General features: G+C 35.9%; 1 protein-coding gene across 1 annotated transcript; it reads left to right on the top strand.

The window, feature by feature from the left end:
• Nucleotides 1-58,501: 58,501 nt before the first annotated feature.
• On the top strand, nt 58,502-129,596 carry FUT8 (fucosyltransferase 8). The gene is made up of 9 exons (XM_082485701.1): nt 58,502-58,806; nt 71,454-71,569; nt 71,699-71,864; nt 80,428-80,542; nt 92,838-93,075; nt 115,300-115,546; nt 116,776-116,952; nt 124,040-124,190; nt 128,603-129,596. Exons 1-9 carry the CDS (start codon nt 58,604-58,606, stop codon nt 128,918-128,920), a joined length of 1,731 nt encoding a protein of 576 aa, XP_082341827.1. The 5' UTR covers nt 58,502-58,603; the 3' UTR covers nt 128,921-129,596.
• Nucleotides 129,597-144,179: the final 14,583 nt, after the last annotated feature.

Here is a 144,179-nt window from a genome sequence, read left to right as displayed (position 1 = left end):
AGTTTTGGGACCCTCAGTACAGGAAAGATGTTGATAAACAGAAGTGAATTTGGTGGAGGGCTACCAAGATGGTAAGGGAGCTGGAGCACTTGCCCTGTGAAGAGAGGCTGAGGGAGCTGGTTTTGTTCAGCTGGAGAAGAGGTGGCTTCAGGGGGATCTAACAACAAGCAGCTGGTGTCTTTGGGAAGATCACTGAGAAGATGATCAGGAAGATGAAGAGTCAGGCTCTTTACTGAGGTGCATAGTGGGAGGACACAACGTAGTGGTCATAAATAGATACAAATAAGGTTCAGAGTGGATATAAGGAAAAACTTCTTCTCTGTGAGTATAGTCAAGCTTTGGAAGAGGTTGTCCAGAGAAGCTGTGCAGCCAGCACAGCTAAAACAGAGGTCTTAGAGGTTTTCAAGACCCAACTGGATAAAGCTGCGTAACCTGTTCTGATCTCCTAGTTGACTTTGAGAAGGAGGTTGAACTGGGCATATCTGGAGGCCCCTTCCAACCTGTATTATCCTGTGAGTCTACAAATGCTTAGCTCTCAGAAGTCTTATACTGGAATGCAGTCAGTACAGACAGAATGTTTAGGTGACTCAGCTATAACATATCAAAACAAAATCAATAGCAGTAACATTTCAGTGAGCTTGACAAAAACATCATTTGTTTGTCAGGATATGCATTTTGCTGTCTCTTAGGAAGATACATGTGGATCATAAAGCGCTCAAGTGATTAAATTTTTTAAAGAAAAAATAGCCTTTTGCAATGGGGCAAAAGTGTATTTTTCTGTAGCTGTACTTGAAAAGGGGAAAAAATGCTTGTGTACAACGAAAACACTGAAGTAGCTCAGCTTTGAGATGGACACCTGGCACAGAATGGGTCATCTTGGAAAACCGTTGGCAACTTAAACTGAAAAATGAAGTATCTGGCAGCCTTAAAAACAGGTGATCTTTCTGGGTCATTTGTCATTTGATATGTATATAAATTCATATTATGTAGCTCATAATGCATCATTTCAAGGTGGTGATTTTCTGACTGTGTGTTAAATCAGTTGCAATAAATTTTGAGGTTCTCCCCCTCCCAAATACATGATATACTAGTCCCCTCATGTGATTATTGTTTCTCTGTGTTCTTTTTTCCCCTTCCTCACTCCTCCATGTTTTTAAAGTGGGGATGGGGAACAAATAAAAGGAGAGAAGCGGTCCTAAGATACAAGTAACCAAGTAACTGTTTTGGAAGACTTCTGGTTACAAGTCTTCAAATCAGAGGAGTTGCCTGTAGCAAAGAGCTACTGTTAAATGATAGGCTGGGGATCTTTTTTTTTTTTATTTATATATTATTTATATATTATTTATTTATATATAATTCAAGTATGAGATGCTACATGAAGAAGTTTTTGAATGACCCTTTTCTGAGTTTTTTGCCCCTTTATGTGTATTTTCTTGTAGTCTTTAGGAATCCTCCCTAAGATAGTTGGTGATTTCTGTAGTAAAGCATAGTTTCCAGTGAATAAACCGTTTCGCTTGCCTTCATCGAATATTAGATATTAATAAAGCATAATTTACATCTTTTATTTTCAGGTGTAATAGAATCAAAATAAAATGAAACACTGCAGGTATTGGTCATTCTAGAATTTGGTGAAGTTTGTGCTGCTACAATTGCTTTATATTAATTCTGAACGTAAATGCATTTTAGGAATCTGCTTTCATTATATGTTTGCTTCATAGCCTTATAGTTGTAAGGTGAATAATTTTCTGTAGTATTAGAGAGTTTCTTTTTTGAGACAGTTAATAGCAATGAATATCACCATGACATTATTAATTCTGCAAGGTAAAGACTGCTTTTAGAAGCTTGTGGAACATTGCTGTGAATATCTTATGGAAGTTGATTCTGACTTGCTGTGTGTTAGGATCTTTCTTCAAAGCATCGTTCTTCCAAAAGGTTTTGTAAAAGAACAGTAAGATTTTTGTTCAATAACCTCCCAATGTTCATCTTTAGTTTATTACATTACTTATGTTGAACTCCACCATAATTTGGTTAGAACTTGCACAGTGTCATAGTAACTTTTTATAGTAACTCTGATTTGTATGGATACAAATAAATTTGTCAGGTTTTTGCTGTTTAAACTTCTTTAAAGTCTTTGCCTATAGGGAGATTTCTGTTGACCAAGTAAACTGTTTCAAAAATGTGAGCTTTTGAATTGCCTACAGGCTTTGTCTTTAGTTCATGCCTCTATTTATGATGATAAAATAAGTAATACACCTGAAACATGTATACAGGTTTCTGATATGCTGTATTTAGCTGATATCTTGTCTCTTTCTGGGTGTTGGCAAGGCAACTCCCTTTGTTTGACAGTCAGTACAGATATTCACTAGTTAGATGATTGTATACTTGAGACTGAACAGTTTTTGCTGTTGTATATGTAGTGTGTTGATGGTCTTTTTTCTCTCTCTCCTGTTTTTCTCCCATCCCAAGTTGTATAAGACTGGGCACATCATGTCTTTAGTTTTTCTCAGCTGCAAGCATTTGTTCCTTATTTAGGGTAAGGGTTGAATTCACAGAAGAAAAATGTTCCTGTTTTTTTAAAAAAATTCATAATTTTGTCTCCCCTATTTATGGTTTTGTTTCACTGAGACACGTTTGTGGTGTTGTGTCATGCCTTGGTATGCTTAGATAGTCTCTGCACTTCCTTTTTATGTGGTCTGGGTTTTTTAGCTTTGGAAAGACTTGCTCACAGTTCACAATATTCTGCATGCATGTCTTCACATTTATATTTATTAAGTCTGTTTCATAGTTCTGTTGGGATGTTTTTTTAACAGTACAATATCTTACCTTTTGATCTGTCCATTTCTTGGGGTGTTTTCAAGTTATAGCAGTTAGGATGGTATGAATTACACCTTTCCCTTGATGTGGCCCATTGTTTAGGACACAGTAGCATTGGAAGATGTTTTCCTTGAGTTGTTTTTCTTTGCAGATACCTAGTCGGTGCTCTGGATTTTGGGATGAACTGCTAGACCTTCTCTCTGCAACTTTTGCTGTCTTTTAACTTCAGTTAGGTGGTGCAGGACTAAGTATCAATACTGTTAAGCTTCCCCTACCAGGCTGTAGAGGTGGATGGCAATTTGGGTAATATGACAGCTTACATTACAACCTATGACAACATCTTCAAACTCCGCAGATGTTAATAGACTTTGTGTACTTCCTAGGGAGCAGTGGATATTGTCCCTTAGCAGGCTGTTGATAGTTTCTTCTGATGTAATTTTTTTCCTTCAGTGGCAGCAGGACCCTCGGCACGCAAGTTAGAAAGCCCTTTATCCTTCTTCTCCGCTTGATTAGAATGGATAGCGCTCTTACAGGATGAGGGATTCAGTACAACCTAGAGCAAAGAAACGTTGGTCTCTTGAGGAGCTAGATATACATATAAGCTGCAGCGAGTTCAACATAATTTAAAATGCTTCTTTGATTTTCCTGTACAACATATTGCAGTGTCATGCATAGGTAATGATAGATAATAGTTCTGCAGATTCTGTGTCTACAGAAGTGCTGAGAGAACATTGTCTCTGTTCAACTGATTGCTCTTCAGATCTCTCTATGTGTGTGCACAAAATCACTTGCTTGCAGTTTATTCTCAGGCATGCTGAACACACGCTTCTGATACAGCCCTAGTTGCTTCAAGATACTGGGCCAAGAATAGGAAGTATCCTGACTGCTGAAATCTGGCAGTAAGGTCATAAAACCATGTCTTGAGAATGTAACAGGATATGCTGGTATCTGTCAGCCAGAGATGTTTTCATCCTAGACTCTCCACAGAATGAGTTTGAGATACCATTTTACAGAATGTTGATTTTTGCTTATTTCCATGCCCACTGCTTTCTGAAGTCCTACAGGAGATAAAATCATGATCTCCCTCCTTACAGAGATGTTTACAATTTTGTGACCAACTATATTTTCATTTAGGACTTCCAGGACTCTGCCTTTCATGGCACATTTTCTTACGTAGATTGTGAGTACATCTACTATTCCAACTGCATCAAACTCAGCTTTACTGTTTGAATGCTGTGGCTGTTTAGGGTGGGTTTGCTCATTCGTCGTGCATATAGAAGGGGAACCGTCAGATTTGTATGCCTACCTAAGTGGATTAGTTAGCTGGATGCATATCTCCAGTGTTGATCTGTTTACCGTTACAATTGATTCCCTGCAGAAACAAACTCAAAATATTTTTGTTTTTTCTGTGTGGCATTTTTTTTCTTACTGGTCTCACTTTGAGGGTTTATCTGTGCTCTCTCTACAGTTATGATATTTAAGCAGGGAACACTCATGCCATTTTTCCCAGAAAACGCTCCATATTATGGGGATACCTGAGTCCACTGACCTTTTATAAAGGCATTTTTTTTGTTTTGGCAACCTGCTCTCTTTCCTTACATAAGTTATCTTCTTGGCTGTATCTAGACAGTATATGGAGGGTCAACCATGGCAAGGCCGCTCTCAATAATCTTTGAATGCTCATGGCAATTGGTAGAAGTGCCAAAGACTGGAGGAAAGCAAATGTCACTCCTATCTTCAAGAAGGGCAAGGAGGACACAGGGAACTACAGGCTAGTCAACCTCACCTTTATCCCAGGGAAGGTGATAGAACACCTAATCCTGGAAACCATTTCCAGGCATGTGGAGGACAATCAGGAGTAGTCAGCATGGGTACACCAAGGGGAAGTTATGCTTGACCAACTTGGATGACCTTCTGTGATGAAATGACTGGCTTGGTAGATAAGGGGAGAGCAGTGGGTATTGTCTGCCTAGACTTCAGTGAGGCTTTTGACACTATCTCCTGTAAGATTGTCATAGAGAAACTGATAAAGTATGGGCTGGATGAGCAGAGAGTGAGGTGAATTGAAAACTGGCTTTATGGCTGGGTCCAGAGGGTGGTGATCAGTGGCATGAAGTCTAGGTGGAGGCGAGTAACTAGCGGTATACCCCAGGGGTCAATACTGGGTCCATGCTAATGTCTTGGATGATGGGGATGGAGTGCACCCTCAGCAAGTTTGCTGTTGATGCAAAACTGGGAGGAGTGGCTAATATGCTAGAGGGTTGTGCTGCTATTCAGTGGGACCTCAACATGCTGGAGAAATGAGCTGACAGGAACCTCATGGAGTTCAACAGAGGGAAATGTAGAGTCCTGAACCTAGGGAGGATCAACCCCATTTGCTGGGAGCTGACTGGCTGGAAAGCAGCTTTGCAGAAAAGGACCTGGGGTTCTGGGTGGACACTAAGTTGAACATGAGCCATCAATGTGTCCTAGTGGCAAAAAAGGCTAATGATATCCTGGGCTGCATTGGAAGGAGTGTTGCCAGCAGTTCGAGGTAGATGATCCTTCCTGTCTACTCAGCACTGGTGCAGCCACACCTGGAGTACTGGGTCCACTTCTGGGCTCCTCAGTACAGGAGGGACGTGGACACGCTGGAGAAAGTCCAGCAAAGAGCCATGAAGATGATGAAGGAACTGGAGCATCTGTCCTTTGAGGAAAGACTGAGAGAGTTGGGGACTGTTTAGTCTAGAGAAGAGAAGGCTTAGGGGAATCTTACCAATGTATATAAATACCTGAAGGGAGGTACTGGAGTCAAGGTGAGCTGAGCAACTGTGCCGTGTACTTTCTGGATCTCAGTAAGAAAGGCCCAACAACAAATGTTTTAATAAGACAGACTAAGAAGAGGCATATCGACAACAAGTAAATTTTACGTTCCTTCAGATGCTGGGCACCGTGTGTTTGTGCAGCATCTGTTGAAGGGGCCTGGATTGATTTTTTTTCCCCTGGCACACTGTGCAGAGCAGATACTGTCTGTAGAGAAGCTCTCCTTTCTGGTCATTTGCGCTATTATTTAGTTCCCTCACAAAAACCCAACTCTTCCTAAAGGATGTTCTCTTGAGAAGTTCTTGTTGCACTTGTAGATAAAGGCAAGACTGTGCAGGTGGTGTAATCACTGGTACCAAGTGGGAGCTGCTTGCAGGCTCCTCTGTTACAATCAGCTGGCTGAGTATGTCCTGCAGCCAAGGAATTTGTGCAACACAGCACAGGCTGTACCTACTCAAGTTAACTGTTACGTGGATCACTAACTCCTAGATGTGCAACTGTCTCTCGGTCAGGATCAATACAGGAAGGTACGAAGAGGATGGACCCATGCTCTTTTCAGTGGTGCCCAGAGACAGGGCAAGAGGTGATGGGCACAAATTGAAACACAGGTAGGTGTTCAGGTATGTCTGAACATAAGGAAAAACTGTTTTTTACTGTGAGGGTGTCTAGGCTTTGGTACAGGTTGTCCAGGCAGGTTGTGGCGTCATCATCTTTGGAGATACTCAAAAGGCATATGGACATGTTCCCGATTAACTGGCTCTAGGTGGCGCCACTGGAAGACATGGTTGGACAAGATGACTTCCAGAGGTCCCTTCCAGTCTCTACCATTCTGTGATTCAATGCAGTGTTGTGGTTTTATGTTTGTTTTCTCAAGGGAGGATGCTCTTCGGTTCACACTGAACAATTTTCCCTGTAGTTGAGACTGTATTCCAAAAAGATAGAGTTGTGCCGAAACAAATAGAGAGACTAGTCATCCCACAAGCGTGCAGGTCACTAGTTTAAACTGTGTTTGGGTCTTAATTGCAAAATGACTTCCTGGGTCTCAGTTATGCTTTGTACAAGCATTTTTTTATTTATTGCATAGGCATCTAGGAATGATTCTGTATTTGATTGAACAGTCTTTGATACCTATCAACTTCTTTCCATTGTCATGCATCTGTCATAGCCTCTTTTTTTAAATTTAATTTACGGAAAGAATCTGAGGACATATAATGTGCTTCTCCCTTATGTCAGATGCAGGATGGAAAGCAGTAGACCTGAGAAAGGGTTAAACGAGTTGTGAAGACAGAGGGAGCACAAAACTATTAGTCCAAATGCCTGAGGCATGTAATTTGCTGAAAATCTAAATGTGTAACAGAATTCTGATTATTGGTTGACAATTTTTGCAATTATGGTTAGCTCTTGTTGAGATAATATTTGATAAATACATTAACATGTAATATGACTTGATTTTTCCTATGCTTTTGTCATCAGTTGTAGTAACTGTAAAGGAATTTTTATGCTAGCTTAGACCTATTGGTGGTAGTCAAATGAATTATTCAAGAGCTAGTGACAGCTTTGTAAAAAGTAGGGAACTGGTAGGTAGCAGTACAGCATTTCTACGGGAATGATGTCATGTTGTTTAGGTAAGTAGAATGATTGAAATTAATTTTTGAAATGAAGGAGTCTCCTTAGTTTATCTGAAGACATAATTGCAGTATTTTCTGTATTTTGACTTGAGAAAGTAGTTTTATTTTTGTGGGAGTTTTAACTGAATTCTGAGGTTAAGTGCCTGTGGATTTATGTTGAATTGTTAAAATTAAATTGCACTCAGTACTTAAGGATATTATTGCTCTGGACAGTAATTTAAGCAACTCAATATTTTGAGTTTCACCTGTCATTAAGATACCCTTTTATCTAACTTTTTATGTCAGGTTGACATAAGTTAGCATTTGGAAAAGGTTAAATATAAATCCTTTTTATCTGCAGATTTCTTAATGAGATGTGTATTTCTTTTTCCCCCAAACTGATCCTTGATCTGTACTTTTACATAATGTAAATTTTACTAGTTTGTTAACTTTGGGGATCCCTTCTGTAGTACTTTGACCTGGCAGGTTTGCTCTTGGTTAAATAACATCCTGCTTTCTCAGCAGAGTCCTCTCCTTAAAGTAGAGTAGATTTGTGAAAGGATTATGTATTTCAGAAGACAAGAATAACATTGGCTATGATACAATGTAGTACAGATTTTCAGGTATTGTGAAGTCATGCCATGTTGGTTAAGGCATCTGTATGATATTTTTGACTGTATTTTGCTACAGATTGTTTAGGAAAATAAATGATTAATCTTGATGGCTTTTTGTTTTTATAGATTTATATGACTATTTTTTTATGTTTCTAAAAATCTGAGCTAGTAGATGGAGATATGGTTTAGTGTCCTATCAGAAATGTCAACCAAAATATCAATTACATGGTTATTTTTGAAAATAAATGTGAAAAATAGGAAGCAGAATTGTATCTTGTTAATTTCAGACTGCTGTCTCAAAAGTGCATATAGATTCTAAACAACCTTTCTCTGACTTTATTAATGTTTATGTAGCTAATGTAAACACAGTAACAGTTTTTCACAGTCTTTAAGTGTTTATTTAAATACCTTTTCTCATGACACTGATGTGAAATGTTGCAATATGCTCACACTGTGTTAGACAGCAAAGGTGCATCCTGGGAGTTCATGAAGATTATTGTTTCCTGCTGAGAAGTTTGTAAATAGTGGGTGTAATTCAGTGGCACCTACAAGTCAAACATATTTAGCCAGTACAGTTTTTCGTTTATTGAGGGGGTTTCTATTGATCTGACTTGTAGGGCAGTAAAGAACAGTTTGCGTGCCTAATGTTACTGTGTGCCATTTCTGTTATTTAAGTGCTTCTCAAAGCCCTAAACAAACAGGGAATCCATAGATTGATAACCTTTGTTAGTGGCTTTTCTCCTGAAGTTTCTTACAAATGTGTAGTATTGTTGTTGCTTAAGCTTCTTACCTTCCCTGGCAGAAGCAACCACAAGGAGATTGATTATTTCTTTATATGTCTTAGACATATCTTATCAGAAGAGGTGAAAGCTTTAACTATGTTTTTTGAAATCATAAGTGCTTTGGAATGGAAGCATATGGAATGCCCTTTGGACAGTTCTTTTCTTGGAAAATGCTGCATCAATGTGGTGTTTATTAATTGCTGTCACCTGGTGTTGAAGGATGTCTAGAGCTCAGAGCCCTTAGATTGTGGCATTTTTTTTTTTATTTGTATGTTGGGTCAAATGTGATTATAGAGAAAAAAGTGTTGTGAATGGTGAATTCCCATCTAAGAATTCTTCAGCTGCTTTTGGATGTGCTGTGTGAAGACTGACTGTTATTTTGAAGGTGGATAATTCCACGTGCACACAGTTAGTATGAACTAACATTAAAAAAACCCAGAAACACACTGTGACAGTATTTGAGAATAATCAGTGTAAATACTTTTTATGATGTATTAATAGCACATTATGTCAGTGTGAAAAGTTTCTGCTGGAATGTGGTAAACCAAAATGGAATATTGTCTTTCAAACTGTGATTTCTAATGGCATCTAATTGCAGTGGCCTGTCTTCCCTAAAGTGCATTTATTACACATATGTAAATTGGTGACAGTTACTCGATCAGCATGTGAAGTGTGTGGAGTAAAGATACTTGGAAGGAAGTTGTCAGTTCTTGAGGATGCAGTTTGAGCCTCAACAAGATATTTTGTCTCTCAGCTATCTTTTATGTTGCTCTCTTTCAGTTTCAGACTTTCTGCTCCTGATGGAGATGTATGAAGTGTAGTGACAAGTTTCTCCTTCTTTATCCAGTAGGCTCTCTAATGAGTTCAATGATGTACAGTACTGATGTCAAACTGTATCTCTGTAAAACTATGTGTACAGTGAAAGCTATGACAAAATCTGCTTTTACATCAGGCTTAAGATTACATCTTGATGTTTTTCAACATTGTCTCAATGTTTTTTCTTTCATGCTTCCCCGAGTTCTCCCATATACTCCCTTTTCCTTTCATACTGTCCTCTTACTGGAGCAGGATTTAGCAGAAAACCGAATTTTATGATTCTGTATCCCTTGGTATTTGAGTACCGCCTTGTCTTCTTTGCATGGTGTCTGTTAGCACCTCTTGACTGCCGTGGGAAAGGGTGATCTATGGCTAAGTGAAGCAGATGTTATGAAGGAAAACAGAAGTGATGCTTGATATAATGTATGAAGCCCTTTGCTGTATGAAAACTAGCTTACACATGTAGTATATATTATACATATCCATATTATACATATATACAAAACTCTATAATTATAGTAGATTCTATGTAATACTGGTCACATAGAGTAGCTTGTATTACAGTCATTGGATAGTGTAGGGAAATGTGAGTTACTAACCAATATATACTTGTTTTGGGAAAGAATGAAGGACTCTCAGTTGTGGAGCCTTTAACCCCCTGTAATTTCATTACAGTGAGTCTGTTTGCTTTCTTTCATATGTTATAGACTGAAAGAAATAAAAAGATGAAATTCAGCTTGATTAAATTCAACACATAACTTTAAAATGGTATTTGCTTTTTATCACCAAGTAGCAAAGACACATGTATAATTTCCTAAAGATTTCCTTCATAAATTAAACATCAGAGGAATAAGAGGAATGCAAGATTGTGTAATGGATAGTAAAAGTGGGAGACAGGAAAATAACAGAACCACTTCAGGAAGAACCTTCATGCATGCATTTAGCAATAGCCTTTCCTTGATATCACACTGGTTTAGTCTGTGGTGAAGCACGCTCAAGGAAAAGGTGTGTCAAAGATTATTTAAATGTGAGCAACTTAAAAGACCTGAAACCTCTCTGAAATGAAATGTGCCATAGTATTAGTACATGTTTTTTCCCTAACATTTAGGCTCTATAAAGCTTGGTGTGTAGTATCAAGGAATAGTTTCAAAGGCATTTTCTGGTGTACTGAAATATATGAATTGCTTATTTTTTGTGCAGTATTCATGCTAATAGAATTATATTCAATACAAATTTTCAACTTCTTTCATTATCAGGCAACATCAGCCACCTAACAGACAAATTTCAAAAAGGTCTTTCAGATTTTTTCTTACTGAAAATCCCTGACCACTTCTTTGATCTTAATTGCTAGAATCTCAGCTCTGATAGATCTTCAAACAAAGGTCAAGAAGACTACCTTTTATTAGCCTGTGTCTGATAAACGTGAAGCTGCAGTGCTGTCTTGCCTCCAGGGAAGCAGTGTTGTATCCTTTTTCTCAGCTTCTTGGATGCTGAACACTGCTTGCATCTGTTCTTAGCCTTCCCATGGAGCAGCAACGGCAGCAGTATGAAATTGATACCATCTTTGAAATCTGCCCAGCTGCTGGTGTGGTTCAGAATCACAGCAGTGAAGTTGACCACAGTCTTGTTAATGTCATTTTAGTGCTATTTGACCTATCAGTCCATAAAACCAGAGTCACTCAAGCTGTTTAATAATAACTTGGGATAAAATGCTCTGATTTTTATTTGGTTCTTGTTTGAAAAACTTAAAATGAAAGAAGAAATTATGTGTGAATTCCTAGTATATGTTCCATAGCAATATCAAACTGCGTGCTTACTGTGGGCAAGTTTGAAGAACTTACCTTTTTAAGGAGGAAGAAAAAAAGAAAGAGGAAGGAACAGGATAGGCATCTAAGGTGCAATTGAAGATGCTGTTTTTTTCTTTTAATCTGCTACTACATGAATTGTTTCCATGCATGCATAAAGGATTCTTGGCAATTCTCTTGGTGTTGGTATTTGTATTGTGTGCTCACTTCTTTTTCAATATAAATTTCTCTGACTAGTAAGACTGAGTAATGGTATTTGTAGGGGTAACTGGTATTTGTAATGGGTAGTAAGGTGTATATTTTTTTTTATTTTTTTTAAAAATTATGTCCTTTATGTGTGAAGTTTGATAGGCTGAATTAAATCTCACAGTTTAAAATAATCCCGCATAATTAATAGCAATAATATAAATATGAAATAGAAACAAAATAGATTTTCTTTGGCTTACAGCCATGTTCCTTTTTGTTGTGTTTTCAACATCACAATTGTTTTTCAGTGACATGTATGGTACTGGCTTTCTTCTGTGAAGCTTGCTGATTTAGATTTTACTTTTTTTTTTTTCTGAGACTGTCAAACATTGTATTTGTAGCCTTGTCTTTTGATAGGATAGGCTTTCTCTTTTGAACTAATTACTGTAACCCATAACAAATAATCATGAGGCTGTAGCGCACAAACAATTTCCTTCCTCAAATTCAAACACAGGTTTGTTTCTTACTGAGTTTCTTGACCTTATTTCAAGAGAACAGGTTTTGCCAGCATTTCCGCATTTATTTCTTCTTCATGTTGACTGTATTCTCACTTAACAACATTCTTTATTTGGCTTTCTTGACACATTTTTTTAGTTTTCTCTTTCAGTAGCCTGTGTTTAGAGTGAGTGTTCTCTCTGTGTGATTTCTTGTCTCTAAATTTCCTCATTCTTTTGGTTAAATTTCTGAAGATAGTTAATACTTTTCCTTTTTCTTAGTTTTGTGTACTGTTCGAGATTTTATTTGCACTTAGTTTTTGTGTCCTTAAGCTAGTTTGATTTCAAATCTCTTTTGGCTGCATCAACACTAATAAAGTGGACCATTGTCTGGTATTGAGGACAGCTGGCATGGATTGAGATTTGTCTTTTCTGTTAATCTCTCAGCCTTCAAAACAGGTAGCTGCATGCGCAATACCATTTGGAAGTTTTCCCAGCCATGTGATAACCCTCAGACTGTTCCCAGAAGTTGGAAGACTGCAGTTGGCCTTTATCAGAAGTATTTCAGGGCTTCTTCTAGCATGATGATTTGCATTTCAGGGTCTGGGAAAGTTTCAGGCATTAGTATATTGATGTAACCTTTCAGGTTAACTTTTGTAAAGCCAATAGTCAAGCCAGTCACCAGCTAGAGGTTAACTCAGTTGTATCTATGATCTGCTGTCTGAAAGGCCTATCCTGTGAATCATTAATATTAAATCTTGTGCTTTGAATGATTCTGATAGCTGTCTAGAGGAAAAAAAAAAAAAACAACCAACCAAAACGAACCAAAAAGAAACAAGCAACCTCTCTCAACGGTCCCTCCAAACCCTCATCCACAATTTTCTTGTTTGGTAATTTATAGGACATCTACACTTTCCTCTCACTGTAACTTTCTCATTTTAATGTGACATGAAGCGTTTGGCTTCTGTTGCATTCAGGATCTCAGAACAAGTGTAAAAACCTTGGATATTCAAGACAAGATTTCCTGCTGCACCATCTGTATCTGTCCTTCCTGAGCCAAATATGCCCTCTAACTTTATGTAGTATCCCACTAAATACGTTGCGTCAGTTGAGTCATACTTTTGTTTACTTTCTGAGATTTCCAGCTTCTTCTGTTTTATTCCCCATAGTTTTTGTGTTAGTTTACAGAGATCAAGGAAGTGCTGAAGATAGTCTACTGTTTGCCACCTTTTCCTCCCTATAACCCTTTAACTAACAATGCTGGCCCCTCATCACTTTGGAGTTGTGATCTAGATTGCCATTTGTGACTTGTTATTTTATTAAAGAGGACAGTCTTTGCCTTTAATTTGCTCACTGGTGATATGAATGACAGCAGATTTTTAGCTTGCCAGGCTGGGAAGCACAGATGGCACTTCACATGGCTGAGACAAAGTGGGACTCTGGGGAAAAGAAATGTAACATATGTCTTCCTGGATTTGAGAGAGCTAAGAGAGGTCCAGTGCTTGCTGTGTTTTCCCAAATTTTCTCCAAATTTGCACTATGCATGCAAGTGTGTAATGTATTAGCAATGTTACTGTAGCGTACATGAAACTTTGTACAGTGAAAAATGTAGGGCTGGGGGCACTGAACAACAGTGAACTGTCTTCTGGGGATATTGGGATTTGCCAGCTAGGGTCATGTATTTTTTAAATAAAAGGGAAAATGAGTCAAGTGGTTGAGCCAATGGGTCTTGGGGGGAGCAGGAAATAACTTGAGAACTGCAGTGTCATATTGGTTTATTACATTCGGGGTGACCTACCTCCTAGCACGTGAATAGGTTAAAAATATGTTTATATTTGGGATGTTATTTAATAACATAATTCTTAGTTTGGCCCTTTAATATGTCCATGAAAGAAATTACCGGATTATGTACTGTTCTGTGTACTGTATCAGTTTTGTAGACTGTTCTTGATTTATGTCTTGAGAAGCCATTATGTGTGAAAATTTCAATATAATGAAGGGGCTTTATACCTTATAGCAACTGTTTTATATTTTCTTCTGTTAAGGATAAGCGTTTAATCATACTGAATTTTGCTCCTAATTATTATTTGTGCCATTAAAAATGGTGTAATCTTAGAACAAGGTCAAAGTGGTGAAGTCATATTTGATAAGGAAAAACAAGTGTGAGGAAATCTCTGTCTCTTAGGCTGGCTTTGAGGAATAATGCTCCCAAATCTGTGTCTTGTTTGAGTAAAGTGGAATTTCATTGAACAATTGTATGTCCTTCTCAAACCTGTGGTAGTCAAAGCTTGTTTGAAGAGGAGCTTTCTCTAAAAAATTCAACTGCGGAAAGAATCCTGTGCACTTCACTGCAAAATAGCTAATTCTGAGAGCCTTTCTCCTGTATGCAGTAGAAGGTAGATGATTTGGCTTTGATCCTTGCATATTATGGATTGAGTATATTCCAGCTTTTCTTTAGCTCTTAGCAATAAGGAATCTTAAACTGAAAAAAAAATGTTTTAAAATATGTAATATAGATAATCTTATATATCTCTCTTTTTAAAACATATGTATTAAAAAGATTGTATTTCCTTGTGTTCCCCTGAGATGTATTTTCTTTCCATGTTTATTTAAGGAAACTTGCTTAGTATCAGCAAATAAATGATACCAGACAGATATATTGATGGGTATAAGAGAAGTAAAGTTCAGTTTTTCAGCTAAGTAACTGTTTCTCCATTAGAAAACCACCTTCTCTCTTGTCTGAAAACTGGAAAACACATATTCTGAGCCTCACTTGGTTTGCAAAAGGGATAATTTTTCATTTGTTTTTCTTTACCAAACATGAAAAAACATTCAGTGTAACATTTTAGCTGTTTTTCTTGTTTGTTTGTTTTAAGCACATTTTGTTGTTTAAATTGATTCTTTTCTTGTAATATTTTCCCTAACATAGGTTTAGTCACTTCTCTGCCAGCTACTTGAAACTGTAGAGCCAGCACTGAAATAAGCAAGTGACTTCGCTAAAAAGCTGGTCTGTGTGCTTCTGAAATTGCTAATAGTAGAGATGGCAGGATAATTATACTTAGTAGTAGAGGATGATTTATGTGTTTGAAGTGATAGAAAATGATTTAAGTTTAATTAAAAAAAAATAATTGCAAATTCACATACTCGAGTGCTGACAAGAACTCCTGGTATAACTAGGCTGGTAATCAGAGGTAGTTTGTTGTTGTATGACCCAGATACTGGTCTGTCTCCTTTGCAGATAATGTGGCTTTGCAAGAGTAACGTGATTCTAAGACACACCAGCTGGTTTCTAGCTTTTCAAAAAGATCGTTAGACCAGCCAATAAAGCAATGGTTGATTTGCATTTAGGACGGTATATAGCTTTGATCACAGTCACACTCAGAAAAGTTCGAGTCATTTGGAAAAGTAAGAAGTTAGTCTGGTTAGGCTGAAGTTGAACTTCCCTTCTTAAAGGTGAATGAAAGAATTTGGCAAGTAAAGCCTGGGAAGAAATAAGAATAGTCTTTATTGGGTGTGAGGTCATATACGGGAGTGAAACAAATGAAAATAAATACATCTGAGGGATAAACTTAATAACAAATCTTGTTTGAGAATTGGAGAGTGAGGCCTAGTCTTACAAAATCAGTAACAGGGAGAAGGAAACTCAGTGGTTCAAGATGCTGTTTTATATTATATTTATATTATATTTATGTAAAAAGACTGTGTAAGGTGATGAGGTTGATCCTGGAGTCAGATTTAAAATGAGCATACGACATTTCTCAGTACTAGAATAACAGAAATCTCTGAGAAAGAGGATAAAGCAGCCAAGAAAATATTTGATTGTTATTTGTCATAAAGTTTCCAATTTTACAACTTCTGTTCTTCAGGGCTACCACTGGTATCCTGTAGTGATCAGAAGGGAATATTTTTTTTTTTTTTTTTTTTCTCTTGGTGCATAATTTATCTTCTTCTGAAGCAGAGGCAATTTGCCATTGACTAAAGCTGGGATTTTGAGCGAGCTGTCTGATTCTTCCTATGGTATTGGGAAAATAATGCTGGCCTGGCATATGGGTCTAGTGTCTGTGCTCAAAGTTAAATCAGTTTGCCCTGTTGCATTGGGGAAGGAAAGACTGAAGTGTTTCCTTTTTTCGTCCCTCCACTCCACCCCTCTGTATTCCTAAGGTGATGTAGGTATTCTCATCTTTACAGTTCTGTAGTTGGAGGCACTTACAGTGTGGCTGGCATCCTTGAATTTTATTCTCTTCCTGTTCTGCATTCAAGTTTTGTGTCCTTTTAAAATTCAACTTAGATTACATGAAAAGTGTTGATGTAATGTTTTGGGCATTGTTTTGAATTGTTTCTTGTAATGCAGGAGACTAGATTAAACATCCCAGGTGCTATTGAGGCCTTTATAAGGATATATTTTTTTCTATAAATATATTAATTTTTCTAAAAATAAAAGGTAGTGACTAGTCCATATTCACCTAGCCATTCAAAGTCAGAACTGAGCATATAACTAAAATTTCTTATCTGCAAGGTTACTTCATGACCTTTATCTCCAAAAAGATCTCTGCAAGAGGGGCAGACTTGTCTGGAAGGCATCACTGTCTGATTAACCTAGTGACATTTGTAAATACTGTTCAGGTGATTGAACAACAAATGCAAATATTTTTTTAAATAGTTGTGGTTTTTACATTATAAATAGAATTCTGTTTTCATGGTTGTATTAGCAATATTAAGCTGGAAAATTCTAAGCTTTTTGGTAGTTTTAAAGTTTTGAATGACTCAGAATAGGTTGACTACTCTTTTCCAGGATCATTTTATGGAACTGTGGAATAGACAGTCACTTTACATTAGTTGTGATGATCTTAAAACAAAGGGCTTTATTTCTTTCCTCTTAGTAATAGATTTATGGATGGAAAAAAACTTAATAATTGCTGCTCTCTTGCATCTTGATTTCAGTATAGCATTTGTTACTTCTTTGTGAGTTACTCTGAGTGGACTATGGACTACAAGAAGATACTATAAAACCAGCGCATAGTTGGTTTCAAAACAATACTTGGGACTCATTAAAATTTCATTGTCATACAGGTAGAATCTGTTAAGTGGAGCTACAAATGACTTGATCACGCTAGGCTGGACTGTTTTATGTTAAATCAGCTCAACATATTTCACTGTTTTGTAATATTATTTTTTTTCTTAATTCATGTTGTGGACAAGTTTTCCTGGAGCAGAGGTGTAAACTACATTAAAACTTCATTTTTTTCCCCTTCTACTTTGTCAATAACTGTTAAGTAGCTACCTTACTCTGACGGTATGTTAGTGTAGAAAAAGACCCAAATATTCATGCTTTCTTTTTACTGTTCTGTGTGCTTTATATATTTTAGGATACCACAGTTTAAAATTTTGGGGGCCTTTTTGTAGGGCATGGTGAATTGCCTGGTCTGGTAGGACTCTGGCCTTTTGGTACTCCCTGTAATTCTGTTTCTTACAGATAAATGAATGTGTAAATTCAGTAATAGTTCTTTTCATTACATGAAATGTAAACATTTCCACTTCATGTTTACTATGAGCCAATCTGTCTAAATCAGTTTTTCCATACATACGGCTCACATAATATGCTACCTTCTACCTGTTATTGGGGGTTGCAAATATGGACTTGTAAGAACATAGATACAGCATAAAGCTTCATATAAAATTAAAAGTAACCATCATTCTAGGCTGTGCTCTAATAGATTCACTGTAGGGCTAGCTACAGGTGGGGCAGTTGGGCTCCATACTCAGTTTTGCTTGGCTTCCCAACTCTCCTTCAAGCTGATAGATTCACCTCTCCATTTTTGTGAAATGGGTAGTGTAACTGATTTGATGAGAAGTACAATAAAAGAACTAGTTTAGTTTTTCTGGAAAGCTAAAACCGTGATGTTATTTTTTTACACATGGGGTAGCAGTGTTTTATTTTTTTTGTTTGGATGCGGTATACTTTTCATTGAGTGCTGCTTTAGATGAAGTATACCCAAACTATCAATCTCAAATGAAAATGAAAATAGCCTGTCTCACTCTTTCTGCCAGGCAATCCATTTTTGGAAGTTCACGGACTCTGACCTTGTAGGTGCTGATTATTTTAAATAATTTATTACATGAAAAAGAAAGTACAGAATTCAGTTTTTTTCTTTTATTTTTATCACTGTTGCTGCTCTTGAGATTTTTAGAGTTGCTGGTTTGCCTTGTTCATTTAACAGTACAGCTGCTGAAGATTCTCCTTGAAATATGAAATCACTTAATTTTAATTCAAAAATAAGACTAATTTGGCAGAATTCTCATTGCAGTAAAAGACAATTATCTGAAGCATTTATCATTTTCTCTTCACTCCTATTCCTGGTACTATTGTTGATTTAATTGGTTTCCTATTTATTTTTCTTCCCCGGTTTTATCCCTTTCCTTGAAGTCAAGTTCACAAATTACCTTTTTCAACATCCAATTTCAGAGTCTGATTTGTGCAGCTTTTGATTGCTTTTCTGTTAGATTGCCAAGAATCAACACTTAGTTCAGTAGTATACAGCCATTCTGAATTAGTGAGACCACTGTTATAAAATTATATGGTAACTCCATGCCTTGATAACCCAAAAGTAAGATTTAGTTTAAAACAATCTGCTATGTTATGTATGGTCTACTATATATGTTATGTAAAAACAGAAAAACAAGTGGTACAAACCAGCTTAATTTGCTTATGTCTGTTTTAAAGGTAGAGCCTATTTTCATGTGGCAACTATTTCAATTTGAGGAGTTTACTACTTTAATTTTTGGCATCTGGTTTTAAAATCTTGATCCTGTAATTTTTCTCAGTGTTTTTTTTCCTAAAGGCTGGCTATATATATCCCAAGAATGAATCCACTGCTTTTTTTTCCCCTCGCTTTCTTAATTTGTTTTCACAGATGCCTTGAGAGTCTATACTTAACCTTTGTTGGTTTTTTTGGCATTTAAGCAGTTTCTGGTTTTTTTTTTTTTTTGGGACCTCAGTATAAATAGAGATTATTCATACATACAATTTTTTTTTTCATAAGAGTTTTGATACAGGTCATCTAATCACAAAGCGTATAAAATTCTGAGCAATATTTTTAGTAAGAGTGTTTGCACTCATCTCTTGAATGTTTCATATAGTAATCAAATTATGAAAACATGGATAAAGATAAAAAAAGATAAAAACTAATGATCTTTTCCTCTTCTACTTTCAGATAATTTCCTAGGCTTCAAAATGAAAATGAGGAAGAAGAGTCTCCAGAAGTATTAATTTGTACAATAATTATTGCTGATAAGTAAGTACTTCTCTCTCTCTCTTTCTTTGTGATGTTGCCTCCACTGGGACAAAACTGGGTATAAAGAAGCTAGATGAAGATCTGTGCTACTTAAACAGCAGCTGAAAACTGCCCTTCTTAAGAATTTCTTAAATCCTTGTCATTTGGAATAAGCAAACTTTGCAAAAGAGAGGTCAGGTCCTTTGCTTTTATGTCACATCACTGACAAGATTGGGTCAATCAGACACTCGTCTCACCTCTCTTTTCTCCTTACACCCAATTCTCTCCCTTCTCCTCTTTACCTCTGTCCTGGTTTGAGGATTCATTATGTATCCTCTGTCTTATGTACAAAGCCCTTATTCTTTGGCAGTATTTTTGGTCCTTTTCATCTATATTATAGATATTACATGTATTTCTCAGACATAAGATCTCTTTCTGGATATTTCAATAAGGTTTTGGTTGTTTGTTTTCTTTTTTAGCTTAAATATTTTCTTCCAATGAACCAAGCAACTTTTAATCTTGAATGCATCTAATTTTAAACTTAAGTATTCAAAATCTAAAACATTGACTGTAAATTTGGCAGAATTACAGTTGGTAACCTGGTGGATATTATTTGGCTATAAATTAGTAATATCTTTATAGTGCCTGAAAAATCAAATTTCAAATATCATTGATAATCTATACCTTTTTAAAATGTCTGAGATTAGACTGTTAAACTAAACTAAAACTAAGTGTTGACAAATTGGTTAAGGAGACAAGATCAGAGGAAATAGCCAGACAAGAAGTCTCTTTTGTCTGGAATATGTTTCCTGCTTCACAAGTTCCTGCAGTTAAATAGGTGAGGAACTATGTAACAGGGTTTTTTTTTAATTATTTTTTTAATATGAAATACAGAGATTTGTTATAGCCAATTTTGATGAAAGTATCTGTGAGTTATGAATTTTATCCAAAATGATAATATTAGATAGAAATGATAGACTGGGGGTGTTCATCTTGCCCACTTTCTGTTATTTATTAGAAGAAATTGTAGTTGTTATGGAGAGAAGAACAGTACGTGGATAAATGACAAGGATGCGTCTACAATATTGAAATATTTTGCAGTTGTTTTGGCTTTGCTTTTCTTTTAAAAAATGAAGTAATCATACTACACTGATAATTCAATACTTTATTGTGTCTATCTTTGCATTATGTTAAATGATGGCTAATAAATACTTCAGAAATTGGCAGAACCTGTTATCATAGGAAAACCTTCATTCAATTGTTTTTGCACTTGCAACTTGGGATTTTTTTTGGTGACCTCTTTTGTTTTTAAACAAATGTTGAAATACCCCAGGTCTAAAGGGAATGAGAAAAATTGGATGCCTTGCCCATATGTTGGAAAAAACCCCAGTCAGGACATAGGTTAATTATATGGTGATTCACTTGAACTTGATCCTAATGATACTGTCTCTTAATCAGATTGATTTTTCCTGAAGATATTTGTTGTAACTCATGTTAACTGTATTAAAATTGATTAATAAATCAAAAAAACTGTTGGTAAATAGGGAACTTTCAAACCCTAAGGAAGGTTCCCTTAAGGCTGCATAGCAGGGGGTTCTTGGTGATTGTCTTTGCTGGCTCTTGGCAAGAATATATTGCTCCTAATAAATATCTGAAAGTTGTAGTTTTGAAGATATAGCAATTTCAATGATAGAAAGAGATCACTAACTTAAATTGCTTGGCAAGTTGAACTTACTTGAAGAGCTTGTATTTAGATTGAGCCAACTGCGTGATCCCAGGTCTAGAGACTAATATTGTAGACTGCGCTTACAGGTTAGAGACAGTATTTTTGGATAAAACAACCATCAGGAGGGACGTAGGAGAGGTGATATTACTGCTGTATACAATACTAATGGACTATGGTGTGTATATTATGGCTAGGTTGGAGGTCTAGTCTTCAGAAATAATCTTAGGAAGTAGGAAGTATATCTCATTTTAGAGATTCAAGAAACCTATTCTGTTGAGGTGTTACTTGAGAAGTTTTGAAGATTTGTAGTTTAATCCTATTTGAAGGGGCACTGGTAAAAGCTAAAACCAGACGTTTGGTAAGGAACTAGTTGAGCAATATATCTGGGAATCATTCTCTTATTTAATGTGTTTGAGCCCCATGGATGGCTTTAGTAAAAGATATGCATTGCCTTGGACAAAATGTGTGATTCTGATGAAAAAAATAGGAAAAAGGTTCAGTGATCATTGGATTTCAGTAATCAATTTGTGGGATGTCAGATTATTTTGGAGACAGTATTAATACAGTCTGTAAAAACAAATTCCACCCCCAGAAGGCTTCTTGAATTAAGCCTAGCAATACTTAGTTCAACAAAAATTTCAGAAAGCATTGTGACTACTTCAATTAGCTTTCATACATAGTATATAGAAATAGGCTTGTAAGTGGCTGACCTTAAGTAGGTGTTTTATTAAAAACCTCCTTGTGATATGGCCATGATTTTTAAACCAATTTATTGAAATAGAAAGTGTGTAGATTTGTAGGAAAGCCCACAATTCAACATTTTGCTTGTTGTAGTAACACTTACTTATGGTAGTTTTGCATGTCTTAATTTCAAAATTCGGCTTTTACTGATAAGGCCAAACCTAGTATTTAAACAAAATTATTTTGTAAATGGAAAAAAGTCTCCTTTTAACATTGTTTCACTCTGTAGATGCCCCATTCCCTGTCTTGTGACCTAATCTTTCATTGGTATACATCACAGTGTGGTTTGTCATCAATTGGCTGAAATTTCAATTGCCTAATGGTTACTGTGATTGGAATCAAGCTGTTGTCTTTAACCAATGTATTTTGGGTAACTTTTTTCTTGCTCCAGTCTGTGTAATGTAAACTGCATGGACCTTTTCAGCACATGTGAATTGTAGAATCATGCTCATTGGAAGAAATTTTGATTTAGTCCAGCCTCTCAATAGTAGCTCCAGTTAAAGCAGCTTGCTCAAGTCTGGTTTTATATATCTTCAAGAATGGAGATTCCCCATCATCTGAGACCTACTCCAGTGTTTGATAAGCCTCATAGGTTTGTTTTTGTTTTTGTTTTCTTTTTTTTTATTGAGCTGGAATTTACTGTGTTCCACCTTGTGTCTGTGGCCTCTAGTCCTTCCACTGGGCAGAAAAAAGTGCAACCCCATCTGCTCGTTACTTGCAGAAATACCTCTGCATATATTATAGTTATACAAGAAGAGAACCAAGAAAAGGTTGAAAAGTTGGGTGATAAGGTGGCTTCTACCAGAAGAGGAAAGGAGAATAACTAAAATGCTGGTGCTGCTGTCCACGCCTTTGACTTTCTGATGCAGTTTCGTGCTATTCCTGTTTGGAATACATTAGGAACATTATTACCGGAAAGTGGATTTCTTTCAAGACTCAGAAGAGGGTACCATAGTAACATCTGTGAAAATTATTTCCCTGAAAGTGGATGTACCAGAGGATACAGACCCTTAGAGAAAGCAAGGAGACTTTGGATACCTACATGAGGCTTGACAAATGGGTGAAGTGACTTCAGGGAGGTAGCTTGTATTTATTGTTTTTATGTTCTTGGGGAAGCTCGGCATTCTCCCTGCCATCTCTGGCAACATCTTCTGGTTGTAGCTCTGAGGACGTGATTAGAAAAAGAAACAAAAGAACTAGCTGTCAAAGCATCTTAAAAACCTAGTTGGCCATAAAAAAATCGGTGAAGTTAAGTAAGCTATTGTGTTCAGGCAACCAGGTAGAATCTATGGTTATGTATTACCAAATCAATTAATTCAAACAAAAATATGTCACAACCAAGGCTGTAAAAATAAAATACATTGGAGATGTGAAATGCTCTTTGAAAGCAAGATAGTAATTAGTTGGCCAAAGTAATTGATTTTTAAGCCTGATTTGGGAGGTAAATGGGAAATATGAATGGTACAATAGCCTTTTTATTTTCCTCCTCCTTCCTGTGGTGTTTCAGAAAAGTTTTGATCAGATGCCTTTCCCATGCCATAGAATCATTTAGGTTGGAAAGGACCCCTAAGATCAAGTCCAACAGTTAACCTAACACTGCCAAATCCACCACTAAACTGTGTCCCTAAGCACCATGTCTACACATCTTTTAAATGCCTCCAGGGATGGTGACTCAACCACTTCCCTGTGCAGCCTGTTCCAATGCTTCGTAACCCTTTCAGTGAAGACATTTTTCCTAATATCCAGTCTAAAACTGCCCTGATGCAATTTCTTCTTGTTCTATTGCTTGTTACTTGGGACAAGAGGCTGGCATCCACCTTGCTACAACCTCCTTTCAGGTAGTGTAGAGAGTGATAAGGTCTGCCCTTAGCCTCCTTTTCTCCAGGCTAAGCAACCCCAGTTCCCTCAGCTGCTCCTCACAAGACTTCTTCTCTTGACCCTTCACAAGCTTCATTGCTCTTCTTTGGATGCTCTTCAGCACCTCAATGTCTTTCTTGTAGTGAGGGGCCCAAAACTGAACACAGTGTTCGAGGTGTGGTCTCACCAGTGCTGACTACAGTGCTTGCCACGATTGCCTTCAGAATCATACAGCAGCCATAGTCACCACTGCCTCTAAAATTTTGGCCTTTTTTAGTGCACTGTTTCTACCTTTGTGTCTTCAGCTACTCTAACAGTTCACCCTGCAGCCTTTTGGTACCTGTAAGCTATGATGAATGGTAGACATTTCTCTTGAGGATGATGAAAACCTCTCCTGAAACAAATTGATGTAATTTTGAGAGATTCTTACAGAAAAAATTAATGGTACTTATGTTCTCTCCCTCACTCCTCCTTGTTTAATGGGAACAAAATAAATCTGCGCTTTCCATCAGTTGCCTTTGGTTAAGGTATCAGATACATCAAAGACTGACTTTGATTAGGAGAAGGGACAACATAGCTTAGGAAATGATTTTCAGAGCTTCTCTGGTGATAAAAAGGCCACTTGGCAAGCAGAGATGGGACGCATGATGTATCAGAGGCAGTGCAGCAAGACTATGTAGTGGAATGTCCACATTGGATGGAAAAAAGGGAAGAAGAATTGCCATTGGCTTTGCAGATGGAACTGAGACATTTTATTGCTCAGGGAACAAAGATGTTACAGAATACTGCAGAGGAGTCCCAGTTCGGTTCTCAAGACCATACTCCCCTCTGCCAACAGATTAACAACATACTCTTACCGAAGTCAGCTTATTACTGGTAACATTTTTGTCACAAATACTATGTAAAATCCAATGTGTAACAGCAACAGGAATATTAAATTCTGTGAAATCCATCCTTGTCTCAAGGCATTACCAGTTGCTTTTCAGCCAATCAAGTACATGTTCAAGAGTCATGTTGCATCTTCTTGTGCAGTAGTTGTATCACTCCTTTCTCCTCTTTAGACACAGTGTAGAATTTCACTTGTCAGGCTAAAGGTAGAATCCTTCAGAATGAATATTGGCATTGCAACTCTGCCACTGAATATGTGCCTTTCCAGGAAAAATGCTAATGTTTTCACAACGTCTTGTTTTTAAAAGGCTGCTCTCTGCACCTTCCTGCCCAAACATGTTAATATTGATAGTATTCTTCTTCTAACCATAGAAAAGTGCTCCTTTCCCTTCTATCTTTAAGATTGTCTTAGAAGACAGAACTGCTGTATGTCTCTTTGTTCAGGTTTAGGCTGAATTGGCCAGTGGGGACATGGGGCACCCCAGATGGGACCAACAGATGCTCCCCTCCACGTCTCTTCAAAGAGAGAGGCAGAGGAGGGAAAAAGACTTATGAGTTTAGAAGGAGCTAAACTACTTTAATGAAATATTAATAATAAAAGAAAATAATGGAAAAGATAGAAAACCATATCAAGCTCCCAGGATGGCAGTCTTGTCACTAACAGGCACTGGGGAAGTCCCAGGCTGGACTCAGTGATGGATGGGAACTGGATTCTGGATTGGGATAAAAGGCAGATGAACAGAGTCCTCCTTGGATGCCAGCCATTGAAGAAAGAGGCTGACCCTTTGATCCCTCAGCTTTTATACTGAGCATGAGGCAGATGGGGTGGAATACCCTGTGGGTCAGTTTTGGGTTACCTGTCCTGTCCGCTCCTCCCTGCAGGTGTGACCCCTCTATGCTTTTCTGCTTCCGACCTTCCAACAGGGCAAATAACCAAGTTAGCTGCCCTTGGCTGTTACAGCAATAAGTATAAGCAAGAGCCTCGCTGCATACCATGCATTGACATCAACTATAAGCATAGGTCTTATCACTCTGAGAGCAAACAGTTTCTGCAAAATGTGCTGCCAATTTCAGTAGTTAGGAGAGGCCCAGCTAAGAAGCAAAGTTACTGAACAGAAAATTGTTCTGTTTTACCTCAAACCAGGATGCTCTTTCCTCTTAATTGATCACATTTTAGAAATTCCATTGTCTTAAAAGTGTTCTTTTTCCTGCATGTTACAGTTGCAATGCTTTGCAGGAGGTCATGTTTTCAGTGGCTCTTTATATGTGATGATAGGTATTTACTTTATATTTCCCTTCAGAGAGATGATCTGGTGACTGATAGTAGTCTGGGATTGAAAACTTCCAGAGGGCAATCATTCCATTTTGCCCCATTGTCAAATTACTTTGATTTTGTTGTCAGTGGTGTTACATGGCAGTCGTATTTGGCATGAATGTGATCTTCTCTATCTGAAGGGTGTGAGGAGATTGCTGATTGTCCTATAGTTGTAACAGCTTATAACTCAGTGCTTTTCTTCACAGGCCCAAAAGCACCACTCAGCACTGTGCAGCTGGTCAATGAATGCTTGCAGCAGTTGGTGATTTTTATGCACCATCTGTATCATGCAGCCTTTCTCCTTGATTATCTCATCTTCATTTTGGCGTGATTTGCTAGTAGTAGAAGTCAAACAAATACAGAAAAATTATGCAGGCTATTGTTAAATGTGCGTAACACTCATCTGAGAAGAATTCATATTTAGGAGGGTGGTAGAATGAAAACTGGTGTGATGAGCCACAGGTATTTTAAAAAGGACACTCTAAAAAGCAACAAATGGAGTTGTGGGAAGTGGACTCTGAGTTTTCATAATGTCCTGAATGCTGTGATTAACATCCCACAGAGCATTATGAAACAATCTATTAATCATGTTTTAGGCAATGTTAAAGAAGGCTCTGGAACATCAACAGTGTTGTGTACCTTTCTGTGGTTACAAAATTTTTGTGAACAGGAGCAAAAATGAGCGTGTGTACGTATGCTGTAATGTGCCACTATTGGCAGCAGTATGACAACTGATGCCTTCTGAAATAAAACTTTTTTTAGTGTAGCAATACTATTAGAATAGGTTCTTAAGTTATTTTGCTCAAAATATTTTATGATGTCTGTATTTCTCTGTTACTAAACCATTTCTATTTTAAGTTAACATCCCGATTAAAGATGCTTACACTAATTTTGTCCCATCTAGTTGTTTTCAGTCTGCTGATCTCAATGGTTTCTTACTGTTTTATAATGTTGTTTCCTGCTTTTCCCGGGATATTCCAGAAAACTAATTTACATACACCTGGCATCTCTGCTTTTCAATTAATAGTTGTTGCATTTAACAAGCAACTCTTAAAATGTGTTATGATATGAAATGATTTGTATGGTGAACATGAAGGTCTGTTAGAGTAGATTATTATTTTGATGCTTCACTAGAGTAGGGATCATAGAACAAAGCAAGGGCAAGCAAATGGAAAACTCAAGCTCTGTTTAGAAAATTAGTGGAATGCAGTTCATGTATTGTAATGGCTTCAGAAAGTATCTTAACATATGCTCTCAACCCCTCACTCTGTTTTTATTTCTTCCACGTGCCTTTTGGAGCAATGATCTTTCAGGCTTGAACTGTGCATATTCCTCAAACTTGGCAGCTCTTGAGGGTTTTCCCCATTTGCCTTATATTGAAGGATTGCTTATTGCCTGCATTTAATTTATTTCTTTGCATTGACTTTTTCATAATTTAGTAACAGTTGTAAACTTATCATCTGGAGAAGGAGTTGATGGCAGACAGCATGAGATCTTTTCCTGGTGTGTGCCAAATATAACCAGTAGGTTCTGTATGATTTCCTAAAATCTATGGATTTTCTCCAGCTCTGTATTTACTGAGACTCAAAAAAGACTGTAAAGAAGCATCAGAAGAATTAACTAACTTATTTGCTATATCAAATTATAAGAACTTTGTTGCAATTTATTACTTCCAGACATATATACTCCTTCCAAATCTCCTTTCCCTGTAGACACTCACTAAGTCATTGCCAGCTACTTCTGTTAGTGTTTGTATTTCAACGGGATCTAAATCTGTGCCCTTTCTTTAAAAAACCTGAAAAGCATGTATGTGCCCATATGCACAGAAGAAAGGTTGGTTGTTTTGTTTTTTTTTCCCCCAATTTTTAATCTATATTCTTTTCAGCAGGTGTAGTATAAACAAATGCTTTTCCTGTTTTCTTTTTGGTACACACCTACAGTATTTTTTTCTGAAATGCGATTTATTCTGTTACTCTGCTTAATGCTGTAACTTCTTTGATTTCAGTCTAATTCCTAGTCTGTTATGGTGAGTAATCAAGTGTTTCTTTAATCTAGAAGGATTGTTTTGTTTATGAATTGATTTTCTTCAGCAACTAAATTGCTCAAGGTGACTGCTTGTACAGGGTTCTTCAAGGCAAGAAGAATTTTGCTATCTTTTCCCCCTGGTCCTCTGGACCAGTTCATGCAGTCAAATTCTGGAGAGGGTTCTAGGATTTTCTGTTGTGTGTGGTGTGGTTTGGTGGTTTTTTTTTGTTTATTTTTTAAATCTTTCCCCACCTGTCATTTATACCAGATTAAGGAATGAACTGCAAAAATATGTTTTTCTTAAGCAAGCAGGGAAGGCAAGTTATTTTATAACAAGCTAAGAACCAGGTCATTGCTAAAATTTTATTTTATTTTATTTTAAATATCAAATATGAGAATTCTTTTGGGATCATTTTGGTGGAACTGGTTGCTGTGTGAACTGTTTGGGGGAACCTAATGTTTTTCTTTAGTGTCAGAATAATTACATACCCTCCCCCACCCCTTCATTTTATTATTGCTAATGGTCTCCTGAACATTTTAAAATTATCTTCATTTCTAGAATCATCAGAACTATGAATATGTAAAGAATGTTTTGATGGTGGGATGATTGCAATTAGTTAGTGGGTTTTGTGCCTTTTTATTTATACCCCAACGTTTAGGGGTTTTGGTCTATAATATACTTTTTTGTCAAGCAGAGAAAATCTCAGAGAACAGGGTAGGAGGGAAGAGAAAGCATAACACTTAAAGCAATAATGTGCCCCAAACCAACAAAAAAAACAAGCAAACAAAAAAATTTAAGAAAAAAAGCTTGTGCCAAACTGTTCCAAAAGCCTGTTTTGTATGTTGGAAAGCTTCCCGGGCAGAACTGTGAAGTGATGACCCACTCTACTCCCTGATGATGTGATTGCTTCTTTCATAGGATGTGGCTTTATCTTAGTTGGCTATAGTTTATACTAGGACTAAATCCTATTCATATGTATATATAAAATTGACTTTGTTGTGTAACTATTTCTTATATTGGTCTCTGTACCAGAAAAATAGAAGGTGGCATATTTAATAGAACCTTATTTTAAAAGAGTTCCAAAGCTGGTCTTTGAGAAAAAAGAACTGTGAGTTTAACTTCTGTACCAAGCAAATCTGAAGAAACCGTGAAAAAAGACTTACTGGGTATGTATTTAAGTATGCTATATTGAACAAAAGCCAATTTAGAGGTGACCTGATCGATAAACTGTAATTAAATTTCCTGTTGTTGGCAAGGCTCTTCAACAATCACTTTTAGAAAAATGAAAGTCTGCTGGGTAAAGAAAAACATCTTTATGTGAATTTGTAACTCCATAAAGGAATAGAAAAGCAGGAATATATTGTTATTTTTCATAATAGGAAGAGTGTAATGCAAGCATTCATCTTATCCTGCTCAAGCAACTGTGCTGGGTCATGTGTAGTTCGTCATAAGGATAAATTGTCTGGAAAGCAGAGTCTCTTGAGATTTTCTGCATAGAATTGGTATAGGAAACTTTAGCATTATATTTGATTCTAAATAATCTTGACATAATGTCTACATTTTAAGTGCCGCTTTTTTTTCTGTCCAGTTCTCTAACGGGAAGTTAGAAACGAGTACATACTGAGATTTGGGAGGAGGTCTTCCTGTGGTCAGGTGATGAATAAAAAAAAAAATAAATCTGGATGGTACTAAACGAACCTGTGCATGTAGCATTTCATGAAGATATGGCTATTTGTGTTACTCAGTCCAGTATGTGGAAGCTTTGTTGAATACTATGTGAAAAGATTAAAAAAATATTTTACTCTTCATAAACATAAAGCTGAATTTGGTAGTAAAGAAGTTTTTTGCGCCCCACCCTCCCCCACTTTGTTCTGTACTTGACTGATATTGTTTTATGTGCACCTAAATAACAACCAGCAAATTTTTCAATTTAGTTCAATTTCTTCTGGTTCAGGTTTAACATATGTCAAAATAGTGCTTTAGGTTCATTGCTGGTTCAAGGAAAACTAAGATTTTTTCAACTCACTGTATAAAAGCTATAATTCAAAACAATGGCCTTGAATGTTCCCATTTTCTTGATTATCATCTTAATATGCATTGCTTAAGAAAAAGAACTGTGAAGCACAATTTTGTCTGGCAGTTGTTGCTGTTTATTGCACATATAACTTCTTTTTGTGTATTGTAATACAAATATTCTAATAATATTTTTTTTTAAGCCTGTTCCAGCTTTGGACAACACATAAATGTTTTTATATTTATGTGTAACTGAGTTTCTGTAAAAACTTATTTTTATTTAGTAATCTGAAACAAATGAAAACATCCTTGTTGTTTGTAGATCTGGTTGGCAGTACACCATTATTTTTGCTAGCATCAGGAATCCCTTTTGCAGTTTGGAAAATGTTAAAAGATCCATTAAAAGCAAATCAGGACAGTGTTGGGTTTTTTTGGTTTGTTTGGTTTGGTTGTTTTTTTTTTTTTTAAATACTGGAGTTGAATTTTTGATCACCCAGTTCTATTTTAGACTTCTGTCTGCCATCATTGCTATAAAAAGCAAGGTATACTGGTATATTTAAAGTGCATGTTCCATCACACGTGTGTTTTTAAAAGTTTAACTTCTTGTGTATGACTGAAATAAATGAATAAATTAAGATCCTCACGAAGTACAAAGTACTGTTTTTCATATAAGTCAATTAAAGAACTTCTTTGTAATCTTATATATGTATTTATGTGAAATAACCAGTTTCAGTTTGCAATAATATATTATATGCCAATCACTCCCATTTTCTTCAAAGGAAAATAAAAATACCCTGCCTGATACCTTGTATTTGAAAATAAGTTTCTGAAAATCTATAACTAATAAAATTACCCTGGCCTACTACAGTCGTAGAATGTCATGATATTGCATGATTTTTTTTGTACATGCCCGGTTACATTTCTCTTCACACTCTTTCCCTCAGTGTTGCTGTCTTTGATGCTGATTTGAAATGTATTTAGTAAATGGATAACAAAATTCATCTGCCTGTCATTCAGATAGCTTCTTTTTTGTTTTGTTTGTTTAAGAAAGCTTACATCAGTTTTGACCTCCTGACGTATGGACACTGATGTCCATCATCACTTCTGCTTCTGAGGACTGATGATCATAGTGTGAGGTAGAATATCTTGCCACCAGTCCTGTAACTATTTTTAACTCCCAAAGCATTACAGTGATCATAGCAAAAGATTCAACATTCACTTGTGTTGAGCAGATACTGTGGTAATGAAAGGTAAGATATCAATGACAGCAGTGATTAGTAGTGCCACTCTAGGTAAAAATAAAAAAGCACAGCATTCTTATTTAACCTGGCTGTTAGTGTTAAATTCCTTCATTAAACTATTTTTTATTTTGTTCTAAATTTAAAAAGAATAAATGTTATCACAAAATTGTGACGCATTTTCTGAAAGAAATTCAGTGTGAGTGTTCCTTTTGCCATACAAGGTGTTTAACCACATAAAGGGAAAGTCTAAGAGTTTACTCCAAATAAATGCAGTGACAGCTACTAACAGTCTTGAAGTCTTATATGTGTTATTTATCAACACCTGGAAAGGTAGCTTAAGAAAACATAAAACTGGTTTTTAGAGGAAATAGTTATCATAGCATTTTCAACATCAGGTGAAATTGTTATTTCTCAGCATCTCAAAAACTGGACCCTATCTACAAATGTGTTCAAATTAGTATTATATCTCATTTCAAGTTGATGTCTTTATGAAAAAATCTGAAAACAGCTGATGTCTTTACAAGCTGATGTTTACAAGGTATGCAGGTTGTGAACAAGAAGATTGTAAAATACAATTCGCTCAGAATTTTGGTGGCTGTTTGATTCAATCTTTATAAAAGCATACAAATCTGCAGAAGGTAAAAGCTGTTAGAGAACTGGTATATCTGAAAAGTTCAATCAAGCATAAGGAATCCTTTCTAAAGAGAGAATTCCAGTGCTTGTTTTGCTGGTAGTGTTGTGTTAAAACTGAGGTGGTGGATGGAGAATGGGGAGAAAATCACTTACTGCTACGTCAATGTTCTTTGTCTAATTTTCAGTTTCTGTTTCTCCATGTACTGCACTTCTGGGATACGTGAATTGCAGACATTAAGAATTTTTATAATCTGAGAATATAGTGTTCCCTGAACTTTGAAAACAAGTTTTAGTATCTTAATCTACTTTTTTCTCCCTGACTGACTTGAAATATAATGCTTTATGATTACTTAAATTTTAAATGAAGCCTGAGGGGTTTGATGTTTTGGCAGTCTCAATCTCTTACTCTATGTAACGTGATTAGAAAAGAGGCCAGGCACTATTGCACTGAGAATGCGGTGTTGGTATTCTGTGTTCTTATCCCCCCCGATAAGTGAATTTAGTGAATAGTTTATTTATTTAATGTCACTTACACAAATGCATGTAAAGGAAAAATGAATAGTTCTTTTCCAATTTGATGACTGAATATCATTCTGAAAAGATTAGAACTAACTCAGACCAGTTTTTGGAAATGAAAATGTGTGAAATCGTGTAGGTAGTCAGAAGTTCTGTTTTGTTTTGTTTTTTTTTTTTTTTTCCTGAGAATTCTTTTATATTGATTGCAGCTGACACTTTGTGTATCTATGCTTTAAATAGTAAATGTACACATGAAACATTGTGATTTGTAAATGAAAACATGAACATGAAGTGTTCACATGCACAGATTTCATTATGATAAAAATTTCACAGAAAAATAAGCTTACCTCTTGTAAGTCAGAAGGCCAACTAATCCATTCTTCCTGTTCAAACATGACATCAATTTAACGTATGTTCTCAGATTGCTTCTGTGTTTCAAAGGATATAATTTTTTGGGAAACTATACTGGTTGAAAACAAAAAACTACAAATTTTCTTTTATCTCATTTTCTGAATAACCTGCTTTTCAGAGCTCTTAACTGTGATTGTCCAAATTATGCCCTGTTAGAAGAGTAGAAGTATAAAAGTATAGTGCCCTGTATAGAAGAGTATAGTTATTACTGCATTTATAAAACTAATTATTGGGATTTTTCAATCAATTTGCTATAAGGAATGTCTAGCTCTCTGATTAGAACAAAGTTATCAAATAAAATGTGTCTTGTAATAGTTTGTTTCCTGTAAGCCCTGATCCTTATAGATAGGGTATTTTATAAACTACAGGTAAAAAGTTATGTTTCATGTTTTATTTTACCATACAGACAACTTTCATAACATTTCTTCTGTGGAAATGCTTAGGCTGTGTGATATCACCTCATCTTTCTCTGGTTTCACATGACTGGTCATACATTGTGGGTTATTTCTTTCTACAGTTTGCTGCTGGTTTTTGTAAAAACAAGAGCGTGAGAGAAAGTAGTCTTAAAAGTATAATTTATTTTCTCTACTAACTTTTAATCTTTATAAGCATCGACACAGTAAGACTTAGTTTTGCAAAGGGCGGCCCTAAATTCTCCAGCCAGCAGTGGGTTTGTTGTGTATCTGCAGAATTCCACTCATACTTCCTACTTCCAAATGCATATACATGCACAATATATCGTTCCAACCAACTCCCTTTTTACGTTTGAAATTGTTAAAACAAAAATTGTCTCCCAAACTAGTACCTCAGAAGTTCATCATCATTATATTTAGTATTTTGGAGACTATAAGAACTGTATCAAAGCTCTATCAGAATGGTCTTTCTGTGGCAGTGTTGATTTGCTGTGTTTGTTGCAATTTCCTTCACTTTTATTCTTCACTTACCTGCATAGATTTTCAGCAATAACGATGGCTATGTATGACCCAGACAGAAACAGTCAGTGGTACAATTAATTTGATCTGAGCTCTTGTCTGAAAAGCTTTCCTGTCCTTCTCAAATGTCAGTAGTAGTTATCTGTGGAAGAAGTGGAAGCAAGCAGCCATGATAATTCTAGCTTACTTTCTGAGCTTCCAGAACCTGGGTTGTTTTTAGACAGATGGCAGTGTAATATCCATGGATGGATTTTTCCAGCAAGAATATTTTTTTAAACTCAAACACATTTTAATTACAGTGAATCTCACAATTTAATAGTGCCTTCTGAAAATCAAAACATGTGACATCATCCAGGTCTCCCTTAATTTCATGCTAATTTAATTGTTCATAAAGCTTTGTTGCCTTCTGGCATGACTTCCCTCGCAAAACCAATGCTGATTATTTCCCAGTATATTGTGTTTATACATGTGCCTACTCTTTCTGATGTGTATTGTAGTTTCCTCTTATTCACCTGATGTAGAAGTCATAGTTACTGATTTGTTGTTTCTTAGGTCCTCCTTAGACCCTTTTTGAAAAACTGATGGTAATATTCTATTCCCTTGTTACAAAATCTGACGTGATAAGATACTGTGAAACTCTTAACGATTTTGTGGAACCTACTTGAGTTCCATGAGAATAGGTATGTGGACACAGTTTTCAATGTTTGGTCCAGATGATTAGTTATTGGTCATTTTACTAACACTTAAAGCTGTAACAATTCTTCTGTCTTCTTCCTTGTGAAGAAAGATTTCAATGTAGGGACCAATTTAAGTTCCTTCCTAGTAACTGCTAATGCATGTGCTTCATTTATCTTTCCTGCTGTGGCCCTGTATTTAAATTGTGCTGTTACCACTCAAACATCATTTGGCCCTACGGAATCTCTGTCAAGTCTTTTAGTTCTATTGTGCTTTTAAAAAGTTCTGCTGTAGCTTTTATGCATGTAAGATTCTGCTCCTCAAAAATTCTGTAGCCTATCTGTTTAGTATCTTCCAATTAAGCTTCATCACCACCTCTCTGCTTAGTTTATGTGTCTCACAGATAGCAAAACCCGGGTCATTGTAATCTTTTATAAAGCAGCTTAAGTCGTACTCCGAAGACTTCTTTTCTGCTACTTCCTGTGTTGTTTCTGGGAGTGTGTGTGGACTTGAAGTCACCATCTCCTTCCCATTTTCTAAAAGACTGTCTAGTTTTGTTATTAAATCCTCACTCAGCGATCATGTCACCATAGGGCCTTCACTAACGTTAAACAGTTTGTTATTTTATACAGGTGATGTTTTCATGCCTCATTGTTATAACCTGCCTTCTTCTATCCTTTAGAATCCTTATCATCAAAAAGTTAATCTCCATGTAAGAATGATGTTGTCATGATGTTGGTAAATTAGCAGGGCTCATTAACAGGGCTTTAAACTAGATTCGATGGGCGTATTATCGGGTTTGCCCGTGACTAGCCAAGGGATGTTGTACCAAGGATAGAGGAACGGGGTGCTGGTGAGGGCCTGCAGCCATTAGCTCCAAAATGTGCTGGCTACGCTGTAGCATGCTCCAAGTCTTATGTAGACGAGCCAGGAGGTCCTGGACCAACAGGAGCCAATGGGGAGGCACCGTTAATACAGGGCACAGGAATGCTGCCTGGAGAGCAGCACAAAGTAATTACAGCTGTTCCAGCCAAGTCAGCCTCAATGAAGACACAGCTGAAGTGCCTCTATGCAAATACACGGAGCATGGGGAACAAACAGGAGGAGCTAGAGATGTGTGCACACCTCCAAGGCTACAATCTCATTGGCATCGTAGAAACTTGGTGGGATGACTCCTATTACTGGAGTGTTGGTATGGAAGGCTACAGGCTCTTCAGGAGAGACAGGCAAGGGAAATGAGGAGGTGGTGTTGCCTTGTATGTCAAGGAGCAGCTGGAATGCATGGAGCTCAGCCTAGGGATGGATAAAGAGCCAACTGAGAGCCTATGGGTCAAGATTAAAGGGAAATCGGGAGCAGGGGACATTACAGTGGGGGTCTGCTACAGGCCACCTGACCAAGAAGACCGAGTGGATGAAGCCCTCTATAGACGAATAGGGGCGGCATCACGTTCACAGACCCTGGTTCTCATGGGTGACTTCAACCACCCTGGCATCTGTTGGAAGGGTAACACAGCCAGGCATAGGCAATCCAGGAGGTTCTTGGATTGCATTGACGACAACTTCCTTCTCCAAGTGGTTGAGGAGCCAACGAGGAGAGGAGCTATGCTGGACTGTGTTCTTACCAACAAGGAGGGGCTGGTAGACAGTGTCAAACTCAAGGGTAGCCTGGGCTCTAGTGACCGTGAAAAGGTTGAGTTTGAGATCCTCGAGGCAGTGAGGAAGGTGCGCAGCAAGCTGACTACCCTGGACTTTGGGAGAGCTGACTTTGGCCTCTTGAAAAATCTGCTTGGTATGGTGCCATGGGATGAAGCACTGGAGGGAAGAGGGGTCCAAGAAAGTTGGTCAGTATTCAAGGACCATCTCCTCCAAACTCAGGAGCGATGCATCCCTACAAAGAGGAAGGCAGGCAGAAAAGCCAGGAGGCCTGCATGGATGAACAAGAAGCTCCTGGACATGACCAAAAGGAAAAAGGAGGCCTATAGGGAGTGGAAACAGGGGCAGGTAGCCTGGGAGGAATACAGAGGAATTGTTCGAGCAGCCAGGGATCAGGTTAGACAAGCTAAAGCCCAGATAGAACTAAATCTGGCCAGGGATGTTAAGACAAACAAAAAATCCTTCTTTAAGTATGTCAGTGAGAAAAGAAAGACTAGGGAAACTGTGGGCCCTCTCCGGAAGGGAGAAATGCAAGAACTGGTTACCCGGGACAGAGACAGAGCTGAGCTACTCAATGACTTTTTTGCCTCAGTCTTCACTGGCAAGAACCGCAGGGAAAATGGAGAACCGCCCACTGTAGGTAAAGATCAAGTGCGAGACCACCTGAGGTATCTGAAGGTGCACAAGTCCATGGGACCTGATGAGATACATCCATGGGTCCTGAAGAAACTGGCAGATGAAGTCACTAAGCCACTAGCCACCATATTTGAGAAGTTGTGGTGGTCTGGCGAGGTTCCTGCTGACTGGAAAAGGGGAAACATAACCCCTATTTTCAAAAAGGGAAACAAGGAAGACCCAGGGAACTACAGGCCAGTCAATCTCACCTCTGTGCCTGGCAAGATCATGGAGCAGATCGTCCTGGAAACTCTGCTGAGGTACATAGAAAACAAGGAGGTGATTGGTGACAGCCAGCATGGCTTCACCAAGGGCAAGTCATGCCTGACAAATTTGGTGGCCTTCTACAAAGGGGTTACAGTGGCAGTGGACAAGGGAAGACCAACTGATGTCATCTACTTGGACTTGTGCAAAGCGTTTGACACTGTCCCACACGATATCCTGGTTGCTAAATTGAAGAGACATGGATTCGACAAATGGACCACTCAGTGGTTAAAGAACTGGCTGGACGGCCGCACTGAAAGAGTTGCAGTCAACATCTCGATGTCCAAGTGGAGAGCAGTGACGAGTGGTGTTCCTCAGGGGTCCATACTGAGGCCTGTACTGTTCAACATCGTTGTCAGCAACATGGACAGTGGGGTCGAGTGCACCCTCAGCAAATTTGCCGATGATACCAAGCTGTTCTGCGAGGTAGTCATGCTGGAGGGGAGGGATGCCACCCAGAGGGACCTGGACAGGCTGGAGAGTTGGGCCCAAGCCAACCTCATGCAGTTCAACAAGGCCAAGTGCAAGGCCTTACATCTGGGTCGGGGCAATCCCAAGTACAAATACAGGCTCAGTGGGGAATGGCTGGAGAGCAGCCCTGAGGAGGACCTGGGGGGTGCTGATTGACTAGAAGCTCAACATGAGCCAGCAATGTGCGATCGCAGCCCAGAAGGCCAACTGTATCCTGGGCTACATCAGAAGTGTGGCCAGCAGTTCAAAGGAGGTGATTCTGCCCCTCTACTCCACTCTCGTGAGACCCCACCTGGAGTATTGCATCTAGCTCTGGAGTCCCGAACATAAGAAGGACATGGACCTGCTGGAGCATGTCCAGAGGAGAGCCATGAGGATGATCCGAGGGCTAGAGCACCTCTCCTATGAGGAGAGGCTGAAAGAGCTGGGGCTGTTCAGCCTGGAGAAGAGAAGGCTCCAGGGGGACCTTATTGTGGCCTTCCAGTACCTGAAGGGGGCCTACAGGAGAGCTGGGGACGGACTTTTTACTAGGGCACATAGCGATAGGACAAGGGGGAATGGCTTTAAACTGGAAGAGGGCGGGTTCAGATTAAACATTAGGAAGTTTTTCACTTTGAGGGTGGTGAGGCACTGGAACAGGTTGCCGTGAAAGGTTGTTGAGGCCCCATCCCTGGAGGTGTTTAAGGCCAGGCTGGACGTGGCCTTGGGCAACCTGGTCTAGTGGGAGGTGTCCCTGCCTATGTCAGGGGGGTTGGAACTCGATGATCTTCAAGGTCCTTTCCAACCCAAACCATTCTATGATTCTATGATCATCTACTATCAGGTTTATAGGACCATTTCTGTCTCAAAATTTTCTTTCCTCTTATTGCCCGTTGACCTATAAGGGTGGAGACTGAGTGGCTCAAGGTCTTTAAAAGTCTGTTCGGTGTATTTCTCTGTCTAAAATCTTCTGATTTTAGCAAAAGCAACTTCAAAACACAGTACTTCTCTTCTGAACACATAAGGGTAGATAATCATGTATATGTAGTGTTTAGGGAATTAAGGGGAAGCCTGTGCTCTCCACTTAGCTTCTGCTGCCATTTGTTTTAATTCTAAGTTTTTTATTTTCAAATGAGTGCAGTAGACTTATTGTTTTCTTGATTCATTGTTGCTTTTTGGTTTTGTGAATAAATTCAGAAGTAGAGATGTAGATCCTTCATCCTCCTCCCTTCCTGAACTCTAATGCCATCTGGAGTCCCCTCTACCTTTCTAGGTTGTTCTGTTCTGAGACTTACTTTGCTGAAACAATTATCCATCAGACTGGCACTAGATTTATTACCTGTATCTGGGCCTTAAGCCAGACACTTCCTCAAGAGAGTTCCTGAAGTGTGACTCCTGCAGGAAGTTGCTCAGAACCATGGAGAGCTCCTTCAAACACCAGCATAGGTACTAATGGGCATCTTTTAGTTTTTATTGATATGGTTGCTAAAATTAGGTTGCACTATTCAGAAACAAAGGAAGTTGAAAGGAAGGGCTAAAAAAACGTAATTTGCAAGTTCAAGGAATTGTGGGATACAGCTGGAGGACTGCTAAACATGCCATGGTATAATCACATCCTTATTACAAAGTTTTCACCACAAAGGAAAATGCTGCTTTTCTCCCAAATAATGAGTCTATGTGCAGTGATTTTATGAATTTAATGGCTTTCTTTGTGGATAGTATTGTAAGCTTGCCTAGGAAACAGTAAGACAAACACATGATTGTGGGTTTTTCCTAATGCTTGACCTTTTTAAAAAGGATATTTCAAACCCTGCATTATGTTCTTTATTACCAATCTGAAATACTTGAATGGGATTTCACTAGAATTACGTGTGAGAAGATATGCAAATTCAGCTTTTAAGTCTGCTTTTACAACACAGTATTCATATTGGTTTACTAATTACAAACTTTATGTGACAAATTAATTGGTCTTATTTTTAGAATGTTTAGTTTATAAAATAAAATATTCTTTGTTAAAAAAATTCAAACAACTTTTGTTTCTGTTAATAAAGTCATATATCCACACACATATCTACACACAAACATAGTTATACACACACACACAAATCTTGCATGTTAAAGAAAATAGCTCACTAGTTAAGCTGATAGTTTCTAACACTCATCATGGTTTGACAGCAAATTTATGAAATAGCAATAGTTATGTTATAAATAGAAATAGGAGTTATGATTAACAGTGTAATCTTAATACTTGACCTAAAAGGAGTTAAGCAAAAAGCTAATACTTTCAAAGGTGTTTTAAACTCAATTATTTTTAAACTCATCTGTCATTTTCCCTTAATAATATGTCACACCAATTTTGAGAGGAGGTTTCGATTTGCAACTTTCACAGTCCTGTTTTATTCATAGCCTTACTATTGTACAAAGTACTTTGAGTTGTTCCGTTCCTTCACTTTTAGATAAAAGAATAGATCTTAGATCAGCAGTGCACTTGAACCGTGGTGATGGTGAAGGTCAGATGCTGGAAGCAATCAAGTTTTTGGGGCATGGTGCCCTATTAAAGCTGCAAACCAGTGTAAATTATACAGCATGAGCCTGTATGCTAATGCACATAAGTTGCTTTCCATACAGGAATTAGCTCATTAGTTACAGATCAGATGTCCTTATTGTGTTTTGTAGTGTGTAAAGTTCAGTGTCCTAAAGTAAAAGTTTTTTATCTATGAAAACAGAATAGTGTTTCAAAGAAAATGGGAGTGCCAAGGGGAATTTTTGCATGTTCAGATACATATATTGTGGCACAGTGGAATTAAACTTAAGGCAAATACTTTTTCATCGTATGGCAATATTAGTATTTACAGTGTTCAGTAAAATTTTTCTTCTTCTAATTAAAAGCACTGCAGGAAATTCAATTTAAATTAGAAAATGGATATACAAAGCAAGTCTGATTATTTAGATAACAATCAGTTCAGACATTCTTTCCCTGATGTGTCCCGCTCAAAATTGTATTCTGGCATCTCTGTTACTGGGTTGTCAAATCATCCCGTCTCCAGGCCTCCCATGTGTAACGGGGAAGGCTTTTAGCTCAGTTATGTGACTCTTTTTTTCCAGCTTCTGAATACTGTATAGCCTTGACTACACTTTGAGTTTGCAAAACCTGGTTGCAAATAGCACTCCAGTTTTCTTATGGCTGCCAAGTGTCACGCATTTTTGCATAACTATTACAAACTCAGCAGCTCTCTCATCTGCCTGTTTTTCATCTTGATTTATAAACATCCAGCTGAGTTGTGAACAGGCTGATGTTAAGTTTCTTATTAGATTTTTCATATTGCTTTGATGCCAGCCAAAAGAAGAAAGATGTTACCTCTGATCTTGCTTCTGATGTTTTCAGCCATTAAGGAGTGGCATGGGGAAGCGGGTGAAAGAGGAGATTTAATAGAGAACTTCAGCACTGACAAGAGTGGAAAGATCAACTATTAGCTAAAGGTTGTCCATCTTTTTTGTCCTGCTCTGTTCCTTCCCCAAGGTATCTAGGTTATGGTACTGATAAGCTGCACTTACCCCAAGCAGAATAGCCAGCTGTACTTTGGTCCCAGAAAAGCGCTGAGACAGAAAGCAAAACATTTTTATGTCTGAATCTAATAAATTTGGATTCTAATGCAAAACTATGGAACAAAGTAACAACTTGGGGGGGGGGGGAGGGGGACGACACACCAACATCTCCTTACTTTGTGAAGTTCTTGGCTGCGGAACCATATGCAGTATGAAATAAGTTACCTTACTGTTGTGTATTCTAAGTGATTTTAGAAAATTAGCTGTTTTCTTCTTTAACCTCCTAAGGAGAAGTTCAGGTTGATTTAAAGAGAAATGTCTGATAAAATTTGGAGAGCATTAGCTTATTTTTAAAATCAGGCTTTTTGTGGCTTTTGGAGAAAAAAAATAAAAAGTTTGGCTACTGTGGCTAAAAGGTTGTCTGAAAGATTAGCAAGATCATTGGGCATGTTTGAATACATTTTAAATAGGTCATGCTAGAGTGCCTTGGGGTCCATTCTTCTAAAGAAGTGATGGCAAATCTGTAGCTTACGTGCAGTTTAAATGCGCCTCAAGTTTTAGAATCACAGGTGGTCATGCTGACATAGGGGCTGTTGATTAATAGAAATCCCCAGCTGCTGGAAGAAGTCAGCCAGCAGCATTGAAGTTCAGCAGGATGTTCCAAGTCTTGTTCAGGGAAAGTTCTGAGAACTTTATCTTTTCAGGATACGTGCCGTACTATGTGGCTATCGACCATGTTACAGTTTTCCTATTTTCTTTTTGAATGAGGTTTCTGCAAGGGCTATCAGTAGATTAACTTATTACTCTGAAAGAAGATCATCCTTGATGTTAGACTTGATGTTTGGGTTTTTATTGTTTATTCTTGACTATGGTTATATTAGATTAGGGTTGTGTGGAGTCAATACAGTAAGTAAAGAAGAATAAATAAACCTTCCCTCTTATATAACTGTCCTGTTCATTTGCTAAGATAATTTTTATCTTACAAAGACATTTGGTTAGTTCAGAGAAGAAAAAGGTAACTTACTATGCTGTGTTTCTGGTTAATGTATTATCTTAATAGTCAAAAGGGACTGTAAGAGTGTTTGACAGAGGATCTTGCATATATTTGACAGTTAAGCTGCTCTTTTCCTTTCAAGGTACAATTCCTTCTTTTGTTTAAAATTGCATCAATTGTAAAAAAAATAGAAATTACTGTATCTTTTTTCAAGCCTTCAAAGTAATATGTTACAAAAATTATAAGCACTTGTATTTATTACTGTATCTAAACCAAAGGAGTGATTAATATTTTCAAACAGGATTTCTTTTTATTGTTGGTGTTAGTCTTTTATGTAGTTTTAAAGAGTTTTTACTTCTCATTAGTTCTTAACTTCTGTTAAACTGTTTCAAGGACAGTGTTCTGTGTATATCTTTGGCTTAAAAAAACCCAAGTGCTGTTGGTATGGATCTCTCTGAACCACTGCCACTGTGATAACTCAACCACTAGGTGTTCGTATAGTATAATTTTGAGACTGTTTGGTCTGTGATATTAAAATTAAATTGGGGTTTTGTTTGTTTGTTTCTTCCTGAGCTCTGACCAAAAGCTGTGTTGTTGAAGTAGGATTAGTAGTAATAATGAACTTTGTTCTCCTTTGTGCTTTTTTTTTCATTTTTAAAATAGAAATAAATTAAATAACTACAGGGGCATAGGACCCTCAGTTGGCCGTAATTTTGATGTGGTTCTGCCTAGGCTTTGTCCTTATAATAAGCTCCTCAAAGGAGACTAAATGTTTGTTTTTAATTTAAAAAGTGCCAAGTTTTATTAGAATAACAGGATAATTAACGTTTTAAGTATTGCAAATTCAGTGAATAGGGAAGACGGAAGAAAAGTAAACTTCTTCCCTGCCCACATTGTCATTGTGAGGATGCTGTTGTTTCCACTTGGCTAAAGTTAATTCAGTGACTATAAGCTGTGAACTGCGCAGTGCCCTCTGATCTGCTGTAAGTTTTTCCTATTATGTGCAAGGTCAGGTAGCCTCCTACCTGCTCCTTACTGCAATTTCTTTGCTTGGGCTGCAAGCTCCTGTACTGGAATTTTCTTGGTTGCCATACTGTAGTTTCTTGAGCCTCTAGGACCTGAGCATGGTCAGAGTATCTCCAAGGAACACAGATTGTCTCTCTTTCTCTAGGAAGCCCTATCTGAGCCAGTCATCTTAAGCATTAAAATGATTGTGAACAAGCAAGCAGAATGCTTCTTGCCCCCCCTAATACTGTCTGTAAAAAAGAATGGAGGGCACTTCTAAAAGTTATGACGCTATATACCTCTAAAGGTATTACTAAGAATTCACAAAAGGCAGGGCTTGGAACAATATGTACGTTGTCACTAATGAACAGTAAAATGAACAAAGAAGAATTTTGTCATAAAAGCCGAATTATGTTTTTAGGCTAAGAACTTATGAAGAGAGCTTATCTTTTTTTGCAAGATAGCACGAATTTTCTTGAAATTTTGGGAGTTTTATTCTTCTGCTATGGAATTCTTTTAAAGTGCTATTAAATTTATTTGTATTTTGTTTTCTCCATATCTCCAGATCTGTGATTTCTTCAGTTGCATAAAGTGATTATTCTAGTAACTTTTAATATTTTGATTAAAGAAAACTCATTTTCTTTGCAAGGTTTTCTTAACATGTTTATACTTTTTATAAAGCATAACATACATGAAAGAATATACATGAATACTCTTGTATTCATTTTATAAAAAAACAAGGTTAAAAATAAATGTTCCATCCTTGGCTGTTTTTTTTTTTTTGTTTTTTTTTTTTTTTCAATTTCAAAAGTTTTGGCTGGTGTTTTGAACAGGGAGTAATGCTTAGAAATGGGGAAATGATTATCTGACAAAGCTGCTAAATGGCTGAATTACTTTAATTGATTATGCAGATTTATATCTTGCATTCAAGATTTATAACATCTTTCAGCTGCAAATGTGATAGTATGTGTAAATATTAATGAATTCAACTTCAAACATAATTTTGAGATTGGCAAATATTAACAAGGGAGACTGGGGCCTGATGAGACTGTCTTGTACAAGTTACTAAATCAATACAGACCCTATAATATTCTTTGATTTAATTCTTTGATTGCTAGATCACATTGTATCTAATCTAGGTATAACGAACGATGTTAGTTAAAAATATTCTGATTAAATAAGTAATTGATCTTTGTGGAAATCCATAATTAATTAAATAAAAAGTAGACAATATGATGTTTTAAAGGGAAGAATTAGGTTCTTTCTCGGTTATGATACAAGGGCAAACCAAAATGAATATGTTCCTATAGAACGTGAAACACTTCTGTTTGGATGTGAAACTAAACGGACCTTCTTTTTTCTTTTAAACAGTAATTAATTTCACTTGCTGCTGGACTAGTGGAATGACTTGTTAACCTCCAAGCCAATGATACAGTTGTGTTTATTTCCTTCTGTCATGGAGAGGGTAAGCTGTTCTTCAGATGTGTTATGAAGTTATGGTATTTAAAAATTTACTGCTATTTATGTAAAAGATAATATACATTGTACATTTACATGTTGTGCATTTTAGAAATTATTTTTTTCACAGTAAAAGCTGTAAAAAATGCTGATTAAATTAAATTCCTGAGGAGTTCTCTTATTGCATGGAATCACAGAATAGCTGACTTTGGAAAGTATCTCTGCAGATCTCCTAGTCGAACTGCGCTGCTCTAAGCAGGGTCAACTGGAGCATGTTGCTCAGGTCTGTGTCCAGCCTCCAGGGATGGAGACTTCACTAACCTGCCCAGCCTGTTCCAGTGTTTGACCACGCTCAGAGTAAAAAGTATATTCTTTGGCTTAAACAGAATTTTGTGTTTCTTTGTGCCAATAGAATAGAATAGAATAGAATAGAATAGAATAGAATAGAATAGAATAGAATAGAATAATATCAGTTGGAAGGGGCCTACAATGATCATCACGACCAATTCAGGACTGACCAAAAGTTAAAGCATGGTATTAAGGGCATTGTCCAAATGCCTCTTAAACACTGACAGGCTTGGGGCATCGACCACCTCTCTAAGCAGCCTGTTCCAGTGTTTGACTGCCCTCACAGTAAAGAAATGCTTCCTAATGTGCAGTCTAAACCTCCCCTGACACAGCTTTGAAACATGCCCATGCATCCTATCACTGGATACCAGGGAGAAGAGATCAGTACCTCCCTCTCCACTTCCCCTCCTCTGGAAGCTGTGGAGAGCAATGAGGTCACCCCTCAGCCTCCTTTTCTCCAAACTAGACAAACACAAAGTCCTTAGTGGCTCTTCATAGGACATTCCTTCCAGCCCTTTCACCAGTTTTGGTCCCTTCTGGATGCATTCAAGGACCTTCATGTCCTTCTTAAAATGTGGGGCACAGAACTGCACACAGTATTCAAGGTGAGGTTGCACCAATGCTGAATACAGCATGTTAATCACCTCTTCTGACCGGATGATTATACTGTGTTTGATGTGCCCCATGATGCAGTTTGCCCTCTTGGCTGCCAGGGCACAGTGCTGACTCGTATTGAGCCTGCTGTCAACCAGCCCCCACCCCCGATCCCTTTCTGCAGGGTTGCTTTCCAGCCACTCCTCTCCTGATTTATACTTGTGGCTGCCGTTATTCCATCCTAGGTGCAGAATGTGGCATTTCAACCTCTTAAATTTCATCCCGTTAATCATAGCCCAATGCTCCAATCCACCTAGATCCCTCAGCAAGGCCTCTTGTCCCTCAAGAGAGTCAACAGCACCTCCCGGTTTGGTATCGTCAGTAAACTTGATAGTGGTGCATCCAACTCCTGCATCCAGATTGTTGATAAATGTGGTGAACAGAACTGGCTCTAGAATTGAACCCTGAGGAACACCGCTGGTGACTAGTCACCAGCCAGATGTAACCCCATTCACTACAACACTTTGAGGTCTGCGCTTCAGCCAGTTCTTCACCCAGCGCACTGTGAACCCGCTCATCCCATGGTTGGACAATTTATCCAGAAGGATGCTGTGGGGGACAGTATCAAAAACCTTACTAAAATCCAGAAAAAAACACATTCACTACCTTTCCTTCATCCACGGAGTGGGTGACCTTGTCATAGAAGGATATCAAATTAGTTAACAGGACTTTCCTTTTGTGAATCCATGTTGACTGTTCCTGATGATTGCATTATTCTTGAAGTGCCTTTCAGTAGTGCCCAGTATAATCTTCTCCATAACTTTTCCAGGAACTGAGGTTAGACTAACAGGTCTGTAGTTCCCTGAGTCCTCCCTCACAGCCTTCTTGTAAATTGGAATAACTTTGACTAGTTAGCCTGGAGCTCCCCAGACTCCCAAGACCTTTGGTAGACGATCGAGAAGGGTCCTGCCATAACATCCGCTAGCTCCTTCAGTACTCTGTTACTGTCACTGGGCACGACTGACAAGAATCTTGCTCTGTCTTCTTTACTTTCCCCCATCAAGTATTTTTATATATTGATACATATAAATATTGATATGGGATGTATAGGACAAATCCTGCCTGAGCTTTCTCTTCTGGCTGAACAGTCTCAGCTCTCTCAACCTCCCCTCCCATGGCACATTCTCCAATCCTGTAATCATCTTTGTCACCCTTTGCTGCACTTGCTCCAGTATGTCCATGTGATATACGAAATACAAAGAACTTCATCCACTGTGGCATGTAGTATAAAAGAAGCTATCATGGGAACTTTTAATAGCGAACTGTTTATTTGATCACGAAAAACAAAGAGCTAGCAGTTCTCTTTAGTCTTATTTTTCTAGATATCATTTTGAATTAATCTTCTCTCTCTTTCTACTTTTTACTTGATAAAATATTTTGAATCAAATATTTGTGTGTGTTATGAACAGACTTTTTTTTTTTGGGGGGGGGGGAACATTTGCAGTAGTGTCTCCTGATTAATTGACGTGAAACTTCCTAAGCTTTTTCTTTATGGAGGATATTTAGCCCTGTAGTAGATAAAAATCTGGAAAGTTTTAAAGATTTTTTTGTTTTAAACTTATATTTTGTTTTTAACTTACATTAACAGTGATGGGTTGATGGACTATGTCAGTAATTGCCACTATGCAACATACTATATAAGTAGTAAAGTGAAAAGACAGTTCAAATCTTAAGGAGGGGCAATCTAGGTAACAACCAAAAGGATACACAGAAGAGAATGAGGAGATGCTAAAGCATTTTTAACACAGTAATATTTAACCATGGTCCTTGAAACATTGATTTCTAGTTACTATGACAGAACTTTGAAAGGGAATAAGATAATTAGGTAGAAAGTTTTAGTCAGTTTGGTGTCAGCTCAAGAAAATCTCACAGGTATTTGTAGAAGGAGTACTTGTGGTCAATGCAGAGCAGGAGAAATATTAAAGAATATGTCCGTGTCAATGTTAGTAAATTCTTAAAGAAACTAAGTAATGAGTAGTTTAGTGAAGAACCTTAAATATCACAAAATTATTTTGCTTATGGCATGGGGAGCTACAATCTTATAGTGACCCTACAGAGATGTTAAAAGAGCTGAGATGATAAAGATATAACATAAAAATAGGTGCATATTTTTATCGGTTTCTGTTGAGTGTAAATGGGAGAAGCATGGACAGATATCAGTACCACAGAGAAAAATATGTTAATCTGGGTGCAGTTGGATGAAGACCTAGATAATGTTTGCTGTTTTGAACAGCAAGGTGATAATGTAAAGGAATATAGTGAAGTATGAAGTAATATTAGAAATTCTGTTGGGGTGAAAGAATTAAGACCTTGTTCAGTAATGGTACCAAGGTTATTATTCTGGATAACAACTCATGTATTTGTGGTAGTTGGAGATCACTGGTGGAGGAGGAGGCTTATAGGAAAGAAAAGAAGGGCTTATAAGCCTGAGTTACTTTCCTACAGGATTCTGATTGAACTTAGACTTGTTAGAAAGATGGGAAATTACACTTACTTTTCTCTCAGCTTCAGTTTGTCTGCTGTACACCTTCTTAAGAACTTCAAAAAAGCAGTAGCAAGTTCAGTTTGGTGACTTCTGTCATGTCTTCACTGATCATCAATCGTTTTAAGGAGTTTATTGCTGCTACTTGGCTTGCAAATACAGCAACTCTGGAGCTGTCAATCAGCTCTTAGTTTATAATCTACATGTGTTCATCTTTTGTTGTTGACTTTATTTTGGTTGCATCAGTAATCACTACCTATGACTGTAGGATAAAATTAGTTATACAGAGCAACTACCTCTGAAGTTGCAAACAAGCTAAGTATTGACTTCCTAAAAGAAGAAGAAATTTGTTTCAAGATCGCTTACTGGACATCCTGAATATTTGTCTATTTCTTCTTCTGCCATTATTTGTGAAGGTGTTTTCATTTCAAAATTCTTCAAAATTGTTTTCAGCTATAAAATTTTATGCGTTTAAATTGAAAACAGTCTCTGTGTTGGTCAGCTGAGCATTTTAGAATACACACTAGAAACTCAGATGTGATACCAGGATCCTTTAAGGTTCATTTTCCCTCTGCTTTGAATTTCTTGTCTGTATTTTAGTATGAATTCTTCTAATGCTTTCAAGTGAAATTTAAGACCACTCTTCTCAAGTTGATAATCTTGCTTTAGTCCCTCAACTCCTGGTAATTTACCTTCTTTGTAAGCTCTGTAAGTCTGAAAAGTCATCAAGCTTCCACATTCAGTAGCAGAATCTCTCTAACCAAATTTCAGGAACGGTAAAACACATCGCATCTTTCTCCTAAGTTTGTTCTTCTTGGTTATGATTTTGTTTTCTAATCAAATGAAATGAGTGGACCTGTAGCTTTCACATAGTTAAGGAAGTCCCTCAGTACCATCTATTCGTGTCGGGGAGTTTTCTGTGGTGAAGATTACAAAAGATTACATTATTTGAACTCTTCAGTATTGAATGAATCTTTACTTGCAGTGACATTGAAAAGGGTGGTGAATTCCATTAGGAAAATGCTTAATTTGAGAATAATCTGCTGATTGTATCAGTTGAGTAGATCATATTTATTTATGTAAAATTGTAAGGGAGTATATGAAGAGCAAGTCTCATGATTGTGTTTACTTATGTCCTGTGATACATGTGAACAGAAGTTAAGAAGAAAAAAAGAAGTAAATTTTCACAACAATTAAGTATACATATGGAATACTACAAAAATTATGTCCTTGTTCCAGAAAAAGCAGGGGATGGATAGTTTTTATGGATAGAAAAATAAAATCATATAACTGAAACAGTGAACTTGAAAACTAAAAGAACTTCATTTTGTATACTTTTAGAATAGAAACCTGAATACATGTTCTGTGAATGGGTTTCTGTTCTCTGATTGAAGAAAGTAAAATATGTAGTTTATATTAATAAAGGTAATTAAAAAGTTATGGATGAATGAAATGCTTTCTAAATTGTTTCCAGTCAATATTCTAAGAAGTTTGGAACTAAATTGGATAAAGTCACTTGGGATTAGTATAGATGAATGCTAGAATTAGAAATAATTACCATCCCTGGCTTGATCACAGTAGTATGCAAAGCATGGGGACAAATTTTGAGAGAAATTATAATTAACAAAGTAGCTAGATGAAAATGGAAAATGAGATAAATGCAACACAGGTTTGCCAAAGATTGTTTGATCTTGATTATTCTAGGTTTACTTATTAACTCTTTCAATGGGGGAAAAATTTCTAATGAAACATAGTTTGGGAGAGGCAGTGTATCTGGAGTTTCTTTCAGCATTTTCTTGGCACACTGAAAATTATATATAGAGCTAGAGAAAATGTGGATGAAAAGTAGAATCATTCATTGAAAAAGGAAGTAGCTGAAGGGATGAAGTGACAATGACTTGTGCTGCAAGGATGAGTATTAGACTGGAGGATAGACACTACTAGTGCAGTGAATTACATCTGTTATTTATCTTGGTATTTTCAGTAGTGACAATGTCACAGAAATATAATAGATCATAATGAAACTGACATCAAAAAGTAGAGGAGTGTTGTGATGAGGGTCAGAAAAATGTGCAAGAATTTTTTTACTTGGTTTACTGCGGTGGTAGAATGGGGTAAATTATAATAAATTAAAAGGGCTAAAAATCAGAATTTCTGTATAAGATGGGAGCTTATCAATTTGAAGAGATATAGGTGCAAAAAAAATTGGAGGCATTATGTCCTTGCAAAATGGCTGCTGACTGCCAGGGTAATGTGGTCATAAAAAGACAAATCCAGTTCTGGGATATATCACAGAAATCAGGTCCAAGAAAGAAAAGCAAGGATTTCTTTCATACAAGACACTGGGAACATCTTGTGTGTTGTGTATACAATTCTGATTCCTGATATTCTGAAAAGACTTAGTTGGAATTGGAGCTGGTGCAGGATGTGGAGAAATTGTAAGCCTCTTGCAGTGAAGTGCTTGTAGAGTAGCATATCAGACTCAGACTAGCATGTAAATCTGACAAGCGATGTGGCTGCTTTCTGTAGATACACCACTATGTACAGAATAGGGCCGTAACTGAGTGCTCTAAACTGAGTTTATATTAGTGTGAGAAAACACAAGCGTAAATTAACAAAATATAAGTTTAGTTTGGAAATTAAAGAAGGCTTTTAAGCATGGGAAGAGAGTTTTTAAACAGCCTTCAGTAATGGGGAGAGGAAGTCTAGGAAGTCTGTCTTTTATAGGTGGAAATTAAAAAGGTTTCTAAGACATGGTTACCTGAAATACTAGGACATAGGATTTAACTGAATAAATCTTACCCATATGACGTAGTTCAGATTATGAAGATGGTATTTCATTAATCAACTAATATATAAACCTTCATAACGAATGCATTGCATACACCATGAATAATATTTGCAACATTTGCTTTGTATCAAACACTGCAGAGTCATTTAAATGTTATTTTTGTCCTTTGATCCTTATTTTATTTTAATATCCTAAAAGGATTATTTCTTTAGGCTCTATATCCTTTGTCAGAGGTTGTGCCATTGCATCATTGTTACATTGGAACTGGAATTGCGAGTTTGTTGTTTGTTTTTTTAGTTTTATTTTTATTAGAGCAGAGCAGGTTAACATCACTTGCAGTAGCATGCTCTCCTATGAAGTTAATTTTTGTTAGTGAAATCTTAAAAATACTAACAACTTATTTAAATTTATTTTACTTTTAAGAGAAACTAACAATGATGTGAAGACTCAATCTAAGTTGCATGGACAATGTAACATGCTTTATGAGTGTTTCAACTTTAGTGATAAGTCATTGTGATAGCCCATAACAATGTAGTGAATTTAATGTTTCATACTTTAAAAAAAGAATTGTAGATAATGTACATGCCATTAAATATAATGCTGTATACATTAGCTATAGTGATGTATGAGTTTTTGCTTCATGAGTATTTTTTTTTTCTTTTCAGCATACATAGGGTACGCTTTTTTGAGTGAATCTAGGTCAGTAGGTGGTTGAGCCAAAAGCAGACTTCCTTAGCTTGCTTTGAACTGAATCTAAAATAACTTGAAACTATAAATTGCCAAGAAAAAGCATAATGCTATTCTAGGGCCATAATTCTGCATAGCAAGTAAAAACACACAAGGAGAAAATCTCCACTTCATTGCTGAATTTTTTATTGAAAGCATGCTGGGAATGGAAAGTTAACAAGGACCTTCTTTAAGTCACAGAAGATGTCCTTTTATTTGAAATGATGGTATTGGGTTATTCAAGTTTCTAATGTGTAAGTATGTACCTTTTAAAGCTTTAAACTAACCAGAAGGCATTACAGGGGCAAGATGAGCAAATATAGTATATATTTATTTTTTCATTGATTAATCTTTTTTACTATAGCAAAATAACTTTGACATGGTTGCACATTATTTCTCCTGATGTTGTAGCTACACTTCAGTCACTTTTTTAATTATCATTTTAATTAAGTTACTGTTCTCTTTACTGTTTCCTTTAGTCATTTTGCACATACTACATTGCATTGCATTGAAGCAATGATTTTTAACCAAACCTTCCCTGTTAATTTAACAACAAAACATTTTATATGCTTACAATCGATTGTGGCTTCATGGGTAGTATGCACAATTTGATATCCTGATTAAGGCATTGAAGCAGACCCTTATTTTTATGTAAATATTCCATCTTCTTTTTAATGGAGTCTAAATACATTTGTGACACTAACCACATTTTCTGTGCTATGCATTTAGCAGTAAATAAATTTTAATTTGACTTCCTTTCTCATGATATTATTTTCCATTCAACTGATGCATTAAAGATTGCGTATTCTTAAGGATTTATAATAGCAAGTACTTGTCAAAACTTTTTTGCTTCATTAAATAGTACTGCATATTTTGTATTGATGTTTTATAATAGAGCTACAGGATTAAATTAAACCTGAAAAATAGCTTACTGTAGGTGATACTTTGCTTTCAACTTAGCATTTGCTTTTAACATAGCTTTGTTCTTATTCTGGAAAACTTTTTCTTGATACTGGTTTGACTTCCTTAGTACCCGAAACAGGAGTTTGAAATGACAAATCAATTTATAAGGAGTGACATAAAACTCCTACATTTAAATACAAAAAGCCTTGATGTTAATTACTACCAGTATCTATACGTTTTTCATTATTTTGAGATGATTTCATAGCTGTCTGTAGTGTCTTCATCTTCAGTCTCCTATGAAGCCAGGAGACCCTTCGCATTCAGATATGGAAGATTTTCCACTATTTACTTAAGTCCAAGGTGTTTTATTTCACAACAGCTAAAGGCTGTGTCTTTACAAGCCTACGTTCAAGAATCCATGAAGGTTACCAGTTTCACTGAGGTATCTCCAGCCCCATGCTGATACTGGCATTAAAGCTTATTTTCCCACTGCACTGTTGTATGCTGCTGCTTCTGCTGAGCTTTGCCTTTCAGTCCATGCCTAGCCCCTACATCAGTGCTGTGACTGGGATTTCTGTGGATGGTAGCTGGATTCTTATCAATATGAGATGATTTCCCTGAGGGATCAGATTGAAACCCTCTTAACTGGGTGTAGTGATGAATTTTAAAAAGAAAATTAGCTTGAAAGATTTCTGTAGAGATAATTCCAAGAGGTGCTGGGCAGAATAGAGGACTACATTCCTCTTTGGTCCAAACACTCTGGGTAGGCCCTTTCAAAGAGATAGAAAAGATATCTTATTACATTATATTGGAAGGTGATGTTATAAGAATGTAGTCAACCGTTCTTGGGGGCCCCTAGAAGGGAGAAAAGAACTAATCTAAAACTGCAGGGAAGAAAATGCAAATTAGGTAATTGTCAATATACTATGTTTTGATGTGATTATGCACTGGAAAATGCAAGAGACTGCACAGGTAAATCCAATCAAATGTAAGACATTTACCAATCATGGTAAATCTCAGGGGATAACTAGTAAATTAAAATACATGACTTCCTCTGGTAAAAGAAATGTAACATAGTATTCTTAGATAAAGACCCTTCGCTATATAATAAAATAACTTAATAATAACACTAGTTATTGGTATTTAGATATTTTCTTTTATGTATATATAAAATATACTTATTGATACTGCTATCCCATGCCTTTTAAGTTTGGTGTGCTCTTATTTTGATATTCAGTATCAAATGGTGTTAATGGCTATGTATGTTATGATTCATCGCAGGTTTGAAATACTGGATTTGTGGGCTGATGCTGAATTTTCTCAAACTTCAGGCTCATACTTTCCATCTTGGCAGTCCTGAGCTTAGTTTACAGTATGGAAACTCATAAACAGCTGTATAAAATTAAAGAAGGATAAATATTGACATTACAACTTGACTTTCTGTCAGGCAGATATGTGTAGAATACGTCTGCATTTGGAGGTCTTTCAGAAACCTGAAACAAGCTGTAGAGATTGTACAGTTTTAAAAATGTAATTATATTTCCTTTTTGTTCCCCTATTATTTTATTTCTGCTAGTGTTTTATTTATTATAATTTAATTTATTTAAAGATCTTCTATGGACTTTGAAATACTGAAATACTTTGACATTTTCCGTTCCCAGAACAGTATGAAATGGAAGGCACATGAAAATGTAAAAGGCACATTACAGTCCAAAGCCAATACTTAAGAGTAGTTAGAACTCATGTATAATTAGATGCACCACTTTTTAAGATACAGGCTGACTGTTTTATGTTAGTTCAGAATGTTCTTCTTATTTGTTCAGATAATTTGGCATCTTCATTTTATATTTAACTGTATTATGACCTAACTTATAAAAAGAACAATGACATCATCAGAGATTCATAAGTATCAGATAAAACATGCTATCTTTTGCATATTTTATAAAATGTTTTAAGAGTAGTTTCAGAACTCTTTATTCTTCAAAATAGTAAGTCCATTAATTGTGTTAGACATAATTTTATTTATTTTCAGGAAGTAAAAGCAGATTTACTATTAAAGAAAGTTAACTTTAAGGTGTTGGTACCTTGAAATTACTTGTATAAAGCAATGTGAAGATACTACAAGAACAATGTACTTGAAAATAATTACTGTACACCATTAATTGTTTGAGATGTACAGTGTTGTAAATAAAAATGGAATTATTTCCCCCCATATATACTTGAAAATTTTATAAGCTCTTGAAAGCCAGAAGTACTTGACCAATCTTATCCTCAGAACCACAGACAAGTACTTGACGAAGCTATCATTCCAGTTTCTTCCTCAAAAGGATTTCCTGATATTTCTCCTGTCTGAGTTTCTATTTATCCTTTTAAACCAATTACTCAAGAAGTTACTTTTTTATTAATAATGAGTTCTAAAATGTGTTTTTATAAAGTAAATGTGGGATAGCTAGCCCTTGTAAAATGTGGTCTTTCTGTGTTTCATAACACAAAACCTTTAATAACATTTAAAACATTGTTTCTTTAACATTTTAAATATTCTTGTAAAAGTATTCACACCATATCAGATCAAAGGCTTATCTAGCCTCATGTATCTCCAAGACTGGCTTGTAGTGGATGCCTGGGGAAAACTGAAAGAACCAGGATACTATGGTGATACTACCCTGGTATATTCTCCAGTTTCCAACAACATGTGACTTGCGATACTGAGAGTATTGGGTGGTATCTTTGTGGGTAGCCTTTGATGGATTTTAATCTTCCTTGAAATGGTCTAATGGTCTTTGAAATGTAAACTTTTAACACCTACAATGTTTGTTCAAAATTAGTTTAATGCTGGCAGTACACATTTTGAGAAGTACCTTATTTTGTTTTGAATCTATTCAAAACAAAGTTTTACTCATTATCCCCTTGTACTAGAAGTAACAGCAATTATACTTTGTTTACTTTGTACTAGAAGTATCAACAATTATACTTTGTTTACTTTCTTATACCGTTAATTATTTTTATGCTTTGTTATGTTAATTCTTGAGTTGTCCTTTCTACTAATCTGTTAAATCACTTATTCATAGCATTCAACAAGGTAGCTTTTTTCTTAAGCAGTAATTTTATGATGTCTGTAAGCATCTGTTTATTCTCATCACAATTCCCAGCATTACATTTACCCAATCAGTAGAGGCATATTTGAAGTCTCCTATTATTCTTTCTTTCCTCTGCTTTCACAGACTTGGTGATTTCACTTATCACGTTGCAGCCACAGTCAACCATTCTCTGGGTGATTGGTAGTATAGATGTAAGAATACACTTTCCCACTTAAACCTGAAATGTCACTCCATTGGGGTTTTATATTAATCATTCCTGCAAGTAACTAGGCTTGCTGTGCTTGTAGCAACAATCCTCTGTGGGTTCAGCATGGCCTATTCTGTTTCATATAATGTGTATTCTTTTTACTTGTGTTGTGATCTGTAAATATAGTTGAAAAACACCACTCTCTTCCTGAAGGCAGTCCCACGCTTTTGCCAAGCTAAAGCAAAGCTATATAAAGCTTACCTAGAGATCTGTAGAAAATGACATGAATCGCATCTCAGAGAAAATATGGTGGATTTACAGAGTTGAAAACTGGAAATATAGGTTATTTTGGAAATTGAGTATAAACAGCACACATCATAGAATGGTTTAGATTGGAAGGGACCTTGAAGATCATCTAGTTCCAACCCCTGGCTGCCATGGGATACCTTCAGCTAGACCAGGTTGCTCAAAGTCCCATCCAATGTGGCCTTGAACACTTCCAGGGATGGGGCATACACAACTTCTCTGGGTAACCTGTTCCAGTATCTCACTGCCCTCATGGAAAAGAATTTCTTCTTAATATCTATTCTAAATCTACCCTCTTCCAGTTTAAAACTGTTACCCCTCGTCCTATCACTACATACCCCTATAAAAAGTCCCTCTCCAGCTTTCCTGTAGGCTCCCTTTAGATTCTGGAAAGCTGCTATAAGGTCTCCCTAGAGCCTTCTCTTCTCCAGGCTGAACAACCTCAACTGTCTCAGCCTGTCTTCATAGGAGAGGTGCTCCAGCCTTCTGATCATCTTCATGGCCCTCCTCTGGACCCGCTGCAACAGGTCCATGCCCTTCTTATGTTGAGGGCTCCAGAGATGTACACAGTACTCCAGGTGGGGTCTCATGAGAGCAGAGTAGAGGAGCAGAATCACCTCCCTCCACCTGCTGGCTACGGTGCTTTTGATGCAGCCTAGGGTGCAGTTGTCCTTGAGGGCTCCAAGTGCGCATTGCTTGCTCATGTTGAGCTTCTCATCCACCAACACTCCCAAGTCTTTCTCCTCAGGGCTGCTCTCAATCCATTCTCCGCCCAGCCTGTGTTTATGCTTGGGATTGCCTCGCCCCACGTGCAGGACCTTGCCTTGTTGAACTTCATGAGGTTCACACAGGCCCAACTCTGAAGCCTGTCCAAGTCCTTCTGGATGGCATCCCTTTACTCTAGCGTGTTGACCGCTCCACGCAGCTTTGTGTTATTGGCAAACATGCTGAGGGTGCACTCAATCCCAACATCCATGTTGCCAAGAAAGATGTTAAATAGTACTGGTCCCAGTACCGACCCCTGAGGAACACTACTCGTAACTGGTCTCCACTTGGACAAGGAGCCGTTGACCACAATTCTTTGAGTGCAGACATCCAGCCAGTTCCTTATCTACTGAGTGGTCCATCTGTCAAATCCATGTCTCTCCAGTTTAGAGACCAGGATGTCATGCAGGACAGTGTCAAATGCTTTGCACAATTCCAGGTAGATGACATCTGTTGCTCTCCCCTTATCCACCAATGCTGTAATGCTGGCCTAGAAGGCCACCAGATTTTTCAGGCACGATTTTCCCTTAGTGAAGCCGTGTTGCCTGCCACCAACCACCTCCTCTTTTTCCATGTGCCCTAGCATTGTTTCCTGGAGGATCTGCTCTATGACCTTGCCAGGCACAGAGGTGAGACTGACCAACCTGTAGTTCCCCAGGTCTCCTTTTTAACTCTTTTTAAAAATGGGGGTTATGTTTCCCTTTTCCAGTCAGTGGGATCTTCACTGGACTGTCATGACTTTTCAAATATGATGGATAGTGGCTTGGAAAATATATGCCTTTTACAAAAGGTAGAAATGTTATACTGTAGAGAAAGAGGAAGAGAGGTGAGAAGTACTTAAGATTTTGGAACGCTGATCCAGTTAAATCTTAAAATCTGTTCTGTAGAGAATGAGGAGATTCTTACACTCATTGAATGATCTTTTGCTAAGTAGAAAATAAGTTGAAGTGATTTTGCGCTTTTTAAAATGGTGCAATGTTTTTAGATGAGAGCAGGTATTAGCTTCTTTTGCATTTTTATAGTTTTAATAGTAACACTCGTCAAAATGGGTTTGATAGTTTTAAAGCAGAAGAAAAATGTTTCTAAAAATTAGCTTTCTAAAGTCATGCTTGATTTTCAAATGTGAGTATACGAGTGCCACATAGGTTCTACTTGTAATCCCCCTCTTTTCTACCTCTTTCAATGTTCAGTGTTCTTATCTGTTTTAGAAAGTACAATGAAAGGGTAAAGAGAGAAGTTGTGCTGTCTTGCAATTTTTAGCAAGAAATAAAATTTTGGGTTTAATTTTATATGGGCATTTTAGACGCTGCTATAAATTTAGGAGTCGGGTATACAATAGATTGTTTGTTTATAAATTATTGCTTACACTCTTTGCAGTGCTTGCAAGTTGCTTAATTGGTATGACAGCTGCTACTAGGCCAATCTACTATTCTACAAATAGTAGAATATATTGTTAGAATGGCTGTAACTCTTCTGTTACAGGGTGGGACTCATGATAAAAATGAAGAAGAAAGTTCAGAAAAGTGCAAAAAAAAAAGATGAATTTGTAATTGAATAAAAGCTCTTTGCTGATAGTAAAAGAGGCTATCAAGTTTACCACAGAATGAGTTTTGAACTATTTTAATGTGTGAAATTACACAAGAATTGTTAAATGTTTCTCTTATAAAAAGTAGCATTTCTTCTGTCCATTTCAAACCCAGAATTATTTGCATATTCTTTTTGTGGTTCATTATTGAACTCAGCATATTTTTTGTTAAAAGCTTTTTTCTTTTTCTGCTTAACAGAAAGTAGTAACATTGTCTATCATCATTCCTGAATGTTAATGACAATACATTTAGCTTAATTGCAATCCAATATATTTTTATATGTCAGAATTATAATTTCAGATTTTTTTTTTATTCTTTTCACAGAATATGAATGAAGAATGATGCAATATTAATGCTTACTGCATATAGCCCCATAAGGATTTTCTCTAAGGAGTTGCAGTAAAATAAACACTGAGAATAATTTTTCTCCGGTACAATGTGGTGAAGCAGAGGAACTGAAATTGTCCACTTTTGTACAGGCTAAGGACTTAAAATGTTTGTTATTTTGTGAGCAGAAGCAGTTCTGGAGTGAATTGAACTTCTGAAAATGCGGCCATGGACTGGTTCCTGGCGTTGGATTATGCTCATCCTCTTTGCATGGGGAACTTTACTCTTTTATATTGGTGGACACCTGGTACGAGACAGTGAGCACCCAGATCACTCTAGTCGCGAATTATCCAAGATACTTGCTAAACTTGAACGTTTAAAGCAACAAAATGAAGACTTAAGGCGGATGGCAGAATCTCTCAGGTAGGATCTAAAAGTAAATAAAGCTTTTCAGAAAACGATTGAAGTATGAAATATCAGAAATTAAATTGAAAGGGTTGTTTGTGGCTTTTTTTTGGTAAAATCATGTTTAACATTTAAAAGTACAATAATTGTTGTAATCATTACTATATATACTGCAAAAACCTTTAAACAAATAATGTACATTTAGTTTGGTCTAATATAGTTATTATTTAATAGTTGTTATTTAATGGTGTCCAAGTGTTACTGTCACAATAAAAGAGTTCTGTAGGTGAGGAATTCCTCAATGTGAACTTCAAACAAGTGCAATTACTATGACATTCAAATGAATTAGAACAGCTAATGACTTTTCTACACTTCTGCATGCAGTCACTAGAAGAGCTCATTTTAAAAGTGCTGAAAACGTTTGTACAGCTTGTTGAAGGTAAACGCGAACTTGCTGAAGATGAGCTGCAGTAGACTGCTGCATTATATGAATTCTTTAAGTTTTTTTCCTTGCCTTGCGGCTAAACTTGCAGCAGCATTTGTAAAATAGTAGGATCATCTCCCTTTTTATAATTATTTGTTACATTATAGATGGGTACAATTGCAAATTAAAGTGTTTTTTTTTTTCACCTTTTCAGACTGACAGCTTTTAACATAGACTTCTGGTATCTCCTATCCCAAGAACTTGCAAGGGAGAGCTTCTTAGGCAGGATGCGTGCTGGGGTCAGATTGGACCTAAGTATCCGGACATCACCACATGCAACCTAAAAGTCCTGATGGGTTGTGGGGACAAGAGCAGAGGTTTCATATGTTGTAGGAAGCTAGAGAAGAGCAAAGCTCAATACAAGATTTTGCAGAATGGGAGAGTGATGTTTATTTTTAAAATCTCTTAAGTGACATGAATTCACTTCCTGTCTCTTTCACAAGCACCAGGATGTGTGTAGCGGTGGTCTTGCCAGGATCACCTGTGTAGAACATGGAGAGCAAGAGGCACTGGCAGTTGAGTCTTCATCATGTCTCTTGGGTGGTTCTTGCTTGGCCACGAGAAATTGATTTTGGACTTGCCTTTTAATACCCTTTAGGAGCAGATGCCATTTTAGATCTTTGACCTTGCTATTTTGCTTCATTAAGGAGTTGCACAAATCCCTTTGTTTTCCTTAGTAGGTTGTTTTATGGTTCTGGTCCTGTTCTTGTATCTTTAAGTCAGTTTGTTTCTCCTCTTGGTTTGAATGAATTCACACACATGGACTCTGTAGCAGTGAAATGAATACCTCTTCTCTTCAGCCTTTTCTGATGTTTCTTCTAGTGCATTCTCTCTCTTTCATGCATAGCCAGGGCTATTTGATCTGGTAGGCTAGGTAGACTTCCCTGCCTTAATGAATTTTCTTTTCACTACACTCTGTTCCAGGTTTTTGGAATGCACTGTACATATGGTTGCATGCTGATGAGGCTTCTTAGCTTAGAAAAACAAATGTCTTATTTTTGAACCTGTCAGCCCTGAAGAAGTACCTCAGCATTCATGTGGTGTTGCACAGACGTGGAGAAATTCTGCTGACCCAAGTGCCCTCTACACTAAGCATGGATAATCTTGAGTAATATGGTCATGAATGGCTGAGTGGGCTGTAGTTTTCTAAGCTCAATTTATTAATATATGATATCAACTGTGTTGGCAGAAGGTTTAATATATTTTTGTTGGCTAAATGGTGTAATGTAGAGTATGCTGCTATGAAGAAACTTAAGCAAGATCCTATATTTGAATAAATACAGTATCTTTAAATTCCTTTAACATTCGAAAATAATAGTGAACCTTAGTGTTTCTTGCCTCAGAGCGGGAAATATTTGGCCTTGAATGTAAAGATTACCACCCTCCATGCTTTCAGCCCCCCATATTTGCCTGAATTGAATGAATGATGATGTGATGTATTGCACAGTCATTGAAATATAATGAGTTCAAATTGCACAGGGACTAGAAGAGAGTGAATGTTCTTGATTTTACTCATGACAGGGTACTCTTCCTCTCAGTAATGAGGCAGTAGATACAGGAGATGCATAGATACAGATTAAACTATATTTTAGGCAGTGATGATTGTTCTAAACACCTTTCTCTGTTTCCCTAAACTATCTATATTCGGGTAAATATTACATCTTCAGTGGCCGAGTTTTAAATAATAGCTTATACCATTGATAATTTTCCATGATTTATAGAAATAAAAACATGAGGTTAGTTCTAATCTAAACATGTTAGAATACAGCATTCCAATATTCCTTCTCTATGCTGCAGTTAATTGCTGCAATTTTCTAGAATTAAATTAAGTGATCCAAAACTGTCTTAACTGGACTCCGTTCAGCTTCTTTTTTGTGAATATATTGCTGAAAAATATTTCTGAGACCTTTCTTCAAAGTGGTTGTATGTAACCACAGGAGAATCTGAAACTTGCATGAGAAAGCCTAAAATGACTTTAAATGCCAATTTGAACAGCAGCACATCTCCAGGTGCAGTAGTCAGTGCTGGCCAGAAACGAGCCAGCTTGGAACTGGAAGATATTCAGGTATAGTTTTTTTTGAAGTACTAGACTTTGAGGGAAGTGACGTATCACAATGTAGAAGAGCCTTTACATTATTTTTATTGAGCAAAACCCAGTGATACTGTTTTTATAGAAACTTCACAAATAGGTTTGAGAAATATCCTGGTCAACCTGCATCATTAAGGTTTGCCAGATAGAACAAGTGGTGTTAAAAATAATTGTTAGCTTTAAAATAGACCCATTTACAGTTTTATAGCAATATGGCTATTTAAAATGATGCATAAGCCAACAGCCCATGGATTCAGTATCTGTGTCCTGGAAGAGACCACTGCTGCTGTGAACACAATTAAAGAAACAAAAAAGTTCTTAAGTTCAGAAATTGAATTAGAATTAGGCAGAAAAGATTACTTTTGCTTCAGTTAACCTCTTAAAGTGAAGACTTAATTTGTTTTAGGCTTTACTGATCAAAGGCAGAAAGGCTGAAACTATTATTTGAATATGATTTAATTGCTAGAAGTTTTGGTTTTGTACTGAAAACTCTTAATTACTGATACTGACTGTGAAATCTTAGTAGTTAAGATGACAGTCTACATAAGTGTATCTTGTAAAGGTAAACCCTATTGCCAAGCTGGATTTTGTTACACTGAAGTAAAAACTTGGGTTTGCTGCCCTTCTCCACTAAGATTTATATCTGGAGAACTAGAGGTGACTTTTATTCCCACAGAAACGAAGTACACTTTTTCGGTGGAGATATAGAATATATTATGGCATGCAACAGAGTTAAGCTAATGCATGAGTTTAAGCATATTTCAATAATAACTTAAAGTTACTTTGGGAGGGCTTTAAACAAGACGAGAATGTCTATTTGGAAAGTTGTAACAATAAACACGCTACTGATTAGCTAGACTAATTAAAGTATTTTGACATAATTAGATAAAACTTTTGGATGGTAAAAGCTCCAAGTTAATAGAATTTATCTTAGTGGGCAAAGAAGCTTTGTGAATGGTAGAAAATTACCATAATATCTAGCTGTGTCATTAATAATAGCTAGTTAGGGCAGAGAGGAAGGGACAGAATGCAGGTATGGTTACTAGAATTCAGTAGTTTGCTAAAAGTGTGTTGTAACAATTTCCATTTTGAAATTAGAGAGAACTGGTATTTAACCTTTAATTACATTGGGACTTTAGTTCTATGGTAAAGTACATTTCAATAAAACACATTTCAATTGCCAAGCATTTCCCATTATAATGGGTTCTTGTGATTTCTCTGACTTGCTTCTCACCTGATAAAAGTGTCAGTCCTCTGGGACGGTTGAAAATAGGAGCTGAGCTGTGCTTAGTTTCATCCAGCCATCCATGAATGCCAGCATACAATGACAAGAAGTGATCTTTCTGCTCTGAGATTTGAATGCTCTTTTGCTGCCAATTTATGTAGTAGCTTCTCATCCCCAAAGACAACAATGACAGCAAAATAAGAAAATGAAAAACATGCCTTATGAAACACACCTTAGTGCACGCAAAATCAACCATTCAAAATTTGAGAAATGTTGTATCTGTGAGAAAGCTTTATGAAATCTTGCTTATCCCTTTTTTGCTGTATGATATATAAATCGAATTTGATCTTGTAATTTTTCCCCTGGTTGCTTGTTTTCACACAAGATGCATGAGGAGTAGAATTAAGGTTTTAGGGCAGCAAGAGGTCTGTTTGTTTGGTGTTTATTTTGTGGATTTTTTGGTTTGGATCGGGTTGGGTTTTTTCCCCCAATACTTGTATGTTTAATTTCACAAACTACATCATGTTCAGATTTTTTTTCTTTAAATATTTGTAATTGATTACCCATATTGGTCAAGAATAGTTCATATTTTTGTATGGATTTTTGGTGAGGTTATTTTGAGATACGTTTTTTAAATATGTACATTCGCAATAGTGCAAGTTGGAACAGTCACATCTTTTTGAAAATTGTCTGAAATAAAAATATTTGTTTAGGAGCTGAGTACACTTTTGTGGTGCACTTCTTGTGACTTGAAATTACTTCAGGCACCACTTAGTTTTTACAGTGTACTTGAAAAGTGAGAAGTTATTGTAGTTTTTCTTCTGTCAATATGATGCTTTGTAAAAACCTTACTTGTGGGCTATAAGGAGGCACAGATTTATATTAATGATGAAGAAGATAAATGGAATTAAAAGTGTTTTGTATTGCCTGTGTTTTAGAAATTACGTGTATGAATATTGTGGTATAATGAGATTTGGAGTGTTACCGTAGTCCTTACACGTTTATTACCAATATTGTGTGAGCAAATCTGGGTTGATTTTAGAACTAGCCTGGATCCCATTACAGTGCAAAACAGTAATAAAACTGAGGGTTTTTTATAGATTGTTATTTTTCTATTCAATAGCCAGCAGAATTGGAAGAGCTTATTGCAGATGTCGTAGGTCTTACAGCAAAAAAGGAAAATCTTTACTACAATTTAAGGGAAACTCAATGGGAAGTAATAATCAAAGTATTACATAATGTTGTTTCATTGTTTGCCTGCAATGTAGTTTTACCTGAAAATTTTATTTAATAGTATGATGACTGCTAAAGGCTGTTACTGTTGCATCTGTATGATATAAGGCTTTTAGGAGCAGCAGAGCTTAAAATTACTACATTTGGAATGTCGGATTTTCTTAAATGGGAACTGGAAAAGTTGTGTGTATGCCTTCATCTGTGTCCGAGACTTCCTTTTTTGCAATACGTTAATGGTTCATAGTATTCTATGCTTCTTTGTGTCTTGCTGGGTGATAGTCAAATTTTTATCTTTTATATATATTTTTATATTTATATTCTCCTGGAAGGTAAGCCTGGCAGTATAGGAACCAGTAATCTCAGACTTCTCTTCAGAGAAATAAAGAATCTTGTTAAATGTATTCATATTGTTTTCCTGTTACTAATACATCACATACCGTATATGTTTATTTCCTACGGTCTATTAAATATTACATTTCGTAGAACACACAATTCTTTTAATAAATACAATAACCTGTTTCTTATATGAATAGGATCACATGTTATAAAGTAGAACAGGAGTGGAAAAGGGTAAAATGTAATCAAACAAATAAAACCAAACACCAGTGTTTCTAGACATTATTCTCATAGTTCTGAGCGTAGTTTCAGAAAGAAGAGGTAGGATTTTAATTTTGAAAGATCACTATAGTTGCTTTAATGTAGTTGGCGCTGAGGCTGGGATAGAATCCAAACTCAGGATCAATTAATTGTAAGCAAATCTATTAAAGTATTTCTGTCAATTCCTCTGGGCCCAGTAAGCCTGTAGTAAGCATTGAAAGGGACTTGGATATAAGAATAGCTTTGGGTTGATAAAAATTTAAATATTATTTGAAAGTACTGTTTTGTGTTACATGTATTTGAAGTGTCTCAAGTTTGAAGCTGAGGCTATTGCACAGGCCAGTGTGCGAGGGAGGAAAATCATTGAGCTATATGGTGTGCATCTCTGCTCTTTATTTTGGTTTTGGTGCAATTCTGAATTAAAGGAAGGGCCACATCTTCGCTCGCTCTTTATTTCCAGGTAACATTGTTTTCTTTCAGTTTTATTTACTGAAATGGTTTTATTTTAGAAGGGTGGAGTGAAGAAGGGTGAAGCGACAACTTATATTCTTTTTATTTGTTTGTGTATGTTAGTGTTCATTAATAATTAAACATAGTTTTCTTCTTGTGAAGAAAAAAAGAAATGAAAGAAGAAAAGCCAATCATAATGTGGCTTTAGTTAGTTATAAACCTTCCAGCTCTATACAAAGAACTCAGAAAGATATAAATTAAAGAATAATAAAATATTTGAGTGTAAACTTGGGAAATCTTACATTCTTCCTTTTGCTGATAAATTAGGGTAACCTTTTAAATACCTTGGAAATAGGAAAAGTTTAGAATGGTTTTTATGTTTTTGTTTTTTTTTTTTTAATTTTTTTTGCAATCATTTTATGCAGTATGGCAGTTCTTCCAACTCAATTGAATGTCACTACAATTAATTTTTGAGTAGTTCTTTTTGCCATCATTGATTAAGGTTGGAGATTGCTACTTTGCCATTGCCCCTCTATATTACCTGAAGGGGTTGAGAAAGTGGCCTCAGTGATATGGATGTTGTATGCAGAATTCTTTTTTCTGTCTTTAAGTGTAGCTGCATTACTAATCAAGGGACAAAGCAGAAATGGGTTATCTCTACAACATAATCTTTTTGATGTTTAAAGTTATACAGTAATATCTTTATTTGATAGGAGTTCATTATGGAAAAGATAATTTATATTTGCTATAAAATGGTAGGATACAGCATGCAAAAATTGCACTTTGTAAATATTGAGAAAAATAATTCAAACGAACCCACTATTTGGTGTATTATTATGGCTGACCATGTAAGTGGATTATAAATTTGCTTATTTTGTATTTATAAATTAATTAACAATGTTGTCATAGCAATAAGTGAAGGATATTCTGTGCTAGATGCTTACTGACATGCTCTTTTATTGTTGATTAGAATCATCATAGTTTAGGTAAACTTAGTTTAAACTCAGATTTTAAGGAGCAAGTCAGTTTTCAGGACTTATTTTGGTATGAAAACGTATGTATAGGTTTTTCAACAGGAATTTTTATTCATAAGTATGCATTATTCCTAGGACATTCTGCACTGTAGAAGTTATCTACATAGATGGTGACATAAGTGTAGATACGGATTTTAATTCAAACACTTTTTCCCTCAAATGTTGCCTTATCTCCAACTCAGTTGATGTACTTGTAGAGGGCAGTAACAAGCAAGCTGTGCTGGTTGCAGAGAAGAACCTTTTCCTTAATTTTGAGACTGGATGAAAGTGAGGAAGACAGCAATTCCAAGTCTGATGAGGTAATAGATGTAGAGACAAAACTGCAAAAAGAACATGTTATTGTAGTTTTATCCTAAAATGATGTAATTTTTGAAAGTCCAAACAACTAGTTTAGGAGAATGCCCCCCACCCCCACCCTAGCTCCTTTTATCTAACAACCTGAATATAAGAAACATTTTTATTGCAGTATGCCAAAGCAAGTTGAATGTTAAATGGCATGTACTTTTCTTTTTTAAAATCTTAATTATATCAGATGGTCAGAATTATGGTCCTTCTTTCACATCATCCACAACCATCTTTCTGTAATTGCTACTTTAACAGACGTTCCTTATGTTTGAGGGATGTGTGTGCTCCCTGAAGATTGCTTATGGTAATGATTTTGTATCCTTTTACCTTATTGTTCTTCAGAAATTCTACCTTTAGGGAATGTGCCTTATACAACATAAGATATTTCATTTTTATTGGTAATTTTGTGGTTAGTTGTCCTGTCACAATCCAAATTGTGATATCAAGTTGGCAGATCACAAAGATATTTCAACCTTGTGGTTTTAAATTATTGCAAGAGCTTAAATGTGTTTCAATACGCTTTTTAAAGGCTTGTTTGTATTGTCTTGTACATGGCAATACAGAAGGGGGATGGGCATATAACTGGGCTCGATAGAGAGGCGCCTGGGGGTAGTAGCTCAGCACTTGTGGGGCAGAGTGCTAGTATTTTTGAGGATTGGAAGGCCCACCACCCTTCAAGAGCAAAAACTGTACACTCATTGGCTTTTCTGAAATGCCTATACACTGATGCACGCAGCATGGGGAATAAACAAGAGGAGTTAGAGATCTGCGTGCGGTCCCAGTACCATTATCTCATTGCAATTACTGAGACGTGGTGGGATAGCTCATGTGACTGGAACACTGTCATGGAGGGCTATGTTCTCTTTAGGAAAGATAGGCCAGCGAGGTGAGGTGGTGGAGTCGCTCTTTATGTGAGAGAGCAACTGGAATGTATCGAGCTCTCCCTGGGAGCAGATGAAGAGCAAGTTGAGACCTTGTGGGTAAGGATTAAGGGGCAGGGTAACATGAGAGACACTGTTGTGGTTGTTTATTATGGGCCGCCTGATCAGAATGGGGAAGTTGATGAGGCCTTCTACAGACAGGTGAGAATCGCCTCACAATCACAGGCCTTGATGCTCATGGGGGACTTCAGCTACCCTGATATCTGCTGGGAAGGCCACACAGCTGGGCATGTACAGTCCAGGAGGCTCCTCCAATGCATTGACGATAACTTTTTGACTCAGGTGGTGGAGGAGCCTACAAGGATAGGTGTACTTCTGGACCTAGTACTGACAAACAAGGAGGGACTGGTGGAGGATGTTAAGGTTGGGGGCAGACTGGGCTGCAGTGATCATGAGAAGATTGAGTTCAGGATTAAGTGCAGTATAGACAAAATGACAAGTAGGGTTGAAACCTTAAACTTCAGGAGGGCTAACTTTGATTGTTTCAAGGAATTGCTTGGAGAAATCCCATGGGAGAGGGCTCTAGAGGGTAAGGGGGCTCAAGAGAGCTGGGAAGGGAATTTACAATAGGTGGAAGAAGAGGCTGACCGCTTGGGAAGAGTATAAGAATGCTGTCAGACTATGCAGGGAGGAAACAAGGAAAGCCAAGGCAGCCTTGGAATTGAACCTGGCAAGGGATGTCAAGGTCAATATGAAGGGTTTCTTCAAGTATATAGGAGACAAAAGGAAAACTAGGGAAAATGTGGGCCTGCTGTTGAATGAGACAGGTGCCGTGGTGACAGATGATGCAGAGAAGGCAGAGTTGCTGAAATCCTTCTTTGCTTCTATCTTCACTGCTTGGGCTAGTCCTCGGGAGACCCAGAGTTTGCAGGTAACAGAGAAAGTCTGGAGGAAGCAAGACTTTCCCTTGGTTGATGAGGATCAAGTTAGGGATCAGTTAGATAAACTGGATATCCACAAGTCCACGGGGCCTGATGGGATGCACCCTGGAGTGCTGCGGGTGCTAGGGTAAGTCATTGCTGTGCCACTCTCCATTACCTTTGAGAGGTCCTGGAGAACAGGTGAGGTGCCTGAAGACTGGAGGAAAGCCAATGTCACTCCAGTCTTCAAAAAGAGCAAGAAGGATGACCTGGGAAACTACAGGCCGGTCAGCCTCACCTCCATCCCTGGAAAGATGATGGAACAGCTTGTTCTGGGTGTCATCTCAAAGCATCTGGAGGAAAAGAAGGTTATCAGAAGTAGTCAACATGGATTCACCAAGGGGAAGTAATGTCTGACTAATCTGATAGCCTTCTATGATGGGGTGACTGGCTGGGTGGATGAGGGGAGGGCAGTGGAGGTTGTCTACCTTGACTTCAGCAAGGCTTTCAACACTGTCTCCCACATCATCCTCATAGGCAAGCTTAGAAAATGTGGATTAGATGAATGGACAGTGTGGTGGATTGAGAACTGGCTGACAGATAGAGCTCAGATGGTTGTGGTTAGTGGTGCAGAGTCTAGTTGGAGGTCAGTAACGAGTGGTGTCCCTCAGGAGTGAGTACTGGGTCCAGTCCTGTACAATATCTTCATCAATGACCTGGATGAAGGGATAGAGTATACCATCAGCAAGTTTGCAGATGACACAAAACTGGGAGGAGTGGCTGACATGCCAGAAGGCTGTGCCGCCTTACAGCATGACCTGGACAGGCTGGAGAGTTTGGCACAGAGAAACCTTACGAAATTCAACAAGGGCAAGTGTAGGTTCCTGCACCTGGGGAGGAATAACCCCATGCCTCAGTACAGGTTGGGGGCTGACCTCCTGGAGAGCAGCTCTGTGGAAAGGGACCTGGGAGTCCTGGTGGACAACAGGATGACCATGAGCCAGCAATGTGTCCTGGTGGCCAAGAGGGCCAATGGCATCCTGGGGTGCATCAAGAAGAGTGTGGCCGGCAGGTGGAGGGAGGTCATCCTGCCCCTCTACTCTGCCCTGGTGAGGCCGCATCTGGAGTACTGTGTCCAGTTCTGAGCTCCCCAGTTCAAGAAAGACAGGGATCTGCTGGAGAGGGTCCAGCAAAGGGCTACAAAGATGATTAGGGGATTAGAACATCTCTCTTAAGAGGAAAGGCTGAGGGACTTGGGTCTTTTTAGTCTAGAGAAAAGACTGAGGGGGGATCTTATTAATGCTTATAACTACTTAAAGGGAGGGTGCCAGGAGAATGGGACCAGTCTTTTTTCAGTGGTGCCCAGTGACAGGACAAGAGGTAATGAGCACAAACTTGAACATACGAAGTTCCACCTAAACGTGAGGAGGAACTTCTTTCCTTTGAGGGTGGCAGAGCACTGGCACGGGCTGCCCAGAGAGGTTTTGGAGTCTCCCACTCTGGAGACATTCAAAACCCACCTGGATGCTGTCCTGTGCAATTTGCTGTAGGTGACCCTGCTCTGGTGGGGGGGTTGGACTAGATGATCTCCAGAGGTCCCTTCCAACCCCTATCATTCTGTGATTCTGTATCTCGGTATGGTATGATACTGTACATTTGTTATAGAAACAAATTCACAAATGGATTGTTCATACACAGGGAGTATATTTAGCGAGTGCACGTGTTTCAGATTAGAATGTTTTCCTCAGTTTTGTCATGCTTGTTCCCTCAGTGCATAAAAATTACATAAATGAACAGTTATTGATAATTCCTTTTTATTTACCATGGTAGCTTTAAAACACAAATAAATATTTTGCAATAATTTAATTATCCCTATATTGCTTTCAATAGGGAGCTTTAAGAATGCTGATTTTTTTTTAATAAATTTCCCTCAGGCTATGTAGTTTCCCCTTCCACCTCTCCCACCCGCTCCGAAAAAAGGGGCTTAAATGCTATGCTTTGTGTGATACACCTTTCAGATGCTCACATTAGGTATTTATTCCCTTCAAGTGTTCCGGTGAAAATGGACTTTTCATCAGTTCCTAAATTTTTATTGGTATTTAATTATCCAGATCTGAGAGACATTACAGTTAATGACATCTCAGTAGGATCTTTAAAATGCTGTCATTTCTGGTTTAGTGTGTAAATACTCCCTCTAACCACTGTTTTCTCTACGCTAGAGGCATCTTTTCTCTGGCAAGGGGTCTTCCCTTATGGTGCCTTGAAACTCTGTATATTTGTGTGGAGAGAATATCCCTTTCTCATTGTGTTCATATTCCATTACGAATGAAGAATCATCTTCATGTTCTGCAAGAGTTCTGTATTCTTTACAGTTCTCAAGACTTTTCATTACACATCTGTTTCCTCTTTTCATTTTCAGGGTCAGCTCTTACAAAGGTCTTATAAAAGGTGGAATAATTTTTAACCCTTGTATCCAGCATAAGTGTCATTTCTCTAGAGGTAAAAGGGGGTTTTATTTTCCCTGCATTAATTTCTAATTTGTGAGGCAAACAGAAGACAACATCTAATTTCTATACTTTAATAATTAGTTTATTAAAATAATCAGTTTATTAAAATGTGAATTCAAGTTGAGATGATGAACAAACCTCAGTAATAATCTCAGGACTGATATAGGGCTCATAGATTTCAGTATACGTATTTCCATACTTCCGTGCTCACATACCAGAGGTTTCACAAATGGATGTTACAGTTGCTACTGTTGTTTTAGGTGGCCAGCGGTTTAGAATACCAGAGTTGTCATAAAAAAATATCATGATGGTACATTTAAGAAGCTGGGATCTTGTTCTGAGGCCAGAAAATACATTGAAATCATATTGTGCCAATATCTAGGAAGACTTAACTTAAAAGTGGAGTTCCAGTGCTGGAGCTCTGGTTCTCTAAGAACATATGGCCAGCTTTCAAGCCCAGAATGCGTTTCATGTGTGAACATAAAAAGTAGCCAGAACTTGAGTTCTTGATGCGAAGGCACATCCCTTGATTAGGCTTGGCTTGTGTGCCAGTCAGTCCAACAAACAGTCTGAGTTAAGCTGCTGCAAATACTGTTTTCACAAATAGAGCCCAGGATTGGTCTTGTCAGTGAGTGGAAGTCTTGTAAACAGCACAGTTTAACACCAGGTCGAATCTGTGTGCTGCAGCTGTGTTATGCACTGTTTTTCTCCTGTGGGGTCGAGGTTTTAAAAACTTTATGTTAGTATGTTTAATTTCTTCTGTTTTTAAGAAAATGAATGCTTATCAGCAAAACAGTATGGAACAAAAATGCGAGGAGACCTGAACTGTTAATGCAAATAACTTATCAAATAACAATTATATTTATAAATAATGTAATTTCTTCATTTTCTATATCCTAGGATACCAGATGGTCCCATTGATCAGGGACCAGCTGCAGGAAAGGTACATGCTTTAGAGGAGCAACTTTTGAAGGCCAAAGAACAGATAGAAAACTATAAGAAGCGGACAGGAGATGGTTGGTAGATAAGTTTTCTTTTACTTCTAAAACAAGTTTTGATATTCCATATCACAAATGTATTGTTTTCTTAACAAGTAACTCAGCTACAAGTGCTGATGCTTTTACACCTTTCTTTTTTTTTAATAGGAGGCCTTGGAAAAGACCATGAAATATTGAGGAGGAGGATTGAAAATGGGGCTAAGGAACTTTGGTTTTTTCTCCAGAGTGAATTGAAGAAGTTGAAAAATCTAGAAGGAAGTGAACTGCAAAGACGCATTGATGAATTTCTGTCTGATTTGGGTCATCAGGAAAGGTACTTCTATTAGTTGATTCAGCATATATGTTGTTGTATACGCAAAACATAGCACTATGACAGCTACTAGTAATAAACTTAACCCTATCCCAACTGAAACCATGACAGGGTTATGGATTGATTTAAGTAAACTACTGATCACTGCTTAAAAGATCTCTTAGGATAAATTACTGATATATGGGCTAAAATATCATGACTGAAGCATGAAAGTAAAATTATTACATGTATTTCATGGTACTTAGAGTATATATCCAGATTTTGTCACTACAGCTTAGAGCGTGACCCTTTAATTTGATATATTTTCCTTTTTTTTATGAGAAGACCTGGATCCTGGATGCCAGTTTTTGTTTTTCAGTTGCATATGTCTATATATGTGCATATGTACATATTTGTACATATAACAAACCCATTAAAAAAACCTTGAAAATGTTTATTTTAGGTATCTGATTACCCATTTCATAAATACTAGAAAATAAGTTACATTAATCATTGGGATATCATATAATTGGAATTACTTTAAAATTGGGTAATATCTTAATTTCAGGACTAATTGTAATTCTGAAAAGTCACTTCTTTTTATAATCAGAATTTAAAATAATATTTTAGATAGAAATGGCCTATAGTTACATTGTCATTATTATGTTGTCCAAAGCTGTGTTGGAATTATATTTTCAGTCGATGTTGATCTTCTGGCCTCCTCGTTGTTGAAGTACCTTTTGCATTGTACTAAAACGTTCTGAATGAGTTTTGTTCATGCTGAACAAAATTAATCCAGGAAGTGTTAAAAATTCAGTAAAATCAGTCTGTAAGCCTATTATATTTATAACTCTATGTTCCCAACAGGATTGCAATGGCAATTTGTGTCTCATTAGTAAACAGTCCTAAGAAAATAGTTAAATTAACTAAATATAGCACCGTAAATAAGTATCTCTTTCCTCAAAAAGCTGCGATCTGCATATGTGAACATCAGTAGTAAGGCATGAATCTTTGAAAATAATACTGTAGTAAAAGGAAAAAATAGTAAGAATTTTCAATTCTTTGAACATAATGTAAGCACTATTTAAAATACAGTTTAAAAATAATGTGAATTTGATTATTAATGTGGGGAAATAATTTAGTCCATTAAATTTTGTAATTTAATTTTCCACAATTCCAAATCCCAGTTTGTCACAGGTTGATGGAGTTTCAAGTGAGAAGGGACCATTCAATTATTGAGAGTTATTATCTATATAAAATAAGCCATTACATTTCATCCAATTATTTCTCTTCTGAATGCAATTATGTATATTTGACAGAAGTAAAAGTAGTGCTTGGCTGTAGCAGATTTTTCAAAAAGACTTGATATCTTCAGTTAAACAGTCAACTAACAGAGAAGCTGCCACTTCCTTGGACAGTTTGTTTCAATAGTTGCCTCCACTCAGAAATATTTGTTCTCTGGAGAATTTATTTCCATTTAGACTTCTTGGACTTCAAGTCATTGATTCTTGATGTACCTTTTAAACTATCTGTGCCAAAAGTGGAGCAAGTAGTCTAATTCCAGACTTACTGATGTCCGTCATGGGAACAGAATCACTGTTGTACATGTTCCTGCTCTGTTTGTGTAGCCAGGATCACATCAGGCAGTTGCCATGGTGGAACCTTGAATAATGTTGCGTGTTTGATGCCAGAAGGTTTTTATGTTCCTGCCTCTCAGGATCAATCCTTTTCGAATTCTTTTCCTTCCAACACCAATGACTATTAATTCATTAATCCCAGCTTACAAGTTTTCTGTATTTCTGACAGTCTTATCTGCACATCTCTCTGTACCTCAGGATGAGGTGAAACCCATACTAGAAATGCATACTCCTTTGCATTGAATAATAAAAGTCGGCATTGTAGACCTCTGGAAGTTATGAGTCGCACTGTCGAAGTCTGAAACTACTGTGGTACTGGAAGAAGTTTGTATATGATGCAAGGAATCAACAGCTGCTCTTTTTTTTTTTTTCTTTATTTAAGAATTTTCTTGTTGAGTAAAAGTATTCTTTAGACTGACACAGTGGTTATCAAAAGCAAAATGTCCTGAAGTCTGTTGAGTAGTAGTAGTAGATCTGTGTAGACCTTTGTGTGTGATCCCCAAAGTGGACTAAAGTAGTTTAAGCTAAAGCCAAATAGCCAGAAACTAGGTTTTAGTAACATAAAATGCAGACAATTTTTTTTTACAATGAGGAAATTGGAAGTAATTGCATAAGAGAAAACAGATACAAAAATATTTCTACACTATTCAGCCTGTGTTCTTGATGTATTTACAACATGGACTTCGGGCAATAAAATGATCTTATGTTGCATAATGCTTTTCTCGATTGCCTCTAGTCCTGAGGAAATTTGTTCCTTCACCTTTGAGGTCAGGCTGTCTGCTTCTTTCCCTTTAATCTTTCAGTCTTGCTGTGTGAGTTGTGGGAAAACTCCCAGCTCCTTGTATGTCCATCCTTTGGCCTGTGGTGTGCTGCTGTCTCTGGGGTGTTCTTGTGCCTTAGAATGCACAGTAGCTCCCCAGGGAAGGAGCAGTCTCTTCTTCCCTCCACACAGTCCATCTGGTCTCTTCTCCTGAAACGAACATAACATGATTTTAGAATGAGTAAATCAGATGCTCTCATTCACTCTGAGAATTACAGTTTTTTGTGGACTTCTTGATTTTTCAAAGGGATTTAGCAAGTTGCTGAATGCCCTTCTGTTGACGGTGGTGTCTTAAAAAATTATTACCTATGTATCTTAGACAAATGGAACACTGCACGTGAAGCTGGTATTAATTATTTTTATATATATACATAAACATATCTCTTAGATAATATATATTGTTTATATATTAGATTATAATCTAATATTTGGATTAGAAAGATCAGTGTTAATTGTAAGTACTTAAGGCAGTTTGTAGTGCCCTCCTTATGTGGGAAAGCAGATAAAGGGGTGGGTTAGTGATCAAATGATGAGATAGCTATGTAGGGAAAGTGGCTAAGGTTTGGGTTTTTTTGTTCATGAGGGAAGCCTGTTGTGTCATAGAGAAGGCTTGCTTTTTAAGAGGTTAAAGAGACTTTTAAGAGACTTAAAGACAATTTCTGTGACTCCGGATAAGTAGTATTAGAGTTCTTTGTTAATCTTTGTGCTGTTATGCCAACGGTCTACTATTAATATCATGGCGCTTTTCTTGTTGGATGCCTTAATCGCTATTTCTTGGCTGTGTCCTCAGGGTTGTGTAGATTTTCGCCCAGAGTGCGCCAGTCTGCTATTGACTCTGTTTAAGAAATAACTTTAGCCCAATGCAGACTTTCCTGCATTATGGAATATGTAATTGTGTTCTTATAGTTGCCATAGGGAAGAGAGTTCTTGAGAGTAACTTCATCTTAACAGTCGAAAGACTATTTGATATAGAGTTAACAAAAAAGACTTGTTGTCATGGTTGTTTCCTGTGTTGGCATTACGTTGTTTGCAATGTGGCTGTTACTGACTTAGTTTCATTCCTTTTCCTCCTGCGAAACAGCTGTCATCAGGGCTTTTGTGGTAGCCGGCCAAGGCTTGACACGGAGTGTTTAGGCATATTTTCACATTATTTCCTTTGAATTTGGTGGAACAAATCACAATTTTTTCTTTGACTTTTTATTTGTTGATGTAAAGTTTCTAGGAGGTTTAAATGTAATTTTGTCTTATGGTTGGAATAAATGTCTACACTGATCTTTAAAAATGTGGTAAAAAAGGCTGCCCACCCCCCTTTATTTGTGACAATCAAATGCAGATGATATATATAGCCAGATTCTTTACTCCATTCTCTTTTCCATGAGCAAAATGCTTTTAAGAGCAGCTCCAAGATTTAATTTATGATATGAAACAAAAATAACAAGAAGTTGATACTGTTGTTTAGTAATACAAAGAAAGACCAAGTTTGACTTACTAAATATCTGCAGCACCTCTGTCTGAAATTATCTTTCTGCTGTTTTACTACCCACGGTAGCTTCTAATAATCCTGTCCAGGCTCATCTTTTGTCTGCACTTAGCTATCTTGGGTTCATGGATCACTGGTTCATCTACTTTTTAGCTCTCCGTTTGGAGACTGACTCTGGTCTTTGGCATTAGTCTGTCTCTCTTCTAAGCCTGTATTAATAAGCCATCATGATGGTCTGCCAAACTCAAAAGAACCTAGCAGATGTAAACCTAAGAAATACACGTTTTGCAGCAGGAGCAATCAAAGAAAGAAGGACTCCGTGACTGAAAGTGTGTTAAAATTGCACAACCTTATAATCATTTCTGTGTGATAACACCTGTGAATTTTTCAGTTCCTGGTTTACTTCAGAGTTTTATAAGAGTAATTTTTTTTAAAAAAGATTGTGGATACTATCTGAAAACTCTTTCATGAATTCATAACATTTCCCACAAATTACTTGATATTCTTTACGGTTTTTACTGAGCAAAGCTGCCTTTCCTTAAAGTGTTGAGTTACTGAGACTGTGTAAGGACTCTCATCTTTCCTCTTACCTCAAAAATGATGGAAAATAGTTATATTTCATCTGTAAGGCTGATTATTTAAATTATTTAAAAACCTTTGCTTTGTCATGGTCACCATGGCCAAGAATACAAAAAATAAAATTTGGACAACAGTTTTTTTCCTTACACATAGGAAAAACTACTTAACAGCTGAGATGGAAAACATTTTTTTTTTATTGGTAGACTTTGTATTTTCAGTTATTTTAAGAGAAAATTTATTGGAAATATATTTCTATAAAGTGAAAGGAGAGTATACTGACTAGTGGAAGGTGTTCCTGCCCATGGCAGGGGTGTTGCAACTAGGTGATCTTTAAGGTCCCTTCCAACTCTAACCATTCTATGATTCTATGATCACAAGTACAGAAAAGAGTTTCCTAAGGCCAGTGAAAGAGAGCATTTGAAAATTGTTTTAAATGTGGCTGTGGTTGCACAGCTGCTCTTAGTGATAGCACAGGATATTTTTTTTAATGTTTAGACCTGAAATTTATAGTTTTTCTTTAAACATCCAGCATGGTTGCATCCTGATTGAGAAGAAAAATATATTTAAATCCCAAGAAAATGCATGTGTTTCCTTTTTTAATTCGCCAACTAGCCTGTACTGCTTTCTATAAATTGGAAAACACTGCTTCAAAAGAAACAGATTCTTTATCTGTTCTGTTATTTGTATTTAAACCGTTGTACTAGATCTACTGCATCACTAGTTCAGTGCTAATTGGCCCTAAACTGCGTTTGCATGTTATTTTGGGTATTATGCATCTTTAAAAATTAGTGATTTGAAACTAGTTACCTGATGATACTTGTTTATATTTTGTACAAAGTCAGAGTAAGGTGTTTCAAGCTCAGTTGCCTTGTAAAAGAAAATCCAGTTTATACAGTTTGATATTAGAATGTAAATATGGTAATTCCAATTGATTGACAGAAGGTGAACATTACTGCTGCTGAACAATTTGGGTATAATGCTTAATACAGCAACAGTAGATGATATAGTAAGTCAGTGTCACTGTTATCCTGCGTAGAAGGATGGGTATGAAAAATGGAGTAAGTGTATGAGAATGGAAGATACAGATCCAACCAGAGAAGGTTGTCTGATCACTATGCTGATAAAGATAGCTCTGTCTCAGTTTGATTTATCTCAATATATACTGCTTAAATATTGTGTTGTTGGAAATAATTGCCTAGCAGAGATATGTCGTATGCTCACTTGCTAAGCTTATTTACAAGGGATAGCCTTAGCTAACTAGGTTTGTGGTTCCAGTACTAACAAGTGCTGCCGAGAACAGTGTCTTGTATTACTTCACTGACAAGACCACTTCAGAGGTTGTTGAGAAATATGCTTGTCTTCCCCTCACACTCTTCTATGTCACCTCCCAGATTTCTCTGCCTTTGTTCTGTTGCATCTCTTCCTGGTGATCAAAATTGTCGTTTATCAAGAACTTGAATCAAGAAATTGTAACATCTCAAGTTCAGATGAATGGCTTAAGAAAAGTGGTTCAAACTTAAAACCCCATCATTTTTATGGAAAAATGTTCAGCAACTTTAAATATTCTCAGTCTATAAAGGCAACTCTGACATTATTGGTACTGAATTGGGCTACATTCTACTTGTAGAATAGCCTTTAATGTTTTTACAGATATTTTGAATGGTTTGCCTCCAGTTTTGTATTTCCTCCCAAAAGCCATAGATATAAAAAAATCTTTTCCTGGGTGCTACTCTTTGGGCTGTTTTCACAAAATTCCTGGCTAATCTTAGCAAATAAATGTCATATACCATTTTTCTTCTTATGATATGGAGTTCTTTGTCCTCTTATTTGGCCACCAAAATGTGATAACCCTAAGAAGATGATGTCTAGTGTATTAGATAACCTAAATTTAATATTTGACAGTGGCTCAAAATTAATGTTTTGTAGCCTAGACTTCTAATATGGCCATGAGTCTGTTCTGGATTTTTTATTTTTTATTTTTTTTTTCATTTCAGTAATCAGTAGCATGCAGTCATTCTAAGCAGGCAGCATGCTTACCTTCTTCCAGAGTCAGAAGGAGCTACATGCCATAGGAAATACTGTTTACTAAACCTTGTAATTGTATTCTGTAGTTAGTTTTCACTAATAAAAATAGAAGGATTACTGTTGTACCTGTGCTAAAGACATTTGTAATACTATATTCCATACAAGCACAGTAAGATGATTGTAGGAAGCAAAGTAACAATGCATTATCATAGAAGCTACTGTAGGAATCACTATTGCACTTTCATCTGGGGCCTTTGGATAATGTTTCTAGCATGGAACTATTCTTTCTGTTTAGTTTCCTTTAGCACATACCGGAAACAAATGCTTTATATCAGGCCTAAGAGTTTTTCTAACTCATGTCCTATTTAATACTATAATTACTCATGCGTAAGGAACTGGTGATCGAAGCCAGTTTCCATCATTTATCAGCAGTCCTGGCTAACTGGGGAGGTTCTAGTTGAGTGGAAGATAACAAATGTGATGCCCATCTACAAGAAGGGCTGGAAGGAAGGTCTAGGAAACTACAGGCCTGTCAGTCTGACCTTGGTGCCAGGGAAGGTTATGGAGCTGATCATCCTGAGTGCCATTATGCAGCATATGTAGGACAACCAGGTGACCAGGCACAGTCAGCATGGGTTCACGAAAGGCAGGTCTAACCCGATCTTCTTCTGTGACAAGGTGACCCGCTTAGTGGATGAGGGAAAGGCTGTGGATGTTGTTTACCTGGACTTTAGTAAAGCCTTTGACACTGTTTCCCGCAGCATTCTTCTGGAGAAACTGGCTGCTCATGGTTTGGATGGGCATACTCTTCGCTGGCTAAAGTACGGCTGGAAGGCTGGGTTGAAAGAGTGGTAGTGAATGGAGTTAAATCCAGTTGGTGGCTGGTCACAAGTGGTGTTCACCAGGGCTCAGTACTGGGGCTGGTTCTGTTGAATATCTTTATCAATGACCTGTACGAGGGGATCAAGTGCACCCTCAGTAAGTTTGCAGATGACACCAAGTTAGGCGGGTGTGTCAACCTGCATGAGGGTAGGATGGCTCTGCAGAGGCATCTGGACAGGATGGATCAATGGGTGGAGGCCAATGGTATGAGGTTCAACAAGGCCAAGTGCTGGGTCCTGTACTTGGGTCATAGCAACCCTATGTAGCACTACAGGCTTGGGGAAGAGCGGCTGGAAAGCTGCCTGGCAGAAAAGGACCTGGGGGTGTGGGTTGACAGCCGGCTGAATATGAGCCGGCGGTGTGCCTGGGTGGCCAAGAAAGCCAATAGCATCCTGGCCTGTGTTAGAAATAGCAGGACTAGGGAACTGATCGTCCCCCTGTACTCAGCACTAGTGAGGCCACATCTTGACTACTGTGTTCAGTATTGGGCCACTCACTACAATAAAGACATTGAGGTTCTGGAGCGTGTCCAGAGAAGGGCAACAAAGTTGGTGAGGGATCTAGAGAACAAGTCTTCTGAGGAGAGTCTGAGGGAACTGAGGTTGTTTAATCTGGAGAAATGGAGTCTGAGGGGAGACCTTATCGCTCTCTACAACTTGGAGGTTGTAGAGAGGTGGGAGTTGATCTCCTCACCCAAGTAACAGGTGATAGGACAAGAGGAAATGGCCTCGGGTTGTCCCAGGGGAGGTTTAGATTGGATATTAGGAAAAAAGTCTTCACCGAAAGGGTTGTCAAGCACTGGAAGAGGCTGCCCAAGGAAGTGGTTGAGTCACCATCCCTGGAGGTATTTAAAAGATGTGTAGATGTAGTGCTGAGGGACATGGTTTAGTGGTGGTTTTGGCAGCGTTAGGTTGATGGTTGGACTCAATGATCTTAAGGATCCCTTCCAACCTAGACGATTCTATGATTCTATATGTTAAATGGAGGACACAGTCTTTCTTGGCTTCTTTTTGGATTGTGGGGTAGGAGGTGGCACGCAGAAACTGTTTTTGAGGCTATAATTGAAATGCCTGTTTAATTTTTCTTTGATTTCATCTGATCGTCCAATTAAGTAATGCTAAGGTGGTTTACCACTTTAAGATTGTTTTCCATTGTTGTTTACAGGTCAATAATGACCGACTTGTACTACCTCAGTCAAACAGATGGAGCAGGAGATTGGCGAGAGAAAGAGGCCAAAGATCTAACAGATTTGGTACAGAGGAGAATAACTTATCTGCAGGTAAGAGGGTAGAGCTTTTAAATCAAAGTAAACTTTTTTTATTTTTATTTTTTACATAAACCACTTAGCTATAACCTTGTAATAGAACAATTACATGACAATTTTAAGTGAATGTTTGTATATCAATGAATTACATGCAAAAGGAATTAGAAACTTTGTTTCAAACGTTATTTTATATGTATATGGAATTATAGTATTTCAAGCAAATCTTTGTAGTTTTTTGGGGTTTTGTTTTTGTTTGTTTTTTTTTGATACTTGGTTTTCACTGGGTTGTACTTAGCTGTTTGGATTCTTTGTGTTATTATAAAAGATAAGTCTCTGCATTCCATTTTTGATTCTTAGAGTATCAGGATGCATATATATGTTTGCACAGTGTTAAAAATAAAAATATGAAAGTCCTTCTATGAAACTTCAGAACAAGTAGCTCATTTTTAAAAATATGAGTATGCAAAATTGAAGTGCTTCTATAAGATATTGTCCAGTCCTCGACTGTTTCAACAGTTGTGTGCATAAAGCCATTTTAATATGTGTGCTTGTGTATGTCTCTAAAGTTTAAACAAAACTTGATCTGAAGCTTTTGGACTTTTATTCATGTATGAATGCATGCAACTATTTATGTGGTGAGCAAAAAGATATTTGATGTAGTCTGCTTTATTTGTACTTGGTTTGTTTTTCTTTGCATGTGTGCACCTCTGCTCTGTTTTGTATGGTCACCCCTAATGTCTGATCTTTTCTCTATGTAAATAGCTAAATTTGTTTCTCAGATTTTCATTGTTTCACATTTCACAGTTCAGTTCAGACCAAGTTATGTATTTGTTGCTTGTTAAATAAAAAAAGACACCCTTCTGTGGAAAAAACTTCCTTTAAATTATTCAGGAGGCAGCGCTTTATTGTCTCCCATCAACTCCTTCTTGAGAACTATTCCTCATTCTTCCATTTTTGATGTCACTGTTTGGCAATGGTGTACTGTAACTACTTTTCATGCTGATAAGTATGGCCTTTCTTTGACTTTTTCTCTTCTTTCATCTTATGCATTTGTTGTCTTATCTAAGCATGTATACGTTTCTCGAGAGTGATTGTCTTCCTATTGCAGTAGTTTAGGAGAACAGAAGCTCAAAATTGAAGCACTAAATAAATGCTTACATTGTTTTCTAGTGAATTTGAAACAAATTTACTTACTGAGCAAAGAGCTGGGAGCCCAATTAGCTTCTCCTAAAATTCATTCAGATGTGTATAGTCTATGATAAAGGGCTGTCCTCCCTGTGAAAGTAATTTATTCTCATTTGAAAAAAAAAAAAAGTAGAAACAATATTAGGAATAAAACCAGTGCCAAGTCACAACACATATAGAATCCTAATGTTTCATATTTGTAACACAGCTAGTTAAAGCATTTCAGAGAGCGTATTATAAACTCAGGCACTTCCAAGAAAGGTAACTGTCTTTATTGTTGTTATCTTGAGAAGGAAACCTGATGATGAGCGTGAGCAGGTGATTTACAGAAAGCTGTGGTATTAGGTTTAGCATTAGTATTAGGTCTAACATACTCAATTTCCATCATACAGGCAATTTTTTTCTGTTTTATTTATAAATTTGTTAAGAAGGAATCAGTAGTAAAATTTCTGTCAGGGGAAGAACTGAGCATTTTTTCATATTTATTCATCTAAAATAAAAAATTAATCATTATGGGTTCATCCCATAATACAGAGAAACACATAAGAAAATGGGTATTTCCCTCCTTTTTTTCTTTTTTCTTTTTTTTTTTTAAGTCCTAGTATTTTCAGTATTACAGAGGGAGTTACATTGGTTTTTTGTTGTTAATAAATCATCACTGGTAGATTATAGTAGATTATAGCAATTAAAATCATATAAATGTATTACTGCTGCACATCACATTCCATGACTGTTTCACAGGAAAGGGTCTCGAAACTGTACAGAAGGGACCTGTTTTTCCCTAGTAATTGTCTTTGAGATTTAAGTTGAAGAATGGCAATATGTATTTTCCAAAAAATGTAGTTGTAGCTTTGATAAATGTTGATATTTTTAGCATTATAATGGTGCAGGTCATCAAAAATAGCAATAAATTCTTGGGTTTAGCAAATATGCAGCAACACATTAAAAATCGTTTGAGTATTTTATAAACAAATAATATTACCCTATTTATTCAATATGTCTTTTAGGTTAGTTGAAACATTTTAGCTGAGTTGAATACTCAGTTTTTGTTTTACTGAAATGTGAACTAGAAATATGTAATGAGCCTTCTCTCACTAAACTATTTTTTCTTTCATAAGCTAACTGTCTTTCTTCTTATTAATCTCCTTTCAGGCTAAACATACCTAAAATTTTCAGTCATTCTTCATGTGTGAGAATTTATAATACCTTCTTCCTGATGTTTTCCTTCAACACTAATTCTTCACTAGGCTATTTGAAGTGAGCATCCACTAGTTGACAAATGACAACAGACTATTGATTTATGAAATAGCACCAAAATATGTTTTTTGCTTGTCTTGTTTTTTTTTTTTTTTTTTTTTTTTATGCAGTCTAAGGTATTACTTAGCTAATAATAGGTCTCCCTTGAGTTCATGTCACTATGGAACTATTGAAAGTTATGGCCAAGATTTTTAATTCAGCTGAATTTTGAAACTTGAATATTTTTTCTTCCCCTATGCTTATTTTAAATGTATTTATCAGTCCAACATTTCACTTTTAATGAGTCATGCTTACTTTGATCAGTTTCTTATGGAATTCATGACAATCTTCTCTAGACTACACTAATTTAAATTTTCTTAGTAATTTAATTTAACGGCTTTGCCTTTACCAGTTCTTCCATGTTTCTTGCATGAAAGTACTAGTCCTACTAAGATAATTAAGAGGCCATTTCTCTGCATATTTGCCTTTTCTCGCTCGTTTTTATAGTCGGGTTTTGATCTTTGACCACACTTTGTCCCTTACTCCATGACTACTTTGTTTCTTTGAAGGTTGTTTGCTATAAGGCAATGTCGTGTCCCGTCCCGTCCCCCCCTCCCTCCTTCCCCTCAAAAGTCAGAAAAATTACACTCTAGCAAGAAACTGTGGATAGCATGGTTTAGTGCCTACATATGCTTATGGATGATCATTTACTTTCAGGTGTGTACTTTTACCATCATTCATATGAAAGCTTCAAACCCCACAGCCGGTAATTCTCAATGTGTGCAACGTTGCCCGAAGTTGGGGTCAAAACCTAGCCAAGTCTTCAAAGACAGAAAATATGCTTTCTCATGAGTAACTCCTGCCTTTGAGATAGGTCCTTCACATATACAATTACTACTCTCTCTCTTTTTTACTTTTTATTCTTTCTTTTGTCTGAAAAAAATGAGGATGCAATCTCTTGCCTACATGCCTATACACTAGGCCAGACATAAGCTTTTGGAGCCCTTCTAAAGATAAAAATGTCTCCCGGCTTGGATGATTGTTGCAAGTCATGATCCAAAACTGGAATGTGTCTATGACTACACATTTGGAAGACAAGTTGACTTATTTTCTAGTGTGGGTTTCAGGATTTTGAAGAGTACAGGGCTGACTGTAAGTATGCAATGTAAAGTAGTCCATGGTCTGAAATTACACACTCTATTAATAATATAACTGTATTTAAAAATAAAATTAAAAAAAAATCAACAACCCTTGCCCCCCATCTCTAGGCCAGAAAGAACTATGAGGAACATATTTGTAAGTTGGTTGTTGGTTTTTTTTTTTTTTTGGTGAAGAATAAAAGTACCATCTAGTTTTCTTTCTGGCACATGTTGAACAGTGACAGCTGCATTATTTTGGGACATCTCCCTGGGAAATCATTTAGATGAATGATTGTGAAAAGTGATGACTGCTACTTCATTTGGATGGCATTACCATAAATTTGATTTAATGAGGCTACATTTAGCTAGTTCCCTGTAGTTAGAGCAACACTTAAAAAGCTAGGAACTTATATTTAAGCAAAGGACTATATTTTCAGAGATGTTCATTATCAAAAGATTGAAGAGAGTGTGCAAGAGAAGTCAGACAAGGGCTCCTGTAGTATTGTACATTCTGGAAGTGGTAGAGTGAGTAAATGATTATGAAGGCAGCAGTTTGTTTTCTTCCCCTTTCCTTTTGTGCTTATTTTTGGTCTGTTTATTTTGGGAAGTTTGTGATTCATCATGCAGTCACCCAATAGCAGAATATTTTTGCCTCCAATTTTAAAAAAAATCAAAATATTTTGTTCAACTGTGAAGGTTAAAAATATAAGCAGGTGAGAAAGGTTTCTAAGTATTCAACAACATCATCGATTGTATAGTCATAGTTTGCCATATACTATTTATTTGGGGTTTTGTATGTATGCAAAGAAAAGGAAGTTGCTTACAAGACTGGATTCCAAGGTTTCTTGATTTCCCAATATTTCTGGTGATTTAATGTATCACTTAAAATTTTTTTGTCTTAAACTGTATTAAATCCTCTGTCTCTCCCTCCCGTTAAAATGAATGATATATATTTCTAATAAAAGCACTTATGCTAAAATGACAACAACAGAAAAAAGTCTCTGGGTACTCAGAATATGTGCAAAAGGATGTTCCCTGCACAACTGTAAGTCTTGAAAATTGTAAACTTGTATCCTTCAATAATTCAAATCTAATGTATTATATCTTTTCCCAGTTATTCCACTTCACTCATGAGAAACAATTTGTAGTGTGTTATGGCAGTTGTAGTGTGCTATTGGTAAATTCAAGGTAATTTGAAACGAAGGCAAAAGTAAATTTGAGAGCGGCAAAATATGTCATAGAAAATTCTCCATCAGCGTTTCCTTTTTTAGGGGGAAGAGGGACACTAGCTGAAGGACTTCAGCTATGTGTCTGTATGGGCACTTTTCTTGGAGAAGAGATGGTTTCTCTAATGGGCAGGCCTTGTAGCACTTCAGTTTTCCTGTGGTAGACTCAGCAAACTCCTTAGGTTTATTTATTTAAAAGCTTTCTAGCATTTACTCTAAATACATAGAATCCTGATAATTCATTTACTCAAGGAGAAAAATGTCATGAATGCTAGTACTAGTTTCTGAATAGGTTTAAGAAGTAGATCTTCAGTAATCTTTACTGAAGCACACTTCGGTAGTCTCGTCTTGAAATAATAAAGGCAAGATTAGATACTGACAAGGCAAACAGTTGAAAAAGGCCATATCCTTAAGATTAACTGAGATGTGTTCCTGGCCACAAGTGCTACTGGCTTATTTAGGTAGTGTAGCTCCAGTCAAGATTTATGGTTATGAATTCATAATGTTGACACACTTTAGCGGAGTCTTCTAGTTGCTTTAAACTTGACAACCATGTCTATTATTAATTTGGTTAAATTTCAATCATTTGACTTACATACACTCGTTTAATTATAAATGAATACGTGACGCTAGTGGTCAATAGGATTGAAAGGAGATAATTACCGTCATGTGGTTGTCTATATCTAAGGGAAAGCCATTGAACAGAAGAATGAATAGCTTCTCTCTCAGATTCAGGTTTACTGACAGACAAGTAAGGCCTAAAAATGTAGCATCTAGCAGATGATTATTGTTACCTTGTTACATTATTTTCTGCAACATCATCAGTTTAACATTTTCTTAATGCAGCTTTTTCTGTGGAAATAAGCGGGGAAGGTAGAGGCAAGAAACTCTTAGTGCATCAACTGGAGAAGACCGAAGTTTGCACTTACCCTTCTTTAGGCACCACAGAACCCGCACAGGAAGGATCCATAAGTTAAAAATGCATAGGACACTTGCTTGATAAGCGATTCTGGAAGTACCAAAACTAGAATTGTCTTGGGAAATTATGCCATTTAAATAGTTAATAAAAAATTAAAGTGTCTTTAAAATACATTTTGTCAAGTCAGATTTCTATGACTAGCCTACTTCAGATTTGGAAGTGTGGCTTGAACTGAAAATTTCGTATAAAGCCCCAGGAGCTCTGTTCACTAGTTGGAAGATTGTGCTCAATCATCCACCCTCCCATGCAGACCAAAACCTACTGATTGAGAGACTTAGTTATACTTTTGATGGAGTCCCAGAAATATTTGTAATTTAATATGCATTTCTTTTTCTTTCTATTTTACTACTATATATTTTAATAGTTCTGAATTACCTACTGAATGGATTGAAACTTACCTACGGTGGGTTGAAATTTAAATGTGATTATATTTTTAATCTGACATTTTGTCCAGTGAATGATGAGTGGATTTTTTTTTTTTTTTGTAGTTGCACATCTCTGGCTCTTATTCATGTTTTTGGTGAACAGATTCTTTCATTGTGTATTGACATCATTCTCTCAAGACATAGGATTTTCCACAGAATTTGGGTGGGACTGTCTCCTCCAGCAGACTGCGTAGCATTAAGGAATAAAGTATTTGTTGAAAACAGAAAAAAAGAAAACCTTTGTTAATGAGTATAATACTATGTTTATGAGGTTACTTTGTCATTTGTAGCAGACTGCTTGCCTGCTCTGCTCTAGTCTGTCTTGATTCATTGGATGAGAGTACATTTCTCTAAACTTTTTAAAATTTACAAACAACACAGTTCTGTTATAGTAAAATGTATGTTAAGCAGTAGAGTTTTCATTTGCCAGTTTGTCATGTGTTTTGATGGCTAACTACACACTTGAAAGCAGTGGAAGGTGGTGAGGTGTTGAAGCAGCACTTCTGTCATCTTTCCTATCTGATCCTGCTGACTCTGTGAATAGGCTAACCAAGAGCCCTGGAGAAGAAGCTGCTTTGAGCACTGAGAGAAGTGGAAGATGGGGACCTGGAAATAGTCCTAAGACTATTTTTACTCCAGTCAAACAATGACAGGGAATGTTCCCAGGCACTGGAACATAATATTCTATACTGTTAAATTGTTAGAACAGTTCCTGGCATGCTTTTCACTCACATCAAGTAGTTTTCTCCCAAACAATTCTTTGGCTGTGTTTGAGACTTAGAACAAGACACTGTTCGTAAATCTGCTGTGTGTGGCTACCCTGTTTTAAGAGGTTTAGAAAGTTTAATAGCATGGATGCAGTCTTTTCTGTGCTGGCTAGAATACGACTCAGGCACATTTGATTTACACTATAGATTTTGCTTGTGTTTACATCTTGCAAATTGTTGCATTTAAAACATTTTTTTTTTGTTGCTATTGTTGTATGCTAGTAATCTGAATGTAAAAAACACCACAAACTGTACTTTTGGAGCCATACATTAGACTAAGAAAATACTGTGGTGTTTCATTATCTTTCAGCAGCTTATGGAGTTAGTGGCGTGTGTTTCATTTTACTCAAGAGTACTCAGTCACCCAACAGGAATAAAAACCAAAAATGAACTCATGGTACTAATAATGTGCTAGAGACTGTTACACCTATTGATTCTTTTTTTTAGTATGTAGAATTATGTGAACAGAGATATGGTCTATTTTCACCGTTCTTGCTGATGGTTCCATTTAAAATATTGTTTGTTCAAGGGAAAAATAAATACCCGCTCAGTAATGGGTATTTCTCACTATAGCTGTAATTTCAGTTTTGTTACAAGACAGTACTGATTTATTTTAATATTTGCAGGATTTCAGTCTCTTTTTTCTTGGTTTGTTTTTGTTTTAATTAGAGATAGAAAATTAAGACCAAAAAATTGGTGCATTTTAAAGAATTTATTTTAAATATTTGGCTTTTGTACCACCAATATTCTGCAACCTTTGTGCTAAACAGCTTGAGACTAACAGTTGCAGAAGAATTTTATGCTGTTAACTCATACTCCAGTCATATTATCTTTGACTGTATATTAGAATTGTAGATTACAGTCATCTGCACTGAGTTTTGAGTTATGTACACGGCGAAAGACAGTCTTTAGCGCAGTGAGTAACAAGGTCTTAGAGTTAGCACAGATAATTCTGTGAAAGTACCACTTCAATGCTCGACAGTATTTAAACTATGTATCTGCATCAAGGATAGACTGTGCAGTTCTACTCCCTTAGTGTCAGAAAGGATATAGTAAAACCAGAAAAACTTGAAGAAGAATGTAATGTAGATGATCCACTGCATGAACCTGGTGTCTCTGAGAGTAAACAGATGAAGATTTCAGTCTACTAAGAGACCTGAGAAAGGGATGTGATACACAGAGGTCTACAAAAGCTTCGATACCCTGGAGAACTTGCGTTGGGAATGACGGTCTGGTCTTTTCTTTAGAAGATATACTTCAATACAAGAATTGTACTGCGCTGCTCTTGCAGAAGTAACTTTAAGGTTGAATCTAACGAGGCTTACATATTTGGAGCAGTTAGTCATAGCACGGAATCTGCTTCAGTCTCGTTAGTCTTCTTGAAAAGATTTATAGTGGTGGCATTCCTTTAGTGAACGATAGGTACTAAAAATGACTTTTAAATAATTTTATTTAAAAGCTAATGTTTCACGTTTGGTATGTCTCAGTTAAAAAAGTTTTTAAATGGATGCAGGAGAACAATTTTAAATAAGTCTTAAAAAGATAAAGTAGCTACCTAAGTCAGTTATTCAAAAGAAGCCATTCAAGGATATTCCTTCAAACAGGCAAACCAATGAAAGTCAATTAAATCAAAGACTAAACACCACTGTTTCTCTTATTACTAATGCAGTTTTGTACAGTCTGCACTGTAATAGGCGATTTCCTAGCTCCGTTAGTAAAGGAGATGTCAGCCAGGCTCTAACTCTGCTGCACTCATATTGCCTGAGTACCTTATTACAAAGGTTGTCAAGTACTACAGAAGAATTTGAGAGACACATTTCTTGCCGGGAAAACCCGAGTATACTACTTTCCTTGTAACTTGGGCAGGAGTTTTCAGCCTAAACAACTGTAAAACTTCTTAAGGGAAGAAGGAGCTGGAATCTGACAGTGCTTGCAAGTAGAAAGTAATGGCATATCGCGTTTATTTGGGTGGGAATTTAACTGTATCAGTTTAGTGGAAACCCTGAATTTTGTAAAAGCAACAGTGTATGCCCATGTATGCTCATGGTGATGACAGACACCAAATCCATTTTGCCAGTTATAAAAATGTGCTTTTATTTTAGGGGGCATATAACATTCTTTTCCACAGAAATACATAATTTTAACCGGTTTACAGTTCTGAAAATTTGTTAGTATTTTCATTGCAGTGTTCATAAAAGTAATTCTGTGAAAAATAAAGGGTGTGAACTCTGGCATGGTTTGATAGTCTACTCTTCTAGATATTGAAGCATGTTTTGTGTGGTTGTTTTTTTCTTTCCGTTTGTTTGGATTTTTATGTTGGTATTTTTTGTTTGTATGGTTGTTTTTTTTTAAATGCAGTTGTATGGCTGTTACACTACAGGGCTTTATAATCCTGGAAGTCTCTTCCATCCCTCCCTTGATTATGTGAACAACTCGGTTGGATAGAAGAGTCTGTGGTGAGCAGTGTAGTTAGGGATGAGAACAAAGTACACTACTCATTCAAATCAGAGTTTTATAATCCTTTTCTGTGACTTTATACCAGGAAGAAAAATCTTCTGTCAGTCTTCACTGGATTTAAAATTGACTGTTGTTATCTGTTATCAACTCAATACTTCTATGTGTTGCTTTGGTTGTCATTTTTGACTTATGAACGCACAAGGTATTCTGATGCATGCAGCATGATTGTAATTTTTGTTCTGTCTTGATGGTTATTAATTCCACCTTTTTCAGGAAATACCAGTTGAAACTGCAGTATATCTAAGTACCTCTACTTTCGTTTTTTAAGTTTTCAACAAATAATTTAAGCTCAAATACTGCCTTGTCTTAAAATTTAAGTATAGCAATTTGAAACATAGTCATAAGGAAATTAGGTTAACTAGCTTTCTATTTATGTCACAAACTAATATTAATATATTAGTTTCTCCTTTCTGATTAAGTCTCCAACTAATGTTAAAACCTAAGTGCAATATATATTAACATTGGTAAGCAGTCATGGTGTCAAATTATGTTTCTTTGTGTGTTTCGTACTTGATTTCCATAATATCGTTAATAAGCTATTATATGAAACTTGCATTTGCATGCAAGAAAGAATGGTATACCTTATCAAAGTTTACACAACTTCAAATATGTCATCAAGTAAATGCTGCTGTTTTCAAGAGGATAGACATTTTAAGGTCATGGAAAGTGTAGAAGGCTTTTTCTATTGGTATTTTCTAAAAATTCTCAGAGATCATCCTTTTCAAAATAGTTACGAAAAAGTTAGTTTTAGTAAGAATTTTTGCGATGTGGAAAGAAATGGGAAAACATTCTTAATAACATGCTTTATGGCCCTGTTGACATCTTTAATGTATCTATTGTTCCTTTTTGCCTGCTTTCTTTAAAATTTAAGTGTCTCAACAAAAGTATCTTGCAAAATCACTAATTCATTTTTTTAAAAAAATTAAATAAAATTCTGTCTAAGCCAATTGATGCCTTGTGACAGACTTATGTCCTACTTTCTGATGAACACATTTTACTAATGGTTTACTTTTGGCCATAATAGTTCTTTTTACAATCTAGTTATAGTATGTTACACAATGGTATTAAAACTCTTCTGAGATACTCTGTATAAAGTATGATTTATTAAGTTGCGATGAAAACACCTAGACATCTTTCAAAAACAGGAATAAATCAGATAAACACAAAATACAAATTTTCAACTTCTAAAACTGAACATTTGTGTCTGCTTCTGACAAGTGTCTAAATGAAAGAAGCTTCTTATATTTTTTTATTAGCATAATATTTCAGTTAAAAAATAGCAACATAACAATACGCACTATTGTCTTTGGTTTTTGAGCTTAAGTCTTTTCTACACAGTAATGTTTAACAGCAGAAAATAATTCTACTTGTGCCTGCTATCATTGCACTTCATTGCATGGTGGAAATATGTAGACTTAGGGAGGAGATACTTTTTCATGGAATTCCTTCTTTGTGGACTTGCACACAATACTAGAAAACCCCTCTTTCTCTTCTAAAAGACTGTGGGAAGTAGATTTGTTACAGTCTCAAAGATACCTATTAGATTTACTCTCAAGTTATCCATTAGATTAGTGATAGCAAGAGTACTGGTCTGAGGAACAAAAGTCAGGAATGGAAATTTTATTTGATTTATTGTTTTTCATAGCTAGTTGTGTTTTGCCTTAAAATGAAAAATCAAATGCTGAAGTAACACATGTTGTGGGGTATGGGTTTTTTGTTTTGTTTTGCGTGTCGTTCCCCCCCCCCCCCCCCCCCCCTTTCCTCCCCCCTGATCTGCACTATTCTCCCCTCCTTTACACAACTGAATGCACAAATTACCATTTTTATTAAATATTTCAGGACTCAGAATATTCAAATTATCTTTAAGATCACTTTATGGAGGGATCTTGGTTCTCCAGAAGCTGATTGTTGGTTTTTGGAAAGACCTAATTTGTTGCAAATTTGCAGAAATCTTTATTTGAAGTTGTTTAGATGTGAGAGGACCAGAATCTATATTGATGCTCAAGTATCAGTATTCTTGCAGTTTAACCAAAAACTAACTTTTATTCCTAGAGATTTTGTAAAAAGGCTTTTTGGAATGCAGAAGTATGTCTAGAGAGATGCAAGTGTCAATGGGTACAGCAAAGTACTGTATTTTACAGAAAGAAGAACTTCTGTAGATAATGTTGTTGTGTTGTCCGCATACCTAAAAATATTTATTAGGTTGTACTTTTAAATGTAGCATTCACGTCATGCATACATTCGCCTCCTTTGTTTTTCCTTGGATTGTGGAAGTGTAGTATATTATTTTATAGAGAGTGCATGCAGATTAAAATTCTCTTTTATCAATCTCCTCAGGTATGTGTTTCATATTCTGTATTTAGTATGTGGTCAGTTAGCCTGGGAAGCATACTGTTAATACGAGTTTGTTTTGTTCTGTATACTGTAGACAGCTGGAAATTTTCTGTCATTGGATGTCATGCATGTTCATTGAAAGGGAACTAACAAAATTGGAAAAAACATTCCAACACTGAGAATCATGTTGATGAAATGAGAACTCTGAGTCCAAATGTTAGCTTATTCTGACAGATTTACAAATGAGAAAGTAGTTTAAAATGTTGAAGGTATTCTATTTTACATTAGGGTAGTAAAGTATGTTCAATAACTGTTCACATTCACAGTGAAGAATTCACATAAAATTTTCATAGAGCTGAAGCTTGCTCATCCATTTTAATAAGAGCTGTATTATAGCAGGATGACTTGCGAGATTTATGACATTTGTCAGTTGTCCAGAAAAAAAAAGTATGCTTTTGTGTATATCTTCTCTTCAGCTTCACTTTTTCATCCATACTTACAGAACCCGAAGGATTGCAGCAAAGCTAAGAAACTTGTGTGTAATATCAACAAAGGCTGTGGCTATGGTTGTCAACTTCATCATGTAGTCTACTGCTTCATGATCGCTTATGGCACTCAGCGAACACTTATTTTAGAGTCTCAGAATTGGCGCTATGCTACCGGTGGCTGGGAGACTGTATTTAGGCCTGTAAGTGAGACATGTACTGACAGATCAGGTACCACTACTGGACACTGGTCAGGTAAGACTTAATAACTCAAATAATTTCTCCTTTTTTCTTGCAGCTTCTTTCACATTAGAACTATTTTGATACCTTTTTCTTTAATTTTATGTGGACTATAATAACTAATGACTGCAATTGTATACATAGGCATCATTTAAATTGTATTTTTTCATTGTATTGAGAAAAAAAATATTATCCTTATTAGGGTATCTCTGCTTTGGCAGAGATTTCTTAATATAAAACTTGGGTATTTCAGATTTAAATTATAATCATTCATCATTCTGCCATGGTGGTATGTGTTATTTGCCAGATATGAAGCCAGTTTTTGTGGGAAGAGAGAATTAAATAGAGGCTATTGTTGGTAAACTTTAAAACTCTAAAGCATGTTTCAAATACAAAACAAAGGAATTAAAATGAAAATGGTGTCCAGTAGTCATTTACACACCAACAAAATAATGAAATAATGGAAATAATTTTAAATGTAAACTGAACTGACTCAAAATTCAAGTAGTGAAAACAGTGGTAATGTTCAATACCTCTTTATTTGTAGATCAGTAAATTGATCTATTCTGATACTAGGCTGAACAATTTTTCTAGAATAACTAGATGGGCATTCATGTTTGTAGGATCAGATAGCTTTGTCTCAAAGTAAACAGCATTCATTTTACTGGAATTCTTGCAGTCAACGTCTTGTTATTAACATCTGCATGGCTTTATAGTTTTTTCTATATACATAAAACATTTTTCAGGTATTTGTCAAAATTGAGTACGTATACAGCACAGCTGCAGATAGCTGACAATATGTTAAGTTCTTGCTCTCAATTTATGATAAATAACTAGGAAGAATTTTTTAAATTTCTGCACAGATAATATTTTTTCTTAGTCTGTAACTGGTATTACAGTGGGACTTTCTAAATGTTAGAATAAATGCAGGGAAGAAACGGCTGATCAAAAAGAATGCAACTGACTTCTTACTCAAGACTAGGTAAATTTAGTGAGATGTCTTAACTGATAATGGAGATTTTTGGTAAAATTGTGATTAAAGAATTGTGTTCGAGCGAGGTGTAATGTTAATTTTAATAATATTTTGTTATTGACAGTTGTGGTTCACATAATAATTATTAGATGAGTAGATGAGCTAAGAATGGGTAGACAATGGCTAAGCTATGGACAAAACCAATTTAGAGTGGGAAACAGTAAGGGAGATACTGTGCCACTTTTCAGGCTATAGCTGTTTTATTTTTCAGCACTGATGGAAATTTTGATTGTTAGTATGTGGTACATTAATCTTATCCCAGAAAGTAATTTTGTCTCAGTAACTCTCTGCTTAAGCACAGATAAAAAGGACTGACAGTTTTTATTATTTATGTTAATTGTGCCTACAGACTCAAGAATTTCTTCCCAATATGTCCTGAAGGATGTATTTGGCAGCAATAGTAGTGACTTGGATTTCATTGGGACAATTAAAAAATTTGTAGGGATTTTCAACAGATGATTGACTACATTCATCAGTAAGAAGTAGTACACTGATGAGATGTTATTTTAGCATACAGTTTTCTTGTTAGAACTACAGGAGCTACAGCATGACTTTTGCAGACCAGTACTATCCCAGTGCCATAGAGGCAATATACTGTTTGTCTGTTTGACTTAGCAAGCAGAGCTTTTCAATTCTGGGTTGACAGAAACTGATTTCCCCCCTACCATTTTCATTGTTCTGTTGGCTACCCTAATACACAGATTTTGGATGGTGTGTAAAGTTAAGTGCGGGTAAAAATGGTCGAATCCCCAAGTCGTCAGAGACTGTACACTAGAGCCACGAGTATTCCCCTTCCTTCATTTCTGACAGGTATAGGGTTACACGGTGTTTCAGGAGAACTCTGAACTAGTCGGTGGGCTTGGAGATTAACATCAATGCTGAGAGGAAAAGAAAAATGTAGATGTTCATTCCTTCACTTCATCTGTCTTTCTGTCTTTGAAATGGTGTAACATGTGGCCAGCCCCATAGCTACTTCGAGACAGGGAAAAATGGTCTGTTCTGAAAAGTATCTCAGGTTTCAGTTGTCATTCCATAGTGACTGTGCGTCTCATAGTTTCTTAAATTAAGTCCTCAAGCTATTATAGGCAGAACTGATACCTTTCAAGGATTTTTAGTTACATGTAGTGGAAGTGTCTGCATCTTCAACAATTGTACTACTTAGAATGATTGGTTATCATTATTTTACTTCCTACTGAAAATTCTTGGGAGTTGTGTTGTATGGTAGGGCTTGTTGTTTTTTTTGAGAGCAATGTGTTGTTTTGTTTGTTTCATTTGTGTTCTTTTTTGTTTTTTCCAGAGAATCAATAACATTTCTTATTCATGTTGGATCCAGTAGTGCATGAAACCCTTTTTTTGTCTGGCTGATTAGCAGTTTAGTGAGGAATTGTGCCCTGGACGATATCTAGAGAAAGGAGAATTGCCTATGCAGTGGACAATTCAGCCCAAGGGTCTATTTAAGTCCAGCCATAACAGGAATTAAACTTGGTAGAAATTTCCTTGATCCAACACATCATACAGTGTGTAAGTGTCAACCAGATCTCATAATTTCCACTATTGTCTCTGTGGAAAAGATTTTACAGATATTTTCTACTTCAAAATCTTCCTCCAATTAGATGTTTGTAGCTTCTTAGAGGGTTCAGATATGATAACCTTGCTGAATTCAGAAGAAGGCGGGGCAGAGTAAAATGTTATAGGGAGCTGTAGTTTAGGATAAACTGCAGAAACAATACTTATCTTTCCAAAGCAAGCACACATCTCTAGTTCTGTATGCTAGTCTTTCGTCTTCTGTGGGCAGCAAAGAACATTTCCAAGTCCTTATTTTAGATACCATACCAAGAACAATGCTGATTAAAAGCAAAACCTTTTCATCATGAATATAGCCTAACAAGTTCCCTAGAGAGGGTTTGCAGTCTCCATCTTTGGAGGCATTCAAGGCCTGTCTGGCTGAAGCCCTGAGCAACCTGTTCCTGTTGCATGGCTGAGCCTGCTTTGAGCAGAAGTTTGGAGTAGATCTTCTCCTGACCTATATGATCAAGACAAACCTAGTTAATGAGTTCAACTGTGGGAAGTGTTGGTTATGTTTAATAATAACCTGGTCCTTGAGCCTAATGAACTGCCACTGTCCAGAACGAGCTGCTTTAGAAGAGGGCAAAAGTACAAGAACAGCTGGCAAGTAAGGGGTCAGCTGTGTCAAGGAGAAATTCCTACGAAGGGTCAGTTCCTCCTAGTTTGGTTACTCATATGAATCCTCATACATGCAGGTGAATCTTACACCTTTCTCCATGTGGTTGATAGTCAAACCATATCAAAATCTTCAGTCTTCTCAGTAGGACACTGTATACCCAGTGCATAAAGAATCTTTTAAAGAATTTAGCTATTAAAATCTTAGACGTCTCAAATTAGCTTTTTCAGAATTACAAAATCCCATTTAGAGACTGGTGTGTAAACATACTTGTGTTTATGCATTGAAACAACATTTGCATATTGAGATAATGTCTGTTCTTCAAAACTTCAAGATGCTACAAAACTTTTCTTTGAAAATTCTAGTGGTTTTTTATGAATGAGATTTTTTTCCGAAAATTAATTCTTAGAAATGGTTGAATATTTTCTAAAAATAAGTAGAAATGGTAAAATCGATATTGAAAGCTTAAGCTAAAGTTTTATTTGGGTTTGGCAAAGTCAGCAACTGAAACAACCATCTGGGCATGGTTCTGGGCAGACTGCTCTATGTGACCCCAGAAGTTAGTTGCAGGCAGGTTTGTGAGCCTTGCATTTAGCATAATAGCTGTAAACCAGTGTTCTAGTGCACTTACGCATGCATGGTTTAAAAAGAATGTATATTTTCATGAAAATCTATTAAAATAGATCTTGATTTCCTGCAATATGGGCTGATGAAAGTACAATGTTTCCTTTTAGCTCCCTACAGTTGGTGCTTTTGTTTTGTTTTTTTTTTTTTTTTTTTAATTAATTTCTAGGTGAGGATGAATAGTTTGAACACATGAAATATCTTGATGTGATCATTTTTTTTTTTTTTAAATAAATGAATACCACTAATTTGATCTTTGGTGGTCTAGAGATAGAAGACGTTCAGCTATGAAAGACAATCTTTCTATGTTTAGCCTACTGGCTAGCCACACACACTATGAACTGTGTTAAATTCTAATCTTATGCAATGGCATGCTCGCTGAGGAAGCATGATACTGACGATTGATCTGTCTTACTAGCTTCAGTGTGCCTTCACTAGGAATCTTCACTGGATACTTAATTGCCAGTAAATTTGAAAGACATTCTATCTTGCTGAAGATTTCTATATGTTTTTATGTTTTTCTAAATTTATATAGATTTTGATTATTTTTTTTTCATTTATTCCCTGTACCTTTACAGCGACAAATAAATCTGAAATTCTTAACTGTAATTAAAACCAGTTTTTCTTCAAAACTGCAACTTTATCTCCTCCCCTGCCCCCCAACTTCTGGAGTCAGCATGAGATTTTCTAGATTTTCAAAATAAATGTATAAAAATGCATTGACATGCGTAAATTTCCCTTTCTCATAACCACAGTGTTTATCCTGTGTAGTATACCTGTGTATATGGGTTTTTAATAAAAGTTGTTTTTTAATTATGTATCAAAAACATTCATGCAAGTGAATACTTATAACAAGGTATCAGTGTAAATTACAGAAATAGGCCAAAAAGTCAAATAATTATATAATCTTAAAGAATTATTTTTATGTAATTTGCAGACCTGTGTAGAATAATAATTTAGTAAATTGTGCTTTATGAAAAAAATATTTATATCTGTACATTTATCTTCTTATTAAGTTGTCTGTACTTGACACTTTTTAGTTGTATTAGCAATATAAAGTTTTGATGTTTCTGAAGTCTATCTTCAGCAAAACAATTTAGATAGTAATCTGTTCTACAGAGAATTAAGAGGCTTATATGAGCTGAGAATATATATATATTTAAAATATTATTGGTCCAGTTCTCTCCTAACCAGGCATAGAAGCTAAGCTTGTCTAGTTCAGAAGACATTAGCATGTTTTTGGAATTTGGGAAGTAGGGTGAATTTTAATAAGCAAGCTGACATTAGTCTGATAGCAAAAGATTAGTAAGGCATGTTGTCATCTATGCGGAGAATTAGGGGTCATCTCATCCCTTGTCATCTCTGGCAGGAACTATTCTTTGTGTTTGACATGGTATTCCTACAAGTCAAGTTCAGTTTTTCTAGCTCAAATATGTTAAAAGATTGAGAATCCTATCGCAGGTTTTTGCAAATACAACAGTTATTTTACACTGTGGCATATTTTTTCTTTTTCTTTTGTTTCACTCAAACACTTTTGTACTGTCATTCTAGAGAAAAAAATATCTTCATGAGAGATGTTTGTATGCATGTTCTTTTTAATTTTCAAATTATACCTTGCCTGCAATTGTAACTTACTTGTAGTTCATTTTCCCCTGATATCTCTGACCAAACTATTTATGAATAATTTAGGTAGGAATTGTTATAAGAAGCATGTATGACTTCCTAGTAATAAAACCCAAAATATAGAGAACTTGTGAAGACACATTTGTCATGAAATTTTTGGATTAATTTTCGTTAAAGTGGTTAGTCATATTGAGCATGAATATTTTTAATTTCCAGGTCATAATGTTCTGTTATCATTGCAATGATCTAAAACAGGGTAGGCCTCTTTTTATCATTTTTCACTTGCTGATTTATGATGTCTTGGTGGCATTCCATGATAATAACATGGAAGGAAGTCTATAAAATATCTAAATAAAAAAATGGAACCTATAAAAAAGAAAATAGATTAAGAGAAAGGACAGATTAATATACAGTTAGAAGTCATACCTTCATTACGTGATGGGGAGTGGAAGTATATGGTGGTAAAGAAACAATCTATATGTTTTAAATAACAGTGTATGCTCCTTCCCATAAGGCCTCCAAACCAGTAAGATGAAAGATAACTTGAAAAGGAAACCTGAAACAAAGTTGCCTGCAGTTGCATTTGAATATTGACTTTGGTGCCTCTAGCCATGGTTTGACGAATGAGTGCTTTTAAGGCAGGGGTACCCAGAGGGGAAAAAACGGCAGAGCTCTTCATTTGATAGTAGTGCCAGCTTTTAAGTATTCATTGAATTATAATCTTAAAATATGAATTAACTAATATGTTTATATGTATAATTCAAGAAAGAGGATACTGTGCGTACACAAAATTAATTTTTAATTTATTAAAGTAAATCAGGCAACAGTAATCAAAAGGACTAAAAGAAAATTGCAAACTCAAACCATAACAAGTTCTGCAGAATTAATTGCAATAAATAAAAAAGTTTCATTTCATGAATTAGATCTTCCTTGGCAATAGTTTTTCTTTTACGTAAATCAGAAGAATATTTAGTATTAGCCTAAAAAACCCTTTAACTTGCATACAATTGTATGAATTATGTTTTGCTCCCATACCTCACTCTTCTTTATAAAATCTTGTAGAAAAATGTTGATGAATTTCTATTTCTAATTCTTAATGTCTTTTTCACACACTGATTTTCATTATTTGTATTTTAATTCAAGCAAATTTATGTTACTGAGAAGCATACTGGGGAATGGTGATTAGAGAGAACAGAGCAGAACAGCGATCTGTTTTGTATTTTCCCTTTGTTTCAGTTGTGTTAGTCTTGAAATCTTTGAAAGACATTCTATCTTGCTGAAGATTTCTATATGTTTTTATGTTTTTCTAAATTTATATAGATTTTGATTTTTTTTTTCATTTATTCCCTGTACCTTTACAGCGACAAATAAATCTGAAATTCTTAACTGAAGATATTCTGAAATTCTGAAATTCTTAACGTGAAGGTGCTTTTTAAGATGATCTATATGAAAACATTTGTATACATAAACATGAAAAAATATTTAGAAAGGGGTAACTCTTAAAAGGTAGGTCTAGTTTTCAGAGCGATGCAGTAGCCTAAGAGAGCAAAGTGTGATCCTTACGTCTAAGTGGAGGGTTATTGAACGGTAGTATGAAGTTATTTTTTCCTTGCAGAGCAATGGCCAGGCTGCACCACACTGTCTAGTTTTGTTATGTGGCCTTCAGAATAATTGATAAATATGAAAGGATTCTCAGAAAGAACTACACTGATCCAAGGACAGAAAAAACTGCTTTACAGTAGAGATTAAAGCACATAATTCAATGTAAAAATGAAGCAACTTTAAAAAGCTGGTCCTGCCACATTTTGTAGACATTTCTATATGGGAAAAATGTCTACTTTTAGACAAAAGCATGTAGCTGGACAATTCAGACTGGAAATAAGGTCTGCTTTTTGCAGAAACATTGGCTGACTATCCCAGCTGAAATCAGGACACCGCTGTAATAATTTATTCAGGGGATATGGTAGATTCTCCATCAGTAAGTCTTTGTGCCATCAAGCTTATATGTGTTCTTGAAAAACGTGGATTATCTCCCTTTCAATCGTTTAATATTTTGCATGTGTAGCATAGAAAGCTATTGTGATTTCAGAAACCCAGTTGAAGCTGCAAGCTAGTATCCCAGTTGAAGCTGTGGTCTGGTATATAGTAAACCGGCTGGATGAGGAAGGCTGAATAGAGCCATCAGCAGCTGAGTGCCTGTGCCTTGGATGAGCGCAAGTAGAGTCATTAATTTTGAACAGTCCTTTACCTGCTGTTGCTCAAGAGATTGGAGCAGCAGAAAAACAAAAGGAAAAATAAGTTGACACATTTTTTAAAATGTGTATTTCACTTTTTTTGAGCAAGGAGAGTCAATCCATGAAACCACAAGGTATAAATAAAGAGGTAGATATTGCCTTTAAGCACATGGCAAACCTTTTTCACTTTCAAGTATCAGATCAGTGCTTAACTTCATGGACAAAACTGTTAGTGGAATAAAAGAAGCAAAGTCTTAGAGACAAATAGAAGTAAAATTCATTCAACCAGCTGATCTTACAGTGAAGGAAAATACATATATAGAGAGATAGGATTGAGGGGGAGAGAGATTGATTTGTGTTATTGAGCCTACTTTACAAAATGTCTTTGAGGTTATTGTAAATCTATCAAAAGTTAGAGATGGCTATAAATTCTGGAAAAAGATCTTTTCTAATGGTTAAAAATTGACTAAAAAGTTAAGGTCCTTTGGTATATTTTGAAATCCTCTTCTGCTTAGAAGTCAAAAATATTCTGAGTATATAAAAAAAAATAAATGAAACTGATAGAGGTGAATTCAGAATCACACAGTGAGTAATGAGGCAAAGATTTCAGTATATTCCAAAAGCAATTTCATTCTTTCCTGGTAGGAATTATATGTCATAAGACATAAGTAAAAGTAATTGCTTTTTTTCCTTTTTTTTTTAATTGACATATGTTTATGCTAATGTTATCACCAGCAGACCAGATAAAAGTACTGTATGTCTTTTTTCAGTTTTACCACTTCTTTTTCTTTTTTTATCATTGTAAGTCAGTATTTAGTGTTGCTTTTCATAAAATTTACATCCTTTATAAAAGACAACTTGATGCTTTCTGGATCTCAGAGGAACTGAACAGCATGCTTTGCTCTGGCTTTACAAGTAATTTAAAAGACGATTTGTGATCCTGTTTTAAACCATAGGTAAACAAGATTGTATTATTTTCTGCTATGAACTGATTCTCGTTAATTTTTATTCACATATAAAACAGTTTCTGGAAAGGTAAGTTCTTCTCATATATATGAAAAAAATCTTCAGAATACTGTAAAGAAAATTGTATTTAGAAGATATCTGGTAATGTAATTGAACTCGGTGCCAATGTCCATGTGTAACAGAAAGAAAACTTATATATATTCCTGTTTATTATATTATTTTTATATAATATCATATTATTATTTGCTATGAGCCTTATATACATTTTCATTTGTTAAAAAAATCACGCTGTTTCAAAAATGAACAAGACTCTAAAAACTGAAAAACATATACCAAGATGCTTCTGGGATGGGAATTTATTACCACTGCTGGGAAGATAATGTTGTAGCAGTTATTTAGATATGAACATAGTAAGAATTTCAAGAATACAATACGTTCTTTAAAAAAGTAAATATAAAAAGGTAATCGTTATTATTATTATAGGTACTCTTTTCAGTAGTTGCAACCTGTACTACAGTTACATCACTTCACTTCTTGGTATTTTTTTAGGCTCAATCATCTACATTGCTGCAGTAATTAGCCATTGTCCGGTATTACTTTTTATGTTAAAATTTACTTTGCGCACTTCTCTGCTTTGTATTTTGTCAGTTTAGGAAAACTTCTAAAACTGAGGATAATTTCCCAGTCAATTTTATGGCCAGCATTGCAGTTAGGATTATTCTGTCCTTAAAACCCCATCCCTGTTTCCTCCTATGAATGGGATGAAACACTAGAAGTATAAAGGAGAAAACAAGATTAGAACTGAAACATTCCTTACTGCATGACAGCACTTTGTCTGGAAGAATATTGCTGAATTAACAGAATAAACAAAACATTAATATTATGTAGTGCCTATTTATTAGAGTAATCTTGATATGCAATGAACATTACCAGTTTTAGCTAGTTATTGCGGATAGTAACGGCTGTTGAAAGATTTTGCTTTTAGCTATGGATCTAGAATATAACTGCTTAGGAAGTCGTGTGCTGTTGGAAATTGCATTTTGTTGAAGAATGCAATTTTTTATTGTTGTTATTATTTACATCATTAACTTTTTTGAAAACCGTCTAAAATCCTACGTACAATGCAAAACATTCAGATATTACTTCAGGATATACCTTTATTAAAATATTGTATGAGTCAGTAAAAATTTAATATTCTAAGAAAACCTGTATTACATAGTATCATCTTTCTTGTCGTTACGTGTCTGTGGATGCCATCTCAACTAACATGTTGATTTGCAGTTCCTTATGCAACTGAAGATACTGAATTTTAAGCCCTTGGCTGCAACTTAGTATTATAATTGTGTTAGTTTCCCTTTTTTTTTTTTTTTAAAAAACAAAAAACAACCACCACATAATCATGAAAAATATGAGATTAGTTTACATGGAAAGACAGTATTACACACCTTAACTTTGGGTTTAATGCGCTAAGGCATTTGGCTTGCTTTATTGGTATACTACTCTTCAACATTGTGTAGCTACAGTGGAAGTTTAGTTAGATGGGAAGACTAAATAAGACAAACCAGATAACTGAATTGGGGGGGGGGGAGGGAGGGAACTGAAATGGCCATTCATTTATCTAAGAGAAAATTAAAAAGTTATCTTTGCATCTTAGAAAGCAGAATTCAGATAAATAAAACTTAGTATGTGTGAGGGTAGGGATTTCTCAGTTTAAGACACTACATATTGTTTGTCAAGTTATATGCTGTGTGTGCATCTCACAGACCTCAGAAACAAAGTATTCACTTCCAGACAGAGGGAAGAAATTGAGGGAAAAAAGGGGGAGTGAAACATATTTGAGACTTTCAGTGATAATCCTAGACTTGTCCTGCCTTCAGCTTGCAATTCTGGTATTGTTCTGGAGGAACATTTTTTGCTAGGGTGATAAGAAGGTGCCAGAAGAAAGGGTAGTCTACAAAGGGAATGGGAGGCTGAAATTCCTGATTTGAAATGTGTGTATAACCAGGACAGAAACTTATCAGAAACTTATGCGAAGTTTTAGATAATGTCATGCAGCAGAAATACAGCCTTGTCTGCTTAAAATAATAAATAAATAACAGTAAATCAAAAGAATCCAAACTATCCACTACAGTGTTTTGTTTAAAAAGGGGTACTACATAAAAAGTCAGACTGCTTGTAAAAATGTTTGCAAGCAGCATGGAGATTACATAAAACATGGACCAAACTCATACCACCTATCAAAACCCCATTTTTTTTTCCCAAAAGACAAATATGATGAAGCTGCTTGATGTTGTTAAAGGGCATTTAAAAAAACAAAATAAAACAAAACCAAACAAAAAACCAACCCAACCCCAAACAATTTTTGTACAAATGAGAAAAATAGGAAAGAATATGATTTTCAGCAAATTACATATGAAAACATGGTAAGGAAGGCCAAAAAAGATTTTGAGAAGAAGCTTGCTAAAGGCAAAAGACTGATAATAAATCCTTTTTCAAACACATCAGAATAAGGAAGCCTGCCAGAAGATCTGGAGGGCCAATAGATGATCAAGGGATGAAAGGAGCACTGAAAGAAGAGAAGACTGTAGTACAAGCTATAAAGATCTTTCATGCCCACATTCATTATAGAAGAGCTCAGGGAGGGTTCCCATGCTCGATTCTTTCTTCATAGGGGACACTTCAGATGCTCTTTCTCAAACAAGTGCCATTAAAAGCATTTTACAACAAAACATGTTGTTTAGAATTGCTGTTTCTCTATAATTGGTTTTATTTGTAGTTGCTGTTCTACAGAACAACGGAAGGAGGCTGAAGGAATACCGTTTTTCAAAAAGGATTCCAGAAAATTGCAGACTCTGTATTGAGCAAACTGACAGAAATAATAATGAAGAATCAATTTAAGGGATACATAGAAAAATGTTAGAGCGGGGAAGAGAGTTTTATAGAATGAAATAATATCTCATAAATTTAGTAGATTTATTTGAAAGAGGCAAAAAATATGTAGGTATGGAAGCCTGAGTTCATTTAGTATCTTGCACTTTAAGAAAGCACTTCAGAAGGCTTCCCCAGATGTAAACTACCATGAGATAGAAGAGAGGCTCCTGATATTTATAAAATTGGGTTAAAAGAAACTTCAGAGGGAAAGGGTTAGAAATTAATGATTAATATTCCTTAGAAGATTAAGTCACCAGCACAGACTGATGCAAACTTTACTCTTTAACATATTCATATATCATCTGGCAAAAAGACAGAATGTGAGATAGCAGTATTTCTAATGATAATAAGGTATTTTGGTTAGTGAAGGTGAAAATTTTTTGTGAAGGGTTACAGAAGGCTCTTGCAGTAGCAATACTTTTAACATAGTCTTACGACTTGTACTGCAAAGTTCACTTGTGCAATCTCCCATACTACACTAAATCCATTTGTATTTTAATAAGTTCCTCATAAAATGCGTCTGTGTGCTCTTTCACAATATAATCAATTAAGCCCACAATAGTGAATGTTGATTCTGATTAAGCTATTTGTATAGGCTAAGGGTACTCTAGGTTTTCATTTAATTGTATGAGGAATTACATTAATATGCTTGATAAAGGAATGGTATTCTCAGAGGTTGTTTTCCATGTCAGTAGCATTTTGTGGCAGGATGGGAGATAAATGTGGAATACAGTGCTTTTAAATACTGGCACTGGCAGAAGTAAGGATGTATCTATTTCCTTAACATTACATGTATATAATTGCATTATCTATCTGATAATGTTCAAGGAGTCAAAATGTGCAGATTTTATACAACGAGTTCTCCTTATGTCATTGTTAATTTAGACTAAAATTGTATGTCTTTATAAAATGTGATTAACTGTTTGATAATAGTTTCATGCATGGGCAGTACCATAAGCAGACTAGCAAATGCATTTTTCAATGAGAATTTCTTAAGTATGTTGAAATGAATGAAGGTAACCTAGAACACGGGATTTTTATTCATGAATAAATGTGTTTACTGGAATAAGTATTTGCAAAATAGTAGGGACTTATTTCCCAACACTTCTTGATTAGGGGAAGTTAAAGCACTGGTGTTTGTAGACTTGGAAATCTAGGGAATGCTTGAAGAGGGCAAAAAAGGACTCTTGCCTCTGTTCTCTCCAGTGGTACCAATAACTGATCATATATTTGATCACATATCTTATGCTGTTCATAAGAAATATTACCTTTTGAATCATGGCTTTCCTGTTTTCCTAAAAGATTCATATTGCCCCAATATACTAGCAAAACTAGTACTGGTAGGTTAGTGATTAATTGCAAACCTTTCTCACAAACATTAAATCATGGATGATAAATCATAGATTGGTAAGAAAATGCCAAGTTTCCATTACAAACTATAAAACTTTTTTGCTTAACTGTCAGTCTTTTAAGAATTTTTCTATAAGGAAAAAGCTACAAATTGGCCTAGTACTAGAGTTTATTGGATTTAAGGCAAGCATTCTGTACTTGAAAGTTGTACAGTAGTGTCTACAGTAGGGAAGGATACAAGTGTGTTTTGTGATCAAATGCAAAAAATCGGTGTTTTCTGAATATCAAGAGACAGCGTTAGGCAAATTGAGAGTAAAATTACCTCAGAAATATGTTGGGTCTCAAACAATCTTTACAAAGTTTCAAATGTTAATCTGAGTTCTTTGTTTGGCTGCATGAATTTCAATCCAAACTGAAGCCTTCTCAGATTTTCGGGAAATAATCACCTGCATTCAAGTTTCAAATTACTGTCATCACAATGTCAGCAATGTTATGATTAAGTAATATTAAGTACTTTTAAGTCATCTTTAAACAAGGGCAGTCTGAACTGGTAGCTGTGGGTTGAATTCAAGTTATGAAAACATTTCACCCAAACCCTTCCTATGTCTTGAAAATTTTTACCACCTTTTCCAGGTGGAAGGCATGCCAGAGCACCTCCAGCACTGTGGGTTATCACTCTGATACTTGGGAATGTATTGTTTAATATGGGGTCATCCTTTCTATTAATGCAGATACTATTAATTCTGTACAGAGAGGCTGTAGGTCAAAGCTGGACGTTTCATTTGTGTCAGTATAACAACTTCACCAAATCCTAAAGGGTTCTTGTCTTTTTGCATTTGAGTAATGAATAAAAAATAACTGAAAAATGTCAGCTGGTTACTCAAGATCTATTCCTTTTACAGATTCAGAATTTCATACTGAAAAGATCCTTTTATTACTATATGTTTTGTTAGACACGAACAATCAAATAAGTAGGCAAATGTTACTGAATACAGCTTTTCAACCATGTGAAGCTATACCAAGACTTTTAAGGCAGAAAAAATTTCTTGCATTTTATATTTCTGTTTCTCAGTCTTTAGGCCCTCAGCCCACTGATTCCTTCCTAGGGTTGTGAATCACCGAATCTCAGAATGGTCAGGGTTGGAAGGGACCTCTGGAGAACAGATAAGAAATTTGAAAACCCGTGTTTTATTACATTGATCTACCTACATTGGAAGACACACATTTATTTTGTTAACATTTCATATGAAACAATTAACATTTAGTATTCCAAGAAAAAACCCTTTACTGTAACCTCATATTTTTGGCATTACATGTCCATCAATGCCATCTAACACGTTTTGTAGAGAAAGCATTAGAACCTATTTTCCTTTATCTGCTATTACATAAATCCTAGGACAAATCTCAAAAACATAGGTATTTTGTTTGTAAGTGCCCTGAACTCCTATAAGAAACAGTAGTGGTTTTAAGTTTCTAATAGTGTGCAGATTAATAATACTTTATTACTGTAACAGTTGTGGAGAGAACTGTGAGTTATATTGTTTTCTATTTATTGTTCCATTACATTTTCCACTTATTTTCTTTGGAAAATACAAAATTCTGTCTTCAGGTGATAGACCACTTGAAAATGGGCATACGTGCTGTCACTGAAGACCAGAAAAAATTCCTTTTCCATTATTGCATGGTTACACCCTTGGTTTCTCCCCTTTTATGTTAGTAGAGTGTATAAAGTAGAATGCATCCATGTTTCTCTCAGTTTCTTTCAGATATACTGGTGAGGTGTGCCTCATTGCTATGAATTTCCAACAGAATAGCAGTTTTATTCTCTGCTGTTTTATTTATGGCTAAGTAAATTATCTTTTTGTCTACGTGAACCTTGAAAGTTGTGTTCCATCTGGACTAGCGTATGAAGGTATTTTTACTAATTCATTGTAAGAAGAGTATTCCAAGTGTTCAAATTAGGGCAAGACAAGATTGGGAGCTCAAGCTGTAAACCACTAGCTGAAAAAGACAGTAAATGTCTAAACTGGGAGCCCTTCTCCACTAGATGCCTGGACAGCCAGCTTTGAGTATTAAGCTCCATTCTCATGACCCATTGAAAACTTTTAGGTCTCCTAAAATATTATCTTGAAGTTGTCTTGGTTTTTGCGTGCTTATATATGCTTGTTACAGTGCGTGCATATAGCACACATACATGTGTGCAATTAGCATATGCATGCCAGAGATCCATCCCTGCAGATAAGTCCCTGCAGCTGTTAAATGATTATTATAAAAGTAAGCTGTTTATCTTCTATTCCAGAAAAGACAACCTAATATTCAAAGCAAGTATTTGGAAGTATTTTCAAGTATATAGTAATTAATGTTAGACTGAAATAGAGAATAAGCTTCAGTGGAATTGTTTCAAATCAAATCCAAAATTAGTTTTTCTTCAGTATTGCTGTAAAGATCTTTAATATATGTTTTCCTAAGTTATTTCAGCTATCCTTATGTAAGATCTTACTTCTAAATCGTCAACTCTGACTATTGTTTGCATGAATGACTAAACCTGGATAACACGGCAAAAGCCTTTTGCATTTATAAAAGTGTATTTGCCTTTGCAAATACATTTTATGATATTCTCTGGTAGCCAGGGAGATGGAGCTCTTCTTAGACAGGTACCCCTTTCATATGGGCTGTTTAGATGAAATGGGGCATTGTTAAAAGCAGTTTGAGTATATAAAGATAAAAGGAAAAATAAATTACTAGTAAGCGTCTTGATTTCTGCTTAGTTTGACAGTCTGCTGAAAATGCCTTCAGTGACTGTTACATAAAGTTGATTAGTGCAATCATACACTTAGTCTGTAAACTTTCCAGCTGGCATGCTGGATAACCAAACAATTGAGGAAGGAAAAAATCTTTGCTTTTTAATGTTCTCTCAAAGTGACATGACAATTGCCATAAAAAGCTTCTGATATTTAAGTGATGAGAAGTTTTCAATAAAGTGAAGCAGAAATACAGGTCTTTATAATCAGATCACCTGAGCTGACTCATAAGAGAATAGAGGCCCTAAAGGCATCAGTAGATGCTACGGCTTTAGTTGTGTTAGAGACGTAGCTATTTCAAACACAGAAATCGCTAGACTCAGGTTATGCTTTCATTAAGTCCAAGATGGAGAACGTTCATTGAAATCTCCTTACTTATTAGGACAGTAAGAACACTGTTTATCTTTATGTTGTGTTTTTGATTATAGGTAGGGTTTTCAAAGAACCAGAATGACATCGGAAAATAAATGGTACTGAAGTCAGTGGAACTTGTGTTACAAAGACATGTTGGTAGTTCAGGAGCTCTGAAAGTTAGGGGTTTTGCTGGAGCGGAAATACAACTACCATCAAAGTTTTATTTTTGAGGGGAGGAGCTGATAAAATTGTGTCTTTGGCAGAGAATTATTTTAGCCAAGTTTCTTGTGAGAGCAAAGTTTTTGTCATCATGCTGTATCTTTCTGTCTGCTCCTTTTTTTATCCTAATTGAGTACAAGTTCTGAATATTGATGAATTTTGGCAAAATTTGACCAAAAGAAATAGGTCTTGGTAAGGTCTCTCAAAAATTATCAAAATAGATAGCCTGGGTACATGTATACAGCTGCTGAAGTCAATATTCAGGCCTACTAGCAAGTGAGAAGCAGTGACTGATCGATCACAGACATCACTTACCAACAGACAAACAGTATAGAGAGTGGTAAGAGACACGGGCACGGTAGTACGTGAGGGTAGTTGCAAGAGTTATGCAAGAGAGGAGAGGAAAGGATCCAGGAAAAAAGCCTTGGGAGTGCTGGGTTGAGAAAAGTCACAGAAGACGTGTTGGCATGTTTGAAAACGTTTTGGTTTATTTCCTCCTGAAGCTATCAAGAATCAGCCTCTTGAGATGACAAATGGGACAACACGACCCATATGGCATATAAAACCTAGAAAAAAAAAAAAGGGGGGACTCTATTTTTCAGCTTCTTTAAACCTGAATTGCATCAAATTTATTCAGTCCCTACTTGCCTTAAAGGGTTTAATCAGATAAAGGATGATTAAAAAAATTAATAAATGCAACACTAGTGAGAAAGTGGTCAAAAACCAAGTTCAAAAACTTTGTATTAAAAATGTGCGGAGCAAAATCTTAGAGAAAAAACACTTAGATATACAAGTTATATTTTACATTGACTACTGTAAAAGAAAAATAGGATTCTTTATCTCATTTTAATTCAATTTTTAATGCAACTATGGCATAAAGTCCTTACTAGGTGACTGTAATAATGTTTGGAAATGCCCAAAAGATAGTTGTAGGAGATGTAGTCTGCAGCACAGAACAGATAAAAGCATACTTTTTCTTTCTTCTGAACTAGTTTACAATTCATAACTAGCATAACACACCAGAACTTTGCATAGTTTCCACTTATTTCTTCTGCTTTGTAAAGAAAAGCAATAAAATATCATTGAAGTTGATGAACCATGAATCTGCTGTCTTTGCAATACCTAACAGTAGCCAGCAAAACAATGAGGAGCCTTGTGAGAATTCAGCACAGTCCCTCTCACCATATCCTATGCTAATCTAACTGCAGTCCTAGCACCCTGACATATCTTCTGTGATTGAATTTGGAATTGTTCACTCTTTCAGGGTGAGGTTGCAAATTGGCAGGAAGTCTTTCAGGTTTTAGAGCTAATTAGTGAAGTAGAGCCATAAATAGTCTATGCAAGTTCATATCAGCTTAAATGAGTCTGTATTATAAAAACAGAAAAGCAATGAAGCTATTCCATTTTTATTTGAGTTTATTTGGTTGTTTTTCTAGCCACACAAACTGAAATTAAATTGAAGTTCTCATTTACACAACAGGGATGTCCTTAGCACAGAGTATTCCTTGGCATACTTTTAATGACAACTTCTTGAAAGAATACTTCGAAATTAGATGACAAATTTTGAAATAATAGCAGAATGAATAAAATTACAAAATTCCAAAGGTCATTTTGAGCCAAACCAACATTTTTGAGGCTTCAAGTAAGTTGATATGAAAGATAAAAATAGCAAAAATTTCTAAAAAGGCTTTAAATCACGACAAAGATTAAATTTGTTAGTCCGGTGAGCTATCAAGTAAGCGATTAAGGCACATTGGGATACTGCAGGGAAACAAAGTATAACACATAGAGCTCATTTCAGTATTTAAAAAGTAATCAGTGGGACTCCTGGAAATTGAAACTATATTACTATCTATTAATGATAAACATATCCAAAAAATAGTGATAAATAACAACTAGGTGGTGCAACTTGCATGGGTCATTTAAATAAAAATCAGTTTCTTTGCAAGTCTGTGATTTTCCTCCAGAGTATGTTGTCACGGTTAAAGAGTGAGTGTTGTCAATATTGCAGTACTTTATGACCATTACAAAAACACTCTGTCTTTTGATTACTCAGTGAAGGAAAAATGGATTAAGTTGCAGAACTTCGGAGGACTACTATTTAGGTTAATCCAAACTGAGAAATAGTACCTGGGATTGTATGAAAGTTAAACAAGCTATAAATAGAATTATAGAGGCAAATTTTTGGCAACTGTAAAAGCAAAATAAATCACATTGGAAGAAGTAGCTTGAGGTATTGCTGAAATGTAAATGCCCTATAACAACTCTAGAGGTATCTTCCAACCTAGATAATTCTATGATTCTGTGATCAAATGTCAAAGTTGGACTTGCACTGAGCAGGGAATTGGGCCTGATTGACATGATTTGAACTACCAACATGAGAAAAAGATATAAGCATTAGTATGGATTATTACCTTTTATGGCTTATCTATTATTTAACAAAATACAGCTGGGAAGTGGAAGAACTTAAGTATTTTAAAATTTAGAGACTACATGGCTAAAAACTGAAGAAATGTGTGGATAAAAAGATCATTCTGCATTTTTAACCCAACTTCATTATCTTCAATTGAACAGCTACAATTCATATCAGTCAAGAATGTGACTTAATGTTTTTGTAATGTATATGCTTGTCTATCTACTAATTAGTAGGATAACAAATATCCTACTAATTAGTAGGATAACAAAGCTGTCACTTGTCTATATGGCTGTTGCAGAGAGTTATTAACTCCTTCAGGCTGCTAAAGAGTTACTCTTCACTGTTTTTGTCCAGGACAAAAGCAAACAATTGCTGTAAGTTTTCCTTTTACTGCATCTGCAATCTCATACTTTTTAAAGTGAGTGAAGAATAATGGGAAGTTTTTTCTTCATTGTTCACAATGATAATAAAGGTAATAGAATCTGGAAATTGTTAAAAAGCTTGCGAGAATTGTTACACATCTAGGTGTTTGATTACACGGATGATGTTCTAATCAGTGATGTCAAATGGCAGTGCTTTATCAGAAGTTTGTCTGTATGGATTAAGTAGACTTATGCACCTTGCCCACTTCTAGTTTTATGTAAACCGTTAACAAAATAGAACATAGTTGAAAATAGTGATGACCATATTGATACTTTGATTTTTTAAATTAAAAAAAGTAATTACATGCATTGTTTCAACACAACACACTGTATGTCAGAATTCGTTTGTCAACAGTTAGTAACTGGCAAAAGTCCTGAAGCATGAGAGGCTTCTGTGGCCATTTCAAAATTTCTGATCACAATAACAACAAAGCCTTTGATCTGTGTTTGTGAAGATTTCATTTTATGAATTTCCATTTGTTACCCATACTTACAGTGATAGTTCCCTTGTTGGGTGTCATATTGTATAGTTTTACGAACTAAGGAACTCTTAATCTTTTCTGCGAAATAACCATATGATATTTTAACTTCATTCTCAAAAAGTAGTTTTCTGTATCTCAAAGTGCAGTCATTAACGCTTGATCGAGTAGTTAATTTTGCACAACCACATTGTTTTGCCTTAATGAGATATGTTTCGGTTGTTTCTGATTTTTATTCTCTTTTGCAACTTCATTACTATTCAAACAACATATCGCATACAGTTGAAAGCTGAAATCTGTTTGGTTTTTTTTTCACATCTTCTTTTGTGTTCTTGTGATTTTGGCATATTTTAATCTAGTTTGCTATATGCTGAGACCTTGCCTAGTTATTGCTGGCAAATCTTATTTTCTTCAAAACCTTAAGACAGCCCATGGTAATTTTTAGAAGCACACTCTTATCCTTTGAATAGTGTGGAACAATGTATTGAGTGCTTTTCAGGGTCAGAATGCCAAATAATGTGTCAGATTGCTCAATCAGCTTTATCAATACCAAGACTTTCCAAATGCCTCTCTTTACACAACAGCATATTTTTTCAATGATAGAATGATGTTTAAAAACTTGTCAGTGACACTATACTTCATAAAAATTCACCTTTTTGTATGCACCCTAGCATCTCTGCTTTTTCTCCTCAAAAGAATTGCAGCCAATTTCCTTCTCTAATTTAAGATTGGAGTCTTTTCTTTCTTCTCTTGGGTAAGATTGCTATCGCTTCCTTTGCCACCCTGTTCCTTCTCCCACTCTCAGTTGAGGGGTAAAGGGTAAAAAGGATGGAACCTCAAGTGTTCTTTCACGCCATTCCCAAGTTAAATGTTTCTTGTCTAGACTTCTGATTAATACTTCACGTCTGCACCAGATTTAGCACTTCCCTGACTTCAGGCTGCTTTTCTTTATTGCAGCTTTCTGAAGACATACTGATAAAATATTATCCATCTTATAAGAAAACTTAAATGCTCAGTATTTTTACTAAATTTACGAACTTTTACTAAATCTTTTTCTGTAAGTGTTATATAATAGATGGTAAAAAGTGAATTGGCTTCTTGAATTAAAAAGTATCATCCATACCAGCAGTACATATTCTATGGGAAATTATTCTAAAAGATGCCTTTAGAATGGTGTTATACAGCGCAGTGATGAAATATTAACCTATGAAGACAGATCTTCCAAATCTATTAAAAATTAATTGAAAATATATATGATCATAACAAACATTCCTTGTTTAAATTACCATATCTGAGAGAGTTACTGCTTAATTTTAACTAGTTTCAGTAGGCTCACTGATGTTAACGTGGCATTCTGGCAATGTATGACTTAATCATGCAATTGTCATATTTCTAGGACTTTGACACAAATATACTGAAATGATTTTTAATGCATGCAAAAGTGTTCTAGCCTTAGGGATTTCTAACTGTTCTTAAAATAAGCCTTGTTATCCTTGCTGATTTTTTTTTTTTTTTCAGCCATTAGGTTTACTTGATCATCAACAGTCATATGAGTTTGGTTTGCTTATATTTAAAACAGTTTTCTTTCCTGCCTGGTGAGCACTAAATGGAGAACTAGCCGTTTTTGCCAATAAACACTGCAGACAATAAAAATATTCTTTTGGAGGAAATGAGCACACTAGAAATCTGAAATCTAGAACCTGAAATGTTCGATGTTTCAAAAATGTAATGCTTTGTATTATGTTGTCATGTATTATAATTTATTTCAGTATATGAATATAGCTTTGAGTTATCAATTATGCAGACACATTTGTGTAATTTGTAAAAACTCTTAAAAATTGTTTAGTGGGTATTGAACCTTGAATGACAGTCTCATCTAAAACATCTGTATGTTCCACTTTGGTTAATATTTAAAAGATAACAAATTCTTGGCTGTATATAAATCACATGCTTGTATAGTGCTTGGCTCTTTTCCTTAATCTATTTAATTTGTTGCTTATCTTCATAGTTCAAGTTCTTCAAGACAGGAATTATCTCTCTCTTTCCGTCCTTTTCCCCCTTCTGTCAGTAGAGTAGCTAATTCGGTGGTTCTAATGATGTCTGAAATGCTGAGATTTACAGCCATAAAATGTATTCAAAAAAGCAGCAGAGCTGTATAGCTATTTTTTTAACAATTTCTTAGGCCTTAAAATATTTCTTTGTTTATTCTTTAAACCAGTAACTGAATTTTAAGCATTTTTAGATAACAAATCTGTCCAAGTAGGCCTTGGCACACAGTAATGGTTTAGTTCTATATAAAAAGGTATGAATATACAAACAGGAACACTTTTTATATTTTATTAACTATCAGCTGCTAAGAATTCAAGGAACTTCAGCCTTGTTCTACTGGAGTGGATTGTTAGATAGTTCTTACGAAATCTAGCCTACAGCTATGATTTTTATTATTTTTTTTAGTGCTATTTTGAAAAAGTAGAACAAGGGTTAGGTAGTCTTTTTGAAGTTGAAGATACAGTTTAGCTGATATCTTTGGGATGTTACTTGCCAATGGTAAAGCTTATTAATAAAGTAAACTGCTTGACTCATCCAAGTATGTATTTTAAAACAGGTGAGGCTAATGATAAGGATGTTCAGGTGGTGGAACTTCCCATTGTTGACAGCTTACATCCACGGCCACCTTATTTACCGTTGGCTGTCCCTGAAGACCTGGCTGATAGGCTAATTCGTGTACATGGGGATCCTGCAGTGTGGTGGGTCTCGCAGTTTGTGAAATACTTGATTCGTCCACAGCCTTGGTTAGAAAAAGAAATAGAGGAAGCCACAAGGAAACTTGGTTTCAAACATCCAGTGATCGGGTGGGTATTTAGTTTTCTTTTTCACTGTCTGTGCTTTAATACGTGTATATAGTGATTTCTGTTCATGACAAATTGTTTTATGATGGTTATCCGAGAGCCTCAAGCATTTTGTGGGGAGAGAGGGTGCTTTCTAGATGAAGCTATTATTTTTTAACTGTGCATAGTACAAGTTGATTACAACTACTTCTTCAGCGTACTTGTCCACCAGTAGTTGGACAGATATATAAAAGGCGGCTCAATAGAGGGTTTGCTTATGTGTCCTTTCATATCTAGAAATGTAATATAGAATTTCATTCATGTAATTGCCTTACAGCTTGTATTCCAGACACTTTTCTGTCTGGGTCTTCTTTTCAAGTGCCTATAGCCTTTACATTTGAGGAAAAAAGTCTAAGCCTACATTTTACATGCCACAGTCCACAACTAGTTTTATTGTTGGCTGCACCTGAACATGGTATGTGCCTTTCCCTTTCCTGCTGATGTTTTCACTATTGTTGTTTCTTAGCAGTAACTATGAATTGGAAAGGTCTGTATGGGGAGATATGGGGAGAAGGAAAACATCTATGGGCAATAAAGAGCAGCTTGTGGAAGAAAGGTTTTACTGTTGTGTAACATGAAAAATGTCACTGCTGCTGTACTAGAGTCTGCAAACATTGCTCCCTTTGCCAGAATTTTCGTTCAATCCTTAATCTTTCTATTTGTAGAAGTACACGATAGGTCTGTCCGAATGTTAGTTGGCTTTTGATGATTGAGTCGATAGGCCACTTTACTACTGGCAGATCTGAGGATGGGGAAGATGCATTTTTAACTGCCTTCATTCAAATCCCCATTGCAGTTGGTGTCCCAATATACCCATGATGCAAATATTCCTATTTTGCTTTTTGAACTGTATTGATCAAGCATTATCTAACTGCACTGGATAACTTAACCTCTTGCACAAAAGGAATACCTTGTGTGCTATAATTAAACCTCCTTCATTCTCTTCTTTCAGTTAGCCTTTGCCTGCCTTGCAAGATTATGATATTGCTTTCAAGAACAGACTGACAGCTAACTTCATGTTGTCAGTATGTCTTGATGGACATTAATGTGTTTTAATTCTTCCTGGGTTTATGTAGGTATTCAATTTAACATGCATTCTAAAAGCACAGACATGAAGTTTAAAGTTAAAATTTCAGTTGCTAAACTATGTATTGTATTTATAAATTGAATTCCTAGTTTCTGCCTTTTTCCAGTGTTCACGTCCGAAGGACAGACAAAGTAGGAACAGAGGCAGCATTTCATCCCATTGAAGAATATATGGTACATGTTGAAGAGCGGTTTGAACTTCTTGCTCGCAGAATGCGTGTTGACAAAAAAAGAGTGTATTTGGCTACAGATGACCCTTCATTGTTGCAAGAAGCAAAATCCAAGTAAGATGAATTATATTTGCATTACAGTTTGTTCCTTCTGTTTAGCTTTACAATTTCTGGCTATTGTGTGCACAAGTCTTACTATCAGTATTTTGTTATCATTTAAACAGTTAAGATTGGATTTCAGCTTCCAGTGATTTTGATTTTTCTCTCAGAAATTCTCTTTTTTGGTTGATTCCCCCCCCCCCCCCCCCCCCCCCCCAGTATACTTTTCAAAGTGTAACGTTAAAAATCTGCAAGAGTTGAGCAAGATGCCTTTGACTATTTAAAAACAACCCAATGGTATAAAAGGGAAATAAAAATATAAATAATAAACACACCAAACTTCTAATAGAACATACATATTAAAAAGAAGCTATTCAGAAATATTATAAAACTAGTTAATGTATTAAGAAGTTTCATCTGTTCAAACAACACCTTTCTGTGAATAGTTGCCAGAGAAATTTTTAGAAGTTGGTTGAAAAACTTCTGATGACTCTTTCAGAAAGATTTCTTTATTGGCAACTTAGAAGACTTTCACCCTACATGTTGAATAATTTTAATGTTTGTCTTCAAATATTTATGGGATTCTTGATCTGTAGCATTTTCTCTGTCCTGTTTTTGCTCTTTGTCCTCTAGCTGTCCAGAAGGTGGGTGTAACAACCTAGCCTAGCTATAGCGTATCCCAGCCTATCATAGAAAATATAACTCTGTTCAAACTTGGAAATGCGCAGTATGAATGCATTTACTCCTAACATGTCCTGTATTTTCCTCTAAAATCTCATTGTTAAGTTGCATGTTTTGCATGGTGTCACTGAGATGACAAAACCTTCTGTTTAGTAAAAAATACATATGGAAGAATAATGTTCCATATTTAACTTTGTCTTTCTTGGGTTATGGTGTTTATCCGATATAAACAATTTTACAAATCCTTATTGCCATGACTCTGGAAACTTGGATAAGTATTTCAGATACATTCAATTTAAGCATATTTGTTACCGAGTCCAAATTCGCATGTTTTCCTTCTGAGTATTATTTGTTTATCTGTGTATTGAGTAGCAACTATTTCTGTTTCCAAAATTTTATCTCCCTTGAGCAGCAGAAAACTTGTTTTTACATTTAAGCAAGGAGATTAAGACTTTTTAAAATCAAGGTGACTCAAAAATGGCAAATTTTTGAACCCTTTTGTTCTTGGTAGGCATGCTTGAAAAAATACATAAGTTAACATACTGGATTACAAATTTTCTTTCACATATACAAGATAAGCAGAAAATATTATTTTGTAGCAAAGGAATTTTCTACAGCGTTGCAAACCTGTGTGTTTCAATTGTGCTATTTCTATTTTTCTTTCATATCTATAAAGGGCTGCTGTTTAAATTATGGAGTTTTGAAAAAACTAAACGAACATATACAACTCCAAATGATGGCAATCTAATCCTTCCATTTTTATATATTTAGAGACAAGAACAGTAGCAGAAACAATTATGATAATATAACATTTAAAGTGCAAATCTGAACAGTGAAAAGACAGGTAATACAAAATTGAGGTTATAATATTTAATTCATTACACTGTCCTAAATAACTTTAATTACAGCTTGTAACATAACAGAATTCAATATTGCTGTAGCAATCTTAGTTATGCATTTTTTCTTTATCTATGTTCAACTTTGAATCCTTAGCACAGTATACTTTACCTTTGTGAATAATAATGAGATGCACTAGCTGTGTAAACTATCATATCTTCCCAAGTTTTCGGTAGCAACAGAAACTAATAGTAGAATTGTGACTTGCTTAGTAAAACAATAGTGAATTTTATTAAGCATTGCAGTTTCTGTGACAGTTCAAATTCCATTATAAATCACACTTCTATTGAAGTATGATAAAATACAGCTCATTGGTACAACGCTCATTTTGTACATTTTCTTAATAAAAGCCATAGAATCGTAAGGTCTGAAGATTTTTTTTTATGTGTTGCAGAGTTTTCAGTTTTTACACTGAAACATAATTTCCTAAGTTGCTTGCACCCTACTGTTGTTTGCATTTGAGTAGAAGGCATTTGAAACCTCCTGTGATTTCATAGATGGCAGGATGCAATTTGGTGCATCAGCAGTTAAGGGCATCTGAAGGGCAGGTTAAGGTCAGGTTTTGGGAATAAGGAACCTTTTCTTCCTCTTCTTGTGAAGAAAGCTGCAAATTAGTTTACACACAGTTTAGTTTACAAAAAAGTTCTAGTCACATTGACAGAAACAGCTGTCATATTGTACTGCAGTAGCTTATGTTGCATTCATTATTGGGTGCACTAATATTAGTAAGTACTAGATAATATATCTCTCTTTACATGAGAGTGATTGGCTGTCAGTGTTGGCATTTAAATAATGAAAATTTAGCCAACATTCACATGAATAGGCATGTTGTTTCTATTAAGAGAAGTATTTCTAACTGCTCAGAGTCATGAATACAGAAATGTTTTGACATAAGTTTCAGAAACTTCCCTTGCAGTCAGGTGTCTCACAACTGAAAGTACAGTAGTAAAGACAGTGGAGTCAGTACTATCAGTTTGTAGAGTGTTTTTGTTTGTTTTGTTTTCCGAAAGAAAGAAAAAAGTGAGATATTTTCAGAATTAGGATGATATGGAGCAACATGATTAGAGAGGAGCATGGTTGAGAGTTTCAACATCTATAATGATTACGAGACTAAAGCACTTGACAACTTCTGGTAAGCAGAATTCATGCTGTTTGTCTTAGGTAAGTGATATGGTAGGGATGGTGTAAAATGCTTGTTCTTTTGGCTGATTTAATGTTTTCTGATAGAAAATTTTGAATTTTCTTGTATATGTGTTTCTAGTCTATAATATTATTGACAGTATCTTATCTCTTTAAGGTAGAGTATTCAAAATGCTGCAGCTGAACATGCATGTAAATTCTTAAGAAACCATATTTAATACCTTGCTGGTTTACATATGAATCTATTTAGGTCTCTTTTTTATGTGTATAAGCAGTAAAATTCAAGAAATTTCATTCCTTCTTTCAGGACATTTACCTGTAAAGTCATCTGTCTTTTGGTTTTTCATGTTTTGCAATAATTTGCCTCTCTCATGAGGGTTTTTTCCACCCTATTTCACTGTTTATTTGCTTTGACAATAGCAAGTTAATGTCTTTTCTCCCTGTATACTATCTGTAGTTTAGCTGTTGCAACCATCCCAGCCACCGAGTCATAGTGTGTCTAATATATAGAATTCAGGAGTGCTTCAAAATTCTTGAGTCTGAACATCTTGTACATTTCCCAATTCTTTTTAGAGCAAGACCTGAACAAATACATTATTTCTTTCTCCGTCTGTTAACACACATGCTCACACTCTTCTTTCAGAGGGAAGAAAACTTGCATTGCCTGTTCTGGATGCTTCCCCAGTCCTAGCAAATTGGGAACAGGAGCCTGGGACTCGCCTTGGTTTGCACCTGTTGCACAGCGTCGCAATACGCTATAGTTACACAACTAGTTATTCAGCTTCTGAAACCAATTGGAACTTGAAATAGTCTCATAACTGTGCTTGGTTTCTATACTTATCTGAGGCTGGTAGGTGCAGGAAGGAAAGATTTTAAACGCTCTCTTCTTACCTTCTTCTTCTATCTTCTTTTACTCTTTTCCTAGGAAAAAAATATCCTTCCTGGCCTGTAAATAGGTTTCAAGAACCTATTAGGAAGCTTTACAAGAATTAGATATTATTTCTTAGATATGTGGAGGAGATATGCTACATATGGTTAGTCTGATACAAAGAAAACAGTATTGTGCCAGTTTCCAGTCTTTGGTTTTATCTTCACAGTCTGCTCCTTTCCTGTTACAAAGAAGAGAATGTGTGAGTAATATCTTTGGAAAGCTAGGAGAGATCCTACAAAATCCTGTATTTAAGTGATTTCTCTCAGGAAGAGTATGACATCTTATTATGTATTATTCATTTACCACGGCATTCAGGAATCCTAGTAATAGGATTGTGCCTAAGTTCTACTTGAAAAGAAAAAAAAAAATCCCCCAAAGCTTACAATGTAAGTATTACAGTAATCATAATATAAATACAGACAGAAAAGGGAATAGAAGGAAGCAACAGCTAACTATAGAGCTTTGGAAGTTTCATTTCTTTGGAAGTTTCATTTCCTTTAGTCTTTGTAGTTATTTTGGTAAGAACAGCTTTAAATAGAATCTAAAGCATTACGGTGAGTGGGAAGGAGAATTAAACCTCCCCTTATGCAGAAGGTCAGTAGCCCTTATACGGTGAAGCTTGAGAGGAGTATAGGCTTGGCCTTTTACTGTATTTTTCTTTATGCTCTGCTTTCAGCCTTTGGTCAAGACAGGGCAGTGGACTTGAAGATTCTTTGGTCACATTGAGTATGGCTGCTAATATGCTCGTGTTTTACGGTGTTTAAAGGAAGCCTCTTTTCCCAAGCATGAATGTAGCATTTTGTGTGCGGGACAACATAAAAGTGCTTGTTTGAAATCTTAAACATGTGAGCAGATAAATGCTAAGCTGGGATCACTGGTTTGAAGAAATAGGTTCTGAAACTTTTGATTAGGTGAATTTGGATCATCTTTGCAAAATGGAATTGAATCTTGAAGACTGTTTCCGCAGTAAAGGGAGGAAGGAGAAAATTTTAAATGTATGCATAAGAAGCGTAAATAATTCTGGTTGGGTTTTTTGTTTGTTCTTTTAACCAGATCCAATATGACACTTTTTTTGGTGTACTTCATTTGTTAAATCATTAGACTGGTCTTTTGCTAGTAAGAAATAAAATTCTTCAAGAAAGGTTCTTTTGTCTCTACTCAGCATGTGGATTCTGATTTTTGAAGTCTGAAGAAAGTGATTAATTTTAACAGCATTCCTGATGCTAAGAACTTGCAAAGGAGTGTGCAAATATCTTTACTATGTTCACTAGAAATGCCATCTTATGATAAATGTTCTTCACGTTGCTCCCCTCAGAGTTGTGCCACTGAAATAAGACTGATGCCCATCTCTGTTCCTCAGCTAGTTTTCACAGTAGAGTATGACATATTTCCATCTGGTCTGTACTTTTTTTTTCTTAAAAAACCTCCACGCCAATATCATTCACACAATGGAAATATAAATAGAATATATCACGAATATTGTGTTGTCATCTCCTGTATTTTGTGAGTTGGTTGAATATTGACAGAAAATGTTAGACATGAAAAGATAGGAAACTAAATTATTATTGTGATAGAGTTCATCTTGAAAAAACTATTTCTCAATCCATATCCTTCTATAATTTCTCAGAAGAGATATTATCAGTTATTCCAAATAGATATTTCCACCTTCTCTTCCTTTTTTTTTTTGTTTGTTTGTTTAGTTTTGTGGGTTTTGTTTGCTTGTTTGTTTTGTTTTGTCTTGTTTTTAATGTAACATGAACTTCCTCTGACATTCATGATGAAATGCACCCTTTAAAGTTGTCACGTTATCACTGGGAAATTTACCATAAATATATTATTTTTTGTTAGAACAGGTGTTTCTCTTGGGAACATAAAATTCTGTTACAATCACTATGAAGATAAATTAAAAATCTTCTTCAAATTTGACAGTTTTGCATATGCTTTTTTGATTGGCACTTGAGATAAATTTCCTGATTTGGTAGTCATGACTAGTGAATGTTAGATGGAAAAGCCTGCTATATTTGCCCATTTCACTTTTGAAAACAGTTTTCCTGCAAGTTTGACATTAAAATGGAATAAATCAGGCATTTTCTTACAAGAGGTTCTCATAATCTACGTGTCTATCATGTCTCCAGAGTGTATGCACGAGCTCTGTTACTGTATAGAAGTGTGTGCTAACTTCAGTATCTTTCCAAGAATTCGTGATTGTAAACCTTATTTTGAGCAATGTTCAGCACAGGATTGTCAGGCTTTGAAGCATATAGTTACAGGTGTAAGTTATTGTTGCTCCAGCATTAGGGCCTGTGCTATATTCTGATTTTTTTTTATTAACCAGTATGACTAATTCTTCCAAATGTAATATTAGCTGCCTTACTGTCTTATATTGCTTTATAATTGTTATGAAGTTGTAAATTTGAAAAATAAGTTTTATTTAAGTTATAATTAGCCCTGTGGTTGAAATTTTGTAGTTGGCAGGTTAGTCGAATGAGTTGCACTTCATGATTGAAATATAATTATTGTGTAACAGTAATGTAATTATGATCTTTGTTACATCTACCAGGAATTTTTCATATAAAACTTACTTTTGGTAGGAGGCTATCTGAAAATTTAATTAATTTGTGCTACTTTTTGCTGCTTATTTCAGATTTCAGTTCCCCAGTAAAGGGGGTACAAATGTTTTGAGAAAGACCATTCTTTTTTGACATTTCAAAATTGTTTTTGTCAGCCATTGTTATATGTTAAAAACTTCTATTGTTATTTTTAAAATAATATGAAAGAAGGGTTTATATTTCAAATAAAAATATTTTGATTTTAAGTATTACTATTTTGTTTATAATATGCCAAGAAAGGTGTATTTACATGAAATTTTACATTTCTTTTATTTCCTTTGGACCAGGAAATTGCAAAATTTGCTCTCCACATGGTCTTAGTAACTGTTAAAGACGTTTTTATTTTTTGTGGTTAATTTTGATTCATTTATTTAATATGTCCCTTTTACTGGTGACTGAGTTTCTTGCACAGTCTCATAATCAGTACCTAATAGAGAGTATGGCAATAAACAAAATATAGTCTATTAAAGACACAATCCCATATTCTGTTTAGTAGTAGAGAAAGCAAACTGACCTGAGTATATTTCATCTAAAATCAGTAGCATTAGCAGAATGTGACATATACTTCCTGATGTTTTTTCACTTCTTCTGTAGTGTCAGATCTCAGACAGACTTAGAGCACTGTTTTATTTAATTTTCTTTTTTCTGCATAAGGAGAGGGCATGCTTGGAGGCAGCAGTAATGTTCTAATATTCAGCAAAATTACAATTTGTTTCCTGCAAGGCAGAGACTCACTTAAAAGAAATTAACAATCTTATCTTACAGCAAAGATGATGCTTCAAAAAAAACCCCTTTAAAAAATAGAGTAAGACTTTGCTGTTAACAGTGTATTGTATTTTCACAGGTATCCAAATTATGAATTTATCAGTGATAACTCCATATCCTGGTCCGCAGGACTTCATAACCGATACACTGAAAACTCCCTAAGAGGTGTTATTCTGGATATTCACTTTTTGTCTCAGGCAGACTTCCTGGTCTGTACATTTTCATCCCAGGTAAATTGCAATACAAATACAATATAGAGTATATGTACCAGTTCTAAATCTTATTTTTCTTCATGCTCCTGTTATCTTATTCTCAGTGCTTTCTCATGAAAATTTCAGGGAATAATTAAAAGCTTGGTATGTTGTGTGAACATTTAAGAGGACTGTAAGCACTGGTTGATTACTTCTCGTCAATTGAAGTTACTGACTTAATTAAGGCATTTGAAATAAGCAAGAAAAAATATTAAACGTGTTTAAGAGTTCCTCATTTTCCATAAAGTTAATGTATAACTTGTATCCATTCATTTCTATAGAGCTTAGTTAAGGCATTTAAAATCAGTAAAAATAATTTTAAACTGTTTTACACTTCTTAATTTTGCATAAAGTTAATATGTAACTTGTGTCCATCCGTTTCTGCATGCCATTGCACTCAACTACAGTTTAAACATGTCTGCTGTTGCCTTAGTTGATTGTGGGAATGGAAAAGAATGAAGAAAGCAGACATTTAATTTATCTTCAGAGTCTATTACGTTTCTAGCAATCCAGCAGCAGTGCAATAAATGTGAATTCTGATCACTGTAATCCATAGAGTCTTCTTGTTGCAGATAATATATGCTACGAGCTGCCTTTCTTGAGTAGTTTGATGAAGCAAGTTGGAGTCCATTAGAAAAATGAATCATATAATTGTTATTGTTGGCATTTTCTTCTTACCACATTGTATTGTGTAATTATTTCATATAGATCATGAAAAGCTGTTTTAAAAAGATTTTTAAGATTAAAAGAGAGCAGAAAGCAGTATTTTGTGACTGATATGCTGATCCACCTAGTGCAAGTGTGGCAAAATATGATTGAAATCAGAGCGAATGTTTTTTATCTGTTATTGTCATATTTGCTCTTAGGTGATGCTCCTGGTCAGGAAAGCATTCAACTATAGGTGGCAATAGATTGTGATCACACATGATTGCACTATTACATGGAAGTGGACACAAAACTGAAAGTTAAAATTCATTTCAAAAGCAAATGTTTTCCGAAGCCTCAAATGTAAATTGTCTTCTGCACTGTAATGACAATTAGACAGGTAACAAGCATAGTATTAATACTAATATATGATCAATACAGTGATATATTGACCTTGACAGTCAGAATGCTTAATAACATTACCATGACAAGAAAACAGCAGAACCAGAGAAAGCATAGAAAAGCCTCTTATCTCTCAGTCATGCTTGTGGATGCACTTTTTTCACTGTTCACCAAACCCTGTGAAGAAAATGACATTTTATAGCATATTTAGAAGGTTATTAATACAGGCTACTTCAGACCAAGACACAAATAAACTCTAAGTAAAAATCCTCACTAAGAAAAGCTTGTGAAGAGCCATCCACTTTTATAATAATGTTTGATTCAAGCTGAAGTATGTCCACTGAATGCATATCATGGTGAAAGAGGTGATCATCAGCTAAGCCTTAGGGCTGTATGTCTTAAATGTCACACATGCATTGGTGTAGAGACAGATCATGTTCTGAAGGAAGAATTGTGTGCTCTTGGATAAAAACTTAATAAGAAATCTGTGAATTATCTATTATTTTATTCAGATAGCTGTGTTAAAATTGGTAAATGTTTACTTTAAATAAAACACTGGGTATAAACATAGAAGAAACATTTTTAAATATAGGTACAAATGCCTTGGGTGGAAAGTATTGTAATTGAATTGTTAGTATTGGAGTAATTTCAAAAAAAGAATATGTGTTAAAATACATTGACAAAGTTAAAGTGATACAGGTTGATGGAGACCTCTGGAGGTCATCTGGTACAACCCCCTTTGAGGGTACCTTTGGGGTACATGGTATCTTTGAGCTCCAGTCTCATTCTGCATCTCCTTGTATTTGACAATAGACATGTTTGCTGGATGACATATTTGGTTTTCCAGTGTTGCAGAAAATTCAAGTCTAGGAAATCCTGTATTAGACTGTTATTCTCAATAGCTGGGACTATGAATTTGGTCCAGCTATCCGCTTAATATGTTCTGGGCAACTTCTTGTGGTTTAATAATTCAAAGTCCTCAAAAATAATTTGAGACCAACTTTGCTGGTAATGGAACAATGCGGATCTCTACAGTATTTTCATATATTGGGCTTTTCTAAGGTCTGTTGCAAGTATTCCTACTGTTCAGAAAGATTTCTCTTTTATGGGTTTAAAATTCGATCCTCTGAACTCTTAACATTTGAACTACTACCCCTGTCCTTTCATCAATGAAATAGTTTGGTAGTTACTTTGGCATTGAAGGTAAGGCTGTTAATGACCATCTTTTGTCCAATCTATATGAAGAGAAAATAAGGATAAGAACATAGTCTAACTTATTTCCAGTGTGATTTTTGGACTTTCACGTTAATCAATTGTATTCTGACTTTTTTCCACTTTTTCCTTGCCAAAAAGAGTCAAAACTTCATTACAGAGGTATTAAGAGAAAATTACAGTATATGTGAATAGGATCAGGTGCTTTAGGAAGTCGCTTATATTGATTCTTATTTATGCTACCAAAACTAAATGGGTACTGCTATAAGCTGAAGAACAGATTTTGATTAAAATACTGCTGCTAAAGAAATTAGGCCTATCAAATGATGTGGAGTCAAAGGAAACAACCTACCTTGGCATGTTTCAGCAACATCGCATTAATTGAGATTTATAGAAAAGCCACAAGATAGTTACATATCATAACACAGTAGCAGAATTAAGATTGCACACTAAAACAAAGAGCTATTCCATCTCTTCAGTCTTCATTTAGATGAAAACGTAGCTCCCTCTGCCTGATTTATTTTTCTTCATAATCGCATATCCTTCCAGGACTTATTAGTCTTTGTATTTTGCATTGTACATGTAAGTATACAGGCTGCAAAACAAGTTAATCTGTGAATAAAAAAGGGGCAGCTGGCTTTAACTGTCATTCAGCATGTGGATTCTTTGCCTGCTGCCCTCAACAATTTAGTTACCCAGATTTGGTGTTGCAAAGGAAACAGCTGCTGAGAGGATATGATGCATGTTTTATGTCAGGTATGCAGGACACTTACTAAATAGCATTTCTACTGAAAAGATTTAAAATCTTTTACAGAGTGTGTATCCTCCTCCTGGGGTGCACACATATGCATAGAACGAAACATGAGAAATGGTCACAGAAGTCATAAAATAAATAACCTCTTACCAACATATGGGTAATCAAATTTGTTTCTATATTGCGGGGTATAACAAGTACTTTGAAATAATTAACTTCAGCCTGATTTTCTGAAAGCTACTTCTAAAAAGTTATTTCAAAGATCAGATGGAGAGGGATAAAAGGAAATCTATTACATCTTTAGAGCAAATGCCTCTCTTAAAGAAGCCAGGAAAGTACAAATGTCTAGTTTGACTGATCAAAGTTCTATTCACTGTATCGTCCCAGGGAGAAAAGAAAAGCTTTACTGTATTTACATAAAGTGAAAATTATGAAAAAGGTCAAATGCTTCTTCATATTGAAGAAGTCTGCTGTATTGTTAGTTTATCAAGCTTTGTCAAGCTTATGCAAAATCAGAGAAAGATACATTAATGTAGATTAGAAGTCAGAAAGGTCACAGTGGCCAAATCAGACACCTGACAGAGAAGAGCTTTCTAGCCAATTGTGGAAAAGAGCTTTATTTAATATGGTGGCAGCCTTTTGTGTTTCTGGCAACTCTGAGAAATACAACATGATTCTGATGTGGGGACCTGTTTCCAGTCTGAAGAGAATTCCATTCATAAAATGTGATACAAAGACACTTCAAAATGCATCTTTCTCCTCACCGACATCATTATTGTCTTGCTGGAATTGAGTTTCCATTTAGTTGTCTTCCAAGTTGCCAACAGTCATAATTCAATCACTGTTCTAATATTAACAGCATTTTAAAGCCTTGGACTTCTGGAACCTACTTGATTGTGAAAATTGGAGCTTGCTTTAGAAACGTAAATGTAAAGCCCCATTATGGCAGAATAAATTTTGAAAATGCAAGTTCTAAAGGTTCAAAGGGGAGTAATATACACTTTTTGGTAGTAGTAAAGGAAACAAATTTGCTTTTACATTTGATTTGCTGCATACTCTTTTTAAAAAGCAGGATGTCTAGTTTTCATGTAGATGTTTTCAATTTCTCCTGAAAAATATACAGTTCTAATTATGCATCTCTTTATTGATTTACTAAATCTGATCATCAGATTAATTACAATGCTGCAAAATTATATACTACTTATTAGTAAATACGCAGGGGTTTTGTTTGGTTGTTGGTTGGGGTTTTTTTTGACCAGGACATTCCACAACTTGACCTTCTTGTAAAATGTAATTGTTACACATTGGTTGCTGACTTCTGGGGTATATTGCAGGCACAGACAATATTTATGACTTCTCTTCTGTTTTTATTCCTAAGGTTTGTCGAGTTGCCTATGAAATTATGCAGACATTGCATCCAGATGCTTCAGCGTATTTCCATTCTTTGGATGATATCTACTACTTTGGGGGACAGAATGCCCACAACCAGATTGCTATTTATGCTCACCATCCACGAACTGCTGATGAGATTCCTATGGAACCTGGAGATATAATCGGCGTAGCTGGAAACCACTGGGATGGTTATTCAAAAGGCATCAATAGGAAAATAGGAAGAACAGGCCTGTACCCATCCTATAAAGTTAAGGAGAAAATTGAAACAGTCAAGTACCCTACATACCCAGAGGCTGACAAGTAAATTAAAAAGAAGACATTCGGCAGTAATTCTCAATTTTGATTGGTTCAAACCAGTCAACACACTAACTAATGGTTTATATGGGACTTGAATATGCATTTTAACATGCAGTTAAAATCAAAGCCTTTAGTAATGAAACTGGATAAGAAGCTGAGAACAACTGGATGGGCTACTACCTGAACTTACTCTTAAACATTTTTTGTTATATGCACTCTCACACATGCACACACAAAGCCACATACAACAGGAAAACTGCTGTTTTATACTTATTGTCTCTTTTCAGGATTTGTCCCAGTCATTAGTCTTACATGAGCTTTGGGCTCTTTTCTCTGCCATTAATTGACAATAATGTTTAGACTTATAACACTGCCACATTGTGTAATTTGAGTGACATGAACATATTTTGTATGTGCAAAATTTAAAACATGGTGCCTATATTTGAAAAATTTGTGACCTTTTTAGAAGAGCCATGCCTATTTCACAATGGGCAAGAGTCAGTCTTCAACTGGTTTTACCGTGACCACTGAACTTGCTTCAGACAACAGCTCAGATTTCAGACTAGATTTCTTTACAAGTTTGTTTTGGGTTTTTTTAGCATTCCATTGATTACTTCTCATCATTAATAAAATAAAGGATACATCCAACAATAAAATAGTCACTGTCTGTTAGGAACTTTTGTAAAACAATGCCGTTAACGGATTCTTTAGTACTGATAATGTTTCTGGATGTTGCCTTTGATTAAAAAAACAAAACAAACCACAAAACTCACAAAGGAAAAAGTAGCTGGAGTTTCATTGAATTTTTAAGCGTCCATTATGTAGTACAACAACTGCTCGTGGCACAGTGTTTCTCAGTTCTGTGGAACTGAGTGGGTTTCAGCAGGATGACTTCAGTGGCTCAATTTCTTACATTTATTCTCTAGCACTGTTCTTTTACCTTCTGTTTTTATCTTCCAAAAATACTTTTTTAGGGTATTATAGATAGCCACTTATCATTTTGTCATTGAATGTACTTGCTTTTAAGTAAAATACTCCAAGTTATCCCATTTATAGAACCCGCCAATCTAGGGTACTCTAAAAAAATCTAACAATTTACCCAGAAAACAGTAGGTTCCAAGAAAATAAACACAGGGATGAATTTTTATGCATGACGTAAAATAGTTAGTAATTCTTAGTGTTTTGAAAACTGTTGCTAGTCTGCTCTCTATTAAGCAAAGAGATAATTTACAAAACAATTTTACAAACAAATTTGTAGATTTGGGGGTTGTGTGTGTGTATATATATAAAAAGTGTACAAGATATCAAGAGATTATTTCCAAATAGAAAGAATATTAATAGCATTATACAGGTTTTAGTGCAATCCAATCTGGAATACTGGAAGTGAAGAAAATGTTTCTATTCAAACACTGAGAAAATGCCACGTGAGTAAAGATTAAAAAAGCATGGCTGGTTGACCTTAACAAAGCAAAAGTTAAAAGGATATTTAATTATATTTATGAATAGACTAAGAACAGTGTTGACATAATGAATGGATGCACTTGACCATGAATAAATTTGAGGCTGAAAAGTAAAAGGAAATCTCTGGAGGTGTGAAGTTCAGGAACAGTCTTCTTATTGAAATAATGGTGAGTAAGATAGAATTTGATTGATATGTAAAGGAATTAACAGAATAGTTCTGTGTGACATTACTTGCAGGACTGATCCTCTCAATCTCTTCCTGTTAATGTTTTCCTCAACTGAAAAACTATTTTGTGTCTTGAACAAGAATAACAAAATCAAAGTTGAAAACTGCTGTGAAAAAAAAGAGATAAATTGCCTGCTAGTAGTATTAAATAGAAATATCAGTAAAAATGCACTTAGATACCAAAGGGGATTTAAAGAGGAAATGAAGGATAAAGGCAAATGGGTAAGAGTGGCCAAGAAACGCTAAAGACAATGAATTTTTCTGACCAGAGATGACTAGAGTTAACTGGTGTTTCTTTGTATTGGAACTACTAAGGAAGCTGTTCAATGTTAGTTTCCTGTCTAAGTGATTCTGATAAATTGTCCGCTAACTTATCGAAGCTCGTGGTATTTCAGAGGCACAAATGTAGGCTAAATTATAATTTATTTTTTTACTTAAATTTGAATTATACATGTAAAGCTATTGCTACTTTCCTTTTCACCTTGAAAAAAAAATCCAAACCCACAAACATTTCTTCCTCGATAATTAGATCAGTGTATTTTATCTTTGGGAATACTAATTTAATTATTTCTCCACAAATACTATATCTATTTGATATTTATAGATTTTGAAAATGTTTTATTTTTGAAGGTCTTTACTTTCAACTTCAGAGCTCATAATTTCCAGCTCATTTCTTAGAGTATGATGCAGAAATAGTATTCATAAATGAATTAACATGTGAAAATTCCTCTTTAGTCAGGTAACACAGTTGAAAATATCACTAAAGAAGTTAAATAGCAGAGTTTTTGAGATGAGCCCAAAGGCAAGAGCAGATCTTCTGATGTAGTAATGAGAAAACTGTTATAGAAGAATTACTTATATAATGTGGCAATTCCTCAACAGACTATAAAGCTGAGAAACTATTGGTACGTGTGCCTCCTTACTTATTCTAAGTATCTAATACATAGTTAGCTCATCATCTTTGAGATAATGTTCATGAAATGGTATGAAATTATAAAATTATTGTTCATAATTAGAAATGTACTAATGTAGATGCTGTGACCTTATTCCCTAGGACTGTATGATTCTCTAGTGCTTATAATGCAGTACTTCTCAGAGGAAGGAACCTAGCAATAGGTTGCTTACTAGATACATCGGTTTCAAGAGGTTTTTTCCTTTAAGACTGCCAGTTAGTTGCGTCTTGAAATACTGGGACCTTGAGACGTTAAAACTGAATTTATTTTATATTAAACAAAATTAATATTAGAGACTTTATTCTCAGTTATGGTGGAGTCCAGGTAGTGTGGAAGGATCCATGGTTAAATGAAAATGAGACCCCCAAATTTTTATTGCGTTTCACAGAAAAGTGAAATAACAGGAAAGAAAAATTTTGTCTTAAATACCTGAAAGCAAGCTGAATGTTTTGAAAGCTGTGAACTTGCTAAGGTACTAGCCAGAATGCTTGCAAGCAAGTTAGTATACATCTTGTTTCTTCTGTTCACCTTGTAGCTCTGCAACAATTCAGCCATGTAATTTTTTCCTCATACCAAACCACCAAGGCTGACATCCGTAAAAAAAAAGACAGCCCTCCTACTCTCTTAAACAAGCTAATGTTTAATTAAATTTTTCCTCTTTAAGAAGCATTTTTGTGTGTGTGTGCGCGTGTTGTGTTCATAAAAAAGAATATGAACAGTTCTCTTTCCTTCATTACATTATCACTGTCGCATTCTCTGTAATGACTTATTTTCCAGGTAAATGTAGTCTCTGTAAACTGAATATTCTACTTGCTTCTTACGAGCTGAGCTAAGAAATTTATTCTGAGTAGTTCAGTTAACTAGTTTGCTGTGCCATTGGTGCACCTGGAGACTGTTGTTTGCTGCTGCCACCGCAATTACACCAACCTGAGTTCAGTCCTTGATTTTCAATCCAGCCTACAGTCAGATGCATGGGATTCCCAAGCCTTCTCCACCAACATCCTGTCCCTGTGAACTGTGGGGTATTATGGATTTCTTCACAAAGAAGAAATGTTTTATTTCAAAATTCTTAAGTATTTATCTTCAGAGAAGTCTTTTGTCTACGGCTTCTACCACTGAATTTAAGAAAACTTGCAATGACCAGAAAGATTTCTCTCCTTTGACAAAATTTTAGAAAAGAGAACTGATGATACCTTTCTTATGGGGAGATATTCACAATGTGAAAATTTCCTCCATAATGGGTTTTGTGTTTCTTGGATATGCAATTATAAAATAAGGGTCTTGGCTTCTGAGCTAGGAACATAATAGAATATAAAATAGAAAATTTTCATTACAAATTCTTCATAAGGGGAGGGAGATTTTCCTTCGTGCCAGTGGAGTAGCACCTACCATTTGGAACTATTTCAAAACAGTGAATTGAACTTTTGTTTTTCGAGGTCATAAGTTTCTTTGCAATGTAATCTCTCAAGTGTCTAAAGAATCTAGGTAAAAATCATTTGCTTAGTTTGGGAGGTGGGAAGGAGAGAGTCTAACACAAAGGCAAGATACTGTACTTTTAATTTAAGTTGCTATATCAGTTCATAAAGCCACAAATAAACTTTCAGTGCTGGATTAAGGACCTCTGCCAGCAAAATCATTCTGCTCTTTGCCAGAAATACTTAAAACTTTTAACCCCGCTTTTGATTTTTGCCTAATACCAGGACCAGTCATGTGTATAAACATCACGCTGGTCATATTCTGGCCATTGGCTGTTGCTGTATTACAGTTTCATTCCTTATTTGAGTGTCTTGGGAGCAGGCTGTCAGAGGACACAAGCTTTGGTTGACTTATTGTGTTGAATTATAATTGCATTTAAAATTCACAAAAATTACATTTCCCTAAGGCACCACTAGAATTCTAATTGTAGTCTACAGGCTTTTGTCAAGATCCTTTATATGTATCTGCAAGCTTATAGGGAACAAGACTGAAGCAAAGAAAGTTATGCATAAATATTAACCGCAAACAGGTTGGGTTAGGTTTCATAGTATCCTGTTCATTTCTAAAAAAGCATGAAATGTGGCACTGCATGCTGCAAATGAAAAGATAGCATAAAATTTCCAAGCCTGTAAAAAAAATTGCTAGTCTGTTTGCCTGTGTCACTGTTTGCATTCACTGTGTACAAGATTATTTCAGAATCAAAGTACATAAGGCAGAGGTATTCCAGCATTACTACAGACATCTGAGAATCCCTTCCATTGATGTTTGCTGATCTTTACCCTTTTTGTAGCATGTGCAAATGGCTAACAATGCTGATGATGTTGGCTAGTTAGTGGAACTTTTATTTTGTATGCTTTTTTCCTTTGACTCAACTTACTTGTCAGCAGAACCCTATTGCCACTTCAATTCAGGCAAGTTTGGATTAATACAAAGGCAGGCCAGTTGTTTGCACCAGAATGTCTTTACCATTGGTCAAATTAACTTCACGCTCTTAGGCCGACTCCTAAGGAGACGCTGTTGAGGGAAGGAGATGTCTCCACTGGACTGTAATGTACATCGTCTATGACTGCTGACACATACGTGTACTGGTTTTACTTTCAATTTTGCGTGATTTTTCCACTTTATACAGACTCAAGATTTTGTTTTTATGTTAGTATATTTCTGAAGGATTTAGACAGTCCCAACTATCCTACATTTTCTTCAAGAGGTATATTTGACCTCACTCCATTTTCTCTAATTGTCTTAAAGACATCCTCCAGTCACAGCATTTTAATAGAATCATCTAGATGGATGTTTCCTGAGGACTATGACATTTTTATGCTCTTCCATTAGCCCCACTGCCTACTTGCATGTGAGGCTGATCTACCATGCTTGTATGAACCTTCTTCAAACCTTTCTGCTTAGTGTGTTTTGATTTCCTTGCCTACTGGCTAGTGGTCATTACTTGATCAGAAAGTGTCTGTATTTTGTTTTTCATAATAACACGTGAAATTATATTTCCTGCAGGTTATTTTTTTTTTTTACAAAATGTGTTTCCATATTTTCCCTAACTGGTATAGTCAAGGATTCAAAGAGAAAACACCATAACCAGGTGCACCTAATAAGTGTTTAGGAAGCTTACAAGGCATAGAAGTTCCTTGCCTAATAAGATTTACAGCTTACACCATGGTAAGTTTCTTGACCCAGATGAAAGATGCATTCTTATAGCATTCCCTATCCATATTTGGCTATCACTTAACATACACTGATGCCTGCAGCTTAATATACAAGTGATAGGGACACAATCTGAATGCAGTCTTTTACAGGACCACGAGAAACAGGACATTTTCTTTTCTTCAGTCTTAGAATCCTTTATTTTAGATTGGTTTTAGTGTTCCTGCTCTTGTTCTTTGGCATTTTTGTTTGTATAATAGAGCCGCAACATTCTCAATTACTCCTCTACAAGTAGAGCCACAAAAATATTACATCTCAGCTGTGAGAATCCACTGAATGTAGAGATCGCTGTCCAACTGTATACAGAATATCTGTCTCTAAAAGAAGCCAAGTATGTTTGCAGATATCTTTCCAAACATTCTCAATTACTCCTCTACAAGTAGAGCCACAAGAATATTACATCTCAGCTGTGAGAATCCACTGAATGTAGAGATCGCTGTCCAACTGTATACAGAATATCTGTCTCTAAAAGAAGCCAAGTATGTTTGCAGATATCTTTCCAAACAGTAGCAACCTGGAAGAAGACCAAAAAGCAGGACATCCTACTTCATTTGTGAATGAGAAAGAATTGGGCATCCATAATGTTCAACCAAGGCACTGGAAAGCAGTCGACTAGTTGATGGGAGTAGTTTGCTTCACTACTTCAGCTTATTGCTGGAGAATGAACTGTGATGAGTTTTTAATTTTAAATCTGTGGTCACTTTGTAACATCTATAAAATTTTGTTTTCACTCGATAATAAAATTGTTATACACAAAGAATAAGTTCAGATTTGTGGGATTAAATGGACAGTGTTTCTTCTTGCCTCGGAGTTCATTGTGCCCTAATATTTCTTAAAATGATTTTTGCTTATGACTAAACTTTAGTTATTCAGCAAAGACAAATCTTGCTAGGCTGGCTTGACCATTTTTTTTTAACTTGTGCATCACTAGAGGTTATACAGAGGCTAGCGCTAATGAACCTTCACATAATAGATTTCAGATTAATGGATTCATTTGCTTAATTTTTAATTTTGTTTATATACAACAGAAAAAATGCTTTCAAAATATTAAAAAATTATACGATATATCTGCCTGCTCAAAATGTATTTCTCTAGGGCTGCTGATGTGTTATGACTGCTCTTTATTACACTGATTTCTATTAGCTCATGTTCTCATGTTTCTGAGTGTGTTGTTCATTCTTTTTGTCTGATGTTTAGATGATAAGATTTATGATCCAGGACTCTCCTTTTTATTTGTGTTTCCACCACTCTTGTCACAGTGGGATTCTTGTCATTTAGTAGGATCCCTAGGCAGTACAGTAATATGAATAATAATTGTTGTCACAAAATGGGTTAAAAATTTAATCTATAATGCTAAATTCAATATAATTTGTAGTGTTTGCTGTTATTTCTGTTGCATTAATATTTTGTTTAGTTATATATATTGCTTATTTGCCGTCATATTTTCACATACGTGCAAAAAAAATTGTTAAAAAAACCCCACAAAACCCAAGTCCAGTTAACAGAAGTTGGATTCAGGAAGTATTCTTAGTTCCTTCCTACTTGCTGGTGACCTTTGGTATTGGTAGTACCTTTATATGTTTGATTCTGAAACAGCACAGTGATTTAAGAATTTACCTTGTGTACTTTGTTTGCTCTCATGCCTTCTCTTGGGACTTAGTAACTGTCCATGTGTATGCTAAATCTATTTCCATGTGAATTCAAACAGGTTCATAACTATGCCACTGCTGATTGGGTTGGTATATATTAGTCAATGAGTGTTTTAGAACTAAACATGAATGTATATCCTTCATTTCTGTATTTTTAAAATTGAATATAGGAGAGTACGTGTAAGAACCTTAGGAATAATAGGCTTTTATCACCTTTTGTTGAACTGGCTAGAGCTTACTCATGCCCTTTTTCATTCTCAAGATAACACGTTGCAGGAACATGATATGGAGAGACAGGTGCATACACCGTAGACACTTACAAATCTAGTAGGAAGGGATAAAGTCTGTTGAAGAGCCTGGAAGAAACCTCTAGAAGATGAGGATGCAACCAAGGTAATGGTTGGCTTGACATGAAGGTGTTCCAGTCTTTGCTTTGTCTGCCAATGTGGTTGACTGGAGGTCTTGTTCTCTTCTTGGGCTGCCCCTTCAGGATTCCTTTAACAGACGTGCATTATTTTGTTGTGACTTCATGCTGGATGGATATTGGTTCTGGAACACGCTGTTCCTTTCTGATAAGATGCATCCTGCCAATGCAGGTGCTCTGCTGTACTACCTCTGTAGTAAAACACTCTGAATTTACTCAGTGCAATGTTTAGTTATGTTGGGTCCCTCTTCAAAGTTTTTCTTGAAGCATTTAGTTTTGGTAAAGCCATACACAGTGGTTGAAAAAAAGAAAATAATAGTATTCTTTGCTGATTTGAGTCTGATGTTTTATTTCTGAGATACCTGTAGTTTGCCTTGCTGACCTACAAAACCAAAAGGTAGATTTTAACTTCTTTTCTGTGCCAGGTAGCTTACTGCTGTTGACTGTAGCCACCAATTTGGTGCTGAAGGTAAGCTTTAAGCCTCTGCAGGTATTTCTGTCTCTTATTGCTGTTTGAGAGAGAGTGGTGACCTCCCTGGCAGTGGGCATATGGAATCCACAAAAACTAGTTTGGGCTAATTCTGTGTAACACACTTTCTCCTACCAACATTACCACTTTTGCCTAAGGCCGTTTTATCCAGCTTTACTTTGTTTTAGGAGTTATCTTGCAGTTGCAGAGGAAATTGTGTTGTGTGTGCTTGAAAGGCAGTTGTAGATGAGTTTTCTAAGCGTGCAGCCAGTACAAGGCACAACAATGTCCGTTAATCTCTTCATTTATGCAGTATCTTCTCCACCAACTTCTCTACTAGTGGTGCCAATTTAATTTCTTTGCTTCCAAGTGATTTCCTCCCTGTCTGTGTCTTATACGTAGAATGCTCTTCTACTCTGTTCATTCAGATCTCTAAAAAACCTGCATGTGTACCAAAAATGAGAACAGAAAATTAAATGCAATTAAATTATCAACACAGCTACTTTTTTCATCAGATATTATCTTTTATATATCACATTTTTAAGTTCTTAGAAGCAAAATTTTAATTTTGTTATTGTTCAGACTTCTTAATCCTGAAACAATAAATAATAGAAAAAAATTTACTCTAGAAGGAGTAAAGCTCTTCCAAAAGCACTAGATCATTTAGGCCTACTACAAATATAATAAAAAATAGAAATCCCATTAAATTCCTAAAAGTGGAACTGCGTGAAAGATGACTCTGAATGCCAGAGTAAGAAACACTGAGGATTATAATTTTTTTTTTTACTGTTTTTCCCCTGTTAGTTTAACTAGCTCATCTAAGTTGCTGCTTATCTGTGAGGAATCTGCATTAATTAGTATCTGCTGAATGGGACAGATGCTTCAATGTACAGACTGCCTATCAGAACAACTATATGAAATTTAATCTCAAGATATTTTTAATCTTCATACATAATTACCTTGATGTTCTGTTATAGCATTTAATATTTTTGCACCTTGAGGTTTTCAGATAACCACTAGTGGGTGGTATATAACATGAATTTTAGAACTTTAAGTATATCCATCTGGAAAGAGTAGGAACAGCTGTCTATGCATAAGGCAATACGTTGATATGTCATGTTAATTAATCATTTTAATTTCAGTTACAGGATGTGCAAAATGTATCAGTGTTTACTGCACAGCAGTATGGCTAACAAATGATTTGTGAAATCATTTCCCGTTTTAACTGGGGTGTTTTTATTTAAGAACAGTAGCTATGACTAACAACAAGTTTCCATATTGTTTTGGTTTGAGTTTTTTCAGTTGTTTATCATGGCACACACTCAATGACTGAATAATAAAAAATGTAAGCTACATTTTACTGTTGCAGACAGGTTCAAAGGATAGTTGAGTCCCTCCCAGCAGCCAAAGAAATTGCTTTGGGGAAACTCCCCAAATTGCTTAGATTAAGAAAAGAAGTTATTAGATAAAAAGACTCATATTGAGTTCAGAGAAAAGTCCCTGCTCTGAAGTCTTCAAACTTTCTGTCTAGGGAAGATTTAGTTTTCAAAGTGTGCATCAGAACGGTACACTGTATCCATGTTTGCTCATTATTACTATTTGTATGAGGATCTATCAATTTTATATTACTCTGATATTATGCTTTTTCAGAATTCCTAACATTTGTCAAGGTTGTGTTTGTATACAATAATATAACAACAATATGCTACAAAAGTAAACAAGAGTTTTCCAAATTTCCAAATGCTTTTTCCTTCTGTATACATTATTATTAGTGCTCTGGAATTGATGCATGCATCATCTGGAATTGATGATGGTATCATCAGATTACCATGTCAATACTGAAGTTAAGTATCTCTAGCATGCTTGCAATTGCAGACGACTTTTTTCCAGGAATCACAGATGAGAATTCCCTAGATGAGTGATCCTTGTGTTCAGCAGTAGTATCATTCAGCTGTGTATCTGTTTGCAATGAAAGGAAACAAGCCTTTTTTCAAAGATGTTTGGAATCTGTGTTTTCCTGAGGATGCCTTTTTGATTCCAAGGTCAGGTGTGCAGGTAGATGCGTTCCTTACAATTCTCTTGCTTGCGAGACTTCTCAAAAAAAATAGGTAAAGCACTTTATACTGATAATTTCTACATAGACAAGACAAACTTAGTTCGCAGCGTTGTTCAAATTCTTTGCCAGTTTTCTGGAAAAAAAATGGTGATTTTTTGACTGATAACAAAGTATTAGTTTCACACTAACCTTTTTCAACTGAAACTAACAAGATTGCTTTTGTATGCCTTTCCAACCTGTACAGGCTGTGCTTAATAAAAGGTTAATCTGAATACCAGTAAGAAATCTACAAATAAAATTTAAATATGGAAATAAAGATTTTTTTTTAATTTTTTTTTTTAAGTGCAGCTACTGATGATAATGGCTGTAGTTTGCTTTGCAAGCTTTGGGCCACTCCCAGGATTTACTTTGTGTGCACTTGCCCAAAATTGGAGTCCTCTATCCTTTAAAAGGCAGTATCCTTTGTCTTTATACACTAATGACATTTCTAAAATTTTACTGTTGCCCTGTGCTTCATGCATGAGTTGCTTTTCTTCATCTTTTTGTGATATGTATGTTTTTTTAAGACTGAAACAGCTAGAACAGACTTCTGAAAGTTTTGGTATCAGAACCCCCTGACACACATGCACATATACTCTGTGGTTCATCATTACAAGGTTTCCATTAAATGATAACCAAAGCTCCTAAGAATACTGATAAGTATACACAGCTCAGGTGTCATAATGACCCTAATCTTTACTGGGTTTTGAATTAAGCTGTTCAAAATTTGTCTCTCTTGAGAGAGTGACAAGTTCTCTAGTTTGCATTAGAAATTTTCAAACTAGATGTGCAGTAGAGTGCAATGCTGTGAATGGTCAAAGACCCCAATTCTCGGTGTAATCACAGCACGTTCAAAAATTTTCATCAGCTTTGCTTTTTGGCATGTACAAGAAAATTACAGAGACTTCTGTATAGACCTTTTGCAATTAATTTTGAACTTGTATTGTTCCAAGTATGTTTTCTAGCTAGTCATTCCTTCCATCAGTACTGAAAAAGGACTGATTTCTTACCTCATTCATTTATTGTTTGGGAGAAAGTGACAATTGAATAGGAATAAACACATGAAGAAAGAGAGAAGTTAATAGTCTCTGTCTAACAGATTTACCTTTATAACGTGCTGTTTCCATGTGTATTCTACTTTCCCCTTTGCCTCAGATTTCTTTATACCTCATGAAGTCTATAAGGGAAAAGAAATGAGAGTAGAATGTTTCCTTTACACTGTGCGTAAACGGCTGAAGTGTACTTATGAACTGAAGGGTCTCAATTCTCTGACCTTAGGTGCAGGAATGCATGCCCAGCCCCAGTGGAATGCATACAGCGGCAATACATCCGTAAACCATAAGCTACCATACAGGTAAGTATTTTTTAATTATTGAGGTTTTAATATTGAGGGAGTTGTGCATCTGCTCTTCCCTCAATACTTGTCTTGCATATTTATTCTGCTCTTCAGTGTATGATCAATGTCATGGAGATTTTAGTTACCAGCCACTACATTTTTGGACTGTAATAGCTCTTATGGCTGCTGTGTTAGAGGGTTTGAAGCAAGAAGAGCAGACCAGTCAGTTCTTTTCCTCACAGTGTTGGTTCAGAGCTGGAATAACTAGCAGTGCTATATATAGCTATATATAGTTCCCAAATTCTTAGTGACATTTTTCTTTCTTAGCCATTAGTGGCTCAGGATTATTTATCCATGCTCTAGAATGTATATATGTATCATTTTGTCTATTTTATTTTTGGGCTTTTTATTTTGGGAGAATGTTGTTAAAGCAGACTAAGTGCTTTTCTGGGAAGCCTTAAGTCACTTGTTTTAGGATTGGTTCCCTTATTGTGTAGGTATTCACCAGCAATGGTGACCACTCTGCATGTGCAGATGGCAGTGTAAATGATGTGTGTTCGTTACCATTTAGCCCTGATCCTTTTGGTTCCAAGATCCCTAGAGCTCTATATTTTGATCTTACCAGAACTTGGAGTCTGCCCAATTGTTTGCTTGAAAGCAGTATTAGTTTTCCATCTTCATTAAATTAGAAATAACACTATTGCAGGTTCCTAAGGAGACTGAAACTCCAGGTTTCAAGATATTGGACTAGATATAAAGTTTAGCTTCAGTTGTTGCTTAGAGTAATTGCAGTGGTTCTAGCACTACTGCAGAATCTAGTCTACATCGGTATCAGCTAGATACTAATTGTAGCTGTTATTGCAATGTAGTCATATCACTGAGAGAAGTCACAGAATTCATTCTCTGGCTCAGCAGGATTAAACAATGCATTAGTAAGACTCGGACAGTTATCTCTGAGAATTTAACTGCTTGGATGTAAAAATTAGTTTAATCTTTATCCAAGTTTGAGGGAGATGTACTAAATGCAGCTCAGCTTCCAGTTTGCTTTGCTGTACAATAAAAGCCTCACATCTAGCACAGATCCATACATTCTTGTGGTTAGAGAAGAAATCCCCGATGTTTGTTTTCCATATGGTTATATCGGTAGCCTGTGCATACACTATGCTAGAAATGTAGTCTCTTGATGGAAGATTAGGCTTAGGCAATATGGTATCTGAAATGGTAGTTGAGATCTAGCAGTATGTTTAATGAGGGCCTTGGGTTTTTGCATGTATTATTAAGAAGTCTACAATAAAAATCTTGTGTTAAGCAGACTCACTCAAGTGAAGAAAGGGGATCAAAGAACAGGAGGGAGACAGAGGGGTCAGTCACTTAACCATCCCTACTTTTAAGCACAAAGACTGTTTGCATAGCAGTCTGGTCACTGAGATTAAATGTGGCTGAAACAAACTGTTAATTTTTAGTGAATAAAACTGTCTAATATAAATTGTGATTTATGACATGAAGTATGTATGACCTCTATATATGCTGAGCAGTTCGTGTAGGTAGGACATTAACCATCTATTGCAGCTTGTTAATTTCTTTATTGAATTTATCACAGTCTCTCTCATAGTCAGATTGATTCACCACTTCTCCAACATCGTTTATTCAACTGCATTATCATTTATGCATCCTGTGGTTCTTTCTTTATTTCTCTATTTTCAGGAACCATGTCAGTCTCTAGAAATTGACACTGATAAGGCTATAGCAGCTGGGAAATGAGCCTAATTTTAGAATATATATTCTGAACAGAGGCTAATACTAATTGACCTAAGTGTTACTAATAAAAATGCCATCAGGTGGTGATCTCTTTGCCTTTGTCCTGATATCATGTAGATTAGAGCAGTGGCAGGAGTAACTCAGCTTCCAACCTGCTAGTCTGTAATACAAGCCTTAAAATATGTGAAACATAATAAAATTATGTTTCAGTTCATACTGTGTCACCATTTATTGGCATTAATAGTTTTATAAGTTTTTCATTAACAAAATATTAATATTTTGTAAGTTTAGTCATGTACATTTAATCTATTTTCAATCCAAATAATTGATAATGTCTTCTAAAAAGGAGGTAGCAATTATAAATTAGAAATGAGAATAGGAAATCCAGACTGAATTGCACTTCTCAAATAATGGCCAAAAAAAAGAAAACATTTAAACTACTCTGATGTATTTGTATCCTGATTTTATAGAAAATTAAACACGTCAAAGAAAAAAAGAGGAAGAATTCTGAAACCTGAAGATTAATGACAGTGTACTTTCTTTCAGATAAAAACCCTTGTCATTGGTTCTTGATCCTTATTTTGAAATGGCTTCAAGTGGCTCATCTTATTTCGTTTGAAAGAGAACTTATGTTTACGTTTCAGCTTCCAAGAGGTGTTAGCTGTTTTTTTGTATTATTACATTTTTCCTTGTTAATTAAAGGCACAGATACTCATTTCCATTACAGCACGTATTAAACCCCTGTTGGAGAATGATTCCTCACAGCATCACAGCTCAGAGAAGCAGGTGTTTGACTAATGTTCAGTGAAGATGAAAACATTTCATGACAGATGTTCAGAGAAAAAGAAAACATAATCATTATTGCTGGGTAATTATAAATTAATTGAGTTTTGCGTTAATTATGCCTAAGTCCATAAGTGCTGAAAGATTGTAATGCTGTAAGAAAAGTCCTGATCATCATGTATGTCTGTATCTCAATGGTCTGCTGCCTGTACTCCAGTGGAATATAGTCAGACATACTTCAGAGAGTTTTAATACACCAGTGAGGGTAACAGCAGCAATCTAACCATAGTAAAGTGAAACTCATCATAGCCTTATTAAACCTTCATTCAGTTTAACCTTAGATTAAACATACATATACAACACTGAAGTCCTAATTGTAGATGCGCTTGAAAAAAATTAGTGTTAAGATGACTCTGCATTCAAAAGGTTACTAGTTGCTCTTTTGAGAATATGTCTTGAAGACTAAGATTAATGTAAGACGCTTTTTCTTTTGAAACTCCTAATGGCTATCAAGCCTAATGAAAACTGTTTGGACCATCCAAATATGGCCACCTAATAGAGCTTAAATGCTAATTAAAGATACTTATCGTCTGGAATGGGGAACTTACTGAATTCAGTTCACAATTTTAGCCTTTTCTGCTGTCACGCTATTATATTCTAGAAATGATAGGTTAATTAACATATCATCACCATTTCGGAGGTTTTTGTTTGCTTTTTTTTCCTGGAAACAAAAATGACATCTTAGCAGATGAACTTGGCAAATGGCATTGTGTCCTGTGAAGGGATCCTAAGTCAATGTTCTGTTTGAAAACTGGAAAGTTTCTCTAGTCTGTTTACTTGTGACAACTGTCTCTCTAGCAAGTAAATTCTAAGGGAGGAGTTAAGGCTATTTAATGGATTCTTTTTTATTTTGGGTTGAATAG

This window comes from Vanellus vanellus (assembly GCF_965231255.1).
Source record: "Vanellus vanellus genome assembly, chromosome: 6".
In the NCBI taxonomy this organism is placed as follows: Eukaryota; Metazoa; Chordata; class Aves; order Charadriiformes; family Charadriidae; genus Vanellus; species Vanellus vanellus.
The sequence above is the reverse complement of the archived record's forward strand: the minus strand, read 5'-3'. Positions and strand labels throughout refer to the sequence as shown.

What these genes read in the sequence shown, in the direction of transcription:
- FUT8 (XM_082485701.1), top strand. Translation starts at nt 58,604, where the DNA reads ATGCGGCCATGGACTGGTTCCTGGCGTTGGATTATGCTCATCCTCTTT. An exon ending in TAAGAAGCGGACAGGAGATG is followed by an intron (nt 71,570 to 71,698) that starts GTTGGTAGATAA and finishes TTTTTTTAATAG; the next exon opens with GAGGCCTTGGAAAAGACCAT. An exon ending in TTGCAAGAAGCAAAATCCAA is followed by an intron (nt 116,953 to 124,039) that starts GTAAGATGAATT and finishes GTATTTTCACAG; the next exon opens with GTATCCAAATTATGAATTTA.